The 144,179-nt window shown below is 47.5% G+C and overlaps 1 pseudogene; it reads right to left on the bottom strand.

Annotated features, from left to right (window-relative positions):
- Positions 1-43,503: 43,503 nt before the first annotated feature.
- On the bottom strand, positions 43,504-44,065 carry LOC144139730 (uncharacterized; annotated as a pseudogene).
- Positions 44,066-144,179: the final 100,114 nt, after the last annotated feature.

Below are 144,179 nucleotides of genomic sequence, written 5' to 3'. Positions count from 1 at the left end.
GTACAAGTGTCAACGGAGCCTCTGGACGCTTTGGACGTGGGAATAACCGTTGGAGCTTGACCACAAGCAGCCATGGGAGGTGACGTGGGAAGTCCATCAAACCCCTTCGCGCGGGGTCAGGAACCGCTGGGCACCCACTTGTCAAAAAGGTACAAGCGCCCCCTGTACTGCCTTGGCCGGGTATAAAGGGCTTGGACCCGCTCTACCACTGCGGCATACGTGGGAGGCTGCTGATCCGCGACTTCAGCCGCTGGCCAACAACAAGATAGAAAATGGGAAAAGGCGCCTTCCATGTGGGGGTTCCTGAAAACCGTAATACACGCCGGACCGTTTCATCGGTTACAAAAAAGTGGTAGCCGGTGGCCAACCACTAGATTTAAAATGGGAACAGGCGCCTTCCATGTGGGGGTTCCTAGAAACCGTAATACCACGCCGGACCATTTCATCGGTTACAAAAGAGTGGTAGCCGCTGGCGAACCACTACATTGAAAATGGGAACAGGCGCCTTCCATGGGGGGGTTCCTGGAAACCGTAATACCACGCCGGACCGTTTCATCGATTACAAAAAAGTGGTAGGTACTTCGGTACCGCTGGGCACGAACCAGTATAAAAATTGGTACAACCACCCCCTGAACAAGGTGTCCAGTCCTTCGGAAGTTACCAGACTTCATCGGGAAATGCCCCGTGGAAGGGGTCATAACTGCTAACCGCAGCGATGGCTCAGTGGTACAGCACTCACCTTGTATGCGGGAGGTACCGGGTTCGAATGCTGGTACCGCAGGGCACCCACCTTTTTCTTTAAGGGGTACAGGCGTCCCTGGAAGAGTGCGGACCCTTGAAAGGGGAATTCACGTCTGGAAAACTGCCTTTACCCGTGCGAGGGGCCCTTGACCCTTGCCCAACTGGCGGGGCCCCAGCCATCATTCCGGGTTGCGCCATAGCCTGGGGTGAAAGAGTCTGGCGGCATGTCCTGCCACAGGCGGTTGCGAGTTGAGCGTCCACCGTGGCTGTGGAAGGCACCAGGTGCATTCGTGAGCATTGGTGGCGCCTGGCACCTACCTGTAAAATAGGCACTAGGTACAAGCGACTCCCCGGCCTGGCGCTCGGCCCTAGGACCGGCTTGCACAAAAAATTGCCCCTATGGAAACGGGCGGCTGAGAAAACGCAGGAACTTTTTTCGGACAGGACAAATTTTTCTTCAAGTGCGAAGTTCATGAAAAAGTTGTATAGTTTTCCTTTGTAGGCATACTGCTGCATTCAGGTGGATGTCAAACTTTCCTTAGCAGAATCTTACTCCACCTTTGGGACTTTACCTAATTCCGGCCGATTACATGATTGTTTATTTGCATAGTTGCGGTGCTAGCCATCGTGGGCATATGCTGCGAAGAAGTCGTCGTTTTTTTCGGGGCGATTGGTGGGTGCAAAGTCATTTTCACAACTGTAGACTTCCACGAGCTCTTCGCAATCGAATCGGGGAGGGGAAGGGGGGGGGGGGGGGCAGGATCTACAAGTCGTCTGTGGAAGAACCGGAACACTCGTAGCCATGTTTCTAATTATCCATAATGACTTCTCAAAAATGCGGTGGCCGTGCTGACCTCTCCCAAGCAGGGGGTCATTTCACCTTAAGCATTAGCGCGGGAGCTTTTCTTTTTTGAAACGCGGGGTAGCGCTTGACGCATCGCGGGAGCATTTTAACGCGAAAAATGTTTATGCCGGGATCCACCAAGATCTGACTCACGTCATATCCGTCACGGTAAAGACATCGGCAAAAAAAAAACAACAACAACTGCTGCGCTAGGCTCCGAGCCGGGTGCTCCGTCGCCGAAATGAGAGAACCCTGGTGCTTTACCGACTCCGCTACGAGCTGAAGCGCAGTCAGCCGTGTGAACCATAGAGTTTCTTACAATATAACTAGAGGGGAAACTGGCGCTGCGATCGTACGCCTCAATGGGCGTGATGGGTAGTTGTGGATTCGGATTGGCGCTTGATGGCTCGTAAAACTTACTACGGATTGCAGGCAGTTTCGTTTTCTTTTTGGATTTGCATGAACACATTTGCCGAGGCGGGGTGTTGGGAGGAGTGATCAAAAATACGTTTCTCCTTGAACTGCATGCCTCGCGTGCACTGACGCCGCCCTGAGTGGAATGTTCTACAACTAGAGTTGCGAGTCGGATGGGTTATCAATTCATTGCCGCACGGCGCGCACGAAAACACAAATGACGGCGCTCTGTGCGGCGAAGGTGTCTGCGAATTAGGAGTTGCGGTGCTGCTCATTCGGCAGAGCAATGCATTTTCAAAGCTGACGACGGTTGCGAATCGCTTGGAACAGCCACACCTTTCGTGCGAACGCCGGCTCCTACGGCGTAGAACAGCAGCACCGGTGGCTGATAGGAACGCAGCTTGATGGATGTCACTAATTCACGCAAGAATAACTTCTCCAAAAGTAATCGGTTTCTTTTTTTTTATGAGCGCAAAACGTTTCTCTTCCTATTACAAACCACCAGCGCCGAAACTTTTACAAGTAGTTTTTAAAGAAGTCCGCGTCCTGCTGCAGTTGGCGGAAAATGGCAAACCTGCTCCACAAACCTTCTCGACTCCGCGTCTGCTTTTTTTTTAAACGCGCCGTTTTATTTCGTAAAAAACCAGTTTTTCATCACTAACTTTTTTGTTCGTCATGTAATTTGTAAACGGAGAACCGGGCAATAAGAAATTTTTTGTCAAAAAACACAATTTGCGCAGCCACAAGCTCGTTTCGATCCTACGCAATCCGGTTCCAAAACTACCCATCATTCCCATTGAAGCGTAAGCGCCGCTGCCATGTTCGCGTTGACACTAGCGCCAGTTTCCCCTCTAGTTATTTGTATGAAACTCTATGGTGTGAACGCGCCATATATCTTGCCTATACCTCCTCTATTTCCAAGATGGTGCTGCCGTCTAAGGGAAGTGAAGCGAAGTAGTGCATCACGATGCTAATGAGCGCCGATTGTTGACGCCACCTGAGCTCGTCGCAACGAAACAGCGGGAACTGTCTGACGTACACTACACGGAGCAGGGACGCAGTCGACGCAGTGGTCGCACATTTGCAAAAGCGACGCGACAGCAGGTTGTCGCTCGCCTAGAATGCCCACCAGACAGACCCGCAAATCATGCTCTTCCGCTGCAGCAAACCGTGAGTTCAACAAACGATTCGCTGGCAACCCGTACGGTATCGTTCGCATGGTTTGCGATAGCGTGAGGTTTCATTCGGGTTTACGCAGTGCTCCGGCCCGGGCAATCCAGTGTCTAATATTAAGTCTGGTGGTGCCATACCGATGAAATTTAAATACCGATGTGCAAGCTCATATCGATGCAAATAAACATTTAACCGATCCTGTGAAGGCAAATCTCACTTTCGTGTTTTACCAATTCCTATAAAACAGGAATCAAGCAAATTTTTTTGCTAAAGCCCCTGCGCGTGCTTAGGACGCTCGGCGGTCGCCAAGCGGCAGGCGCTCCAGAGACATCGCCATTTTCTTCGTTTTTTTTATGAACGCCTATTTTTCCACAGGTCATATATATGGCGGTATGAGTTGGTGGTTAGATAAAAATGAAAATGTTCGCTTCGCGGATGAAGTGAAAAAGTGAACGATGATGGCGCCCATGTTTCCATGCGGCGTATGCGGAGGCGTTGTCTACGCGGAGGCCCGTCGCCGCAAGGTGCCGCAGTCTCGTCGGCCTCAAGGCGAGGCAGGACCACAGCAAGTGGTGGAGGTCGGCGATGACTTCGTTGCGGCGGCAAACTGTGCAACCAGAGTTTGTAAAGGAACCTCGATATTGAGACCAGTGGCAGGTGACGGTGAGAGTTAAGCCCACCTGCACCCGAATCCTCCTGAGCGCAAATTTCCTCGGCACGGGTAAAATCCGGGGGGAGGGTGGCAGCACACGGTGGATTGAGAGAACGTGTGTGGCGCCGGAGGTGTTCTTTTCTCGTGACCAGAAAAGTGGCATCATCCAGCTGTAACGGGGAAGTCGGATATGGAACGAATGCTGCCAGTCGGGCTGCTACGTCTGCCTTGCAGTGGTCTGTGAGTAGGCCACGTTGAACCCATTCAATCAGAAACTTGTGAGTGATTCCTGCCGCAAGTTTGTGATTACTCTGAGGTCAGCACAGGGCTACGACTAACCAATCGTAGTAGGCGGAAGGCTTGTAGTGCATCGGTGCGAACTACGATGCGCGCCCCGGGTTGAAAAGTGATTATAGAGGCTCTTGGTATTTGTTCTTGTAACGGCGAACTTACGACCAGTAGCAACACCTCCACTGTTAAAGAGCTTATGCTAAGCTACAATAGCCTGTGCTGTCTGCTTCGCCTTTTCAGCGGAAGGCGAGTCTCAAAAGAAGTGCCCACAATATTTCTGTAATCTCACGCTCCATCGTAATTAAGCGACGGCTTCTTCTTCCTTTTGTACAGGTGCCTTCAGAAGTATTTGGAAGTTGGGAGCTGTGGCCAAATCACATAGGAGCGCCATACAGCTGCACCGGCAGTAAACAAAAGGAGCTCAAAAGGCATGCGCGCCGGATGACGGCGATAACCCCTCTATACATCTTAACGCACTTTTTTTAACATGGCCAAAATCAGTTTTGGCAGAATACTGGTTTCCGTGATGACGCTAACAGTAGATACACATCTGGCAGCGCCTTTTCAACACTTCTAGCGCAAGCGGGGTGCTAGAGAAATGGCGCTATCACAGGGAGCTAAAGTGAACATTTTTCTTTTCAAGCGTTTTGTGTGTCTGCTATCAGCGTCACCGCCGAGACAGGCATGCTCTTAACAATGCTCGTAGACAGGTTAAGAGAACTGGTTTGCTATGTCTATATGGTTTATTGCCATCGCCAGGCACGCATCACGTATGGCTGTTGTGTTGCTTTTGTTTACCGTTGGTGCAGTCACACAGCTGTCCTGTGCGATTCGGCCACAGCCTCCGTGTTCCAATGGCTTCTGACGGCACCTGTTCAAGTCAGGAAGCCAAGAAAAACAAAACAAACCTTGCAGCGGAGACTGTGGGTTGATGCTGGAGGTCTGTACAGAGCAGGACATAGTGGCCTTAGATTTTTGTAACCACAGTAGGCCAAAGAGATTTTTAGGGACGACTTCAGGTCGCGCGGATACTATGCACTTATATAGGAAGATATATAGCAATTCCGATAAAAGTTTCGCATTATATTTCACTCTGCCTCGTGTACACAACTGAGCTCCATTTGAGCGTACGACGTCTATTGCCTTTTACGATTGTTATTGTTGTTACTATGCTAGCCTTATCCCAGAAAATCGAAGCTGATGCGTGGGTTTTTAGTAAGGTCATACTGTTAAACAAGGCTTTCCAGCTTGACGGTGCGTGGGAGCACAAATATGTCAAACCATGGTGTATAGATTACTTTCATACAGTAATGCTAGTGAATAAACAAACCTATCTTGGAACACGCCTGATGAGAATAAGAATGGGCATTGCTAGTCACTCTTATCCCATTTTCTTAAACAAGTGATGGTTGCAGTAAGCTACATGTAATTAAGCTAGCGTATCTGTTGAGTGTTCCACATTGTTCTCTTACAAGAGACGTTTGGAGCACTATGGAGGAGAGATGGATATTGGCGCCCGCCACAACACAACTGCGAACGCCGACTTCGGAAGTCACTTTTCCACCAGGGGCTAACTTTGTCAGCAGCCAATCTCTTCATCACTAAACTCATAATTTGACCACCAGAATCTTACCCTTTTCATTGATCATGGGCGGACGAGAGGAAGAAGAAGTCCTCGCACGGACTCTGCGAGCGCTTTTTAGCGTTTATTTTGCCACAGGGCATAGATAAGGCGTATGCGTTGACGATGAGGAAAGTTGGTTAGATGAACATGAGAATGTTCGCTTCGCGTATAAATCTCTGAAGGAACGATGATGGGGCCCATATATCCATGTGTTTTATGCGGATGCGTCGTCTACGGGGAGGCCCGTCGCCGCAAGATGTCGCAGTCTCGTAGGACGCAAAGAGAGGCAAAACCAAAGCAAGTGATGTATGTACGCTATTGCATCGGTGCTTGTACGGTACCTTCACTTCGCGACCAGTTTGTGCGGAAAACCTATGTTGGTAACTTGCAACCACTGAGGGCCACCGTGTCATCTGCGTCAGAATGAAGGAGCATGGATGAGTATTCGAAGATTCAAAGGTTCGAAGATTTTATTTCTTCAGAAGGGCGAGGAGGCAGGCTTGGATTAAACGCTACAAAAGCCTGAGAGAGGCGCCAGCCTCCTTTGGTGGAATACAATCTATGTGGAAAATTGACAAGCTGGAAAATCTATTGTTTCAGTAATAAAAATGTGAGCACATGAAGAGCAACACCCAAGAAAGAACAATAATGTAAGGTACAATGCAGTACATTAAAGTATATAAAAACAAAGTAAACTAAATTACAATAGAACCATCAGAGTAGAACAATGATTGTGTTACAAATATAGACAAAACTACACAACCAGCGCTTTAACATAAAAGTCAGAAAAACATCCACAGTTGTAGTCATTGAAGCAGAAATTCCGACCTAAGAGTTTATTCTTTAACCTGTATTTTAAATTTGTTTCTAGTGTACTTGAAATCAATCTGGTCTTTAGGTTTAAGTATTATGTCCGTGTGTTGAAACAGAAAAGACTGCCTGGCGTAGTTTGTTCGTAACTTCGGTGTAGGTATTTTGGGATATCTGAAAGAGTACTCCTGGTTTCGTTAGATTTGGCATGAAGATTTTCTTTGTGTATGTCTTGTAGAAGCTTCATATGATAGGTTTGGTGAGCCGTACGCACACTGTACTGAGGGAATAGTAGACCCGTTGTCAACTCGGCACAGTGTTTATGAAATTTGGCAAATATGCGGAGAACTCGTTGCTGGAAGACGACCAGGCGTTGTTAATTTTTTTATTTGTTCTACCCTACGATAATATTTCGTAGACATCCTAGAATAGACAACACTGTTATAAAGCTCTTTTTTTAGTCAAATCGGTAGCGCACCATTTAATAGGTAAAAGACGGAAATAGTTTTTCTTTTGAAATTGCATTGCCTAAGTGTTCTGTACGCGGATGCAAAGATAATTCTTCATGAAACCATATCCCCAAGAACTTCTGTTCTTTTCCTTGGCTGATCATAATGTCCTGGCATTCAAGATGAAGGCCTTGATCTCTCTCGTTATTTGTTTGTCAAAAAACGATATAGGTAGACTTTGAGGTGTTTAGCTGTAAGTTACTTTCGTGCAACCAGTTTGAAAACATTTCTAGCTGCATATTGGAGTTCTTTTAGAATGGTATTAGAGAAAATTAAGTTCTCTTTATCTGCATACATGGCTATGTGGGTTATACATAGTATGTTTAAAATATTACTCACATATATTAAAATAGCAATGGTCCCAGCTTCGATCCTGACGGAATACCCTATTCTATTTCCAATAACTCCAATACATTACAACAAAATTCAACAAATTGTTGCCTATTACTTAAATAGCTCTATAATAGGACAGCAGCTACTCCGCGTATTCTTTACCTTTTTACGTTTCTCAAGAACATTTCACCATTGATACAGTCAGATTTTATGTGTAGTTCCTAAAGCAAATGAGTGTATATTTCTTTCTGTATATATTTTTAATTATTCTGTCCTTTATATTAGATACGGCTTGCTCCGTCGACTTCTTTCACCATAGTGATTCGGTAAAATTACCTTGTGTGTTAAAGAAGCTTGTTAGTCTATTACGCTTTTCATCTTCAAATATTTTAAAAAGATTATCAACACAGAGATTGTTCTCTAATTGGACAACTTATCATCACCACCACCCTGTGAATTGGCCTAACTCGCGCTACTTTTAACTTTCGAGGTAGAACAACAGTCGATAATGTCCAATTTAAAATGAAAGCTAAAACTTCACTAATACGCACACCCCTATTTTAAACAGTTGCCTCTATTTTTAGTAGTAAAACTTAGTGCACTTTCTTCGCCTCTTTTTTGTATTGCTTTAGGAATTGCGAAGTCTGCCTCCTAGCATTTAGAGTAGGTTACTGGGATCTGCTTTTAACCGTCTAATTCTTGCCGCGCGGAAGGAGCTTCAATTGATTTTGAATTCTATTTTATACATAGAACTCGGTTTTTATTTCCAACAAAAGCTCGGAATCTAACAGATTTATTTTAGAAAATTTCCCTAATGCTGAGTCAGTGCTCTGTATGCAGCAGCAATATTAACAGGAAAAGTTTGAATCCATAGCTCTCCATGAAGCTTTCCCGGTAGACTCAAGGCGCTGCAACACTACTGTCCTATACAATATGGGCTATTTTGTGGACATGAATACATGTAGCGTAAAGGCAGCAATTTTTTTTGTGCTGGCTGCATTTTGTCTCTCAATATTTTTACAAATATTTGTTGGTTCAAGTACCTCCTCTCAAACCTCGTGCATTTGCTTTTCCTCGTCTGCAGTACGCAGAGGCACGTTCCAAGTGCGACTGCAAAAATGAGTTGAGTCGACAACGTTGTTGTGACTTAAGGAAACACCAAGATAATTAGAAAAAAGCAATTTTATACAAGGAATGCGTAAAAATTGGGAGGTTACTGCAAGCTTTGTTCTGAGTTTCTTAGGGTAGCCTCTTTTAGAAAGTACAGTCCTTCTTGGGCTACCTAAACCCGAATATTTTGTTCGGTCTGCGTGTTCGCACGTTTTTCTGCCAGTCTCTTCCACAATTCAGACCACCGGCCAAGGGTGTGAAGAAAAATCGTTTATGAACCACTAAATCTGGAAATACTTCATAATGACCGCAAACTAGCCCAACTTGCCCTCCAGCTTTGTTTATGACATACTTGATGCTTGTGAATATTGTTGAAAAAAAGAAAAACATCGTTATATTTGACGCAAAACGTCAATGCGCAACCGGCACGCTCAGTGCTCTTGCAAATAAAAATAGATCTTCGCTTGATATTTTCGATAGCAAAAAATATGGGTTAAAAGACTATTTTAGCCCTAAATACAAAAACAGCTTGCGTGAGCCACGACCAGTGTTCGAAGTTCGACGGTAAAAAAGGTTCCAACGGATGGCGTGAGCAGTGGAACGCGGGAAACCTCACCCTTTTTTTATCGTGGGAGCAACGAAAGGGAAGCAAAAGCGTGAGGGTTGGTACGGGAGAGCAGAGAGGCATTCACGTGGCAGAGGCCGTAGAAGACTCTCGTCTTTCGGCGACACTTGCACCGAGTTCAGCAGATATGAATTTTTATTTCCCTCACTCGTAACACCACACCAGGCAAAGACCGAATACACAACAAACTACTCCGTCCCCTCAACCCCGAATGCACAGCCGCACTTCTTGACTATTTTAATCATTGCTGGACAACCAACTATCTGCCCCCTCAATGGAAACATGCCGAAATCACGCTCATACCGAAGCCCGGGAAGCCAGTCACCCTAGAAAATCTTCATCCCATATCTTTAACATCTTGTGTAGGCAAGTGACATGAACACGTAGTTAATAATCGGCTCACAGCGTACCTCGAAGAAAACAGCTTACTTCCTTATACCATGTTTGGCTTCCGCGCACACCTATCCTCGCAAGACGTCCTGTTACAGCTAAAAGACGAAGTCTTTACACCACTGAGCTCACAAACCAAACGCGCTATCCTAGCTCTGGACATTAAAGGCGCCTTTGACAACGTATCTTATCAGGCTATACTCGAAGGACTCCAATTAACTAACTGCGGCACACGTACATACAATTACATACAAAAGATTCTTACCGATCGCACCGCCAACCTCAACCTCGGCACCATCCGATCAATCTCCTTTCGTGCCCGACCGTGTGGTACACCCCAGGGGTCAGTCATTTTTCCACTCCTCTTTAATCTTGCCCTGCTACAACTTCCGCCACTTCTACAACAAATTCCACACATGCAACACGCACTTTATTCAGACGATCTGACTATTTGGACCACAGGGGGTTCGATTGGGGAACAGCAAGACGCCCTCCAAGAAGCCATTAACACCACCGACAACTACCTCACAGCCCGCGGCCTCAATTGTGCACCAGAAAAGTCTGCCCTTCTCGTCCTCCAAAAAAGCACGCAAGGCCGTAAACGACAACCCCTCCCAGACCCACAATTAGGCCTACATGGCGCTCCCATCCTAACCACCCCTTCAATTCGTGTTCTGGGACTTACTATCCAATCAGACGGCGCAGGCATTTCTACTATTCATAAATTACAAGGAACGCTATTGCAAATCACGCACCTCATCAAACGCATTGCTAATCGTCGACAAGGACTGAAAGAAAATGACCTCGTGCGCCTAATTCAAGCCCTCCTAATTAACCGCATCACATACGGAACTCCATATTTGGCTCTCAAAAATAGTGAAATACAAAAACTCGATATAATCGTCCGGCAAGCCTATAAATTAGCACTAGAGCTACCACTGACAACTTCCACTGACAAATTACTACAGATGGGACTTCATAACACCTGCGACGAACTTCGAGAGGCACATCATGTCAACCAGATCGAACGGCTCAATCTTTCTCAAACTGGCTGTCACCTCCTCCGTCGCCTCGGCTACCCACTACCTGCCACCCATCACCCCCGCCAACGCATCCCTCTGGAACTACGCGATTGCATCTCCGTCGCCCCAATACCCAAGAATATGCACCCCCTTCATAACCAGGGTCGCCGACAAGCCCGGATTCGAATGCTTCGCAAGATGCTTCAAGTCAAGCCACGAGAAACCCGCTACGTTGACGCCGCCAAATATGCCGATAAACCAGCCTTCGCAATTTCAACAGTGGACCACCGAGGAATTGAATTGGCTTCCGCAAAAGTAATTGGCAACGACTCCACAACTGCAGAAGAAATCGCAATAGCCCTCGCAGCCACTACATCTCAAGACATTATCACCATCGTCACAGATTCGCAAGCTGCCTTTCGCCATTACACCGCCGGTCACATAGGTCCCTTAGCCCTCCGCATCCTACAGTCCATCCCTAACCCTCCGTACCTCTACATTCTCTGGACCCCGGGACATGAGTCTCTGGAGGGGAATGAGGCGGCTCATGCTTCCGCCCGCGCGCATATCTAACGGGCGTTCCCCTCCAACACTCCAGCATCACCATGAGAAGTCCACCATTCTGTGCCTCAAAAATTCAACGACATCCTCGAGCATTACCGCCTCGAACGCCGCATATTTCCCCCACCCCACGACAAGTTGACTAAGGAAGAAGCCACCGCGTACCGCTGCCTTCAAACCAACAGCTACCCGCCCGGCACCCTCCTCCACGCCATTCATCCCACCTCCTACTCCGCCACCTGCAAGTACTGTCCCCAACCCTGCACACTGTATCATATGATTTGGGCGTGCTCCCACACACCACCCCTCCCCCCTACTCCATCCCCCAACCATGAGCAGTTGGAAGGCATGCTAGCCAGCCCGGACACCGGCGATCAGCTTCGGCTGGTTGACAGGGCCCGCCTGGCAGCGACCGCCAAGGGACTTCTGGACTGAGAAGACCCCCCATTGCCACTACTACAAAAACTAATATTGAAATAAAGTTTATTCCTCGTCCTCCTCCTCCTCGTTGCTACAAGCTGGGTATAAAGAGAAGAACAAAGAAACTGGCGCTGCCTGAATCGAAAGAATAGCTCTACAGCAGGTGGTATACTGGAAAATAATATATCGTATATTCCAAATGGGTTCTTTTATTTGCATATTCCCCCCTGAGCGCTCAAACGAGTGAATAAAGTACGCAATCTTTCTCACCTAATTATTTCATTCGGTATATTTTTTTCACACGGACGCAGCATAAATGCCACTCGTTGCTCTAATTTAAAGGCAGAGACACGTTTCACGAGGACAATGATGAACCTTCGCATTACTTTTGCACACCTGAACATCTCGTTACACAAATCACGTATTTACATCCCCCTCAATCATTTGCACGATAACCAGACACGCCCGGGTCAAACGCGAACGTAATGGCACCGCGTCGAGTATTAATTCGCCCCACCCCTTAAGGCCGACAACGGGATTGGGGGATACACGTCTCGATATATCGCGCAGACTCAGCCGACCGTTTGTGCGCACTCCCCCACACCACTGTACTCCTCTCCCCAAACACACATGGTGGCATTCGTTCTTGGCTATGCAACGCTTTTTTATTTTTTAGAACTCTCAAATGCTTGCCTAACGTAGTCAACGAACACACCCAGTACTTCGATTAGGGTGTCGCAGAGTACCTCAACCAATGGCTACTTGTCTATGCCCATCACATAACTTCGAAACTTGCTCAAAACGTTTATGTCTCTTTCCCGGCCCCGGCGTTCTTCGACCTCTAGAAAGACGTCATTACAGCGCTGAAGCGGCTGTTGGCCAGCTTTCCTTCAGCTGCACGAATGAAAGCATTCGATAGCCACTCTAAAGAAATCGCTACAGAAGCAAAGAAGTGGAAGGAGGATAGTTCTGCTGCGATGAGCAAGTTACGCAGTGCCGCTCTGTACTGGCGATAACTCCAGCTTTCGCAGACGTGAAATAAATTCTAAAAGCGTCTATCGGAAATCTTGCAACGTGCCTTTCAGGGACGTTGAGAAAACATTCTTCGCGGCAGTAGAGAAGTGCACGCGGCAATGGCCAACAATTTCCTCCATGTCGATCGCTTCTGTGTGCCCCTAAACGAATTATTACCATGTTCTCGCTGTAACCTACTTGGGTTCAGATGGTGGCTAACACGCGAATTCTTTTTAGGGTACAGCAGTAGGCATTTTCTAAACCTTACCGCGTGACAGTTGCAAAACGGTGCGTGCATGTGTTCGTGTGTGAGTAGCTCCACGAAAACAATGTACACTTGTATGACTGGCTTTAACAGTACTATCAGCATTTTTGAACAGCGACACTATTCTTCGTGGAGGCTTTCATGGGACGAAATGTGTTAACTTGATCGCAGTGATGGGGAGAGCACATAGCATAGCGAAGAGGAGACCAAGCACCAAGCACGCATGCAGGAAGTTACAAGAAAAAGTTTACATAGGCAAACGATTTCCAATCTACTAAATCTGGCGTACCACTGTCTCTGAAGAAGAAAGTGTATGACAGCTGCATCTTACCGGTACTCACCTACGGGTCAGAAACTTGGAGGCTCACAAGAGCGTTCAACTTCAATTGAGGACGATTTAGCGAGCAATGAATGGAACATTAGGGGCAAAAAGAGGGCGGAGTGGGTCAGTCAGGGAACAAACGCGTGTTAAGGACATATCAGCAGAGATTAAGAAGAAGAATTGGGCTTGGGCAGGGCACGTAATGCGAAGGCAAGGTAAACGTTGGTCATTAAGGGTAACAGAGTGGATTCCTAGAGAAGGCAAGCGTGGCATGTGCGGCTGAAAGTTATACGGACAGATGAGAACAATAAATTTGCGGGGATAAATCGGTCACAGTTAGCACAGGACCGGGTAATTGGAGATTAGAGGGAGAGGCCTTTGCCCTGCAGTGGGTGTAGATAGGCTGGTGATGATGATGATTATGATGTTTAAATCTGGAAAAAATGTTTATATCTGTCAACATTCTTCCGCCGTAAGCAAATAAGAAGCATATTTGAAGCAAGATATCAACACATTGGAGATATTTGCACAGTTTTTTTATTAAAACTTCATGGCTGCTTCATTTTTACGATACCAGGTAAAAAGTACTTAGCGACAAAAAAATAACGAGCTCGCGGAGCCTCCACGTGGCAGTTCCAGGTTCAAAAATACCCCGAGGTTCCAGTAGAAGGTTTGAGAAGTGAAACATTGGCAAAAAGGCATTGTCGCGAACGGGAATCAACCTGCTTGCTTTGAGAAGCTTTATGAAGTTTAGCCTTGCGATTCCAGAACGCCAGGCAGACGCGCTGTTCATATCCGCGTTTGCGACGTCAACTACGTGAAGCTGCGGTAATGTTTGCAAGTATTTTTACACAAGGTACACGAGGCCAGCGCTAGGAGAAGCTGCCTCGAGACCCGGAAGACGAAGGTCCATCCAATATAAAAAACAAATAGTGGCGAGGAAAGGAAAGAAAGCTTTGGAAGAGTACCTAAAAAAGCTGGGAACGTCCACTCGTGATTGCGAAGCACACATAATTAGAGAACTTGCCATGGTGCTCTTTTTCTGTCAGCCATGCGCTCGAATTACCCCTTCGGATCGAGAGATTACGGTCTCAAAGCGTGTGCAGCAGGGTGCCAGCCCTTACTCGTGGAGTTTAATTAGGTCCGGTTGATTGCCACTATTCACTAAACAATTCAACGAAGCTTGTAATTGCAAATGCACAGAGAACAATTTAATATTCGAGAGGCGATAAATATTGATGGCGGTTATCTGTGTCGTTCGTTGTATTGATCATTATTTAAATTAAAAACCCGGTGCTTTCGCGCTGGCTTTGCAACTGGATCAGCTAGGGAACTCTTAAGTAATGCATAATGATCTGCATGTCCACATTCTGAGATGTCTTTCCTTTTATATAACAATTTTTTCAGTTTTTTTCATTTGCTTCTATCATTTGATTTAGCAAGCCAACGTGTTGACTCGGCTGACGTCGCCGCTTTCCAACAACTATATTCTCTTTCAATATATATATATCTCTCTCTCTTGGATGTAGTCGCAGTCACTAAAATCACTGATGCATCATCTAAAACCACTTCGTGTCCGCTCGTTCTAACTTCTTCGTACCGGGCACGCAATCATTTACTCGCTTCCGCTACGGTGTTCCCCTTCCCTTTCTGGGGTATTTATATTTACTACAACCGTCTCTGACGCTTGAGGGGGGTAGCCAGCGCCACTCGGACTACAAGGGGAGAAGGAGACCTTCTTTTCAACCCCCGTGGCGTGACTCGAACGCTGGCTACCCCCCTCAAGCGCTGGCTACCCCCCTCACGCGTCAGATACAGTTGTAGTAAATATAAATACCCCAGCAAGTGAAGGAGAACACAGTCGCCCAGATAGCCGAATTCGTAAGGCATTTGAGATCAAATCGAAAGGCGTTGGTTTGGTCCCCACTCCGGGCGCGTGTTTTTCTTTCTTTCTCACATCAATTAGGAAATAAATGTAACTTTACTAGCGGTAAAAAAATATTCCAACCATTCCCCTAGGCCGTCTTTGGCGTTGTAGACTGTCGGAATTTCTTTCTATATTTCCTAACGAGCCCCTCATTTCCAAACCATATAATCCTGCAAAAGCTTAGCGAGGGCCTCGGTTTTCGCAGCCTTGATGCCAAGGTAGCATAAGAGGGATTCCCGCCAGTTACCCGCTCATGACAGGCTGTAGACGTTCGAGTCACGCCACGGGGGTTGAAAAGAAGGTCCCCTTCTGCCCGTCTAGTATGAGTGGGGCTGGCTACCCCCTTCAAGCGTCGGATACAGTTGTAGTAAATATAAATACCCCAGAAAGTGAAGGAGACCACAGTCGCCCAGATAGCCGAATTCGTAAGGCATTTGAGATCAAACCGAAAGGTGTGGGTTTGGTTCCCACTGTGGGCGCGTGTTTTTCTTTCTTTCTCACTTCAATTAATAAATAAATGTAACTTCACTAACGGTAAAAAAATATTCTAACCATTCTCCTATGCCACATTTGGCGTTGTAGACTGCCCGAATTTCTTTCTGTATTTCCTAACGAGCCCCTCATTTCCAAACCATATTATCCTGCGAACGCTTAGCGAGGGCCTCGGTTCTGGCAGCCTTGATGCCAAGGTAGCATAAGAGGGTTTCCCGCCAGTTATCCGCTCATGACAGGCTGTAGACGTTCGAGTCACGCCCCGGGGGTTGAAAAGAAGGTCCCTTTCTCCCCGTGTAGTCTTAGTGGCACTGGCTACCACCCTCAAGCGTCAGATACAGTTGTAGTAAATATAAATACCCCAGAACGTGAAATACCCAGAACACAGTTGCCCAGATAGCCGAATTGGTAAGGGATTCGATATCTAATCGAAAGGCGGGGGTTCGGTCCCCACTCTGGGCGCGTGTTTTTCTTTCTTTCTCACATCAATTAATAAATAAATGTAACTTCACTAGCAGTAAAAAAATATTCTAACCATTCCCCTATGCCGTCTTTGGCGTGGTAGACTCCCCAAATGTCTTTATATATATATATATATATCAGTCGGTGGGTGTTTGTGTAAACGAAAACAGAAAACTTTCTTTTCAAAATGGCTATGAGGAAGTTGATTCATGGGGTGTCTGTGGTGGAAGGCATTCATGTGACGGCCTATACCGATGATGTAACAATTTGGACCGAGGCCGTTGACCATCCCTCGACCGAGGCCCCGATGCGTCATTTGTAGAATGCCTTGGACACGTTCAGCGCCCTCCTCTTTAGCACGGGAAGAAAATGCCGTTGGCCAAACACACTTCCTGGCCATATCAGGTATTCGTGTAGAGCTCTCCCGAATTTATTTGACCATTGAAAGCGTTCCACTCCACCCTGCTCCAGAGGATTGGGTGCGTGCCGTCGGAATACCTGTTCACTACAACGGCGGCGCTACGGAATGGATCAAGCAGCTTCGTCCACGGTGGCGTAGCCTCCTGCACCTCATTCGCCGCATCCCCAACATCTTTGGCGGGGCGTCTGAGGACATAGCCTGGAGATTAATGCAAGCTGTACTGAAGTCCAAAGTGACATATGACTACGTCTGCTACCCGCTCACCAAGCACCAGACCGTCCAGCTGGAGGACTTTTACCCGGAAGCACTTAGAGCTGCTCTTCTACGACGCACGCGGGCCGAGGATCTCTATCAATAGGAGTGTATTCCCACTCTCCAAAGCATCATCCAATCGAGGGCAGAGGGAGGGAAAGACAATCGCAATCTCACTCACGAGGGCCGTCGCACACTGTGCCATGCCGGTGAAGACTTCGACTCGTCTGCGCGTGCATTACATACGCACATTCCAGTCTGGGAGGATGAGAGCATTACTGAGCAACGGCCAGCACCGACTCGGTGTTCTCAAAGAATCCAACCGTCGCACAGTCATGTTCTTTCTGCCACCGCGACTACCTCAGACACAACAGAATCAAGAACACGCGGACGGTTCGTGGCGGCACGATTTAGAAACGGTGTCCCCGGCGGCCGTTACAGTAGTACAGCTCGAACACACAACCCGACCATTTCAGATGGTCATACCACCTACCACCGCCGACCTGGAGCTTTGAGCCATTAAGGAAGGAGTCCAGCTGGCTTTCCGCCTGCTGGCTGCTGGTCCATGTACGTTCGGTAGCGTCAACATATTTACGTACAGTAGCCTTATGGAACCTTCTTTGACCATCCAGACGGCAGTCTGTGGGTCATCACATGAAACGTCTATGTGCAACTCTGTAACTGTGAACTTTAAAACCCGGGAACGCACAACCCCTCGGTAGGGAGTGGGCTCATAAGCTCGCGAGCGAGGCTTGTCATAATTTCCGGCCGCTGCTTGTCAGCTTCCTCACCGAGGAATTCTGCTTTAACACCGATGTCTTATCGCGGCCACCGCAAAGAGCGCCGCCGTCACGATTTTCTTTCGACACTGCCCATCAACCCGGAACGAGTGCCCCCTGGGATTCCCCGCGCCGCACAGGTCTTCCTTAATCGTGCGCGTTCTGGACACGCCTTAAGTGATGATGTTGTGGCCAGGTGGAGGCACCCCTCGACCAGAAGACGATGGGACAGCAATTCCACTGCAGCAGCTTTCAACGATCTTTCACATGCGATGGCATCACTATACGACCCTTTATACGTCCGCTATGCATGTGGCCAGGCGCTGAAGCCCACCATACGCCATTTTGTATGGGACTGCGGAGGTCTGCTTGGGCCACGCGCGTCACATCGCTCTGCCTGGGTCCTTTGCTTCCAAGGACTGGTATCCACGTAGCCTTTCTACCAGTCCCGCCCCTGCTAATGCCTGCGGAAAGCCTAATTAATAAGTCAGAGGAGATTCCAAGAGCCCTGAAAAGTTAATATTGAGATTTTTTAGGTCAGTTTAATTTTACCGTGACGATTTAGTTAAAGGCATATCCGTGCGGGTACAGTTTTGCTTAGAACAGAGCGCACATCATATTTATTGACCAATACAAGGAACGGTCTCAGCGTATACGCGAAAGAGTGGGCGCATTTTTCATCTACTTTCAGCCTCTGTTCGAACACCAACCTCACGCAACCTGAAATGCGTCGGCTGAGGTTGAGGTGGAAAACACCGACCTGTAGAGGTTACAGCCTTAAACGTAAGCTATACCACACCTCTCACGGTAAGGTTGAATTCTATTTAAGGTCATGTCCAGACCCTGTGAGGTCGCTCACCACTAATTCTCAGTATTACTAGAAAATACCTTCACCTTATATCAAATGACATCGTGCCCAAAACATTCCGGGTGTACGCATTTAGGATAGCTCGGTACGGTCATAATTGCGCCTTCTCGTCAATAACACCACCCTTATCGCCTTCCTCCGCGTTTTGCGTGGCTTAGACGCCACGCCACGCTCGGCACGTTCTTTCAGCTAGCGCGCACCAAAATACAATTCTCTTCGGCTCCGTGAAAGGAATCCGGCTCAAACGAATCTGCCGATGCCGAATCGATCGACTGCAACGCATAAGCGCTTCATGGCGGGCGGCTTGGAGAAAAACGCCGCACCGTCAATTTGATGTGGAAACCTTAAACTCGGCGAAAACTTGAAAACAGAGGCGTACTTATGAAGGGAAGAGAGGGTATTCTTTTCCTGCACTGAGTGTAGCACAGAGGTTCTGGCAAAGAGTAATGGGGTGTAATGGAGCGCGCAGGAGAAAACGCCGGGACGCGGAAGAGAGAGATTGGAGCGGAAAGACGAAGGCATTTTTGCGGAAGCAGCTTGCAATCTGGGGAAAATGAAACAGTGTGTCGAAAATGGCCGCTTTTCAAATGCGCTGAATGATGCCATGCAGGGGGGTTCTGACGTTATACACTGCGTCCCAATATGCGTATAAATCTCAACTAAGTTGAGCGCGTGAGGGGTTTGCGGAGTTTGCAGTGACGTATTGCGGTGTCGGCTGGTGTGCGGAAACGGGATCTTTCCCGTTACTAGTACATGAACTCGAGTGAAATTATTTGCTTGGGTTTGTTCGATTGTTTACGTGTTGGTTTTTTTGTTTACTCGTTCGTTTGCATTGAAAGCGGCGGGAACACTGGTTGGACACGTGGGGCGGCATATCAAGACGATGTGGCTAGAGCAAGTGATGACAATTGCCGTTATTACACTTGAGTGCTGACCGTATAATGCGACGGGCCGTGTGATGTCCCAGCAATGAAACCTAAAAGACGCTTGTTAAAGAAATCAAAGGGGCTTGAAAGGAGCCATGGAGGCAAAATACAAGTTTGTTTTCTTCGAAAGGTTTCGTGTGTTATAGTGGCCCCAGCGCTTATCCAGCAGCTAATGACGCCTTATATTCACTGAGAAATTAATCAATTTAGGTCAAAATTTTGATTCTCCCGCCACATTGTGTGTTTTCGTGACGTCTGCCATGAAGTCATTAGGGCGGGTATTGAGAGAAACTTCCAGTGCGGCGTTAAGCTCTTCAGCCTTGCTTACCGTCAGTCCTTCGAGATGGGGCTGACATAATCAGCCGTGGACGGCTGTCCACCGTTGCTTTGTTTTTGACCCTATTTGAACCTGGCTTGCTTTTGTTGCGGTACAAAGTAATCATTCCGTGAAACCTTGGGTATGCTCGACCAATATGGTCATGTAAGACAACGTCACTTACGCCAATCAGCCAGTGTCGTGTAAGACAACTCCAAAGGGGCATACAGCTGTGCAGCTAAAACAAGCATAGTGCACCCAGTACCATAGTGCACCCAGTCTTAGTGTATTTTGGCGAATTTTATTGTTCCCCCACCACTATTACTGCAGTAAAATAAATATGCATTGTATTTTATGCGCAAATGGCTCGTTCAACAAGCTTATAAGTCCTGCCTTAATTGCCCTTGCTTTTGCCGGCCTCAGCCAATCATCGCACAGCCTGGACATATGAAATCACAGTTCTGTTCCAGGAAATGAGCAAGTGTGTCGCATGGCCATTTTTTTCTAATTCTTTAGCTTATTTGAGCGAAGTTTATGTGTAAAGTGGTGTCAGTATGATTCTAACGAAGCAATCTTTCGAATGAATTAAGCTTGTGTGTTGTCTGCATGGCCCCTTTAGCACCGAATTATTGATGAGCAATTGCGGAACACTGCGGCTTAGTTTACACCCTCTGAAATGTGTTCCACACATGAAATTGTTTGTTATTTTATTGTTTAACGGAAGCTCTATGCGGGAACCCGACACAATATATCTGTTACTTTTTCATCTCTATATTATCAGAGATGTGGCCACCCTTACCTTGGAAACCAACTGGCCACACATTTCTTACGAACAAACAGAATTGAAGAAGCTCAAAGAGCGTTTTCTTTCTTTCTTTCTTACTTTCTTTCTTTCTTTCTTTCTTTCTTTCTTTTTCCTTTCTTTTTTTCTTTCTTTCTTTCTTTCTTTTTTGCCAACCTTATGGACGGTGCCGTTGGTAATGTACCACTGGCGGATAACATCTGTCAAGTCCTAGGGAAAGGGCCTAAATTCGCTACTGAACCCAGACGCACCCCGCAGGAACTTATGAGCTTCGCCACACGGGTCGCCAGGCTTGCCCCCGACCTGGAACATGACAGGTGCGTTTCGGAAGGCGTTGACGTTTTGCAGCGGTGTAAACCGGCATCAGGACCTGCGGTGGGTAGAAATATTCTCACCTATTTTAAGGAACACAACCTCACGCTTCTAACCTCCGACAAAGAGGGAGGTTTCGCGTTGCTTCCTAACGCACTGTTTAAGTAGCGCTTCCTCTCGTCGATGTTGTTGCTCTCTTGTCTGTCCTGGTGTTAATTTGCGCTTCCCGCCAATGCAATGTATTACCAACTCGCCCAAGCTTCCGCTCTTGCAAGTTCCCGTCTTCCTTCATTTCATTCTTTCCTTCGCCCTTTTTTTCTTCGTTTTTCATACTCGCATGTACAAAGTGATAGCCCCACCTGATACAGCCCGAGCTGCTTTATGGCCGAGCTGCTTTCCTGAGCAGTGCAAATTATATTAAATGTATCGGGTGGTTACGCTCAGCGAAGATGACTAATGAAGTTCCGTGTCTCTCTTTCCCTCTGCCTCTATCACTCTCTAATGTCTCTGTAGCTGAGCTCGTATCTTGATCCCCCCTTCCCACTTAACGCAAAAAGGGAATGTTGCTCAGATTGCACATTTGCCCCAAATCTTCGCTGCTGTACGGTCAGCACGTTAAATGACGCCACTTTTAGGTGCCAAGCCCCTTAGGGGCTGTTGGCGTCTGCTGCCCTCGTTGTTATCGTCGTCTCATGTAGTCACGGTACTAAAACACCGGGAAACTCTTTTACGCCTCGCTCTAGAACGTAACGCGTTCTGAACATCTATGGAAGCTTGCACTCATGCGCAAGACTTTAATCGCGAAGCTGTTGTGGGTGAGCATTGACGGACACATAGTTTCAGTAGCACGTCCTGCCTTTCGGTTCGCGGCCTCTTCCTCGGACATGCGATCTATCCGCGGTCGGGCCATGCCACGAACTGCAAAGACGTTGCTCGCGAGGTCTCTTGTACGATGCTGAGCGCATGCGCACGACGATGCGATCCCCGGCGCGAAGGGCTCTCCTACGATACTGAAGGCATGCGCACGCTTCTGGCGAGTGTTGCGGCAGCCGCTAGCACGTCTATTTCCGTTGTAGAGCGGGTAATGCGACAGTGCGCGATGCCTACGTGATAACGTTCCTTGCGGGGAATTTTCGGTGTGCACGACCCCCGAACTTACGGCTGGTAACAACAGCTCCACTGTTGAAAAACACCGGACACTAGTTTACGCCTCGCGCTAGAGAGCTTTTTTCAAAGACAAGAGACTTTTACAGCAAATCTGTATACCTCTACCCCCCAAATGGTTTCATCTCCGTGGGCGAAAACTCTGAGGCGCCAAGGACACACTTATACACTGCATTCTTCCCCACTCCCCACGTTTTACGTTCCACTAAACTTTTTTACACCCTTTTAGCCAAAAAGGGTGTAGTATCAGTGGAAAAAGGGTGTTGGGAGGCCTTTACACCCTTTTCCTTGAATCTCAACACTCGTGGTTTTTCCTAGGGTGTTGAAAGAGTGTGGAAAACGTGTTCAGCTGTTCATTTAACAAGGCCATGCTTGGATGCATAATAGCACTGTAAAGAACAAGACATCCCCTCATATACTCCTCTACTCGCAAGAAATTTTCAAACAGAAAAAAAAATAATTGCTCGTATGCAATTATCGCTCGTTTGCATATGCGGTGCACCTCATTCCCCAAGTTTAGCTTTGGCACGTAAAACACCAATTTGAACCTTCAAAATTAAATAAAAGGCTATATTCGTGTGGCGAAAAGGGTGTTTACCGACGGCAACACGCTTGGCTTTTTTCTTAGTTGGCTGTCTTTTCTTACACCCTTTTTCTTTACGCCCTTTTTCTTAGTTTCGGACACCCTAATTTGTAGCTTTGCGCCCTTCTGGGAAAGAGGGTGTTGAAATAACGAACACCCTTCTTGAAGTGTGTTGAGGTGGTGGGGAAGATTTTTTTGGTATTTAATAAAATTCTATAAGTTATGGAACACAAAAGCTACGTCGTAATTAAAAAGTTTTTCCAAATCCGCGTGTTGATTTGTGTATTCTCATAGTAAAATTCATACTTCCTAAATTAGCGCTAAAATATCTGTTTTTTGCGACAAGCCCACCGACTCAATTGGGGGCTTTCCTCTGATGGATATAAAAGCAGGAACAGCACCTGTGTTACTAAGTAAGTATGGAAAGCCAGAAACAATGGAGCACGTGTTCTTGAACTGTTCGGGAGCGTTGTTCTTTTGAGTACGGGTACGGGTATGAGTACGGGTAACTAAACGGCAGGCTGGACATGGGAGTGCATTTAAATAAGCAGGGTATTTTTTACGTGGTATCTTTTAAGTATGCCCAAAATTACGAAATAAACAGCGGCGGAGTCATCGAGTTAAACGGATTTATTTGTATGCGTTAGCGGGAATTGCATGACCCGATGCTTTAAATGCACATCTGATGTGCAGCCGCTGAGTTACCCGTACTCATGGAATGGGCGCACCACCGCTAGCTCCACGTTGTACTTTTCCCACTAACACGCGAATTATTCCTCTTTCCTGCACTGACGCTACAAATACCATTGCGGCGAAAGGTATTCTTGTAGCGCGAACCCGCTGGCTCAGCGCGTGTTTCATGCAGGCAGGTGCATGCCGTGCAGAGAAGACGCTCTGAGGAACAACGGGGTGAAGTAGTGTCACTGTACAAATTGAAAATTTTTTTTCTCTGCTAAAACAAAAACTGTTCTGATTAAACTTTCTGAATTAAAGTGCGATCATTTGTGCTAGTGAATGGCTTGTATTTGGTATTTTTACTATGAGCACAACAACGCGCAATTTCAAGGTGAATATGGGCCAGAAAGGAGATTTTTCCAAGTTTGACAAACGTTTTCTCGTACATTTCCCCTTTTTTTCAGGGTAAATACCATTTTTACAAATTTTCCACAATGTTGAGACACAGGTACAAGAGCTTCATTGGCTGAGAGAATGTGCTCGTATTTGCTAAAAATGTTTGAAAATAATCGACGTCGTGTATTTTCTGAATGGCGTAATCACAGCAAAAAAAGGGAAAAATATTTTTAAAATGCGCCATAGAGCAGCCCAGGCCGTCAACATGATGTTCACAAAAAATGGTGGCCATTGTGAAAGAAGTGACTTTTTCATTAAGTTTTTTCACAGAGGTAAGTTTGCTTTAAACCCTGGAGGTAAAAGGGCCGCTAGAAAAAGAAGAAAATTTTTTTGGACAAAAATACTTTCAGGCAGCATTGTGTGCCATGCGCGGATGACCCACAAGTTTTACTGAGCATATTCGGGATGGTCGATTTTACGGCTAGGACGGTTGGCATGAAATGACCCATTTCTTTAATGGAAGCATTCGTCGCGCCCACTCAGGGTGAAGTTTCATTCAGTGGCCGTTGCTGTCAATAAAGAAAGGGATATTTTTTTCACTCCGTCTCGCCCTTTTGATACTTCCCTAGCTCGATTCTCAGCCGATAAAGCGCAAATATTTCTGGAATCACGGCCGCCTTGAATTCACGCTGGAAGTCAATTAGGGCTTTGGGTCGGCTGTCACCCCATCTGTAGATGTTTTGAGGAGGTTCAGTTGTGAGTCATTTCATTTTCTTTAAAATACATGACGGGGGAAGAGAAACCGGTAATATGGCAGGCTTTGCGAGCTCTTGCCACGCGTGCGTTAGTATAGCCATTATAGGCATTTACAGGTAAATATTGGCATACATCCTGCATGATTCGCGTACGTTATACCTGGCTGTTTCAGTAATACTTTATTATTATTATATTTACTCCATTTACCTAATCCGGCTTCGGTAGGATAGGAAACGTTTTCGCTGATGCTTAGAGAATTAGTTCTCTCGAGACCCGCAGCCACGTTTCAGTCCTGTGCAGCAAGGCTATTAATGTCCAGAAATTTACGTCCGGCGCTACACCTGGCTTCAAAGGGTGCTGTTTTAGAACATTCCGGATAAATCTCACTACCTGGAGATTTCGAACCTGAGTTGAAATCTCTACAAACCGGTGTTTAGGTTTTTTGTCTTCATCAGATAAACGGCCCCCGCGGCCAATATAAAACCTGTATTGCTGCTCACTAGCACCATGCTTAAGAACTTGGGGCACTATTGTTTGTGTGGGTAACACTAAACAAAAGGAGAATAACACATTACCACATATTTCAAAAGAAAGTTGAGGGAAGCGCGAAAGATAAAAGCACACCCAACTTTCGCTGAAAGGGCGTCCAATCGATGACCAAACTTTCACAGATCCAAATCGCAAGCGAGGAACACACTCTTGCGCCGATTTTTTTCTTTGAACTAAGTAGACGTATCTAGTACCAATCTAAATGCATGCCGATGCATCGTTTATGAGATAAAGGCTCACTATTGTACTTCTTATTCATGGCATCGCCTCCTGTATTTTTACATACAGGCGATGTTCATGGTCAATGCGTGTATTGTCTTATCTAGGACGGGTCCTTTTTCATGATTTTCCAGTAATCGTCGTGATACAATATAATCCCGGTTTCAGGCCCACGCTGCGTCTATAGATCTTATCAGAGCTTTCGGGTCGACCAACCAGTGTATGGGGAGATGCATTAGTTTTTTTGAACGCCACCGGTCGCACTAAGAAAACTTTCGCTTTAAAATTCGCATACCAAGCTTTTAAGGGACCGGTACCTTGGTAGAATGCACTTCACTATTCGACGTCCCAGAATATCTGGATTAAATAGATTCCGTAGCGCAATCAAAAACGACGGCTGCAAAATGCAGGCACTCAGGGCGATGGAATTGGTCGCGCCTGCCTTCAAAATAGCGTCGTTGCACAAGTGCAGGCATTAAAATGTCTGAAATCCATACAGCTGTGACATTGGAGTTTCACACCAATAAGTATAACTGCAACAAATTGGGCGCCAGTGTCGAGTTGAGCGGCGCTTCAGGGGGCGTACCGTCATGAACCTCGGAGAAACGTTTCTTGGTTACTTGGCATGGCCCCACAACAATCCGAGGACTTGCCAGTGGCTGCGAAAAAAAGAAAAATATACAGTACACTCCCCTTAAGACGAACTCTGAGGGACCGCAAAAATTTGTTCGTATTATCAGGAATTCGTCTTAAGCGGAGGTTTTTTGAATTGTGGACGTTACGAAGACCGTAAAGATATTCTTTGTCTTAACCATAGTGTGCGTCTTAACCGAATTTGTCTTAACGGAGACGCACTGTAATTGTAACAGATAATAGTAAGTTAAGTCATTCATAAAACAATAGAATTCAAAAACTTTGTTAAGCAGAGATCATCGATAGGTTCTGTGCAAGACGAACAAAAAGTGTAGCCATTTTTGTTTCTTTCGGCTTCAAGAGCGAAAATGTGTCGTGTACATTCAAGCAAAGTAGGATGACGTTGCAACCTATTTTGGCGGCGTACACAACGGCACGCGATTGCGAGGACGCATTTTCCTCCAGTTTCTATTATTCTGAATCTACATGGCTCGGATGACGAGGCGTTAAACAAACCTGGGCAGTCTGGTATTGATTAGCCCCACCGATGTTTTCCCCTTTTTCCTTTCCGCATACAATGTTTCCGCCAGTAGGGGCATGTCATCGAGTTCGAGAAGGGCTCTGGGCGGGTTAGTGTGGAAAGCTTAGCCTCTCAGTCAAGTCATGTGGCCACGCTTGTTCGCTTCGGAGAACCGGGAAAACCGGAATAAGCCGAGTGCTTGAACGCACTGTGGATGAGAGCAGTCGGTAAGGGCGCGTTCGGCGTGCACCACAATGGAACCAGTGACGATGTGGGAGGCTCGGGCATCCCGTGTTTCGACAGCTGCGGTGGTGCCTAATTAGATTGCCCTTGCCTGGCGACCAGCCTTGCCACGCACGCAGGATCTGGGGTGCAAGGGCATCAAGAGGGTCGCCTGCCCCTTTCAGTTTTGCTAATTCTCGCCGATTTGCGGGTTTCGGGCCGCGCTTGTGGCAAAAGGGAATTAGTGAATTTGCGCAGTGCGTGCCACTTAAGGTGAACTGGAGCTCTTGCGGCCCACCAGAAATGCGGATGCGGACGGGCCTGGTTGAGCATGACCAATTCTGATGTATTTTGCTTGTTCGAATGGCGATGTTTAGAGGTTATGGGGACTCAACTAGGCGTGGGCGAGGTGGTATCGCTAAGCTAGGTTTACAGTTAGCCTGGGCGTTTGCATTTTACTTCGTCTTTTTCAATGTCTGAATATCTGATGCATTATTTCCCGCTTGAGCGGTATGCACACGTGACTTCAGTGAGCCGTGAAATAATTTTGCCGTGCGTTATGAGTTCGTTTTAGGTATAACAATATTTTCAGCTATGCAAACTACCTGCCCACCTGCGTAGGAAACGGTATAACGAAATTTAGGCGCACCGTCTTCGGCCTGCACAGGTAGGTATCTGCCATTTGAGGCACAGCAAGGAGTTTTTAATTTCGCACGAATCAAAGCGCCACTCGTGATCCACCCGTGCCTTCCTCTTTCACCTACCAGACTATTAAGACGTTCCCCCTACTTCCGGTCAACTTTCAGCTCGACTTTTTCGACATATGAAACTACCGGTAGGATACACCACTCCAGCGAAAGCTGGGATACGTCTGCTGGTACGTATTTGAGGGAGGCTTCTGTATGCAGACCTTTGTTTTCTAAATATCTATAAGTTGCGAGGGTTCCATGTCGTTTTGACGTACGAGTACAAAACCTTTCGGTGCTTTACGTGTATTCTAACAGTGAGGCGTTAGATAACGCGAGGCGTGGAAAAACGAACGTCCCTGTGCTTGCTCTTCGTTCCTAATATCACGTGGACCGTAATCAAGGTTGGGCGTCAGCCTTATACAAGTCGTCACTCTTATACGAATTTTCAGCCGATTAGTTATCGATAGGCACCACTTAAAAGACTAGTAAAGTAAAAATAAATGCGTGTGCATGTATGTATATTGTCACGAAGCCAAGGACGACGCAGTTGTCTTGCAGGAGAAACAAGTTTATTGGAGCGAACTTGTGCTCCCCTAACAACTCAAAAGAATACAGAGGCGGCGAAGCAGCGGTCAACAAAGTGACTTGCGTCAGCGAGCGTCGCAGAATCGAATGCCCCGGCGTCCGCACTGCAGGCTTTTTATCTTTCGGTGCGCGTGGTTCTCGAAACGTCGATTCACATCGAGAACATAGTAGATCCAAGAAGATTATTCTGGGCTGTTCACGTTAGATCGGAATGCTCTCCCTATCACGACAGATAACAGATGCGGCACAGAAAGAAAGAATGGAACACGCGCTTCCCTTGGCGCAGAGATAACACAGACCGGCGCAGCCGGGCGGTAAAAGCAAAACACAAATAAACAAACCCAATGTATGGTTCGCGGCATTACCCCCCCTCTAAGAGTGCATCGACCCCATGCTAACATAAGCGACAGTCCGAAAATAAAAATAAAATTCGTTATCGTCCGTAGAAAGGTTTTAAGCGAACCACGTGGACGACTTCGGGCCGCGTGCGTCGTCGTGATGTTCCGGAATCACCATCGGGGATCACCTCGTAGGTAAGTTGGCCGACACGTCGTAGAATCTGGTAGGGTCCGAAATACCGTCGCAGGAGCTTCTCACTGAGTCCGCGTCGTCGGATGGGAGTCCAAACCCACACACGATCCCCTGGTTGGTACTCGGCGTCTCGGCGTCGGAGGTTGTAGCGGCCCGCATCCACCAGCTGCTGGTCCGTTATACGAACTCGAGCGAGCTGGCGGGCCTCCTCCGCACGTTGAAGATATCCGTGGACGTCGGCGTTGAGGTCGTCGTCTTCTACGTGCGGAAGCATGGCGTCGAGCATCGTAGTCGGCCTTCTACCGTAGACAAGCTCGAACGGCGTCAGCTGCGTCGTCTCCTGGATAGCCGTGTTGTACGCAAACGTGACATACGGGAGCACTTCGTCCCAAGTCTTATGTTCAACGTCAACGTACATTGACAGCATATCTGCGATTGTCTTGTTCAGACGTTCTGTTAGTCCGTTCGTTTGGGGGTGGTACGCCGTCGTTCTTCGGTGATCCGTGTTGCTGTAGCGTAATACTCCTTGCATCAGCTCCGCAGTAAATGCCGTTCCGCGGTCTGTGATTAGGACTTCCGGGGCTCCATGTCGCAGCACAACTTGGCTTATAAAGAACTTTGCCACTTCTTGTGCAGTCCTTCTCGGAAGAGCGGCGGTCTCTGCGTAGCGCGTCATGTAGTCTGTCGCTACGACAATCCACTTGTTCTGTGATCGTGACGTAGGGAACGGGCCTAAAAGGTCCATTCCAATCTGTTGAAATGGTCTCGATGGGACGGCGATCGGTTGTAGAAGTCCGGCGGGTCTTGACGGCGGCGTTTTTCGTCGCTGGCAGTCACGGCAGCTCCGGACGTAGTGGGTGACGTCAGCGGTAAGGCCGGGCCAGTAGTACCTCGCCTTGATTTTTCCAATAGTGCGGGCTGTGCCGAGATGTCCGGAAGACGGGTCGTCGTGGCACGCTTCCAAAATTTCGTCACGAAGGTCCGCGGGGATGACGAGAAGGTAATTCGCTCTTGTTCCGGGGCTGAAATTCTTCTTCACGAGGACGGAGTTTCTCAGGCTGAATGCTGGTAAGGTGCGTTTGAAGGTCCTAGGAACGGCAACGTTGCATCCCTCGAGGTACTCTATTATGGCGCGTAAGTCGGGGTCGGCACGCTGCTGGGCGGCTAGGTCGCTCTCCGTCACGATCCCGAAGAACGCGCTGTCTTCATCAGAGTCTTGTGGTGGTGGGTCGACGGGGGCGCGGGACAGGCAGTCGGCGTCGGAGTGTTTCCTGCCGGATTTATAAACGACTGTAACGTCGAACTCCTGCAGGCGCAAGCTCCACCGCCCAAGACGGCCAGAGGGGTCCTTCAAATTGGCGAGCCAACACAGCGCATGGTGGTCTGTTACAACCTTGAATGGCCTTCCATACACGTATGGGCGAAATTTTGAAATCGCCCATATAATAGCCAGGCACTCTTTCTCAGAGGCAGAATAGTTTTTCTCCTCCTTCGACAGACCACGGCTGGCATAGGCGATTACCCTTTCGCAGCCGCTTTGCTTTTGGACAAGGACGGCACCCAAGCCTATATCACTGGCGTCCGTGTGCATTTCCGTTTCGGCATTTTCGTCGAAATGAGCGAGCACGGGCGGGCTTTGCAGGCGTTTTTGCAGCTCGCAGAATGCTTTTTCTTGGTCGTTTTCCCAGCTGAAATGGGTGCTGTCTTTTGTCAAGCGCGTGAGTGGCTCTGCAATGCGTGCGAAGTTTGCGACGAAGCGCCGGTAGTATGCGCACAGCCCGAGAAATCTTCGCACGCCCTTCTTGTCTTTCGGCCCTGGGAAGTTCGCGATAGCTGAAGTTTTTGCCGGGTCAGGTAGGACTCCCGCGGCGTTGACGACGTGGCCCAAGAACTTGAGTTCCTCGTATGCGAAACGGCACTTTTCAGTCTTCAGCGTCAACCCCGACGTACGAATGGCCTCGAGTACAGACTCCAACCTTGCAAGGTGTTCGTCGAAAGTCCGGGCGAATACCACTACGTCGTCGAGGTATACGAGGCAGGTGTGCCACTTAAGGCCAGCTAGCACAGTGTCCATGACTCTTTGAAACGTCGCTGGTGCTGTGCACAGCCCAAACGGCATCACCTTGAACTCGTATAGGCCGTCTGGGGTTATAAATGCAGTCTTCTCTCGGTCTCTCTCGTCCACTTCAATTTGCCAGTAGCCGGTCTTCAGGTCCATCGATGAGAAGTACTTCGCGTGGCAGAGGTGGTCGAGGGCGTCGTCGATTCGGGGGAGGGGGTACACGTCCTTTTTCGTGATTTTGTTCAGTCGCCGGTAGTCAACACAAAACCTTAATGTGCCGTCTTTTTTCTTTACGAGTACGACGGGCGCAGCCCAGGGGCTTTTCGATGGCTGTATAATGTCGTCGCTGAGCATGTCGTCGACTTGAGTCCGGATGGCTTCCCGTTCGTGTGAAGAGACGCGGTACGGTGACTGTCGGGTAGGTCGGGCTCCATCTTCGGTTATTATTCGGTGCTTCGCTAGAGGGGTCTGACGTAGTTTTGCGCTCGACGAAAAACATTCGCTATAGCGACGCAGCAAAGCCAATAATTTGTTCCGTTGTTCTTGCGGTAGCGCCGGATTCACGTCGAAGGGCTGCGGGAGCTTGAAGGTTTCTACGGGGGTGCGTTCAAAGTCGGCGACCGCGATCACGTCACTTGCTTCTTGCGTTTCTTCGAGGAATGCAATTGCCGCGCCCTTGTTTAAATGCTGGTACTCCTCGGTGAAATTAGTAACCAAAATGTGGGATTGGTGTTCCTTGAAGCGCGCAATGCCTCTTGCGACAGACACACCGCGGTCAAGAAGCAACCTTTGGTCACTCTCCACGATAGCGTCAACGTCAGGAGCAGCACCTTCACAGTAGACGGTGATCATCAAACTTGCGCGGGGTGGCAGGGTGACATGATCATCGGCTATCCTTACAGCTGCACGGATTTCGGGGTTCGATTCCGGCGTCATGGAGTGGTCGGAGGAAAACGTTATCGACTTCGTCTGCAGATCGATTATTGCGCCGTTGTCTGTCAAAAAGTCCATTCCGAGAATTACGTCGCGGGAGCAGTTGGGCAAAACGACGAACACCGCAGGGTACGTCGTGCCGTCTATGGTGACGCGCGATGTGCACGTTCCACTTGGCGTCACGAGGTGGCCTCCTGCTGTGCGTATGTGCGGACCGTCCCATCTGGTCATAACCTTCTTCAGCTTAGACGCAAATGGTCCGCTCAACACGGAGTAGTCGGCTCCCGTGTCTACGAGGGCGACTACATCAAAGCCGTCGATGGACACCTTGACGTCGGATGCCGCCTTCCTCGAGTTCCGGGTGCGTCGGGGCGTCGCATCTCGGCTTGTGCGTGTTGACGGTCGGGCACTGTGCGTCGTCGTTGTCATCGTCTTCTCAGCGGACGTCTCGGTCCGGTCGGGTGCGCGTCGCGGCGTATAGCTGTCGTCGTGTACGGAAGTCTCGTCAGGTCTGGGTCGGATCGTCGGGATGAGGGCATGTTGTGAGTCACTGTTTTCCGCGAGTCGTTGCGTCGTTGGAGGGTTTTCATTTTTCCGCGATCGTGCAACTTTACCTCCAGAAGTTGCTGCTTTTAGTTTCCCCCGCGTGGGCTGGGGGACCTTCCACGTGAGAACTCAGCATTGCTACGGCGGTTCGGCGACTGGTATGGGTAGGGTGACGGCGAACGGTTGAAACGGGCTGGTCGACGGCTGGTGTTGGACAGGTACTCTTCGATCTCCGATGGGCGCTGGCCAGTTCGGGGGCGGGGTGCGTCGACGGAGAACCCTCGCAAACTGAGCCTCCTGTAGGGGCAGCGACGGTAGACGTGGTCGGCCTCTCCGCAGTGGTAGCACACCGGACGATTGTCGGACGTTCGCCACACGTCGGTCTTCCTTGGGGCAGGGGGTTGCGCCGCAGGTGGTCGGGCCGGCGAGAGGGGACGACGGTACGGAGCCTCGTGACGATAGGGTGCAGGTGGGCGAGGGCGATGTACAGCAGCCGCGTAGGTCATGGCTTGCGGCTCGCGAGGTGCTACTGGCGTCGTTGAAGTTCCCAGCGCTTGCTGCACTTCTTCTCTAATGACGTCGGTAAGAGAAGCGACTTGTGGTTGCGGCGGCGTCGGGAGCAGTTTCCGCAGCTCCTCCCTCACTATTTCGCGGATAGTGTCGCGTAGTGAGTCGGAGTTGATAGCGCTGGCACCAAGCGTCTCCGAAACCAGCGCATTGATTGGGCGGTCGTACTGCCTCGTTCTGATTTCGAGCGTCTTCTCCATCGCGGCGGCCTCAGACGCGAATTCGGACACGGTCTTGGGGGGGTTGCGAACAAGGCACGCGAAGAGCTCTTGCTTCACACCTCGCATCAGAAACCGTAGTTTCTTTTCTTCCGTCATTCCTGGGTCCGCACGGCGGAAAAGTCGCTTCATTTCCTCGACGAAGATTACGACTCCTTCGTTCGGGTGTTGCGTTCGAGTTTCCAGTAAAATCGCAGCTCGTTCTTTTCTCACCACGGTCGTGAAGGTCTTAAGGAACTCGCTTTTGAATTGCGTCCAGTCGGTCAAGGCGCTCTCGTGGTTTTCAAACCAAGTTCGGGCTGCATCCTCCAAGTAAAAGAAAACATGCCGGAAGGTTTCTTCATCGTCCCACCTGTTGAAGATCCGCACGCGCTCCAGCTTCTCCAACCATTCCTCTGGATCTTCAGCGGGGGCTCCCCGGAACGATGGCGGTTCCCGGGGCTGCTGCAGCATGATTGGCGACGTTGTTTCTTGTACCATGGTGTTGGTTGCAGCGTTCCTTCTCTTGGGCCCTTCTTGCATCAAACCGAACTCGGGTGGTAAACCTTGCAGGCGGAGGCTGGCTCTTGTTGGACTGGCTTGGCGGCTTCCCGAGGTTGCAGTGGGCATGAAGGGTGCGTACCCCGCACCTCCACCAGATGTCACGAAGCCAAGGACGACGCAGTTGTCTTGCAGGAGAAACAAGTTTATTGGAGCGAACTTGTGCTCCCCTAACAACTCAAAAGAATACAGAGGCGGCGAAGCAGCGGTCAACAAAGTGACTTGCGTCAGCGAGCGTCGCAGAATCGAATGCCCCGGCGTCCGCACTGCAGGCTTTTTATCTTTCGGTGCGCGTGGTTCTCGAAACGTCGATTCACATCGAGAACATAGTAGATCCAAGAAGATTATTCTGGGCTGTTCACGTTAGATCGGAATGCTCTCCCTATCACGACAGATAACAGATGCGGCACAGAAAGAAAGAATGGAACACGCGTTTCCCTTGGCGCAGAGATAACACAGACCGGCGCAGCCGGGCGGTAAAAGCAAAACACAAATAAACAAACCCAATGTATGGTTCGCGGCAATATTCATGGATGACCACAGGCAACCCCCCAAGAAAAATAACATTTGCTTATACCTGTCAGCATTGTCTGGAGTGGCTGGTCCTACACCTTCACAAAATAGAAAAAAATGACACGGGTCAGGAATCTGTGTTTTTTTTTTGTTTATTTGTTCTCTTGTTTGTTATGTTATCAGTTTCACCTTCGCGCGTGCAGTTCAGAAGGAGTTGCGTTAATTCATGTCAACTGTGCGCCTGAAACGAAGAAAAACCGAAGCCTCTTTCTGCCAAAAGTAATGGTTAAAACACGAAGCTTTCTCCCACGCAGCCTGAGTCAAAGTCAATGTCCAAAGTCCAAACTGCTTCTACCGCGTCGAAATGGCGCAATCGGATACATGTCGGCGTCGTAGCGCGAATGACCCAGGTTCGATTCCGACCACTACAAGCATTCTTTTTTGTTGAGGTTCTTGATGTGCCTTTGTGCTCTCATACTGCTCGAGAACATGAAGAGAGAGAGAGAGAGAGAAGGCTCTTTATTGAAAAAGCAGAGAGTTTTGCCGGCGTTTGTGATCACCTACATGCTTCTCTGCTAGTGGTCGGGGATGTAGAGAGAACAGGCCCTAGAGAGAGGTGGGCAGAAAAGAAAAAAAGAGAGAGAAAAAAACGAAGAAGCAAACAAAAAAAACACTGGCGTGGTTTGGCGGGCTTGGCGGACTATTTTTTTAGATTGTGTTACAGAATTTACAATTTTGAAATGTGGCCAATGTCCTCCAAATATGAAAACAAACTTTTTAGGGCCTGACGCTGCTTCGAGGGGCTAGTCCATGGTCCTAAGATGGTCTTCAAAGTTACCGGCCCTTGATCTAGGCGTTCAATATCTTCAAAAAAACGGGATCTTGGTGCAAAGTAGGCCACACATTCTAATAAGATATGTTCGACGGTTTCTATGGAAGAACAGTTATCGCAGTACGGGTTGGTCGTCAGTCCGAGGCGAAAGAGGTAACTGTTGGTGTAGGCCGAGTTCAGTCGTAGGCGATGATATAATGTCTCCAGCCTACGAGGGAGCTCTCTAGGAAGTTTTGATGTCAAATCAGGGTCAATCGCGTGCAAAAATACTTCATTATTGGTTTCGTTGCTGCGCCATAGCCGGTTTCTTTCACTTACTGCAAAGCGATGGGCCATGGTGGAAGCGTCTGTTTTTGTAAAGTACACTTTGCGGTATTTCCGGTGGTTAAGGCCCATACGGGCCGCTTCATCGGCTTTTTGGTTTCCAATAATTCCACTGTGGCCAGGTATCCATTGCAATTTTATAGTGTGTCCAGCAATGCAAGCGAGGTGGTGAAGGTAGGAGATATCGGCGGCTGCGGTATGGTGAATGGAAGACCTGCTCCTCCTTTACAGAATTTGTAGAGCTGCCTTGGAGTCTGTAAAGATGCTCCACTGACGCGGCTGGTGGCGTAAGACGTAAACAATCGCTTCTTTAAGGGCATATAGCTCAGCCGCTGTAGATGATGTTGGTCGCTCCAGACGAAATGAAAACATTTCACCCGTAAGTGGCACGTACATTCCAGATGAAGAGCTTTGCGGGGATGACGATCCATCCGTAAATATGTGTGTTCTAGCCGAATGCATTTTATACATGTATTCTAGCACAATATGTAGTATTTCAGTATGGGACATTGTCTTCTTGTGGCCAATTCCAGGGATGCGACATTGAATCTGTAAAGGAGTAACGTTCCAAGGAGGGAAAGTTCGAGGCATTATTTGTTTCGGCTGGTTTGGAATTAACAGGGGTATTCTGCCAATTGCTTGGGCGAATCCAGAGCTCGAGCAGCTTGAGGATACGCGTCTTAAAAAGTGATTGCTTGAGTGAAGCCGATGCCTCAGGTGCACACACTGGACAAACAGGGAAATAACGGACAAAACACGCGCTCGACTTCCACTTGGTCTATGCTCGAAAGGGAACAAGAAAACACGCATGTATATGCATAAATCGAGGACAGATAGACAACAACAAAAAACATTAGTTTGTAGAAATGAAACACGGCAATCTTTTCACTCGCTATTATCACTATTTGCTCTCAAGCACAAACAATACCTGCCCACATTACAGGACATGCTCTTTACGGACACTTGTGCACACAGCTTTACCTGCTTTTGTGAAAACCCATTGTGTAAGTTGGCTTTCCCACAGTGGGTTTGGTGTGTGATGATTTGGATTTCGTACTTTGACTTCGGACTTTGAAGGCATTGATTTTCGACCAGATAAATCTTCGCTTTTCAATCATCTTTCACTTCAACAGCGATCATTATCTTTGTCACAGAAGGTTGACTTTCCTGTAGTGCGTTTTGGGGCAATGTGGCCATCAGTGATGCATAGAAAGTTTCGCTTTCAAAGAAAAGGGTGACCAGTAATCGAGAGAAAGTCGTCACCCGAAATACACCAAGTTATTTGTGCAGCGGTCTGAACGAATTATTACCAAGCGAGGTGCAGTATTTAATGCCCTGCCGGGCACGGAAACACCTGCCGATACCTTTGAAGCCTACTTCAACGTCGAAGCTCCACCTTACCAGTGAGGTATGCAGTAGCAAAGGGAAACGAACCTGTTGGCACCACCTGGGGTTCTGCAATTTGCTTCTAACTTTCCGTCCCAGAGGAACTCGTGTTTTAAAAAAAAAACATCTACTGGTGCGGGCAGCCAAACCCGTAACCTCGATGTCAGCAGCACCATATCTTAGCCATTGAATGCGGGTAACACCGAAAAACAGCAAATAACCAAAACTCTTTATACGTTATGGCAAAGCCAGCTACGCTGAGTCTGCCTCTGATTTGGAATTCTGCTTTTAAGCGTTTGTGAGTGTCCCCCTAAGATTTCGACAGCTTTCCGTTCTCGAAAAGCTACAGGTACATCAGTTGGAAATTCTCCGTCTTTATTGTTTACCGGAGCGTAGCAAAACTGTTATCCCGGCGCCACATTGATTTTAAACTCGCGACCATATTCGGACAATTGAGGCGGTGGCCAAAGGACTCAATAATTCATCGCATTATTGTTTCACCCATGGTCATTCGCATCCATTTTCTGCAACCCGAAAGAGCTGATAAACGTGAATGTAGACGAGCCCTATAAAGGTAACGTGTTTGTTGTAACGGGCGACTTTTCCCGATTTCACTTACTCTTACACAGCAGCTCGTGTTTGAAGGGCGACGTGTTGGAACAAGAATGCCTTCAGGGTAATATCCTCGCCCCTGGAAAATCTTTTTTTTCTTATAATTGCAGCAAGTTACCTTGAAGCGTTATTTAGGTGGGCGCTCGGCATTTTGTTTTTGCTGCAGTACGAACTGCATAGAACATCAAACCGCTAAACCGCTTCGAAGTTCACGAATAAACGCCTCATGACTGCCTGTCGCGAAGAAAGATGTAAAACTAAAGTATCACCACGCGCATTGTACGCTAACGTCAGCGAATATCGTGGCGGCCCAAACGGTGGCGAGTGTCCGAATGTGCGTATCTGAAAATTCTGAATGTACAGGCGCCAGTGAACGCATTCGTTGGTGATAGTATTGAACAGCAGCGCGTGGTAAGACAGCTTGTATCTCGCCCGGCCGTAGGAATTCAGAGCGGCATATTTATATTTGAGCATTTTTGTATATTTTATTTTTGTAAATTAAATTTTAACTTTGTAAATTACATATTGTATAATTCGAGAAACTGCATAATACCAACTGGGGGAGCACACCTCTGCATATATTTATGGTTCTGCGTGGAGGTGCGCTGTTACACGGTGATTATTACGCAGAGCGATAACGTGTTTACAGTGCGTTCGAGCGAGCGGGGACCTCGCTAGGTACACTGCAAAATGATTTACACCCTAAAAGGTGTAAATCACTGTGTATAACTAACACTCTTACTCTCTACCATAAAAAAAACAAGGAAAACACCCGTTGTGGTGTTGCGCCGCGATGGGCCGCTATCTCGGAAGAAACAGACTGGCACACATGAACGCAGCCATGGGCTACCGATGACGGCCAATGTTTATTGGGCAGTGCACTTATATACACGACATGACAACAGACCACAGCGCCATCTCTGATGGTGTCACGGAACCAATACGAATATAAAACATATTCCCTCTCTTCATTTTTTAGTTGTTTTGGAATTGTTAGTACGTGTTAGTGGAGAGGCATTTCATCTATGTACAATAAGCATGAAATATATGCACATCAATCTATACACTCAAAATGCAAAGCATGGACTCCGAATATACACTCCATTGCAACAAGTACACGCGTACATGTCACTGAGTCCACTAAACATAATCCATAAATCTCTGAGGAGGTCGTCTTGTCCACGCAGGCAGCTCCCGACGAGGAGGAAGTTCTTGGGAGGGTGGAGAAGAGACAGGCTGTTGTGTCTCTTCCGATGCTACACAAGGGCTGCACAGAACATTAGGCAGCGCACTTCGAGGGGAACCGGGGGCCACTGCACTGGGGGTTTACCGGGTGGCACTGCCGATTGCCCGCTCTCACAACGCACAGGTGACGGGCTTTGAGGCTGTGGTGACTCAGCGTGAACACCTGACGTTTGGATGACCGGGTGAGGCAGGGCGGCCTGTGCAGGAACCTTGCTTAGCTTGGACGAGTTCTATGTTCGTCTATCATCAAGACAGAACGAGGCTGGCCCTTGTTCCATCACCTTCCGAGGACGGCTGAACGAATGGTCTCCTTTAAAAGAGACTGTCGGTTTCTCAACACGAACCATGTCACCAACTGCTATGTTAGGTTTCTTGGCTGCACGACGGAAGTCGGTGTACCCGACGGAAGTCGGGGTAGTCGTTGTACTACCCCGACGGAAGTCGGGGTAGTCGTCCATGTAGCAGCAAGGCTGGTGAGGCTCCCGTGGTTGCGTGAGGTGTGCACCGATAAACACCAAAGTACTCCAGTGCTGCACGTCGAAGAGGCCGATGTTATAGCGAAGAAACTTGTACAAAGTCCTTGAAAACACGATCAAACCTTTCAACAAGCCCGTTGGCCTGGGGGTAGTACACTGAAGATTGTGTCAACCGGATACCACGCACGCCTAAGAATTGTACAAATTCTCGTGAAGAAAATTGGGGCTCGTTGTCACTGACTATCTTGTCAGGGTATCCCTCTCGGGAAAAAATCGGCAGCAAGAAGATAGTGAATGTTCTGGTAGATACCTCGTAGCAGAATTGTACTTCGGGCCACTTAGAAAAATGGTCAACCACTGTGATGGCGAATCTGCCATCTTGAGGAGCTCCTTCCATTGGGCCATCAATATCTCTGTCAACTTTTTGCGAAGGGCGCTCTGGAAATGGAACGGGTTGCAGAGGAGCAGGTGCCGTTTTCACACTCTTGTCTGCCTTCTGACAGATGCTGCAGCTTTGGATTGCGACTTCTGTTTGCCGATCCATGCCCGGCCGCCAAAACCGTTCTCGAAGTCTGGCTTTTGTCCTGACGATACCAGGATGAGCTTCATGCGCTGTGGAGATTACCTAATGCGTAATGAACTGTGGCACTACAAGTCGCTCTTCACGCAGGAGTAAGTTATCGACCACTGACAACTTGTTGCGAAGCATGAAGTGCTGTTGCAGCTGGTTTGGGACGAGCTTGTGCGGGGCCATGAAGACGTAACGTATTCCTTGACTTTTGCCAGAGTGGCGTCGTCACGGGTGGACTGCTTGAAGGGGTCGTTAGCGATGCACAACGGCTCGACTAGGAACACAACTTCTGTAGAGTTGTATTCAGGTTGTGGTGTGTATTCCGGGTTACCTTCCACTGGGAGACGTGACAGCGCGTCTGCTACCTTTTTTCCAGAGCCCTTGAGGTATTCCTCTGAGTAGTTGTAGCGGAGAAGTCACTCAGCCCACCTTGCAATGCGAAAACGAAGTCGCCCTGTTCCTTTGTTAGACAGCAACGCTACCAACGCCTGGTGATCACCTACCTTGACGAGTGACAGGTAGTCCCCACAACTAAATATGCCCACTTCTCGCATGCCCACACGCAAGCCAATGCTTCACGCTCGCTGGCGGAGTACTTCCTTTCTGCATCGGTTAGATTCCGTGAGGCAAACGCAATGGTGAGTTTTCTGACCGGCCACTTGCTGCAAAACCGCACCAAGCCCGTATACAGAAGCATCAGTTGCAACAATAACTGGAAGGGCTGGGTCAAATATGTATAACAGCTTGTGAGAGGCCAGAAGCGTCTTCACTCTCTCAAAACGTTCTTGAGGGGCTGTGCCTCACTCAAAAAGTGAGTCTATACAGCAGTCGACGCACGGGCTCCAGTTCTTCAGCTAGCCTCGGAATGAACTTTGCGTAGTACTCGACTAGGCCTAAGAATGAACGAAGTGTGCCTGGTTCTGCTGGTGCGGCGGTGTGGACGATTGCATCGACTTTGGCTTGAAGGGGTGCTATTCCTTCAGCGCTGACACAATGTCCAAGGAAAAAGAGTTCTGTGGCATTGAAAACACATTTCTCGTTGAGCTTCGGGCTTTTCGCGATGCGATGCGGAACTTCTTTCAGGTTCTCCAGATGTTCTTTCTTCGTCTTCCCGAAGACACTGATGTCGTCTATGTAACAAGGAACACCATGGCAGCCTTGCCGGATCCTTGTCATGAGCTGCTGAAAGGCTGCTGGGCCGACGCTAATCCAAAGTAGACCCTTTTAAAACGAAAAAGGCCCTCGTGCGTAACAAACGCTGTGAGATTCCTGCTTTCAGGGTGCAGGAGAACTTGGTGGTACGCAGAGGCGAGATGCAGCTTTGAGACGTGTCGGGCTCCGTTTGAGGCATGCAGCAGCTCTTCGGTGTGAGGCAGCGGGAAATTGTCAACCATGATGGCTTTGTTCGGCTCACTCAGGTCAACACAAAGACGAATGCTGCCATCTTTCTTCAGGGCTGCGAAGATGGGACAAACCCATTCGGAGGCATCGATCCTTTCGATGTTGTCGGCGGAGAGCAGGGCCTGTAGTTGGTTGCTTACTGGTTGGCGTACTGAGAATGGAAGGCATCTCAACTTCTGGGCGACTGGGAGGAGGAGGAGGAGGAATAAACGTCCCTATAAAGCAGTTCGCCTTGGGGAAGAGTCCTCATTCCAGGACCCCTTGAGACCGTCCGGCTTCTTGAGCCCTCTTCACCAGCCAAAGCTGGTCATCTGGGTCCGAGCTGGACAGTGCTCTCTCCCAGTGCTCAGGGGAGGGGAAGGGCTCCTCCACACAAAAACCTCACAAAAGAGCAAGAACACCACCTTCGATGCATCCAAACCAACACCTTTCCCCACCCAACTAGAGCCCACATTCTGGCCCCCACCCTCTACTCCTCGGAATGCCGCTTCTGTGAGGCTCCGGGCACGCTTTACCACATTGTGTGGGGCTGCGAGAAGAACCCCAACCTTCCCCCCCTGCCCTTCCCCTCCCCTGGGCGACTGGGGAGACTGCCTCTTTCATTCACCTTGTGTTGAAAACCTTTGACAAGGCCCAGGCCTGGAGTAAACAGGTGAGAAAACCTGGCCCACAGCAATGTAGGCATGCCAAACTTTGGCTCACTCTGTGGCTGCTTTACGATAGTGCTTTGCGGTGGAATGTGCTTTTGTGCGTCTGAGCCCGTTGCAGGCAGCGTTGAGGTTGCATGGGCGGGCGTTTGCTGAACGACGATGTGCAGGCAACGTAGCTCTGTCCCTGAAATTTGAAGCTCCAGAGCTTGCACAGCATCCAATCCCAGAAGGGAGGTCCCACTGCGCGTTACATAAAGCGGTGGTGGCTGTTCGTGCCTTGAACGGTAGATTTCCTTCAAAAAGGCCAAGCACAGCACAGGAGTCTTGTGGCGTGAAAAATCAAGCAGTGTAATGCTGGGGGTACCGAGTTTCAGTTTATCTAGAAAAAGCATTATAACCCGGCAAATTTAATATTTTGGAATCGTTTTGATACCAGGTCTCCGAAAACATGATTATGCTAAAATTGAAAGAGAACTGGTCGAGAAGGAGAGCAAAAGAATCCTCTTTGTTGCTGATAGAACGTATATTAATATGAAGGACCGATTCACAGGGTGAATCATAAAGCTTAACTGTGTGTGGCAAGCAAAACTCGTGGTAGGTCATGGCGTACATTGCGGTTTTATGTAGAAGCGTTAGCTTCTTCACTGCTCTACGCAGTCTGCAGGCGCTTCTGCACACGCTTCATTTGTTACTGGCAGCCTGCTTAGCAGAGATCTTACTTCACTTTTACGCGCGGTTTATATTCTTATAAAATTTGCTAAAGGTATTGTCCTGGAATGGCTTATCACATCTCCGAAACATATTTTTCTGCGACGTATATATTCGAAACGAAGCCGCATTCGTTGTCCACGCTGCAAAATGAAGCCAACCTGTCACTGCGCCAGTATTAGGTCTAAACGAGGCGACAGTAGACTTCATTTGTGCCTGACGTATTTGGAGGTGACAGGGGTGATATGCTGCTACCGTCGCCGACGCCCAGAAGAGCGGCAACGATGCGCGCAGTACCGTGTCCCCGGGTAGCTCTTGCAGGCGATCGCGTGCTCTACGAAGACGCAGCTGCTTTTTAAGTGACCTAAACGTACTCTTTGCTTATAGATGTCACCATAACAATTTTTTTTAGGGCATGGAAAGGCGAAAAAATCAAAACATCCCCCTCGCGAGGGGCACGATCAAATGCAGAGCATTTCCGCGGGGGGCGTGCCTGCAAGTCTTATGGATTACGTATTGGTTGTTGTTGTTGTAATTGTTGTCTTCCAGCGTAGACATTGTCGATGAAGTCGGTGGTGAAACGTGCCGTGAACCCCCTGCAGCGGCTATTACGCAACGTGGAGAGGCTACGACGCAACGTGGCGCGGCTATGACGCAACACAATCCAACACAATCCACTTTAATCCAACCCAATCCAAATCCAATCCAAGCCAAGCCAAGCCAAGCCAAGCCAAGCCAATCCAATGCCCTTCGCGAGAGAGTGTTATAGCGCCGAAATCGCGCCACCACATGAACGCGAACCGAACGCGGCGAGAGAGGGTGTTGCGAGCGGAGAGAAGGCGAGGAGGACGCGGGGGAGAGGGCGCACCTGTGGCCGACGGTTGAATGAGTCAAGGATATAAGGCGCGTGCGTAACCTTCCATTCTATGTCGGCTCCGTGGAGCAGTCCGTAAAGTGCCGTGTACCTTGCGTTCCGCCCGCAGAGTCGTGGGATCGAAACCTGGCGCCGGAAGGTATTATTTCTTTATATAGTGTAGGGTGCGGACTACGTAGTGATGCGGACTACGGACGCCAACGCGGGTGACATCTTGAGTTACTAAAATGCTCTGCATTTAAAAGGCTTCGAAGGTGACCTTCCTCAATTACTGACACTGCTGAGCCTGCGTCGATGAGAACCGATACTTTGTGCGTGAGCGGCTTCGAGTTGAGCACCGTTACGTGGACGTCAACATACAGACCTCGGCGTTTGTTTGTACGGATGGTCAGAATACTGTGAGCGCTTTCAGCGTCATCGTCGCAGAGGAGTTCCCGCACTGGTGCAGGCCTTCGTGGTGGGCTGCGACGCGAGCTCCGACAAATGCTTTGGAAGTGTCCGCGGCGTCCGCAACCGAAGCAGGTGCGGCCGAGGCCGGGACAGCGCGACCATTCCCATCTTGTTGCGCCGCAGTTATAGCAGTTTTCATGAGATACGGCGTGCAGAGGGCCGGCAGCAACAGTTTCCGGCTTGGGCTTGTAGTTTTGGCGAGTGCGAGACGAACTACCACAATGATGTTGACTAGGGGGCGGGACCCGTTGTAGCCAAAGCGGGGGATATCTTGCCTAGCGTGATTGCGTCCGCGTTGTCGCTGCTGCGTGATGCGGTGAATCGGGTTCGCGAAGGGTTCACCTTCTTGGCGGGTTTGTTCGCGAAGTCTGGCTATTTCTACCGCTCGGTCGAATGTTAACGTTTCGCCTTCGAGCGGCAGTCTTTCTCTGAGTGGCGGGCAAGTAACTCCTTCAACGAACTGTTCGCACAAGTTATCATCTGCGGTAGCGTCTAAATTACACGGGGCTGCCAGCCCACGGAGCGCCAAAGCAAATTCGGCAACTGGCTTACCAGAAAGTTGTCGATGCTCACAAAAATGATGACGTTATACTCGAACGTTGACGGTGGCGGTGAAGTACTTTGCCAGTGTGTCAACGGCAACGTCGTACGGGTCCGGAGGGCTTGCGGCAGGGGTGTGCATGGCAAGCGTCTGTTCCTTCGTCAGCTTGACGTCGGTGGCTGCAGGTAAAAGTGGTAGCTGGAGTGGGGGCGGTGCCGGCAGGGCGTCGAAAATCCTTTGGCCCTCGGGGCCCAGGCAGTGAAGCAGGAACGCGCGACGGCGGGTTGCTGACCACTCGTCGGCGCCGGACGCGATCACGAAGGTCTGGAACAAGCGAAACCAGCGGTGCCAAGGGATCGTTGGGGTGCCCGCAGTCTCGAGGAATGACCGTGGCGGCGGCAATATCCCGGCGGCCATCCTCGTCGCCAATGTGGTGTTGCGGCGCGGTGGGCCGCTATCTCGGAAGGAACAAACTGGCACACATGAACGCCGCCGTGGGCTACCGACGACTGCCAATGTTTATTGGACAGTGCACTTATATACACGACATGACAACAGACCACAGCGCCATCTCTGATGGTGTCACGGAACCAATACGAATATACAACACCCTTAAGGTGTTTTTTCGTTGGGAACACCCTTACACTCAAGCACAAAACACAATACTACACCCCTTTGAAAGAATATTTTATCGCTAATTACAACTTCTCAAAAGGTTTTGTCTGTTTTTTGATAGGGTGTAAGCGATTACTCATAGGCAGAAAATGCACATCAGTTTGCAGTTATACATTATTATGTGTGCAATGCAAGAAAACCAATTTCATGTCAAGCGTCGTTCTGTGTCGCTTTCTACGTGTCGGTCAAGCTGCAATCTTAGTAATATTTTGCTATGTTTGATACCAACTAGCCAAACGTTTTGCCAAAGACATCTGTTCCTTTCGTGTTTTTTTTTTCAATAAAGCTTCAGCATTTCTCCCAGCCCTCCGTTTCATGTGCAAATGCATGTCTGTAGAGCTGTGCCCCGGCAGTCGAGTCCATAGCTATAATAAATCCACCGGTACATTTCAGTTAATATCGGTGGCTGTTGCTCCCGCTGCTCAGCTATGCATTTCGTCCCGTTTCTTCTCTTGCGACGTTAAAATATTCGCTGTTCCCGCCACCTTTCACAGCAGGGGCTCAACGAATTGCCACTGAGCACAGTGATCGCCAAGAGCGAAGTAGAATGTACCTGTGTTGCCAAGAATTATTGGACATCCTGGCTATAGACGCGACGCCGGTATTGATCAAGGCCGGGTACAGCCTCGTGCTGGACATTCCGTCCTCCTTGAACCGTATTCAGTGGCATGAGCGCGTGGGAGGCCTGGAAGCTATACTTTCGGCTCCTATATAAACATATAAAGACTCCCTGAATCTGGCACAAAACCAAAAATACATAAAAAAGGCATCTACAATAAATAACCTCCTGTCTCAAAATGAAGGCAAAGCTCCTGGCGCTGAAACGTGGAAGATATGAATTGGATCGCCTACGTTACAGCTCCCGGAGATTGGGACTGGCTATAGGAGGGGTCACGTCGATATCACGGGGATGGTCCGGCCGGGCGTGTAGAATATCAAACATCCTGCTTTCACCGGTCTAAGGCATGCGCCCGTTACTTCCGAATCATACTTCGAGGATTCTGTGCCCTATGAGTACCGGCCACTTTCCCGGGTCCCGCCCGCGGACGCTTTTCGAGTTCATATGCTGTCGGTTTGGGCGGAAAGGCGTTAGTTGGGTTTTTGAGAGTCGAGTACTTCTCATACGCGACATTGGGAGCTGAGTCGCAAAAAAAGTGTTCATCTCGGCTTTCCGGCAAACCCCTAGGTCAGCGCCTCATGGAAGATTCCTTTGCACTTGCTTTGCACTGCGTCTCTATACTTTTATTTCTGTGAAAGGTCAGTCTGGTTGCATCTAATGTGAGCAAGGTGCTTCTTCGCAACACTCGTAACCACTCTCTTTTTCCCTGTGCCTCTATGTCATTAAATCATATACTCTAATACTAAAGCCTCGCTACTATACCACTGAAATGTAAAACGTGCGTCTAGCATAAATGTGAGCGACTTTGCTTATATTCCCGTAGCTCCACATAATCAAAACTAAACCACATTTTTCTCCTGAGTTTTTTATTAGTGGATGTGCTTGCGTGGGTATATGCTTCCCATATCTATTCCCTTTCCTCCTCCCTGTCTGGCTAAATGGAGAGAGGGGGGATAACCTGCCTGTATCGCTGTTCCTGACAATAGCCGATCAAAATACGGAATAACATGCAGCTGGCTAGTCTACTGGTAGCCAAACGTTTTTGTCGTACCCGATGATCCTCAGGTGAACGTGAAGTGTTGGGTATTTTTTACTGAACATTGACCCCTTGACCCAACGCAAAAACCGTTGGAAACCAAGCGGAGGTGGAGGGGCTGATCTGCCTCTTGATTAGAAGGGAATCTGGGCTTCCTATCAAACGTAACGCACGACCCTCGCGGATGCGGTGAACAGGGCACGTTGTAAATCAACACCCAAATGGTCAGAAAGCAGAAAGAAAGAACTTTCGAAAACAATCTCTCTCACGGACATGAGAAAAGGTAAAAGAAAGGATTAAATGACCCCTCCAAACGTGGCGCCAAATAAATATTCCAAAGAAGGGCCTACTCTTGGGATAGAAAAGGTGACGCTCAACATAGCAAGGGAAAGGAAAGGCTTTCAACCAACAGGGGGGGTGGGGGGACTCGGTTATGGGTTGGACGCTGTCGGGGAGCGTGCCCCTGGGCGGCGTCCCGCAAGGCTCTACACTAGTTTCTCTGCTTTTGCTTGGAAACTGAATGATAAGCAGTTCCCAATAATGGTCATGGCTTTTGGAAAACTGTTTTCCATGAGTGCAGGCGTCATGCGTAAAAGAAGAGAGAGTGTGGGAAGAGGGGGGAGGAGGTAGCATTACCATTATATGGCGTCCGTTTCTCGGCTTCCACTCATTCGAGTGACGGCGCCGCCTTATTGGGTCTCATTTTTAGTGCGCTTGTCTGTACTGGTATTTCGTGGCAGGTGTTTCGTTTCGCACTTTTCTCGATTATTTCTTGGAAAAATTTGTTTACTCTTACATTGGGCCTCGCTCGGCAGAGTACTTGAAAGGGGAGAAAAAGGACAAGCTTTAGAGGATATTCCAAAGGCGGAGGATCTGCAGACGAAGCGTGTCGAATTCATTGAAGCACGGTACAGAAAGGAGAGCTTAGAATTCCTCTCGAATTTCCTTTCGCCGCCTACCCTTGCACTGCGGCAACGCAATTCACGTGACCTGCATTTTTTGACTTTAAAGCTAGCCTTCGACTTTTTTACGGAACAAAAAATGAAGAAAGATACACTATTCATTTTTTTTTGCGTAGGCGGGGCTTTAGGCGCGAATGCATGCGCTTGTTAATGCCGGTTAGGAAGCGAATATTGATATGTGTGTATAAAAAGTTCCTCAACATGACTTCTGAGTTGTGAATATAACAGCATTGCAGCGACTATAAAGACAAAGCACAACTTTGTTCAACTTAGAGGAACGAGCCTTTTGTAAACCACGCAGGTTCATTGAGGACACGAAAAACTTTATAACCTGGAACACACACAAAATTCAAAAATTATGAAGCTTAGCACTACATTGATAGTATCGCCAGGAAGGACGCCATAGAGGCCAGCACTAAACACACAGTTAGCGGTGAACTAACTGCAGGTTAGCACCGAAGAAATACGATCACACTCAACCACAGGCCCCGCTGCAATCCCTCAGTCATATATGTTGGCAGTGCGTTTGTTCAGCGGTCGCCGATTGTACAGACGAGATTCTGTGACGTCATTAGACATTGCCAGAAAGTGGCTGGGGATTCGATACCGCTTCATCTGGTTAACTTAAAGGGACACTGAAGTTATTTGTAAACATTGCGGGATTACTAGCCATCTTTCGACCACTCTCGCTGCGTTTAAACGACTTTATTCAGTAGAAAAATCAATTCGAAAAGGCTGTCCTTCTCTCTTACTCCTCATTGTGATTTCCTCTGAGGCTTGCTATGGATTCAAAACAAGATGACTTGGCTTGACTGCGCTACTGCATGGCTCGCCGACCCTCCGACAGACTCAGCCGCCCCAATGTTTCGTCAGCAGGTGACCAGCTGGTCCTTGCAATTTGTTCGCATAGCTGAAACTAAGACATGACACGTTTGGGCCAAGAAGAATGTGTCTTTAGTTTGTTAGTTTGTAGGCTATCAGGATCTAAGTCCAAGTCGCTCCACACAAGCGCACGCATGGCGCTTCGCTGACTGGTAAGCGAGAAGAAAAAGTCGTCCAAGTCGCTCCACACAAGCGCACGCACGGCGCTTCGCTGACTGGTAAGCGAGAAGAAAAAGTCAGCGAAGTTAATACAGCTACTCAAGAATTCATCTAAACCGAATACTTTTATCGTGCAGCGTAAAACCAGGGTGCGCAAAGCACTCTCTGCGCTGCGTGAAGTAACACAGTGGTCAGCAGCACAAGCACACATCTGCGAACGCTTTTTCGTCCAAGTAATGCAGTCGCTAGACATGAGCTATTGTGGGAATTCGGGGGACGCATACTGCACGAACTCTATACAAGAAATAGCCATCAAAGGTGCTCGAAATATTAAAACTAAATAAAAATGTTAACTGGCTACAGTTTACACACTTCATATTTCCACTCCTGGCATCGGTTTCTTACAGATCCCACTTCTTCCAAATGATCATTAATCCTAAAGGCGTCTATGACCAAACAGATTATCTCCCTGACAAGTATCCCTTCCTTATTCGTTGTTCACTGTTGCCCCCGTTTTAAACCAGGTGTACATAATTGTTCCTTGGGTTTAGTTTCGTTTTTCATCTTGTAATTAACTTATTCGTATGTGTACATAGTTGTAAATATATGTTGTAATTATCATTTCCTACGTTGACATGTAGTGCAATAAATATCAGGTAGAAAATAAAAAAAGGGTTATGGCCGAGTGGTCTCGAGCACCAGGTATACTGTCTTGCAAGACAGTAGTTGAAATCTCCGGTAGAGAATATTTTTGAACTGATTTTTTTGTTTTGGGGCAATGGTTCCTATACTGAATTCACCATTTTTGCGCTGCAACGTTCATTGTTCCACGAGCGAGTTCGCAGAACGCGTTCCGACGAGCATTGACACCCTGGCAAGTTCTCGTTGGCGTAGTGTTGCCATAAGCACCGACTGCCTGCGGGCACAGTCCCGAGTTAGTCGACCCCTGTCCTGGTGCGAACACGTCTGTGACGAAACGTGTTCACACATTAAAAATCTCTGCTGGACCCCGAGGCATACCGACCCATAGAACTTGCCCGTTGCCTTGGGAGAATTGTGGAACTGGTTTTACTTGCACGTCTGGAAGGGTTCCTGGAGCACTACAAACTCCACCCGTAAGTCATGGCTGTTTTTCGTCGTGGCCACTCCTCTACCGATTGCGTCATCGACCTGGTAACATTTGTGCAGCAGCAGAGACACGTCAAGCGCATATGCACTGCACTTTTTCTGGACGTGAAAGTAGCGTATGGCAACGTAGAGCATCATGCATAGCGGACTGTGCAGAGCTTGGCGGTCGCGTCTACCAGTGGGTGCGGACTTACCTCTCGGGTAGGTCATTCTTTGTAATGACTGTAGATGAACCAACGTCCATCACTATACAGGGTGTCCCAGTTATCATGCACCAAGATTTTAAAAAAGAGTAAGGGCGTACCTCGAAGAAAACCTAGTGGATAATGTTTGCAGTACTGTGGAGAATCAGGCAGCATTTTTTCGTTAATTAGACTTAATAATTAATTGTAATTAATTATCTAACTCGCGAAGTACTGTCCTAATCACGAAAGTGTCAATGAGGCACTTGTAGGTACCCACGAGGGGCATCTAACTGCGGTATTTTCAGCGACGAACTAATTACGTACACATTTATTCTGACTGATAAAGAAAACCCGGGAAATATGAAAAATACCACGTGACGGCGCGTCCGTGCGCATCGTAAAGCAACGCCCTCAAACAGGCTGTCTCTGAGTTAGCCAGAATGAAATAAACAAAAGAAAGAAAGAAGAAATCGCCACCGAGTTTGTGCCTTATCTGCACACGCGCCTTATCAAGGTGATGCGCTGTCTCTTCGGGTGGGTAACACCGGAAGCAGTTGCTTTCAATCAGCTTATTTGGGGACGCTGATTTACAATGAGCGCGGATGCGCCGTCACGTGGTATTTTTCATATTTCGCTGGTTTTCTTTATCAGCCAGAATAAATGAGTACGCAATTAGTTCGTCGCTGAAAATACCGCAGTTAGATGCCCCTCGTCGATACCTACAAATGCCTCATTGACATTTCAGTGATTAGGACAGTAATTATGGAGTTAGATAATTAATTAGTAATAATTAGTTAAGTCTCATTAACGAAAAAATTAGTCACCGCTTCTTCACAGTACTGCAAACATTATCCAATAGGTTTTCTTCGAGTTACGCCATTACCCTTTTTTTAAAACTTGGTGCATGATAGCTGGGACACCCTGTATACTCACCGCGGTGCCGCCAGGGAGGAGTCTTGAGCCCAACTTTGTTCAACCTCACCCTCGATGGCCTGGCAAGTTCCCTTCCAAGAACGGTTCATCTGTCGATTTACGTGGATTGTATTTGCATCTTGCAGATTCAGTGACTCGACGGCGCATGCGCTTGCGCCTGCAAAAAGATGTAGACTTGACCATTTCCTATCTGCATAAGCAACGGGTGGAAGTGTGTACAAGCAAATCCGCAGTACTTGCTTTCTCACGGAAGCCTACGTACGCAAACCGTTTGTCATTTAATAATGAAAGGGTCTCTTATAGCAAAATATCGCAGGTTTCTCGGCGTGCTTGTCGACTGTAGGCGTCGTTGATGACCTATGCCTGAGGTTCCTGGGCGTGGTTGTTGATAGAGGTTTTCCTGCTTTTCTTGGAGCCACCCCGTACTTTGTTTGAAGAAAAGGCTGTCTGCAGTGGCCCATATCTTCCAGTTCATTGGTGGCAACACGTTGGAAACGCCTATCAAATTCATGTTGCAGCTATACAACGGACCATTCTTTGGCTCTCTATACGGTACAGGCTATCTCTACTTTCTCGTACGTGCAGCATAAGTATACAAGAACTGCAAGGCAGACAAGCCAGGGCCCTCTGAACTTGACTAGGCCTACCACGGTGCACGTTAACAGCTGCAGCCATTGCTATTGCTCGTGATCATCCTTTGCCCACTTACATGACAATTGATACACTCAGGGCGCATATCAGGCACTTAACCAGACTACTTGGTCATGACCTTTCCAGTATGCCATCTAAACGCCCCCATGCGCCTTTCGGAAAGGTAGTAGATGTCCACATCCCCAGAATGCCATCGAACTGTACGCGTGCGATAAGGCCGCCGCTCCCGCTTTCGTGTACGACGCAGCCTCGAGCATGACCTAACATCCCAGGCTTAAAGAAGAAGCCAGATTTTCCAAGGATATTCTCACCGCCGCTATTCCTCGTTTATATACAATAGAGATACAGTGACCGCACACATATTTACATGGCTCTTTAACAACATCTGGTTCTGCCAGCGTCGTTATTATACCACGAATATCGATATCTATAGAATTTAAAATAGCACGCCCCGCCACATTCCCCGATACAGATCTTACCGCCATTCGTTGCGGCCTCAGCAAACCTCATGCGGAAGATGGGCGATCATTTGTGACTCAAAGCCTGCGCTTCCATCGCTCTAGCCAGCCCTGTACTGTGCACCTCATGAGAAGCTGCTGGGCTAGGTAGGACTATTGTACGACCGACCATGCTTCCCAAGCGGGTCACGACATTGCCTTCCACTGGCTTTCCAGTCACTGCGGCATTATCGGAAATGAAAGTGCGGATACTGCCGCCCGCTTGGCACACCAAAAAACGCCGACTACATCCATTCCGTTATCCATAACGGACGCAGCTAGGACTCTCCGCAAATTTGCAGGGATAGCACGCTATCCAAATGGACTACCCGCGAGTTCACGACGGCTCATATTACTGCCTTGGACCCGCATTTTCAGTGTCCTCTCCACTGGGCATCCAAAGGTATGACGCAAATATTCTTTGTTGTCTCTGGCTTGAAGTCCCATTCACAAATACATACTCCTATTTCATCGGAATGGCAGCCAATCAGGCATGTGAAGTCTGTGACACTCCGGAGACCTGCGCCATGTTCTATGCGACGGTCCACGTTTTTCACCGTAAAGAAGGCAGCTCTCTTCAACTCTACAAAACTAGAGCCACCGCGACCGTTCTCTGAAGCGAAAATCTTCGGCCGCTGGCGTTCTCTGTCATCTACGCACAATGCCACAAAAGCGCTCCTGTGCTTCCTAGACACGAAGGACTTGTACAACAGATTATAAATACAACAGATTGTAAATACTAGGATGCTCACGGAACTCTAACGTCTATTGTGTTCTAACACTGGGCTTACCTGTTTAAGCATTATCGCTACCTTCCCCTTCGTTTCCTATTCTGTTTTCCCTCCCCCATTTTACCCTTTCCTAGGGGTAGGATAGCAAACTGGGCCATTGCCTGGCCAAAGTTCCTGCCTTTGTTTTATTTTTTTCCTTCCTTCCTTTTAACTGAACGTTCGAATTGCGGTGATACGATCAGACCAAACTAGGAACCTAAGTACAACCGCTCACTCATGTTTCTTGCCGGTGGCGTCAGTCGGCAGCCGCCAATTACACAAATAAGATTGTGTAACGTTATAGAAAAGTTGCCGGAAAGTCGCTGGAGAGACGCCGCGGCTTAATCTGTCTTCTTTAAGCTCTCGAATATTTGCGATGAAATTAACGTTATTGTTATAGGGACTAAGCCCTCCTTTTTGTGAACCAAGCTTCCATTTTTGTTGCTATGTCTATTATGTATATATAAATACATATATTTATATATATATATATATATATATATATATATATATATATATATATATATATATATATATATATATATATATATATATATATATATATATATATATATATATATATATATTGAAGCGTGGTTTATTGGACCACTAACGAGCAGTTAGAGCTGCGGAGAAGCCGAGGTTCTTCGTGCTCAGCAAGCTAAGTCCGACGCGATACTCGATCGGCCCGTGCCCAAGCGAAGCTTCTGTCTCCTCGTCGTCGGGCGTGCACCAAGCCGAATATCCCAAACGGGGAATTGTCCTTGCATGGTTGCCTGTGACAATTACATCAATCGCGTCCATAATCAACGCTACAATATATATATATATATACATATATATATGTACATATAGATAAATAAATAGATAGATGGATAGATAGATAGATAGATAGATAGAAAGATTGGAGTTTTCTTCCATTGAATAAACAAATAATCGTCAGCGCGGCATGAGCCGGTCATGTCATTTTATTTTGATAGTTAGCAGACCTAAATACTCAAAATCAGATAAAAACTTGCTTTTGAGTTCGCTTCTCAGAAAAGCGGCCGTCGATGAAGATCTCGAGGGCAGCGAAAAGTATGGCGAATGTCACAAAGACGTTCCACCATTCCCGCCCACTGACTGAGTGGAACTCTTTATCTTTGTTTCTTTACATCAGCCTTCCTCTCTCTGTATATTTCTCTCTATCGCTCAGTCACAGTATCCCTCTTTCTCTTTCTACTCGTTATATTTGTTTTTGCCTCTCTGAATGTTTGTTTCCTCTGCGTTTTCCTGGTATTTTTCTTAAGACCCACAAGCAGCGATAAATCGACCTGGGTCTGTTTTTTCCACCTTTCTCATTGCCACACATGCAGCCGAATGTCTACGTGTTACCTTCCCTCATAATTCTCAAAGCATCAATGAGGCAGAGCAAAGACAGCGGGTAACCATGGCAGCCGCAACCATTGCGATAAGAATATAAGAAGAAGGAGGAGAATGGGGTGGAGGAGTTTGCGGTAGATTACCGGAGGCGACAGCTGACATCGACAACGTTAATGACCGCCTCATCTCTGAAGCGAGAATTCGGAAAGGGCGAGAAATTGCGGTGGCCAGCGCTTCGCAATTAGGGACATTATCCTAATTCAAGCCCAGTTTGCCCCGCCGTGGGCCTCGCGAAACAACGCGTGTTACGCATGTTTCAGATGTGTGCAAAACATCAGTCGGCGTAATTACTTAAACACTCTACTGCAATAAGCTACAACCCTCCACAAGCACTGACAAGAGCCGAATCGCTTGCAAGCAACCTAACGTGGACGCTGCTTATAAACCGCGAATAGGCGGTTCCTGGGCGGCGGCGCTTATAAAGAACAAGCGGGAATTGTTCTTCGGATTCCAGTTGTAACTGCAGAAATCGAGCCATCTCTCACTTTCAAAGCGAAAGCTTTCTTTGTGAAACCAATGCCGTTCCGTAAAAAAAAATTGGCCGCGTATCTCCCCTTTTTGCTGCAAATGTCGTCTTTGTAGACATTTGCCTAGGAAATGCCCCCCTTTCGTTTCCCGCTCACCTCTCATGCTGTTCCTGTTTCGCCGCACTCATCCCAAGGTAAACGCACTAAACGTTTGCTCAAGGTAATTTGAATTTACCGCGTTCCACTGCTACAGGCCGGGTTCCTCGACGCCACGGCTGCAGTACGGTGGAGATGCGCGTAAATCGAGGCAGCAGACTTCAAGGTTTATAAAACCGCGTTGCGGGGCTCCACGTGCGTTTCCAGCAGAACGTGGAACCTAGCTAGTGGAACCCCTTGTTGCTGTTGCCGCGTGATTTCTCATAGCCCGCTAGGAGGTGGCGTGGGCAACAGCAGGCGGCGGTTTTCAGCAGTAGATGTTGAATATCATTTGCTGTCGAAAAGCCAAGCATCCATGAATTTTTTTATAAAGGAACACTGTAAATATCCCGTGTACACTAATTTCCTGTTCTATATTTCCGTAGTGCCTTTTTCTTGTTCAACAAAGTTCACAAGTATGAACATATAAACCGGGCTTAGACGTTTACATTTGGCTGTGAGTAAATAAGACTATGGCACAGTACACGTTTCATTTTCCGCTTCCGGTGAAGAACGTATCAACGATATTTCCCTGTAAATGGTCGATAGGTTCATTCTTCTTTTGCGATTTGGGTCTTTGAAATTTGACGAACGATTGGACGCCCTTTCAGCGAAGGCTGGACGCACTTCTAGCTTTCGCGCTTCTATCAACTTTCTTTATGAAGGGATGATAAACCATTTTGTCCGAAAACGTGGTTTGCTGGAAGTTTTGGGGGTTCTACACGCAGTAGCCTCACCCGGGGTGCGAGGCGTTGCGTAGTAGTGGGACCCAGATTAGTTTTGACCCCCTGGTGATATTTAACGCCTGCTACAGTCTCGAACCCCAAGCGTTCTCGCATCTCGCCTCCATCTGGAAAGTAGGCCCCGCGGCTAGGATGTAACTAGCGTCCCTCGTAACTGCGCCACCGTAGCGGGTGAAGGTCGGCATGCACCTGGCTTCAGATTGCGCGTTCTAAGCGTCATCAGCATCGTATGCATTGAGTGCCTCGAATCGTCATCACGGTCCCGACCCTCAAAGGAGAGGCAAACTGTTTTGATTATTTTTCAATAGTAAGACGGATTTACGTAACGTGTCATGTTTTAAATTCTTATAAATACCACGTTATTTAAAACCAGTAATCACGAGCTGAATAGTGTAGTTATTCAGCTATAGTTCTACTTGTCCCATAATATGTAAAATGAAATGCCAGCCTTACCGGATGACCCTACTTACCTCACTGCATTATCCTTGTCGCTCCGCAGTTTATGTTTGAGAATTCAGTAAATTAAATACCAAAAACCCTTGCCAGCTTTTTTCTACGAATGCTGTAACTGCAACGTGTTGAAAATTCAAAAAGTCAACACGGATTTGAATCCTTGCGCTCGTTGCAGCTCTTCAAGTGCATCAGTCCGTCTTAATCGTGTCGTTCGTTAAGTAAACGATACAACACTCATATTTGCATTCTCGGGCTGCAGGCTGCTATGGTTTTTAAGGCAAAAGCTTTAGGTGCCTTACCAAACGCGAAAACTGACCACAGCCGTCGTTGTCAGCGTCAACACGAATGCTAAAAATATGGTCACCTCTGCACTCTTAATCGGGTTCCATATAAGTTCCAGTTAAAAAGGGTGATCCACATATTTTATGTGGATCCGAACGAAAAAATAACTGGAACGAGGGATGTAGGTGGATCTTATCTGGAACCATCAACTTGTTTTCTTTAAGTTTGTGGTTCTTATCTGGAACCGAAAAAAATGGGGTCATGCCATGTCGGCGGTTCCGGTTACTGTTCCACTTATGTTCCAGTAAATGGTTGTGGAGAGTGCGTTTGTATATTTTTTTGCTCGTGTCTTGTTCCACATAACTCGTGCACGGCAGTTAAGTATGCACTCTTTCATGCATCAAGTGGAACAATGAACCGCATATATATTTGGTGCTTCTTGACCGAAGATGCACTTACGTGTTTAATATACACGCGCACACCGCATATTATAATGAACTTCGCCGACATCTATGAAACTGCCTTGCAGCAGTTAACTTTCATAATACGGCTAAGGCGTAGTTTTATAGATGTCCTTTGAGAGAAAACGAAATCGTACTTCTTTGCCAACGCCGTACAAAGATTAAAAATGTCGAGAGAAGGCTATCTTAGGAAAAAGAAGAAATTGCAGAAACCCATTTTCAGGTGTTCTGTGACACTCAAACCGCTTTCGTGAACATCTTATTTTTCTAATTTGAGACGTGGAGTACAAAATTACCAGTGACTTGAATTTGAGAAGGACTAAACGTCTTCCCTTTCCTCATTTGCCGTTTGGGCGAAGCCATAACTGCTATAGTGCTGAATAATTCGTGGTGCTTTGGTGAGCACCTTCATAACGAAATACTTGTTGAGGTTATTACATGTTATGCATCTGGTTTACAAAGCTTCGCAGAAACGGCAGTTTTTGTTCAACTCTCAGTCATCATATCGCTGTGGTGTAGTACGCGCTCAATGGTACTTAGTCCCCGTTACTTATGTTGTGATGGGGTACATACATAATGGTAACGGACTGCGTCACATTTTACACCGCACACATCATGCTACGCATGCAAATATATGCTTAGAAGTCCGTTTTTGTATTTTGTCTCGTCTCGGCTATTATTTTAACAAGCAAAAACGAAAGCCTCTTTGCAGGAGGAGAACGACACAAAACCTGGAGAACTAAGTCTACCCCGCGGCATCTGCCTTACATTCTATATATTTATACTGAAATGGCATTCTTATTTCAAATTATTCATTGCAGTATCGGGAAAATCTGCAGTGTTACCCTAATGTTGTTACTTGCCATAGTAATTCAAGTTCACCGAATGACCTGCCTTCTCCTGCTGGTCCCCCCGTTGCTGTTTTCCTGCACTACTGGTGTTCATGAAGAAAAACTGCTGGAAAACGGGCAGATGTATTATTACTCGCTAATTAGCTATGTCACATTGGATTCACTATACGGAAGTAGTTTTCTATAACGTGGGTATCAAAGAGCGTCGCAGTATATATTATTGGTATTGGAAAGGCTTGTTGTCAAGAGAACGCAGTCAATAAAGAAGCGTCGTGTTGTTTTCACCGCAAACAACGAAGTAAAGCTGTCATCCAAGTTTATGCACCCTAACCGCACGCGCTCACGGCCCGCGGCGAGAAACAACTTTAGCCCAACTAACGTGTTAAATTGGCTAATATCTGAGCTCTTTGTTCCAGCCTCAGAGCCGCGTAGACGTCCGCTTAGAGGCCTACTCCCATTTTCCTAAGCAAATAAAAGCGATCAAGGGTGGCGAGTTTGTGATCTCTTCCGCGGACTGGTCACTGGCCACGGCGTGCATCGCCCAAGCCACGGAGGAAGGAAAAGTTGGCCGAAACCATTACGAAACGACCGCCACTTCAGTGCGGCATACCGTGCGCATGCGTTGACAGCCGCAAGGCAGCGCCGCTTGCGTTGATGCATGGTATAGTGGGACGGCAACGGGTACAACGACGATGAGGGAAAAACGGGACTAATGGGACTGCGTGAACACTTTTAACGACCGCAGCGCCCGTACGTCTCAACGTTTACGCAAGCTAGTTTTTGTTCTTCCGCATGCAGCGCCACTAGTGGCGTTCCATAGCGGTTTTCTCGATTGCTCGCGTTGTCTGGCGTTATGCGCCTGATGTACTAGAATAACTGCTCGGCAGACTGGCGGGAATGGTTACCAGTTTGGTTGTGGCGTGAAACTGCGGATTTCTTCATTTCTTCGGGCTGTATTTGCCAGGAGGCGCAAAAAAGGTCAGTGCTGCTTATTTATGTTCTGGTAACGGTTGTTGTTCATTGACTTGTTCATTACTGCGCCCGATAAACGTGCCGCTCCGCTGCCTGTTCGATGCGAGAAACGTTTGCGGCCGTTATTCAATTTAAGCTTCTGTGTTTGTGGGTCGGAGTAGGGTTGACATTTCCAACTGCGTACGTTAGCTAGTGCTATTTAGAAAGTTGCTGGTGTGCGCATTTCTCGAGTCTGCATGTCCCCTTATGGTGTGGCGTTGCTTAGTTGCATATTGACGGTTGCTGTACCTGTCAGAGGTACTGAATCTTCTCGGGTTAGTCGCACGCCATTGTCTCGCGCGCACACACTGCACAGCTTGTTTGTCAGAGCGTCTGTCTTTAGATTTATCGGCATTTTCAAACTTTCGTGTTAATTCCATTGTGTTGGTCTGCTGAGAGCCATAAATTTACTGTGCTAATTACGCTATTCCGCCTAATGTTAATGTGCGTTCAAGGCGTTAGCGGCAGCACTGCTTACGTTTATCTGTGCTGTGTGTGTAGTTATTCCCTGTTTCTTCCAATGCCTTCGGTAAATTCAGATGTTCTATTTACACTAGTCAACTTAAGTTGGCTCCCTGACGTGTTGTGAAATGCAAGGGAAAGTGGTTGTCTGAGCAGTAGCGTTGTGACAAAACGTTCTTTTTGTGGAGGGGAAGGCAGGTGGGAACACGCAGAAAGTGTGGCGCCGTTTCTATGCTGTCAATATCAGTGGTAACCTGAGACCTCAGAATAATTGCCCATAAAGCTCACGTGGGGACGAATAAAGTTTTAACATTACAAAGTAAGCTTAAAAATAATCAATTCCTGCATTTTTATGCTATCAATGTCAGTGGCAGCTCGAGAGTTGGAATAATTTTCAAAACGCTTAGGGTCAAATTTGTTGCATCATGATGTGCACCAAACGTTATCCATTTCTGTTCTCCTTTGAACGTAGAAATTATACTGCAAAAGCAGATTGCTACATTCTGTATTCATACTCTATGACCTGTTCAGAAACAGTCTATGGCTGACAGTGGAGACATTTGGCTCTGCACTGATAGGTTGTGACAGATGTTTTTGTTCCTCTGCAAAAAAACAATGAAAACAAATTATTTCCATTCCTTACATGCTCCTGCGAAGTCATGGCTGTGGAATTCACTATGGCTGAAGACATCTTCGGCATGCTGAAGGGTCGTTGGGGAGAGTGTGGCGGATTATGAATGCCCTGTGGAGCTCATAAGCCACAAAAGAGTACCTTTTGAGTAGTGCATATTGTGCAGATATTCACCAGTTCGCATAGACCAAGAACAAGTGAGCTTAAAGTATGTTCAGGTATTTTATAACTGAAATTGTTTAGCAAGAAAAGATTACCAGGGCTTCCGCTGTAAAAAAAACATTCGAGTTTCGTGGAACGAATCAGACATTGTTCTATATTTTCTCGTGCTTTCTGGGTAAATCAAGGCATAAATTTATTCTCTGATATTTTTGTACTGTTTCTTTTCTAGGCAACAGGCCGAACATAGACCTAAAACAGCGGAAAAAGGAATGCATATGGCCATTTTAATTGTATTTGGACCCCTTCTTGGAAGTGTATGATCACAAGGCAACACATTAAAGCTCTTGCACGGGATGAAATCATTGCATTCTACAAGTAAGTACGCACTGCCACTTTTGGGTCTTTTATGGCGCGTTTTTAGGTAGTTCCTTTATAAATAATGGTTTGAAACTTCTTTTCAGTGACAGCTTGGCCTGTGGTTCAAGGTGACAGTAGGAGCTTTTGGGAACACGTTAGCAAAACTTTCATGGAAATGCACTTTGAGATGGCCCTGGCAGAAACACCCGGATCTTAATTTTGGTTGGGTAAACTGGCATTTTGTTTTTGCGGGACTCAATTTCTGGGACTGTTCATCCTAACAAAATCTCATTGTTAAGAAGGTGTCGTGAACGCCAATATTGGCCATTGTGTTCACATTCCGCCTATTACGGATGCTCCAACAGTGGCCAAAAAGTCCACTATTTTGTATTTAGTTTTGTAGATATTTAGTTTTTACACCTTGAGAGTTGTTGCGGTGATTTGCCAGCACCACGGACACGCCCAACGTGGTTGCTGCTACAACAATACGGTGGCAACTGAAGATTTAAATTTCCCTGTTTTAATACGCCCGTAGTACCAATAATACTCCCAAATACAGGTGGAGCATGAGTAATGCTTGCATTGGATTTTGATAGGTGGCTAAATAAGGCGTGATTATTTTTTGAAGGGAATTGTTTAGAGTACAGAAAGTGACGTCTGCAATAAAATGTGCTAGAGTTGGGATTTATAACAAAATTGTGCAACAGCCTAGTTCAGCATTAGTCAGCTCAACTTCTGGCTCATACCACTACGCACCATGGAGGAATATACATCGAGAGGGAAATATTTTAGGTGGAAATAATTCCACAAAAAATTTCTCCCACAGTGCGATATTTATGATTTTCTATAACTGGCCATTTATTTCTTTGCGGTAGAAACATCGTTTAGCTGTAAGTTATATTAAGCCAGCCTCACTACAGCATTCTAGGGAGCACATTATACAGTACAGAGAACATTTTTGCAGAGAGAAGGTGTGTATAATATAATGCCGAAAGGTGATTGTAGTAATTAATATTTGATTAATAAACGAAACCTCTCAAGGATAAAAAACGTTATATTCAGGATACCGAGGCAGGGAAGTCGGATACTTTCCAGAATCAGGGCAATTTGATTGATTGTCTGTGGTGATATTGTTTAGCGCACTTTAACCTTTTGCAGCACTCCCAGAAAAAACCCAAGAAATCACTGATTTTAAATCAATTACACTGTTATAAAAGGGCCTAAGCAACTCACTCATTTAAAGCAACCATGTAACAAAATTTTCTTGTTTCCTTGAAGGTACATGAGGTGAGCAGTAAGTCTTCTCGAGGCCCGGTTATTCTGAGAGAAAGGACTGGCGGCATCAATATTGCCCGCAAGAAACACATCACACATCACGGATGCGCCGCCTGCATTGTCACTTCGGGATGTGGTCATCCTCTTCGCCGCATATGTCATCTTTTTCATCGTGTCATCATGTTCTTACGGTTATGTGCCTTTGGAGAGTTCTTGGGACTTTTGCAGCGAGTTCTTGGAAAGCATGAGAAATTTGACAGTGGCCTGGTGTCATTTAAGTTGGAGTCTCTGTTGAAATACTTGAAGTGTTCAGCTCTACTTGGGATTTTAAATTATTGGTAGAGGTTAAAGTATCTCTTGAAAGGCATGAAGGAGGTCAGATAGAAGGCATGAAGGGAGGGGGGAGGTCTGATGAAGAGGTTTAAGTTACTGGAACATGCAAGTTTCATGTCAACTGAACACTGAAGTCGTGCCTTGCTTTACGATTTTTTATTATTGGCACAATGCGCAGGCTGCCTTTGAATATATAGTGGGTGAGTGAGTGAGTGAGTGAGTGAAACTTTATTGAACACTCATGTTAAAGCACATGAGGAGGCAACCTGTTAAGGCGCCAATACAGGCCGATGGTCAGTCTTCGGTAGAGGGGTCCATGGACATCCCAGGAGCGACTCGATCCAAGTCCCGGACACTCCCGGTGGTCCCCTGGGCGCTGCTCCTGGTGGGCTCCTCCTGGCGTTGACTTGATGGCCGTTGTAGCTCCAGTGCTGCGATGATAGTGTTGACCGCCTGGAGCTGTGTGTCTAGGTTAGCGCTGCACTTGGCGTCTTCTATTTCCTGAGGAAGCGTTGTTCCCGTTGCTGCGTTGTTGCATTGCCATAAGATGTGAGCCAGTGTAGCTCTCTGGTCTTGACATAGGCGGCAGATGTCCGTTTCGTACACCTCGGGACATACGTATCGGGCAAGGGCTGGTGTAAGGACAGAGTGTGTTTGTAGTTGCCGGTAGAGGACTGCTTCCGCTCGAGTTAGGCCCGGGTGTGGAGGAGGCATGGTCCGTCTGCTGAGCCTGTACCAGGTGACAATCTCGCTGTAGGTATTCATGGGTTCTTTGCTCGCGTTGTACGACTCAGGTTGATGTAGTTTATGGCACCGCATTGTAACGTCATTATTCAAGTGTAGCTCATGAGATTTTTTTTTCGTGGCAGTGCTGCTGCTTATGCAAAAGTGACAGTGCTTATTTACGCAGATGGCTTCTGCCTTCATTGATAAATTTTAGTACTGTATGTGAGCTGACACCCATGCCGTAGAAGAATTTAAAATGTGCGTATTTGGCTTGAACAAGTTTTCTACTTTGAACAAAGATGCATTACTTGCTTGGCAGAAGCAGGGCTTTGGTCACAATTACACTGACAGGAAGACGGGAGGGTTTTTATAGCACGCAACTGTGAATTTTACCTAAGGTAAAATGTTGAGGCTGGAAAAAATGCTTTCAAGTCTACTTTGTAAAACTGGTCACCTGTATGATTCAACGCTGGCTTGTTTGCTTCTTAAGGATGTCTGACTTCCCGCTTGAATCGATTACGTGTATATAATTAGTCTGCTTGTTAAATTTTAATATGTGTGACATGCTCCCAGCTACCTGGTTTCAAAAATTATATAAGATTCACGTTGGCTTTTGTGAGATTTCTTGGGATGAATTATTTTAAACAACTAAAAATTGTTTGGGCAAGTAACGTGCCTTAAGTCAAAGGACTTTTCAGGATGCTCATAAAGTATTTTGTCTACAAATAGCTTGATGTTACACTTACGTCTGGTGTCAGGAAACGACTATCTTTAATAATCATGTTTTAATTGTGGCTCATACTGCCACATGTGCCCTCTCGTGTCAAAATGTTTTATCGTTAATCTTGGCTCGAGCGTTCTTTTCCTAAACTCTTGCACTGCACTGTTGTAGGTTTGTTATAATACAACCGTGTATGGCTTGTTTTTAGGCCTTTTCCTACAATTAATTAGCAAACTGCATTTTCCCAAAGTTATGCGTAAACATAGTATGGCAAGCGAATGGGTAATTCCGCCTTTGAATTACCTTGGTTTATCTGATAAGACAGCATATTTGATGCTCACTGTATTATAATGTCTGTGTCAGTGCCGCGGTATACGCGCACGTCTATTTATTTTTTAAGCAGTTGCCCCTAATACCGTGTTTGTTAACCATGTTTGTGAGTAAAGATTGAAGCAGTTGCCCCTAATACCGTCTTTATTAATTAACCATGTTTTTGAGAAAATGCCACTTGGAGCCTAATGCAATCGTTATGGTATTTATTCTTTGTACGTTGGTCATTTTCTGTACAATTTAAAATAGACAGCTATTCATATCTGAAATGTATGCATACTAACACCCAATAAAGTTGTATAGTATATTGAAAAGCAGTGTATGAGTCATAATAGTTGGTTTCGTGCGTATTTTAATGCAAGTATATTGTTTCTTTTACATGCAGCTAAAACGAATTGGTTTGATTTGATTGATTGTAGCGTTTTAACGTGCCGCAGGCGATGAGGCGCGCCATAGTGGAGGGCTTCGGATCAATTTTTACCACCTAAGGAAACTCTGTAAGGAGAAAAGAAATTGGTTTCTTTGGGAATTTGAACCCAGGTCGCCAGGGCAGCAGCCAGGTTCGCTAATCACAGTGATAACTGCTAGCACCATTCCTGAATGGGGCAGAAATTAGCCTGAAGCGTGTCCTATGTAAGGGAACGTGATGGCACGTGAATAGAACACGTGCACGAGGAGAAGAGCACTTGACTATAGGAAGATTTCGCATGAAGTGCGGTTGCTCTATCTGTTGGAGTAGTTTGCATCAAACGACGATTATACGAAAGCGACGACAGGCAAGTACGATGTAGCAGTAGAGAAATCTGATAATTGCTAGGCTTTAGCCCTTAAGGCACGTAAGCAGACTTGAGTTTCCGAAAGCTTTGTCTTTTGCTTGAATGTCTCTCGCCTGGAATTTGTGCCGCTTTGGCAACCAATCCTCTTTTCCCAGCGGCCACCACAGCGACGGCTACTAAAGTCGTGCGATTTTGCTGTTTTGGGCCGGTAATATCCCAGCTCAGAGTGACGCCAATACCCGCCAATCGTCTGGCCGCTAAGCGGTTTGAAAACCGTTCGCTTGTCGCCCAGAAATACCAACGACGTACCCGTCTACCATCGATGCTGAAGCAGTGAAGAGTAATGGCGACAGCAACGGAGGCTTCAACTATGGCGCCGCCGACTCATCTGTTAGCAGACTACGACAGCGGGCGCAGATATTACCGCCACTGCAAACCTTATGAGCAGCGGTCCAGATTAACACTGATTCGGCATCCTTTGCAAACAAAAACTCATCGTACACAGCCAGAGATGTGCGCTGAACACATAAATGTAAACTTCATAGGCGTTTAATCCTAAATTTACTCTCAGCTAAATTTTCTCCCTTTGGGCCCTGTTTTAGGTAAAAGGTGTGTTGGACATTTATTTATTATGGCTTCCTCTGTGGCTGCTCTTATCGTTTTCAAAGCGTCTCTAATTTGTGCACTTGGGTGGTTTATTTGCGTTTTACGTTGACGTTCGAGTTATGGCTGCTACATATGTGTCTTGGGCGCCAGAACTCGCAGCACATTTTCTTAGGGATATAGCGTGTGTGAACTCACGTGTAGAAAAATAAGCAGAAGAAACACATTTATTTGTGCGCACTGTTAGTTGATGACAGTGGCGGCCAGGGGACACTGCCAACAACACCAGCAACAATTAAGATGAATCCGTGAAATCCGTGAAATTCCTCGTGTATCCGTGAAATTCCCCGCCGTCCCATCAACTTACTCCTAAAGCTTCCATATTTAACACTCGCCAAAACGTTCTCAAAACTCAAAAAAGAGGGGCAATCTCCGCTCATGATTCATGAGGCACGCCGTTCCAGTAACGGGGCCATATATAGCGAAAGTGATAGTCCCGGGTGATGGGTCGGCCGGCTTTTATTTTGACTATCGCTATTTTAAATGAGCATTTTAAAAGATGCAGTTGGTCTAGGGCTGGTACTGACGACAGTTCCTGCTGGTATTGTGTCATGCGGTCTATTGAGCAGGTTTCTCCGCCAGAAAAAAAGTGACTCCAGTATAAAAACAATTCATTACTAAATAAAAAAATGACGCCATCACGCTCTGCGAAACTGGGTGTCCTGCGCAGCTCTTGTAAACCACTACACGTGCTGATGGGGAGGGTATGAAATGTTCCTTGTGTCTCGGCGGGCTTGTTGCTTGTACTCGGCTTCTCCGGCACCAGACACTGGGTACTGATACATGCACTCGGCGTCTTGGGCGAGAACTGCTGGTTCCTGCATAGCCTGACGCATGCGCTAGTCTTTGAGTGACGTCAATCCCCCTCCTATTTAGAGCTAAGTTCAAACAAAAAGTTAGTTACGGGGAGTATAGAACGGCGAGGCCATGATTAAAGACCCAGGTACAATCTTAGATGCAGCCGATAAACTCGCATTGAGTAGGTGCCGCAAGTAGTGTTGATTGTATGATTGTAGGGTTTAACACGCCGACGCAACGCAGGCGATGAGGCGCGCCGTAGGGGAGGGCTCCGGATAAATTTTGAGCACGCAAGTAGTGTTGTTCCGACTACTACTACAGTGCTGAGACGCACTGCTATCTATTCATTTCTCCCCTGTTCCTTAAATTTATGTAAAAGCCGCGCTTGTACATACATTCTGGATGCTCCACCAATCCCAACGCTTCCATTAATTCCAACCTGCCTGATTCACGGACTATAAGCCACTCACCCTCTTTCTCACGAAGCAGACCTTCGTGCGAAAGAGGGCGAGTGAGAAAGAGAAAAAGAGATAGATTGGATCGGTCTGCCCGGTATGAAGGTTGGGGGCAAAGGGGATGTGCCTCTATGAACTCTTGTACTTCGTCGGCTAATGAAAGATTCCGCAGCCCATACGGCTCATTAAGGGGTGGTCGCTTTGGCTGCCCTTAAAGGCTAAAGATGCAAAAAAAAATGGAGCGAGCAACTAATGATACCCTCTACAATCTGTTTAGGAGGGGCAAATTGATGTCTATTTTGTCAGGTGTCTTGTCCGCAAAGCCGAATTTCCTATTTTGTGGCTAAACTTATCCTTTCTTTGCGGAGCGCCCAGACTCTTCGCGTATCCCTGTGAGCGAACACCTTCAATATGGTCTTCGTCCAATCTTGTGGAAGTTTAGAGTTAATCGAATTAAGCGTAAGCAATTATCAGGGATTTAAGAAACTCAGCCCAGCAGAAGAAGTAACATTATTTTACGTAGTGCTCTCTAAAAAGATCACAACGCAGTTGGTTTTCGCGTTCGTTACGCATTAATTTCGTCCTTCTGCTTCTGTAAAAAAGGACTTGCAGATGTTACCGCTTTCACCCTTTTCCTTCCTTTACGTGGCAACGGGTTCATTGGAAAGGCATTATTATAAGTCATTGATTGATTGATTGATTGATTGATATAACGCGCTGACGCGACGCAGGTGATGAGGCGCGCCGCAGTTGAGGGCTCCGGATTAATTTTGACCACCTCGCAATCTTTATCGTACGCCGAAATTTCATATACACGGGCGTTTTTGCTTTTCGCCTCCATCAGAAAAGCGGCCGCCGCGGCCGGGAATCGAACCCGCGACCTCGTGCTTAGCAGCGCAACGCCTTAGCCACTGAGCCACCGTGGCGGGTTCATTATAAGCAAAAGTATTAGATCTTAAGATGAATGAACATGACTACAGTCTTGGTTACATCAAAATAAATATTTCTTTGTCATCCTGCAAGCTTTCTGGAGAAGTATACAACTTGATTGATTCACTACTTAATTAATTTATTGATCAATCGATCGATCAATCAATTGATTGATTGATTGATTGGTGCATATATTTTTATTTATTTATTTGTCTGCTTGTTTATTTATTTATTTTTCGATTTATATCGATAAATATGGAAAGCGGGGGATATTTAGATACGAAAATAAAAAAACGCATAGGAATAGGCGGAGCGAAGGAGTGAACGATGAGATACAGGATACAGACGACGAAATACAGCTAGAGAAATAAAACAAGAGATTATGTAGAGACCAACATTAAAATAATAAATGTAACAGCATAATATTTTCATAGTGTGTAACTTTTTTTCTGCTCCTGTCGGTTTCTTGCAAGTGCGTATTAGTGAGACAACCTTCATGGTCAGTGACTTCAGTCTCTACAGACGGATGGCGACTGAATGCAAATAAATAGTGAATAATTATAATATCGATTACCACTACCCGCATTTCCAATGCTGTCATGACAGTTTAAAAAAAATTATCAGTCATTCCACTCTGCATGTGAAAGTGGATGACCTGCTAAGTTTTTTAGCACACGTAATGTAGGTGACACCAAATTTGGGGGGAAAGTTAAAAGCAAATTTTCTTTCTTTTCACCATTGACGGTGGTCATTGTTAAGAAAAAAATCCCGGGCCATCTCCAAATAACCTGAAACCTGGGTAGGGGCGACGCATGCAGTGTGTAAGTTGATTGCGTTTTTGCCCATGGAGATGAAACCGTTGAGGGGTAGTGGTAAACAGATTTGCTGTAGAAGTCTCGTGTCTTTGAAGCAAGAAGCGTTCTAGCGCGAGGCGTTGGATAAAGACCGTCACGGTGTGTTTTAGTACGCGTTTTCGACCACGGAAATGAAACGTTCTAGCACTGAGGCGCTGGATAACAAGTGCCCCGGTGTGTTTTTTTCAGTATGCACTACACTCAAGCGCGAGGCATTAGAAAACGAGTGCCCTGATGTTTTAGTAACAATTCCTACATGATACGAGGTACGACGACGACGACGACGACGATAGTAGACGCTGACAGCCCGAGCCCCTAAGCGGCTTCGCCACTAAAGCAAATACGTACACGCTCACATGTTTATTTGTCTTTCCTGATATAGAAAATATCCCTGTTAATAAAGTTGTAAATCTAAAAGACGAGATGTAAAAGCTGTAGTTCCAAATAAGGTTCACAAAGGCCTGCGACTTCACTGGTGACCGCGTGATAGTACACACATCGGGGGGTTTGTTTCCAAGCGCCTCGCGCTATAAAATGCCTGTCTTCAAAGACACGTAAAGCCCCGAGAGTTTTTTACACCGACACAAAAATACATAACACCCTAGCCATATGAGCTTCGCTTCGGGGAAAGTATATTTAATGGGGCTTTAACGAAGCGGCCGTGATTCAAGTGCTGTCCAATTTTCTCGCCCCGCCGGGCTGCCGGACAAGAATGGCCGGTGAAACGGCCCGCTCTTCTTGAGGAGAGGATGCCGAAGTGAGGTGAGGTGCGCTCCCTTCATTGATTTTAATTAGGGCCAGTTAATTACTTGGAAGCGACGCCCAACACGCGGAAAGGGCGTCACCACGCAAGCATGCGAAGACAGCGATTTAGTATGCACGCTCGGATAAGTATCGGTTGCGGTTTTCGCGCGTAGTGGCCGAAGGGCTCTAATTGGAATTCATTCTGCACGCGGGCAGGATTTCTGCATTCTACGGTGACTGCGCTGCCGATGAATCGCGATAAAGCGTTCGCTCGTTTAGCCGCATTGCGCCGGTGCTTGGTGGGAAAGCGGACGCGCGAACGACGATGGGTTTTGTTTGGAGCGAAGCGGCCTATGAAAACAATTCTGTAAGAAGGAAGCAAAATGCCGTGTTTTATGGATTGTGAGCACTTCGCAACAACGCCATCTTCCCCTCCTGGTGTTTTCTAAAGCGAGCTTGTTGATGGCTAGGATTGGGCAAATTTTTTTGTTCCCATCAACAAATCTTGGGGGCACAAAACGTCTTGCGGCAAAGCCAACAACTTTTTCGAAGCTCATTATAAACTGCTGTAACTCTAGCTTTATCAAACCTTTCCCCCCAAACTTTATGCGACAATCAGCCGCTAAGATGACTCTACTTTGTATTCCTATTTTCAGCTCCTTGACTTTATGTGACAATGGGCCGCTAAGATGGCTCTATTTTTTCTGCTATTTTCAGTTCCTTGTCATAATTAGTTAATTCACAGCAGAGTGCAAATGTCACATTTTCCGTCCACTCTCAGTAAACAGCCATCTAAACGACGAAAACAAGACAACCCCATGTTTACCTTGTACGTTAAAACGCTATTCTTTCCAAGATTCATTAAATAATCTCGAAGGCGTAATCGCTACCATTAGCAAATTTATTTATTTATTTATTCACACTGCCCCTAAAGGCCCCCGTAAGAGGTATTACTTGGGAAGGGGGGGGGGGGGGTTAAATAGCACACGTATTGCATTAGCGCAATAAAAGGAAGGGTAAAAAATAAAACAAAAAGAAACAGGAATATACAAACTGTAAACGCAAATAAATACACACGGTAAAATTGACAAGAGTGATAAGGCAAAATTCAATGAATAATAACAACACAAAAGATAGGAATACAATACAAAATGGTTCAAATTCAAGCACGACACGGGGTACATTCTACCAGCACAGCAACAAACAAAAAGAAAATACAGGCCAAAACAAAAATGTTTAGTGCATATTTCGAAAGGCGGAAAAGAAAAAAACCTAAAAGGAGAGCAAATGATGGGAAAAACATATGGGCGTGCATTCTCAAACCACGTGTGTTTCGTGTATTATCTATATGATTGTCGGTCCCCCACCTTCAAAGGCAGAAATGGCTCATAATGTTATTTAGTATAAAAAACTGATAGCTGCCTTTTTGTACCTCTGACTTCCGTCATTCGATGCCGTATAAAGCCAAAAACAATGGCTTCGGAAAGCGTATACAAACAGAACTCTCACCAGCATGATTGTACACAAGCGTGGACGGTCGCCACTGTAAGGAAAGGTTCGTTAACTATGACTTCTAAAGAAACAAAAGAAGGGAATAACACATGTGGCAAATTTTCGAACAGTGCCTGTTTCGAAAGAATATATTCTGAGCGTTAGAAGCCACTGCGTTATTGGAAGGGATGAGAATCGCAGTGTGGTATGTTATATATAGTATAGTATATTATATTATAGTATAGTATAGTGTAGTCTAGTGTGGTATAGGGAAGTATAGAATGTAAGGTTTACTTGGAGCATGTGTTATTACTGCGTTTGAAACTAGCGCCTCCTTTTAAATGCATGCAAATTCTGAATACCACCCCTTCTGAAGTTAATGAAATAGTTGTTGGGTCGATGCGCCATCGAGTGCAGGGCGGAGTCCCTCAGGGGACTCTTCTTCCCCCAGCAATTTTCTCGCAGGGCACCGAACTGGCAACGCGAGACGCCATGGACGCAAACTCACCTCTCGTTGAGGGCGAGCGTCTCAATCACAATAAATGAGTCGCGGCCAACGAGCGCGCGGTTCGCCTCTAGCGTCTTAATCAGTCACAAATCCAGCGACTAATCACGTCAGGCCTCATTATACAAAAGAGCGCAGTTTGACCAGGTGCCCTCGCACTGCCCCCTGGGGGAAATTATAGGCAAGCTCTCAATGGCGGCCCGCACGGCTCGTGTCTTCAGCAGGGAGCTGTCCCTGTCGGCCGGTCGACATTAATCAACTTTAAGCCTTCAATAGATATAGATGAGAGTGTGCAGCACCCGCATGGTAGACGTTTAACGACTCACCGGGTTAGGCGAGGACAGGAAGTCGCGTCTTCCTCCTCGGACGATGCACAAGTGTGCCTTTGAAACTTAAAATCACCCATTACGCGGGAACGCACGGGCTTGGAGGGTTGATCGCGTTTAGGATACCCAAGCGATGAAATAGCTAAACAAGTGGAGATGATCATCTCGTATGTATTTAGTGAAGTTTGATTGTAGACGGCCAAGTCGACAAAGTCGACAAGTTGCCTTGATCGTCGTCTTAATTGCGCGAGAGAACTCAGTGGACGGCTCTGGAACAGGGCATCGGAAGTCTTCACCGACGCATGTTACTCAGCGGTTAGTTCTAAACATGTACAGTTCAGGCAATTTGGGTGAGCATAGCATATATCTAGCGACCACAACCCACAAGAGTGACAGAACAAACACGGCATCTTCAGCACCTTTCTACTGCGCAACCCATAATGCTCGGTAATGAAGAAAGGGGTTTTTATCGGCTCAGAATTAATACGCTCGGTTTTGATAACTTAGTTTATTCTGCTTCCCGCAGCAGTCGACAAATACCTTCGGGGAAGATCCAGGTTGCTTGAATCGAAAGCAGGCTATTTTGAGCTCTGATTTATCAAGAACGTATTTATCAAGAACTCAGTCCTGGTAGCAATCAGCAGATAACGTATCGTGCGGTTGTCTATGAGGCTGAGATTATTTGTAGCCTACATCCTGTCTGAAGATTTAGAAAAAAAATCCCTAACCGCAAGGCGAATAAATTTTTAGACTTTGTGGGGATCGCGACTTTCACGCGAACCCCTTTCTAACTAGCTTCCCATTGCGGCCGGCGTTGCACAACGCGCCTGGCTCACGCGACGGGAGCCATACCGGAGGGCGCCAGGGACTGGAGGGTTTGTTGTCACCGGGGTGGAGGTCACCCTTTTCCCCTCTGCCTTACCCGAGAACCAGATCTTCCTCAGCACTAGCGCCACCAAATGGCGAGGTCTGGTGGGTTGTCGCATGAAGAGAGGACGGTCTCTTGTCTTGGGGGATGCGGCATGCTCGCAAGGCATGTTTGCTGAGCGCGGATGGCTGCGGGGTGGGAAATAATTAGTGAGTGAAATGTAGAATTCCACAACTTCGTTCAAATAAATACAACATTAGCATGAATACTGTGCTGTGAAGGAGCATATATAGAAATTATTCAATGCCGCACCATTCAAAACAAATCGTCGCGCGTGGCCTGCAAATTCACCGTGCTCTTGATTACGAGACCGCGATTCCATTGATCTAGCGTTATTTTTTCGCTCCTACACCCCTAACACGAATGCGCATTTTTTGGGGAAATGAGTGGCACCAGAGCTGCAATAGATTCTTAGCATCGAAATGCAGCTTGCAAAACTACACTACAGAAATGGCGTTGGAGCGGTAGTACAGAGACTCGGATATTTTGCGCTGGGTGAAGACGGAACAAATAACGATGCGGGAGATTAAAAAAATGAAGGAAACTCAAACTGACGCGCGGAATTGAAGGCAGGGAAGCCGTAAGCAACTCTCGCGACCATCACGAAGTTTTGTGTCCATGATTGAAGCCGATTTTCTTCTTCTTTGCTGCCGCAAGGACGTTTACTCCGTCATTGTTGCTATAAGCATGAGCTTCCCTCATATTTTTGGAAATGATAATTATTAGAGATCACCTTGACGGGGCGTAAGCTATGACGTGCCCTTCTCGTTCCGAGCAAGTGTTGCCACCAATACGGCAAACGTTGCTTTTTTTAGCCAATCTTGGCCAATTTCCCTGAATAGGTATGCTTGCCTTAACAAACGCGCTCCTGGGACGCCCGGCGGTCGCCGCGAGTCTCGGACACATGAGCGCTCGGCATTTTCTTGTTTTTTTTAAACTATTGGGTGGTCCCCGTAATCTTGGCCAATCTGCTTAAGTGTGTATGCTTGGCTTTACAAACGTGCGCCCGGAACGCCCGGCGATCGTCGCGAGGCGCGCACACACAAGCGCAAGTCATTCTCTTGGTTTTGTTAACTGCGGGACGATTGCCGCGAGGCCCGCGCTCACGTGCGTGTGCTCGGCAATTTCTTTGTATTTTTAACCGCGGAAACGAAAAATTGTGATGTGCTCAATGAATTCGCTGTTAAAAACGTAAAGTCGATATTGAAAAACATAATGGGTAGCTATAGATGGTATTCACTGAAAAGTTTAGCTGTCAATTTCTACGCTCGGCAACACTTGAAACGGCTACGGACATGACCGAAGCGCCAAAGACATGGCGCGGCTTGTGCCACTGCGCCCGCACACTGCAGAAAAAAAACAACACCGGCGTGCGTCGTCTGCTCCGTTTCAACCTGATTCTCAAAGATGGTGTCAACAGATAGGCTATTAATCCCACTCACCTTGGAGTCGAGGCATTACTTTGCATTCGGTGGGGTAGAGTTTGGAACATCGAACACACATCATGTGCTCAGCACGGACAAGTACCGCCATCCCGCGGCGCCCGACGTAACCAATGACGCCGCACTCACATGGTTGGCTGCATGCGCACCTCGCCAGGGAATACAACCTCTACCAGCGTTGCCGTATATGGAATGGCGCGAAGGAGCACTTCCATATTTACTCAGTTGTGTACCAACTGGCCCGCCTTCAAACCCTTATTCTCGGCCACTCTTTCGTTTCCGGGATGAGCCAGCCGCTAATACGAGTGCGGGTCCGCTTCATTCTTCACCGTAAATATCCATAATGTCATTCCTCTTTTTCCTCCTTCTCTTTTGTTTTTTGTGTGCGTGTGGGTACCGGGTTGTCAACTGGGCCTTCAGAACATTTCATAAGACGCCCAAGCATAACTTACAGACATTTCTGGTTTTATCGCTTGCTGTCTCCGTCTCTGGCTTGCTGTCTGTCTCGCTCTCTGGCTGTCCCGGTCTTTCAAAAATACAGAAGTTCTCCTTCCGTTCTCTAAGAGTGGGTGAAGCAAGCTTGTTTTTCACAAATGTGTGAGCTGTTCAAACACGCATCCTGGTACAGCTGTTCTTTTTTGGTCCAGATTTGCAGCGTTGCTACTCTAAGATCATTTCGCATTTCGTTTCACATTCATTTCACATTCACTTTTACATTCTTTTCACTAGTTCATTTCACATTTCTTTACCTGAGTATGCCTTTGCCCTGTAGAGAGATATTACAAATTTACATGTCGCCGCTACTAAACAGTAAGAATAACCACTGTAGTACGAACTGACAGCGACCGAGCCGTCTTGATCAAATGAAATTTACCGCGTAGTGGCAGTGTGGGAATGATAGATAACAGTGTACAGACCCTTTCATTGTGAGCAAGCCCTACTACGGAGACATACTGATGTTAAGAATATCTAGGCACAGGAAAAGAAGACACTTCATGGAAATGGGGTCATCAAGAGGTCTTTTTTACGTGTTTTCTTGTTTGTATTGAAAGACTTCAATGCGATCTGCTCAACAGTGTGTAGAGCGAAAACGAGCCGGCTACAAGAGTGGCGAACCGATGTTGAGTCAAACTTGATTAGCGACGCTAACTGCTCCCTATAATTAGATTGCTAAGCTTCTCTGGAGGCTTGCGGATAGAACCCCCCGTCTTGGAATGCCCGCCTAAATTCATTTCGTTGTGTTTCAAACACCACCAGACACGATAGACTCCAATGTGAAACCAACTTTCTTACCGGCCCCATGAGATAGGCTAGGCTAGGTTAGGTTAGGCTAGGTTAGGTTAGGTTAGGCTAGGCTAGGCTACGATAGGATAGGATACGCTAGATGCGTCTTGTAAGGCCTCCGCTAAGTGAGGCGTAGTACCATTTTCTAAGACGGTTCACTCACGTCACCAGAGTGGCCACCGTGTTCATTGACAGGTGGCCCCTATAGGCACGGTCTCCTTATGTTTCTCTAGGAATTGTTGTTGCCTTCTTCCCCCTTCCTGGACTCGCATGTAAGGTTCATGAGTGATTAGGGGTGCACGTGTTAGTGTTTGCATAAAGCGGAGGCGAAGTCGCAGTAAGGAGTTTCTGTGAAAACTTCGTTGGGCTAATGAGGGCGTCAGCCCCGCGAGGCGTTGCTTTCTTGCGCTTGCAACTATCGCATGCTCCGTGCTTTACCGTATCACTTCGTATGAATGGTACTACTGTTTTAATATCTGTTCAACTCTTCATAATTGGAGGTCGCTTCATTGCAATTTTCGGTTAATTTGAAGGGATGTTCCGGTCGAGGCAATTTTACATGTAAATCAATAGAATAAATCACTCGATAATTCAAAGCTAAAGCCAATTATATAAGTCAATTGGAAGTTATTTCAAATACAAAGCATCAAGGTGGCCAACATTTATCGATAAAATTCAAAATGTTCAAGCGGAAGAACACCGCCGTGCTCTGCACTTTGTCGCCGCCTAGGTGCCTGAAGACAGCGTGCAATCACTAAAGCGGGATCGAGGTCAGTTGAGACTCGCGCCTGCATACGCATCTCCATCTCTTTTAGGTTCCTCAACATTTTTTGATAGGCACAGCGCCGTATGACCAGGTGGAGTGGTAGACCGTTCAGGCAGGCCGCTCAATGAAAACATTGTTTCCATCGAGCGGCCGTGCTTCAGGCTTCAAATGCAGTGATAAGTCTGAAATATCACGGCGCCCCGTGTCATGCGCTCGAATTGGTGATGAAAGTAGAGATTTTGAATAAAATCAACAAGGGAGACATTTTGCCGAGTTGCATACTAATGGCATTGCTGTTAATGTGCATTTTGTGTATTTGAGAGTACGATTTATTTCAAGTTTTTTGCTGTTCCCGTAGACTTCGAATTAACGGAGTCGACTGTTTGACTTTCGAGTCCTAGTAACTGCGCAATAAAACAGACAGGAAACAATCACCTAAAGATGCTGGGATGACTGAGCACTAACGTGATTTCAGACGACTTGCATGTGTACATGTATTTCGGTGGGTGTATAATCTGCTATAGAGCTGGTTCGCCAGTGGGGACAGATGAGTTGCGGCCGCGCTCCTGGCTCCGCGCTGCCGGAACTGTGAAGCTGCAAGCGAGCTTCAGTTGTTCGGCGCCCGCTGCCAGTGGGCCATTAGTTACCACCGAGCAAGAGCTGCGACCACTTCTGCTCTTCTAGGCGCCAAGGATGAAAGCGGCGTCCACAATACCGGCAGAAAAAATTTTAAGGGGAAATCCTTATACGTCTCGTTGGAAGGTTGACACCGAATGACCCTGGTTGACAAGAAATGCATGAAAACCCAAGGAAGGCCAGAAGTGAACCAAAGCATGTCAGCCCTGTATAAGATACGTTTAATGATTACTAATATTAAGAATATTGATTATTGATTGATAGGGATAATTTTAGGCAGAATTAAGGTGTATTAGGGGGCGATTATGGTGAATTAAATCTAATTAATGTGGATTAAGAAGAAGTAAGGTAGGTCTAACGTTTATTAATATTGATTATGAGAGGTTATAGGATGGATTACTATGTTTTATAGTGAATTAGAATGGATTAAGGTGGATTAACATGGATTTAGTATGGTATAATAGCGTGGGAGCTCGGTTGACGTGTGTATAAAAAATACCAGTACGAATACCAAACCTAGATTTCGCCTTCAGAGCCCGTAAGCAGAATTAAACGTCCCTATATAGAATTGTTTAGGCGATGAAATATTATTCGAAGGAGTTTATCCTCGGAACTATAATGCCCATTGCTACGAGTACAGTGAACTTAATTTTCTTGCCCCTGAAAACTGTTTAAAATATCTCTATCAAGAAATCTTATTTTCCCTCACATTTTGTACTTTCCGATAAATGGGAGCGTTACTTTTCCTCGGTACGCGCATTCCCACCTAAATATTAAATACTGGAAGGCCTACAAAACAGTCATTCTTTGTGGCATTAGTATTTCTGCTCATTGGGAGCATGGCTCTAGTTTTTTTTTGTTAGTTTACTAATACATTGTTCGCAGAAATATAGAACAGTTCATTTAAAAAAAAAAGCATCTTAGTATACATTTTGGAGCTGTCCTGGTTTATTTTTAGCTGAGGGTGCACACATTGTTAAACACATGTTGGAAATTCTTTTCCAATAAACTGAAAGCACGCCGATGAGTGAACACCACCAACCACTCTGTGCGCAGTAAATTTCATTCAAAAATTGCATGAGTCACAATGCACGCTCCCAAGTTGACAGAAATCCAAAAAAGTTACGCCGGGTGAATACATGCTGACCATAAAGCCCCCACGTGGCCCTTTTATTCCTACTCGCTTGGACTTCATCCCAGTATCCCGACAATGTTTTAATGTTTTCCTTGTATTTCTATCCTGCACACCTGCTTTAGACCACAATTTATTTCTTATTCCCGAGTCATGTCCCACACAAGGTGGCTCACATTTGCCTCCTTTTCAGGCGACAATTTATCAAAAAAAGCTGCGGCCTCAACTCCCCGTAGTGTTATACGATGCATGCCTGAGCATATCGAAGGTAAAAGTAGCAGGAAAAATTGCTTTAAAACGTTTCGGAAAACCGGAAAACGTAGCCGTAAGGCATTTGTAGTTGCGTTATTTATGTGTAATTTAGACATACATTCAAGAATGCGCAGCTTAATCGCACGGGTTTCTGTTCGTCGAACCGCCATTTCGGCACCATCTTTAGCCCACTCTATTCTACACACGCTCACTTTAGGAGCTCTGATTTGAATTTTAATGCGAGATATCACAACGGGCAGCGACGATTTTATGGCCAACCATGGCGAGGGTCCGATTTAATCAGGGTCCGATTGTTATCCTCGCTCAGTCTAAATACCCGCCGGCTACATTTTATGGGCAGTTTCGTCCCATTCTTCAGCTCGTGGTCCTAATGGCCAAGGCAGTTCACAAAGCGCCCGGCAGAAAGGCGCCAAGATATTAGCCTTTGTATTGCAAATGGTAATTGTTGTGGTTTCTGTATTCCGAAGTTTTACAATACAGAGTAAAGCATCCTGCTGTCTAATGGGCGTTAGTTTGGACGTAAGGCAATCCTGAAAAGTATTGTTTATTGTAATGTTTAGAAGTCAGTATATTGTCCCTGCACCACAAAGGCTGCCCCGAAATTATATAAAATGCGCTTGTTTTCCCAAACCTCGTGTTCGCCATAACCCTAAACAAATGTCAGGGATCCATGGAGGAAACAATAGTCTGGAGAGGCCTGATGTCACACTTTGCGAAGCAACTCCACCTTCTGAGAATGTCCATGAAGCCTGTTACCTTTTCTCAGTATCGTCAATTGCACCTAGATTCCCCGCAGATTCATCCGCTCACATTATTTGGAGAATGCGAACACCGAAGAAACCGGTAGAGGCCGCGATATCAAGCGGAAATCGGCAGTCGCAACAAAGCAACACTGACCCTCCATGAACGCTGTTGATGGCGCTGCATGACTAAAAAGGATGCAACCTTTGTCGTCAGAATATCCTTTGCGACTAAGCCTAGTTTTTGGCAAATGCTTATTCTAATGTAGATATCCTGGAAAAAATCCCACTGCCATTGCTATATCTAATGCAGATATCTGGAAAAAGAATCATACTGTCATCAGCTGCTAAGACGACTCTTGGAGCCGAGCTGTACTTACTTCCCGTGATTAGTTAGCTGAGCGTGGAATTCAAAAACAATGAAGAAATTCTGTCAGCTGTCGACTCATGAGCTGCGTATGATTATGATTATCTAAGTATGACTTCAGGAAGCTGTTGTGACTCGTGTCATGTCGGGACAATCTCGCAAGAAGTTGTGGGACTTGGACGGGACATTTTACCTCAGGAGGTGCCATAAATAACTATCAGTCGCAGTTTTAGCACAACTAACACAAAGCCGCCTGTGATAAGCCATTCACACAGCGTCACAAAGTAACAGTAAAACGGACACCCGAGTTTTTCTATGTTTTATTAAGCTAAAAATTCGGAAGCACACTCAATAATAATTTTCAAACAAATGTATTTCCTTTGCTGCACTCCTTTGCTCCCCACCGTTAATACGCTACTCAGGGGCTATATCATTGGTACTTTAGTAACTTTCCTGCCGAATCGTTTAAGCAAATATCCATGTCGAAAAGTATTTTTTTAATCAATTGCCTTGGTCTTACACTGCTCAGTAACTCATCGTTGCGAGCTTATGTTGACCGCGGCGAATCCTAGGGCATCGTTGCAAGTTCACGGCTCGCTAACTGACGTGCACGCTCGAACCGGCAGCTGATGGTAATAATAACCCATCATGTTTATGCCGATGACCATAAACAATAACTTAAGGAGATCTGGCCCGCGCATCCCAAGACAGTGTCTTTTTTACAAACAGTACACAAGAAGCGATGCGATAGCCCTTGCACTCACCCAAAATGAAATTGCTACTGCGCGGCAATTTGTTTTCGAGAACCTTCACGTATATCAAAAGGGTGAGGGGCGCATCCGTTCGTGTGTGGGCTTATGTGTGCGTGCTTGCTTGTGTAAGGGAGTGCGAGAGATGGGTTCGTAGAGAAAACAAGAAACGAGTGACGGAAAAAAAAGGCCTCGAAAAAGCTGAGGTGCTCACGTTTGAACAATGCCCCAGGGAAGCTTGAAGCCGTATTTTGGGTATAACAAAAAAAAATAACCAAAAGAAACCACGAAATGCGGGGTGTAAGGGCGCGCTTACAGTGCATTAAGATTTCACGTACTTCAGCTCTCTGTGAGGGCCACCTCTCCATTGAGGGCAGGGCCTAGCGGAGTACGCCACTTATTGGAAGCATGTTTTGAGGCGCAGTACGCATTCCAGTCCCCGACCCATGTCTTTTAGCGAAATGAAGTCCGCTTTTGGTCAGGGCTAAAAAGAACTATACATACAGATGCACCCAAAACAGAGTGCAGGGTGCGGAGAAACGGGACCTTAAGGGCTATAAAAAACACGGGGCGGAGTGAGCTAGCTGATTATACAATATTCACAACTTGAGGAGGAAAATGAACTCGATGCTTTACTCGTGTTTAAAGCTTCGTGGATGCGATAAGATCACGGGAAATAAGCGATTCGAAATTTAACAAAATGAGCCTTGGGCAGTTTTGAACATTTCTGGGGGGCGTAGAGGGTTTGAAAAACGCTCGTCTGCTAGGGAGAACACATTTAAAAAGACAAATAACACTGTCCAATGGATAACACCGAAAATGAAATACGCGTTTGGGTTCCCACACGGGAGCCTTTCTACGGGCTGCTGTGAGGGAGCCGAAACATCTTTTTTTTTTTTAATTTCTTCAGTGGTCTGTGCCTTTCAGCTCCTTCAATTTCTGGGAGGCGTACACGAAACATGGCCGGTCCAAACAGAATAGCCTTAGAATAGGCTCCAGGGTGTTTTATTGATGCTCGAAGTGTTCCTGGCATTTGAAAATTTCATGCAGGGGTGTGCGACCTCGTGCGCGTTTGCCTGTGCCTCTTATACGCGCCTCCTCCAAACAGGAGTGGAATCGTGACGTCACTGATCAAAGAGACCGGAACTTTAGGCACCAAGAAGGAAAGTGTTAAGCGCCTATAATAGGCACTGAAAAGTGCCATTTAGGCATTTAGAGGCACCATATACTGTCGTTTAGGCACATATAGGCTCAATTCGTACTTGATTCAGCAGCATATTTTACGACAAATGTTTGACTTGCAGTAAAAACAGGGAACAAGTATTGAGCTCTATGAAAGTAATTTTATTTTCTTGGTGAAGATTAGCCACACAAGAGTTACGATTTCCGAAATTTACGCGGAAATGAAGGTTGATTCGGCAAAAAAAAAAAAAAAGAAAGGCTTTAAAGCCATGAGAAACCAGACCCATCCAAATGATTTACGGCTCGAATTTGTACCTTATTTCTGTCATTAAGTGTGCGCAAAAAAAAAAAAAAAGTTCACTCAATGTTCAATGAAGTTGTGGGAGCGTGCATGCATTTCGGGGCGCTCCATGACTTGATTCCGTCTGGAATACCAGAATGTTTGCCTCTCAGAACCACGGGCAGTTATGATTTATGTTAGCACAAGCAATCCAGGAATTTCGTGTCAGGCAGGAATGGCTATCTTTGCGACCTGTCCCTTGCGGAGGGTGGTTGATCTCTCCTAGACCTTAGACATAAGCTCAGCATACTCAGTCAGAGTGGCGCCCACGCTCTCAGCTGCGGAAATGCTTTCTGCTACGGGTGTGAAATAGCCACGCGATTGTGCAAGTTCACGTTCTAGTGCAGCATGTTGTAAATGATTTCGGCTGCGACGCTGCTCTCGTCTGCAATGTTGTTAGTACCACCGCCGAGTGCATTTGTAGTAATATTCCGCCCTTAGCTGTGTTTTTAGGGGAGGCAAAGGACTTATCGTGGAAGAGGCACCATTGGTAACTGCTGCTCGAAGATACAGCTGCAGGCCGAAGAAATATAGTAACAGCCAGTATTTATTTGTTGACAATGCAGAACAAGCTCATCAGCTTTTCAGAGCACCAATGAATCCCATGGATAGGACAGAAAAAAGCAATATTTCCGTAAATATTAAGGACCTGTTCTGTTCTGCCGTCAGAAGGACACACAGCTAGACAGCTGGTGTGGACAGATGTGACGTCGGTGAGGTTTTATGCGGTGTCAATGCACCCGGGGCTCTGGCGGCTTGGCCGGCGTTGCGAAATGGAGGTCGTTGTGGTTCGTGCACGGTTTGTGTTTCCGGGGTTGTATGGCACGGCTCACGGATTTTTCTTGCTACCAGAGTGCAACAAACACCCCGTTGCGGGCTTGTGGGGAGAGAACAGTTGTTGCGGACCATCGACTCCAAAAACCAAAATAGGCCTACTATATAGGTCAAAAAATCATTTTTAGGCGCTAAAAGCCCAAATAGTCAAAATAGGCATTTATAGGCACAATAAACTATCGCTTAAAATGGTCCCCTTCTCTTAGTTCATGATTATGCTTTACATTGGCCTGATGCGGGCTGTTGCCTAAATTTCCGGCCTCTACTGATCACTTGGGAACACCATTGTCGCAGCACTGCCTTTTGCAGCAGTTTTTACAGGATCACAAGCTCAATGTGTACAGGAAATGGTGCTGGGAGCCTTTGTTAGCATCCACTCCGTCACATCGAAGATCGTTGTAGTCCTGGAAAACTGAAATCTGGAGTTAGAGAGCGGCAACCCAGTAGGAAAGAACAGCGTGTCAGCTGATTAGTTAGCTAATACTTCTACTGATTTTATGACAATCGCCAAAAGGTATTTCCGGCCAACAGTTTCACCTTTAACACTTGCTTTACCAAAACGTCGAGTTAAAAGTCTTAGGCTGCTTAAAAAACTCTAGTATTTAGAGAGGAGGTCTGGCTGTGCTACGTTAATCAGGAACCAATACGACAAAAACGCGCCTCTTCGAGCGCCTGAGTTCGTTAAAGCCCTGTTCACTAGCCACGCTTCATCTGAAGCCCTTCAAACTTCCACAAAATTAGACGAAGGCAGAAAGTAGGAGCCGTTCTTTCGTCTAGGAACTCCCATAGACTGAAGACTCGCAAGTAATGTAAAAAAAATATCGCAGTAAAATGATCAATGCGGCTTCAAACAAAACTGAATGAGCATACAAAATGGCTCTTTTGTGATCTAAGAGAGATACGACCGGGTATAAATAGCTGATCTACTTTTTACTCTCATTAGTGTTTCGGTGAAGAGGGGGCTGGCACGTAATGAGCTGTGTAGGCTGCGGAATGTTTCATTAGGCGGGCCAGTGTAGAAGTTCTGCAGGCCCACATTCCTTGTTCCTGCAGCGTCCATGCTACCGAGGCTACTGAGCTTTTTTTCCTTTTCTCTCCACATTATTCCCCACACTCTTTGGCTCTCGAGCACCCTCCTTGAACTTCTTTAGACGCTGACGTAGCGCGCGTTAAGAACAGATGTTGGGACGACTGGAACATTCAGGTGTGGCGTTCAACTACGACACTTAAAACCCGAGAAATTGAACAAAGTGCACACACTTACCCCTGGTATATTAAAATATAGACTTATAGCGTCTCTCCATGCAAGAGAGGAATTTTATTGAAATGAAATAAACACAGAAAGGTCGGCCTGACGGTAGTATATCTGGCCAGCTATTCTGTGTGTGGGAAGGGAAAGTGGAGGAAAGAGTGTGGATAGAGGACGAGAGAGATGAAGATGGCGGAGAAATAAATGAAGGGCTATGTATAGAAGATGCCTATACCGATACGGTGTATGTGTTAAAGTTCAGCCGGACGGGCCTCAACTACAATATTTCTGAGAGGCCGCTGCTGCGCAGAAATGTCAGCACAGCTTTAAATGCACTGTAGGAACGCTTCGCGTCTGGCCAAGGTCCCAGCAGCACTTCCTCCGACACCACACGACAGTCCAAACGGGCCAATGTAAGGTGAAAGTATAATGTGGGCACGTCACAACATCGACGTTTATCCTCATGGCGTTATCTTACTTTACTTGTCGGCACATTTTCCACGGCTGGTTTTTTGGGAGAGGCACTAAATGATGAATCGCGTGTTTGTTTTAACTGCAAGATGAGATATTTTTGTAGCTCTCTGAACCTTTCTTTGACAACAAACCATGCTTCAGATGTTTATAGCAGCCGCTTCTCTACCAAGTCTCGCTTAACGTTTTTATGCGACGTAACCCAGCATGTCCCCTACCGAGAACAAGTTGCGCTTCCCTTGTGCCGACCAAGACGTGAAGAGGTGGCTCCTGTAGAAACTGTGGAAAGAAGTAGCATGAAGGGTCCGGTAGAATGGGATGGATTTCGGACAACTGTAGTACGCGATGGCTCTTCAGTTTTTGTCGCTACCGATGTCTGTAGCTGCCATTGTCTATGACGCTATCGCCGCGTCAAGCTGATTAGCTGGAGATCTGTTTCTGCCGCCTTTCATTTGTCAAGAAAATTGGGGAATCCATGGTATCCCCGACAGATTGGTTTGTTTGTTTACTGGCACGGTTACTCATCTGCAAAGATTTTGATTCATTTTTTATTGTAATGAATAAATTCACGTAACTTTAGTGTAAAGTACTGCGACGTCGTCCTCGACTAGGTCGTACGCCGAAGGTCGCAAATGTTTTTCCGGAAATACACGCCTTCGAGTTACACTTGTTCGCATTCCGAGTGTGAACGCCAGGACAGCAATAAAATTATCGTTATCGTCAAACAAATCTGGTTACAAGTGTAAAAACACTAACGCGGCTCCACACCGCCGTGGTTGACGAATACTGTATTGTCGCCTCTCCGGGATTGTCTCAAACATTGCGGTTGCCACAAATCTCGTACATATGATGGTGTCCAGGGCCTACAACTGTTGACACAACGTGTTTCTAGTCGTGAACGACCATGCTTTCTCATATGGCTATTCTTATACATACGACCAAGCTTTGTGATATATATGGCCATTCTCGCTAATGCCGCTTAGGACTTGAACCGTTTAAAGGCCCATATGCAGTAGACTCACGATAATTCAAACTTGAACACTCCAGAATTTTGTTTGAATTATGGGAAGCTTCAGTTATCTGTTCTCATAAATTTAACTTCGGGCAACGCACCAATTGCATTGTAATGGCATTCCAATTTATTGATTAATACAGCATTCGCACACACTACTGAACTGTTATTTACTCGTTAAAAATGTCACGAATGAATGATTGCTTTATCTTTCTATGAGAGTTCAAAACAAAGTAATTTAGCCATTTCATTGCGAGGTTTTTCTTTTTCTGCACTGGTCAACGACTTGCACATGCCGATAAGCGGCTTCATTTGTGATTGTTGGTTATTGAAAGATGAGAATTTGTCGCTAGAAGCGGCAAATGCAGCAGATATTTTACGGCAGTTCCAAGCAAAAACTGCAAATTAGTCGATTTTTTCTCAGTAGAGCTGTTTGAATTTAGCGGCTTCAAAATAAAAAACTCATTGACAACACAGATGAGCAAAATATTTTGAAATTCGTTTGAATAAACCAAAAGTTCGAACAATCCAAGTTGAATTATTGCGAGTCTACGGCATTTAAAGGTACCTTCGCTCTGAAAAATGCGCGCGAGTAATTCTACCCACAATGCAAAAAAATGCAAGAACAGGGATCAAAGCGGAAAATATGGTAATGACGACAACAGCGTAAGTTATTATTTGAAAAAGGGGGTCTGTACTGTGGCATCCCGCAATACAAGCACTGGGATTTGCATTGTGCGGTGTAACAGCGCGGATGACACTTTTTATTCAAATCAAATGTCGCGCCGTTTTGTTCCCGCGGATACAGCAATTTGTTATTGAGATGCATGGTGGCAAAGCTGACCAACGGACTAATTTTAGTGACAACGATGCACCTCCCAGACTAAAATCAGGATTTAAGAAATACAAAGAAGTGAGCTCGCTTTGCGGATATGTTTTGACGTGCTGATCGCGCTAGTGTCAGAAATAAAACTAGTAGACAGATAGGTTCTACATATATTTACCGCAGTCCCAAATATGTGGTGTCCTCCTGGCTTCCTGACCACCCTCGCCTCCCTGTTCTGGTGGGAAATTTAAGGTGAACTCCTCAAATGTTCGTATCTCAAGGTCGCGTTGTGAGGTATAAAAAAGCATACAGAAGAAATTGGCACAGCTTCACTAGTGGTTCAAGTCTAGAGAAACATCAGAGCTGACGGCCCCGCTCTCTTCGTACGCGACTCGGCGTTTGCACCTCATATGAATTCCCGAACTTGCTGCTGAAAGGTTTCCATGAATGGCATGCCCGGATGGTTTTGTCCACAGGCTGTCACATCTCTCCCAAGGTAGGCCGCGGTATCACGCATTAGACCCCGCGGAAACCGGCTTGGCGAACTCTATTCCTGTGCTCCCAACTTTAAGCGCGAACGCACGGGAACTGGCGAGTAGAAGAGCACGCGAGAGATCACGCCACGAACTATGGGCAGAGTGTTCTCGAATGTCGTGCTGGCCGATGCCGGAAGCTCCTCACGAGGCGCACGCTTCTGTGGGCTCGGTATTTTTCTTGGTATTTTTGTATGGTAACGATTGACGGCAGAACTAAAAGCTTGGACACCTCTGCGGTTGTAATCGTAGCGAGGTACAAGGATTCGCGTAAGAAATCGCAGGGCGCGCCGGGGACGCGAAACAGCAATGCTGGAGCATGGCTCTGAGAAAGGGCTACGGACCGTTTAACGTTCTGTACGCACATATCCTAAAGTTCTGTGTGGGCTGAGAGCTTCATTCGAGATCCCTATGTGTCACGACACACCAAGCCCTAGTCGCGAGAGGGAAGAACCGAGAAAGTAAGGTACGGCGGGAGAGCTGCTTCGCGGAAGAAGCTGCTATGGATGGAGCTGCGGGAGCAGCTCGACGAGAGCAACAGGAAAGTCTAATACATGATTAACAAAGTGTCTACTTATAGCATTCCGATTTCACGTTTTATTAAAATTTTATTATTTATTAAAAAATTATTTTATTGTAACGAGGTTTGCAAAAAAATTACATGTGACAATGCCTTGATTGTTGCCTAGCATCTGTCAAACCAAAGCGGGCGGTTTTTCTCGCTCTTTACAAAATTTGAGATGTAAGCTCTGCAAATTGATGATTCGGTCTGTGTAGGCATAGAACCGGTTATTACGAACACCCATGCGGCTCTTCGGAGTGGTTGCTGCTGTACCGCATAATAGAACTTGCACGCTTTATGAGTACATATAGCAATTAAGCATTGATTGCTGAATGGGCGTATCCAGCGTTCTGGTCATTTACAGAAGGCTCACAGACCGGTAGGACGGAACTAAATGGGGGTTATACGGCTAATTTCATGCACTGTGATATCTTTTGTTGCTTTGTACCCTCTTCAAGCCTTCAACCGACCGATGACGGCCGTAAACGTCATCTGTCTCAGCAGGGGTCTCAAGTAATCCGTTGTAACCTCCTAGTACTCTTCCCCGTTTGTCGCAGAATGGCTGAAGTTTCTGTTCCATCCCTACTAAAGAGCACGCGGTGTATTTGATTCGGTAATAACAATATCTAATTGAGCATTGTGAAAGACACACCGGTATCTGGTACAGACAGAAGTGGCTGCGCCGTGTGCGCACATGCGAGAGAGAGAACTAGGGACACAGACACGGACACACAGGCGGGCAGACGGACGCACGGACGACGCACGGACGCGTGCACGCGCACGCGCTCACAAACGTAGATGCACTAGCACGCACGAACACACAAACACAGACTTTGGGAGAAACTTGTGGCGATGATGAATTATTGTGACGTACTGACATACTTTGGCAGATTTCTCATGACCTCACCATTATTGTCATTCTCATTTTCAGCATATCCATCCGCGCTGATGGTGATTATGACGGGAATTATGATAATAGGTCGGGATCTACTTCTTATTAAAAAATGCTGGCTTTCTCTCTAACAATGACCACATTTCTTGCAACAACGAAGACCACAACAGCAGCCGGAATGACACAACCAAAATTACCTCAATCAACCTCACCCGGGAAACCTGCCCTAGGGAACAAAACGGGTACACTTGAAATCAGCGGGTTATAAACGTGTGTGCGTTGCGACGGACTCCAATTCAAGAACTTGTAACCGGTTTCGGACACAAGTTAAGAACGAGAATAGCTCATGTAGTGTGTCACTCCGCAGAAGCGAGGGACCAGGATGTCAACGCACGCGCGAGTTTTGAAACGAGATTTCGCGTAATGCTTACCATGATCTCATTTTTCTGAACTAGTTTATTTTATAGTCGCTGCAGAATTTTATAAGCAGACTAACCGCATGAAATCACAGAAATGATTCGTATCACGTTAGAAATACTCGCAGTAAGGCACTTTTTGCGCACGCGGAGGAACCGCCTGCTGTGGTGATGAGGCGCAGAGAAACTTCCGTTGTCGTTCTTAAAGGAGCCATGAAGAGAAAACACAAGTTTGGTTCATTCAAAAGATTGTCTCGTTAGAATCATACCGACACCACTTTTAACGTAAACTTCGCTCAAATAAGCTACATAATTAGGAAAAACGGGAATGGTCATGCGACCCACCAGCTCATTTCCCGCAACAGAACCTGTGATGTCACATGGGCTAAGCTCTGCGATTGGCGGAGGCTGGCAGAAGCAGATGCAAATTAGGTAGAGCTTACAAACTAGACGAACGAGCGATTTGCGCTTAAATTTAGGGCACATTCTTTACAAAGCAATAGGAATGATGGGACAAACAGTGGAAGTTACGAAAGCACATGTAAACATAGAAGTACTGATGCGTTCTGCTGTTCGTACTGCGCACAGCATGCTTTGGTTTAGCTGCACAGTACTACGGGGCTTGGGGTTGTCTCAGACGACACTGGCCGATTGACGCAAGCAACGGTGTCTTACGTGACCCCATTTGTCGAGCGAGCACTGTTTCAGGGAACGAATATTTTCTCCCAGAACAAAAACAAGCCAGGTTTAAATGCGGGCAAAAACAAACCAAACGCTTGCCACGGTATGGTGGCGCCATCTAGGTTACGGAACGTAAAGAAACGCGGGAACAAACCAACACCGCTACAGGGTGGAGACAACCTTTGAACGGTCCCGTGCCGCCGCAATTGGGCCAACGGGCTCAACGCGTTATTCTTTTCGTTTCCCACGAGACCTAGCAACGCGAAACAGACAATATGATTCAAACTTCTTCAGTAAACCGCGTTGCGGCGATAATTTTAGCGCGGTTTTGACACAATGACTTGCTTCGGAGGCGAGCGAGCAACCGAACATGGCGGCGCCAGCGTTACGTGTCTCTACCCTGTACGGCGGATGCGTGAATGAAGGTACTCTAGGCTGCAGAGCGGTCGGTTCCCGTGATGTCACTTGGGGCCACGAAAACGCACGATTGAGCGGGAAAATCAAAATTTTAACCTAAATTGTTTAATTTCTTAGTGAATAAAGCACCGTTTGTATCCGGACAAGCGCTGGGGGCACTATAAAACACGAAATCTTTCGAATAAAACCAACTTGCATTTTCTCTTCATGGCTCCTTTAAGTTGTCCCCGAGTATAGCTGTGGCAGGGGAATTCGTGTCCTCTTTGGGTGAAGAGAAGACCACGCGGCTGCAAAGAAATTGGGGTTAAGTATTTTTGTAGGGATAAAAATGTTACGGAGATGCTGAAAAACGTTTTGCCGTTCACCTTGGCCGCATGTCTCCGTCGCTCATACTCTCCAAGCTCCCACCGACCTCCCTTATTTAGCAATAAACGGGGACTAAAAACACCTTCTCTCTGTGAATAGAAAAATGGGTCCCACTTTCAAGTTCAATAACTGAAAACATGCATCGTGTTCTTGTTTAGGTTCGCCTAACCCCACAAAGGGTTCCTCGTTCAATACCCACTTTAAAATTTAGCGAGCACGGGCTCCGAGTCTCCACTTTTTCCCGAATAACAACGCGTCGAATAAACGTGGTGGAGTGGTCCTTCATTAAAATAAATACGTCGGCATAATCCCCTGTCGTGGCGTTTTGCCAGTAATCCGGTTATTATCACATTCACTTCCCCATCCCGTATTTCTCCTCCATAAGGCGTGTGCCATAACCAGGCACGATAAGTAGCTCGGCAGAAAAAAATTCCTTTCAAATCTGGGAAATGGACATGCCGAGGAAAGCGGGGCTCATTGTTAGGCTTCAGCTCACTCGAGCAGTTGGGGAATAGAAACGGATTTCTGGTGGCCGCCGATAGTGGGTCTGAGGGACGAATTGGTGTGATCTCTTGGAAAGAAATGGAATGCCTGAAGGACTACAGATTAACGCCACAATGACGTAGGAATATTCGGGCAGCAGCGAACGGGTCAGACGATGAACCAATTTACATAGTCTCATCCGACGTAAAATATGTGCCTAGGTATAGCTATAGGAATAAACTACAAGTGATTTCTGATGGCAAAATACCGGTGCTATGGGTGACCGGGAAACAGTGCCAGGGTGAGGACTAGGAGAGGAGGGAGACATACGCGAGACCCACTATCAACTAACACATCTTATTCGAAGAAAAAACACCTATATTTTTTAAGCAGATTTATAAAGAAACCCCGTATCAACAAAAAGGCGCATGATGTGTACGCTGTTTAGTTTGAGGAAGGGGTGGGGCAGCATTGGAAAAAGTGATAGCTAGCACCCTTTCATTTCATTCTTGGCTGGTGTTATCGCCATCTGCAGTAGGTGGAGCCGCTATCAAAACACAGAACAAAAGGAAGGAGCTTTGCGGCAGTCGTCGCTGTATAGCATGCGTAATCATGCGAACGGCAATCCGCCTTTTTCATTCTGCTCTGGCGGCCTCTGGAGGCACCGCCGAGAAGCGATATGGCAGGGGCGCGATAGCGCAAGTGGGCTGCCACTGCACGGAAGGTGAATCAGGGCTGCATTCCTGCTGTTTATTTGTTTCACATGAATCGCATTGGCAACCTGAAGCTGCAAAAAGAATAACTATGCTGGAATACGTTACGTTTTCAACGTGGGGAACGTTCTAACAAGCGTGCGACGCTCGTTTCTATTTGCAGCAGTTCCGCAAGTGTCACTACCGGAGGGTGGCTACCTGAGGCTGTGGAAGCGATGTTCTCGAGGCATTTTTTTTTCTATCTTTCTATCGCCTAAAAGAGATGGGAGGGGGGGGGGGCATGGGTATCTGCAAAACAGCAGCACAAACGCAGGCCCTTATTGTGGCCTTTATACAAATCATTGCTTGAAGCTGGAATATCAGCGATGCAAAATATTATACATGGCTGCATATTTGTTCAATTCTGGCGTTCTTTTTTTCTGTTTATTATCATTGATTGATTGATTGATTGATTGATTGATTGTTGGGGTTTAACGCGCCGACGCAACGCAGGCGATGAGGCGCGCCGTAGTGGAGGGCTCCGGATTAATTTTGACCACCTGGGGATCTTTAACGTGCGCCGAAATCTCGTACACACGGGCGTTTTTGCTTTTCGCCTCCATCAGAAAAGCGGCCGCCGCGGCCGGGAATCGAACCCGCGACCTCGTGCTCAGCAGCGCAACGCCTTAGCCACTGAGCCACTGTTTATTATCATAATGGGTATAAATGCATGGGTAGATTACTTTTTTAGGCGTTTTGATTGAAGAAAGCGAAGTCCAAATCAACTGAAGTCTCGACGTATCTCAGAAAATTGCTTTTTGGGGTGCATTTTTATTCGTAAGCGCACTTGTTCATCGTAGTCGCACGATTACCTTTTCTTCTTTAGAAGAACTGTCAGTTTGAAAAGTTAGTATTTATTGGTTCATTCCTTTTATACAGCGCAAATAACACGGGCGAGTAAAGTGGTGCACGGTACAACGGCAACTTTCGGTCGGCCGGTGGTGTGTGGAATCGTCGTCGGAGTAATATGACAACACAATTTCTGGATTTGGCGTGCCAGAAGGTTATCGTCACTGGCGGTGTGAATGCCTGGTGTGACTGTGACGGTACGCAGAATGGGGTGTTCATGCACGGTGCCGTGGCGGACAGATCCTGATTTGTCCACTTTCGTTTCGGGGTTGGCGTGTGTTGATAGAAACAAAAATTTCACCCTTCATGTTATGGTTTGGCCGACAGTTGCAATTGTAAAAGGTACTGCATTTCGCTTTCTCTAAGGGGGCTGAACCCGGCCGCATGCTTTCACTACACGGGCTCAGTTACAGCCGCAGATAGCAGTGGAATCAGTGCGGAGCAGACCAGCCGACCCCTGCCACGGCCACGGCCGGACTGTATCCGGCCTCCTCCGCCAGGGCAATTCGCATGCGCAGTAGCGTTGTGGAAGAGGCGGATTAAACTTCACTGTTCGACATCTCGGAGTACGGATGCGCTAGAAAAATTCTTCCAAATGTTACTCGTAGCCATACGATTGCGGCTAACTTTTCCATACCAACATGCCTGCTTACTGCAGCCACTAAAAAGTTATTTATTCAATTTTAGTTAACTGAGCCATGGACGCGAAGAATTATCGCTTACTGCTGTGTCTCCATGGGCGCATAACCTCACTGTAGAGGTCGCCTTCACGTAAATCTAAGCGCCTAATTTAAAACAAAATGCGCGCCAATCTATCCTGTGAATGTGTTTGGAAAGCAAAGCTGTAAGCGGAACCCACAACGATTAACCATGCGACATCACTTAAATTTACGCACGTGGCTGTACAAATAGCGACACCAGAGGCAAGTGAAATGCACTTAACCACACCCTTTAGTACTTCAAAGAGATATTCCTTGCTAAGGTGAAATCAATGCATGAAGCATGAACGGTGGTTGGTTGAGTTGTATTGGTGTAGCATATGAGTGGAAACTATTTTTTACATAAAGTTAAAGGAAGTTCAGACCCGGTGTTAGACGATCTCCGTCCTCCGTCTGTGCCGCCGCCGACAAAGGCAACGAAATCGGCGAGGGATGGAGGGGGAGAAGGATATACTTTTATTCAAATTTCTGAACCGCCCAGAGGGCGGGCCAGGGGAGCGGTTCCTTCCTCACTGGAGCCCATATGCATGCCGCGCCGCCTGTGCTCTGTCCAGCAGCTGAAGCTGGGTAGGCACAAAGAGCTGGACAGCAACATCTCTCATGGCTGTTGTTGGGTAGTTGACCGGAAGAGAGGTGGGTGCTCAGGGATGAAGTCGCACACCTCGATTATGTGGCAGAGTGTTTCTAATTCTGAGCAAAATTTACATTCAGCGCCGTAGCGATTCGGGTACATTGAGTGAAGACGCGTTGGGCGGTATGAGCCGTAGGGTAGTTGCTCCATGGAAAGTGCAGGGTGCGTTGAGGGTTCGGTATGTTTCTGGAGGCGATAATGCTAGGTTATGTCCCTAAACGTGACAAGCTGGTGACTGTGCTCGTGCAGCTCCATAGCATGGGAGGGTGGGTAAAAGCGCAGGCCTGTTGGTGGGCGTATTCGTTGCCCTTCATGGAAGCGTGAACAAGCGTCTAGATGAGCTGAATGGAAACGGTTGGGCAGTGTTTTTTAGCACACGCCGTGCAGCTCGGGACAGCCACCCTGACTGGCATATCTGCTAGGCTTGTTGGGAATCGATGACTACCTTCCCAACCCACAGTTGAGTGAAAGCCAAGGCGATGACTACCTCTTCTGCTGCCGTCATATCTTGGCTCTTGAGTAAGGCACACGGAATGAGCTTGGTTGTGGTGGTAGCCACGATGATGGCGTACTGTTGCCCTCGATGTTGGGAGGCTTCTGTGTAGATAACTGCATGATCCACTGCGGGAGTGGTGCTGAGAGGTTGTGCCCGTGCCTGTTGGCGACCCTCGGTGTGTGAGGAGTTCATATTTCTAGGCAAAGAGGGCAGCATCTGAGTTCTTGTCGCCAAGAGTCCGGGAGTACATCACGCGGAGTGACATTATGTGCTGCCCAGACAATCTGGTGAAGGATACGGCGACCCAGTACAGTTCGGCTCAATCGGAGCTTCTGGTTAGAAAAATGGCCCTCTATCAGCTCTTGCAGTGGAGCCCCATCCTACGCAGCCTCTTCGTGGACGCACTGATGGGAAGACCAATGGCCCGCTTAACCGCATTTATGATCATTATAGCAAGCACCTGTATGTCCTCCTTGCCGATAAGAAGATAAGGGGAAGATGTAAGTGATTCTCTAGAGGACAAAAGCTTGAAATAAACGAAGGGTATTGGCTTCCAGTAGCCCTCGCGTCTAGGTGGCAACTCGCCTGATCATGTTTATGATTTGATAATTGCTGTGTTTTGAGGCGCTACAAGGATTGTCACTCTTGGTGTCGGACTGGAAATGTAGGCCCAGGATATTGATGATGGGGCGTAGGATGTTTGTTGCCCTGACCATCAAGGAGTATTTGAGTGTCTTCCTTGACGTGTAGTTTGGCGTGAGGGCGGACGACAAGGGGCTCTTTTTTAGTTGAACACTGGGGGCCACAGGGTTTGGCATATTGGCGTACTGGAAGTGAGATTGCATGCGTTGGTGTGTGCTTCCTTTAATTTTTGTAAGTCCTAGCGCATGCTCAAGGTGAGGACGCGGCCGCTACAAGTGCTGCGGGCGGAGGGCACAGCGGCGCGAGAGGTCACGTGACGCTATCACGTGGCATTCAGTGAGAACGCACAGGGTAAACCCGCAGATGTGCTTGGTGAGTGCACCGCCGATCTTCCCCGTTTCCAAGTCGGCTCATAGCTCAATCGGTAAGACAACGGGTTCACGCTCCGTTACTGTATAATTCCAGGTTCGGTTCCTAGCGGTGCCAGTAACTTTTTTTTATTTGTTCGCAGGAGTTTTCTGTTGATACCAACGGTCGCGAAAGAACCCTCGGGGGTAGAAGTAAAAACGTTTGCTTTAAAAAGCTGTCGACCTAATTTTGATCATGGTGTATATATTTTCATTATCCTGTATATATGCGGTTTGGTATAACATTCGCCATTACCAGTGGTCTCCGTACGTAGGAACAGTGTAGTAATCGGAATATTGCGCGGACAATGATCGATAACTTGTGTGCTTTCGGGTTACGTTCATGTATGTAAACTGTGAGCGAGTGACCTCACAGCTTGAGGGGATTCACTCATGAGGCGCGATAACTCAACATCACTTAAGGAAGTGATGTTGGGTGTTGTTTAACACTTGTTTGTCGCACAGCCCAAGTCAATTATCTTGCGTGTACTGGAGGCTGTTCGTATTTTTCTCGGCACCCTCACTTCCCCAGTATACGTGGCACTCTTGACTCTCCTAAATTTGTCTCTCCCTTCTTTCCACAATGGCGGTAGCTGCTACGACTTGTGCATTCATTGCCCGCAGAGTCCGGGCAATTCGTGACAAAGCGACTATTTTTATTGGATTGCCTGCGGACTCAAACAGCGTCTTTCGGAATTTGCGTAAACTGTCTTTAGAGCCCAATTTCCCCGTGACTGCTATTCCATAATAACAATTGTCGAGGGATATAGGCCTTTCCGGTTACACTGCTGCGCAGTCGACAACTGGCGTATAAATATCAAGAGTTTTAGTAGGTCTCAGAAATGACCTCATCACAGTGGTGGATAGCTTACCACCGGACGCATCGAATGAATATGGGGCAGCAACTGTGCGGGGCGCTGGTTTATCTCTCACAATAATTGCTGCTTAAATTCCGCCTGGAGTGGCATTGAATACAAACCGCCTAGAAAGCATCATCAGCGCCACATCAGGTCCGCAAATTTTGACTGAGGATTTCAACGCTCACCATCCCTCCTGGGGCAGTATAAAAACGACTGTCAAAGGGCCGCTCAAAGACACGGCATGTGCGTCTTCAACACTGGAGAGCCAACGTTTTTCCGGGGCAAGATATCCAGCGCGCTTGACGTCACGGTCGTCTCGTCGCAACTTATTGCTACGACGAGCTGGACAGCGGACATTAAAGGGCATGGCAGCGACCACGTGCCGAACTACATTTCAGTGGATGGCCTTACTGGTATTCACCGACACCATGTTAATTCGCTGCTCAAACTAGGATGGAGGAGTGTGCGGACTCAGTCAGCTCATAAGAGTCCTTCGTGGAAACAATGTCAAGAGCTCGCAAGTCTAGCCCCCAGGTGCTTAGGCTGCCGCATAAGTACAGCGCTGCTGACTCGAGAGACTTCGAGTAGTGCGCCGACGAGCAGAAAGACGAGCCCGTCGGACGATAGCCTCTGAGGATATCCGAGCTTCCAGGCGTGCTCAGAGGGCAGTCCAGAGGAATATATAGACAAGCTTGCCAAGCCCGAATGGGAGTCCTTCTGCTCGAAGCTGGACCCGAGGAAGCCAATTTCTAGAATATGGCACCTGGTTCGGAGCCTGCGGACCCCACCAACTCAAAGGCACCCATTCAACTCCATTGCGCTCAGCACAAACACGACTAATCTACCCGTTGCGAACGCCTTCTGTAGGAAAATTACCACGACGCCGACACCTGTGCTGCCATCACCTTCGCCCCCGAATGAGAATTCCCCAGAGTTGTCGTCTCCAATGGACATGCCATTCTCAATGACTGAACTGCTGGTTGCACTGACCTCCATAAAAAAATCCACGTGCCCGCGAGTCACCTATACAACCCTGTCGCATTTAGGCGAAAAGGGGAAAAGGCTCCTCCTAAACATTTTTAATCGCTCGTGGGAAACTGGCCGTCTAGAGCCAAAATGGGAACACGCTAGCATTGCACCAGCTCTCAAGCCGGGGAAAAGTCAAACCGCCACCGATTCCTACCGTCCCATTGCCCTCCTGAGCTATATAGGCAAGCCGATGGAGAAGGTGGAGCTTTGGCGCTTGGATCTGACAGTCAGAAATGCATACCCGCCACAGCTGTCTGCTTTCCGCAAAGGTCGCAGCAGCATTCATAATGCCATCGCGCTTGCAACCAGCATCAAACAAGCCACGTATAGGCGAAACATCAGCATTGCCATGTTCCTAGGCATCAAATCAGCCTATGACTGCGTAGCACATGAAGCTATTCGCTCGGCTATGAAATCTTCAGGTATCGGAGGCCGGATGTATGCATGGTTATCAGACTACCTTTCCGATAGGTACGTCTACATGTCAACCGACAGCGGTGACCCCGCACCATAAAGAGTGACCCAAGGTGTTCCTCAGGGAGGGGTGATGAGCCCCACGCTGTTCAAAATCTCCATGATAGGCCTGGAGAAATGCTTGCAGCAGCCGGTCGAGGTCTCTCTGTATGCGGACGATATCTGCATATGGAGCTCAGGCTGTAACAGGCGTCTGCTACGGTTGAGACTGCAGCGAGCAATCGACTCCATTGCAGCGTTCTTGGCAGCACGAGGATTGGAAATCTCGGCAAGGAAATGTGCTGCGTTGGCTTTTACGAAGCTGGACCTCACGCACTACGGCTCACTGTTGGAGGCAATGTCATCCTATAATTTGTAACCCTAGGTTTCTGGGGGTGACATTCGACAGGTCGCTCACCTGGTCACCTCATGTCTGCAAACGCGTGCGCTGATGACTCCAGTGATAGCTAAACACATATGCTCGGAGGTGTACCCCAGTCATGTGTGTGTGATGTGCAAGAAGGACAGGGCCACGGCGGCCCACATCCTGTGGGACTGCAGAAGACACCCGAGCGAGGCCAGTGCAGCAGAGACGTTCTCGCCGTACCTTGTCAGTGCGCCGGCGTGCTAAGACTACGTCATACAACACATGGCCGTCCAGCAAGTGTCGGACGCCCTCGAGCTTCAACGCCGGAAAGTGTCACCCCCACCCGGGGGTAGGCATGAGTAGGTGACGGAAGCCGAGTGGCCGGCTGACACGACGTGAGGCCGCGTCGCGTTTGCAGGACAAATAAAGATGTTTTCTCTCTCTCTCAACGAGAAGCTCTCATCAATCGCCCACCGATTCCGTATGCTTTCCAGTAACTCCGGCGGTTCCTCCGTTAACTCTCTCCCTCGGCTAAACGAAACTCTCTGCGTTGGTTTGATACGTTACAGCATCTCTGTATAGGCCCCTCTCTCTAAAGGAGCGATTGAGCCTCTAGAGTCCATGCAAGCCCAGATCTTGAGGACCTGCATTGGTGTCCGGAGAACTACCTCGACTGCGGGAACACTGACGGAGTGCCGACGCCTGTCACTCTTGGCTCTTGGCGCGCAGGAGCTTCTTCGCGTGCGACCGCGGATTGTGGCAATGCAATGTGATCCCCCTTTAGCGCCAAGTTCGGTCCCTGAAGTGCGTGACTTCCTGCCGCATCATTACCGGCCGCACACGCATCCTCTGCATCCGCCCTGGATGTGTCAACCATAAAAATAGTGACCACAGTGCCTGGAATTTCAAGCAAGGAGCCCATTCCGCCTACCGTTCTGCGGTTTTTTTGCCCTTGAATATATCCACCACCGATACAGAGTACACACACACCTGTAAACTGACGGATCGGTGAAATCCACATCATCGACAGTCGCTGTGTGGATACCTTGATCTCGCACCACCCTGTGCCATTCTGAGTCACAAAACCTCATCTACGGCTACCAAACTAGCAGCTCTGCGGCTGGCTTTGGCTCATATCATCGAGCAGCCTGCACGCGTGTGGGCCATCTTCACGGACTCTCGGGCTGCACTGCAATGTTTGGCGTCTTTGCCGAAAGATCAACTCGTGCTTGAAGTACAGTCGGCAAAACGTTTGTCTATAACATGGGAGCGGCCTGCTCCGGACTGCGCTGGAGACATCTAGTGATGACGCCTGGTTTGAGACCGTTAGAATGTGAGCATGCGCGACCCGCCTCAGCGCGATGGTTGTTTCCCTTGCCGCTGTGCCCGTCGCCTTGGCTTCCGTACTTTCTTTCGCCGCGAGAAGCGCTGCCTGCGCTGCCGGGCCGGGAAACAATAGCGCAAATTAGCCATTGTTAGTACAGCTTTGGCTGCGTTTAATTACGTGCAACCCTTCATTTTCGTGGCACCTGAAGAAATTTAGAGTGGAGTAATTTTTTTTTATGCGAGAAAACGAAAAACAATCGCCGAAAACACATCACTGCCGGTGTTCTAGAGGGACTCGATGTCAGTCCGTGATCGCTTGCAGAGTTCATTAAGCATTGTTGGGTTAGCCCGACAGCAGTGACGTGCAAAGCCGAACGCAGAAACCGCATGTTGGTGCGTGAGGCCGTCATGCAGCGTATTGGCAGATCGATGACGAAACGAACCGCCGTGCGCCGAAGCTAATGCAGACGAAAAACTCTCACGGAACGCACTAAAGCTGGTAATCTCCGCTTTTGTTTCCCTGCCCGGCAGCGCAAACATGCAGCGCTTATTATGGTCAAAGAAAGTGTGGAAGACAAGGCGACGGGCACAGCGAGGAGAAACACAGCCATCGTGCTGATACGGGCCGCGCATGCTCACATTCTACCTATCTCAAACCAGGAGTTTTCAATAGGTGTCTCACGTGCAGTCTGGAGCACGCCGCTTGAACGTTATAGACAAGACTTTGCCGACTGTACATGCTTTGCATCTTCAATCTCGGCAGGCGTGTCATCAATTATCACATTGGGTTCCTGCCCATTGCGGTATAACTGGAAATATGAAGGCGGACGCTGCTGCATTCATAGCGCATAAGCAACGTGGACCACGAATACCGGTACCATTTTCTCGGAAAGATGCTTCAGCACTTGCAACCAGCGTGGCATGGACCATGCAGCGTTCTATTTGGGCAGACGCATCCCATCATTACGCGCCCCTCCACTCTATCGACCCGCACTGTAACTTTAGGATGCCACCTGGAATATCCAAGCATGATGAAGTAGTACTCCCCCGTATGCGGTTCAACGTTGCATACACGCTATACTACTGTTACAAAATCAACCAGTCCACCTCGCCATGGTCCCCAGAGTGTGATGTGTGTGAAAAATCTGAAACACCTAATATGTGATTGTGCGCGATTTAGAACGCAAAGAGTGTGTCTTGCAGTGTCTCTGGGCCGGCCGCTCTCCGTAGGGCTAGAACGGCTACTGAGGGACCTACGGTCCCTGAAATTTTTCCAAACGTGCCTGTTGTGCCACAAAAGCTTTATTGACCTATTTAAAAGCCACAATCCTTGATAAGACTTCGTAAATAGCTCAAATCATGTGTTTTCCTCTTCATCATTATAATCATCATTGTCACCGCATTCATGTGGCGTAGCAAGCCAGGCGGCGTAGCTCGGCTGGCATATCCACACTCATTAAAGATTGTTCTTTCTCTCTCCCCCTCGCTCTCCCATTAGACGTCGGAAAGTGTGAGATTCAAGGTTGCCAGGAATTGAAGCTGTGTGTGGACTATGAAATTCACGGGATGTTGTGTAGAGTCAACGTATTGGCCATGTGGAAGACCGAGCTCTTGGACTTCGTTGCTTTAATGAAATAGTAGCTCGCGTAAAATAACACAATACTAAATTGTAATAACCTAATTGATGTACAGCGTGTACAGAGGAGGAGGAGGAGGAGGAACAAACTTTATTAACAGTGAAGTCGAGCGGGATCGTGGTCGGGGTCCTCATTCCAGGACTCCGTTGGTGCGGCCTGCCGTCTTCGCCCTTTCAGCGAGCCAAAGCTGCTTACTCAGGTCTGAGCTGGCAAGCTCACTCTCCCACTGCTCGTGAGTTGCATTAGGGATTGGATCAATGTCTGGGTTTGACTGGCAGGCCCAAACCATATGGTATAGCGTAGCTTGGCTGCCGCAGTATTTGCACAGGGGGTAGTATAATGTGGGGTGGATGGTGTGTAGCCGCGTGGGGTGTGGAAATGTGTTGGTTTGAAGCCGTCGAAGGGTGACTTGTTGTTCTTTTGTTAGCTGGTCGGCCGGCGGCGGGAAGGTGCGTCGTGTGAGCATGTAGTGTTGGGTGATGTCGCTGTATGTGATGAGTGAGTGACGGGTCCTCTCATCATCTTCTTGCGGTGCCCGGCGAGCAAGTTCTCGGGCGTAAGCGTGCGCCGCTTGATTACCGCGAAGAGACGAGTGAGCAGGTGTCCAGATAATCTTGACTGTTCTCTTGGGGGGGTTCTGGGTTATAATTCGTGCAGCTACCTTAGAAATTCTCCCAGCCGTGTACGTTCGACACGCCGCTTGTGAGTCCGTAATGATGGTCGTGGCTTGGGTCTGCGTTATGGCTAGTGCAAGGGCAACTTCTTCTGCTTCGAGGATGGTGGACTTACGAAGGGTGACACTTGTAATGAGAGAAGTGGGGGTGGCGACGACCGCTGTTTTAGTGTTTGCACGCGCGTAGTCCGCTGCGTCGGTGAAGACTGTCGTACTCGAGTCGCCGTATTGTCTTTCGAGGGCCAGCGCCCTGGCCGTTCTTCTGCCTTCGTGATGCTGGGGGCTCATGTTTCTTGGAAGTGGGGGAACATTTAGCTTGGATCTTATATCCCAGGGTATGTCTACCGCAGTATCTGCTTCCGTTGGCGACATGAGCCCCACGTTCGAGAGTACTTGGCGTCCTGTGGGCGTAGTACTTAGTCGCGCTTTTTGGGCATTCAGGTGCGCTTCCGTAAGTTCGTCTAGGGTGTTATGTACTCCCAGAGCCATCAGACGAGCGGTAGAAGTGCTGGTAGGAAGTGCGAGGGCTTGTTTGTAGGCCTTGCGTATGATGGTGTCAATCTTCCGGCGTTCTGTTGCCAAGAGGGTGGCGTAGGGAGCGACGTACGTTATTCTCGAAATTATGAAGGCTTGGACCAGACGCAGCATGTCCTGTTCCTTCATGCCATGATTTTGGTTGGCAATGCGGCGAAGCATCCTGACAATTTGGGTGGTGGACGAGTCCAGTTTTTTTATTAGTTGGGTGTTTTTGCAATCTGCCTGATATATCATGCCGAGTATTTTGATGGTTGGGGTGGGATGGATTTTGGTCCCATCCATTGTGATGTAGATGTCCGTGGTTGTATCTCGGCGGCGTTTTTGCACCATGACAAGCTCCGATTTCTCAGGCGCGCAGGTGAGACCACACCCTTTGGCGTAGGCATTCACCACGTCTGCAGCCTGTTGGAGGCGGTCCTGCATTGTTCCTGCGGACCCTTTGCTTACCCAGATAGTGATATCGTCGGCGTAAATGCCGTGCTTAATGTCCGGGATTTTGTTCAACTCTTTTGGCAGGTTTATCAGGGCTATATTAAAAAGTATTGGAGACAGGACAGCGCCTTGCGGCGTACCCCTACTTCCGCATATCAAGGGGTCGCGTCGCAGGTCGCCCACCTTGATGACAGCATGCCGGCCCGTAAGAAAGTCGCGGACGTATCCGTACATTTTTTCGCCGCAGCCGAGGTAGCTGAGGTTCGTTAGGATGGCGGCATGAGCAACGTTGTCGAAGGCCCCCTTGAGGTCTAACGTGAGGATGGCCTTGGGCGTGGTCTTACTGGCCGATTCGAAGATGTCAGTTTTCAGTTGCAGTAGGATATCTTGTGTTGAAAGGTGAGGACGAAACCCGAACATCGTATGTGGCATTTGTTCAGTTCTTTCTAAATATCTTTGCAGCCTGTCTAGAACAACGTGCTCCATAACCTTCCCGACGCAGGAGGTGAGGGAGATCGGGCGGAGGTTGTCGACGCATGGCGTCTTGCCCGGTTTTGGTAGAAATCTCAACTCTGCCTCCTTCCATGCAGTCGGGAGGATGCTGGCAGTCCAGCACTCATTCATGTAGGAGGTCAGAGCACCGATGGAAGCGTCGTCTAGGTTTGCCAGAGCCTTGTTCGTTATTTTGTCCATACCCGGTGAGGTGTTCCGCCGGATCTTAGCCAGGGCCGCCCGCACCTCAGCCGTTGTTATTGGCTGATCAAGAGTGGGGTTCTGAGATCCAGTGTATGGCGGTGCAGGATCCTTGGGGGTGGCTGGGAAATATTTATCCTTCAGGGTACACATGAGGTCTTTTTCAGAGCCTGGGTATTGATGTATGATAGACCGCATCGTCTTTTTACTTTCTCCCCTGCTCTTGGTGGGATCTATAAGGCATCTAAGAATGTTCCAGGTCTTGGAAGTGGTGAGTCTTCCATTGAAGCTGTCACACATGTTTAGCCAATTCTGGCGGCTGAGGTCCGCCGCGTACTGGGCCGCTTCCTTGTTTAGTTTGGCGATTCTTAAGCGAAGCTTCCTGTTATGCCTTTGCTTTCTCCATCTGCGGAGTAGGCTGCGCCGGGCTTCCCAGAGATGAAGCAAGTGATTGTCTACCGCCGGTGTTTGATTAGACATTTGAATTTTCTTTGTATAGTTCATAATGTCGTTGCATAATTCTTCGGTCCATGCGCGTATGTCTTCTATCGTGTTGGTCTGTGCCTGATTTCTCTTTTTCCTTATCGCATCCCAGTCTGTTAATTTCGCTTCTCCTATTTTTCTTCTGTAGTACGGCCCATATACTTTGGTCTCGATGATCATATGATCACTGCCCAAATTTTCTTCATGGCTCCTCCAACTGACATTGGAGAGGTTTGCTGTTAACGTGAGATCCGGACAGGTATCTCTCGTTGTGCTTGTGCCGATCCTAGTAGGCGTGAATGGGTCATTAATAAGGGTGAGATTCTCTTCGTGTAGGATATCTGAAAGTTCTTTGCCTCGTTTGGTTTGATAAGTGTAGCCCCAGGCTGGGTGCGCGGCGTTAAAGTCCCCTACAATGACAAAGGGGCTAGAGCCCACAAGACTCTTCGCCCGCCGAATGATAGCCGCCAGCCCCGGGGCCTTGCTTTTCGGCCGGCAATAGATGTTCAGAATGAAAATGCTTCGAGATTTTTTAATGTTTTGTGGAACCAGTTCTGTTAGGATATTATGATGAGTATTTGTTGCCAGATGGTGTTGAATCGCCGTAATGTCTTTTCGAATTAGGGTGCAGACGTCGTTCCCGTATGGGGTGATGTGGGTTGTGTAGCCGGGAATTTTTGCATGTTGGTTCGTTTCTTGTAACGCTATTACGTCGGGGGGATCAGATTGGCTATCTACATATTGTTGTAAGTCCCCCTTCTTAAGCTTAAAACTTCGGCAATTCCATTGCCAGATTAGCAGTGGGGATTGTGCGTTCTGCTTGAAGTTAGTCATCATGAGTGGTGGTGTAGTTTTCAGCCATCGTGTCGTTCTGTCCTGGGCGGAGGTATGGTTTCTCCCTTCTTGGATGACGGCCGGTGCCTGCCGGGTGCTGAAATTCTAGGCGCTCGATTCTGGCTTGTGTGCCCTGCATTTGTCCCGACAGCTGTGCAACTTGACTCCCCACTTGTCCCAGCTGAATAGAAATGGACTTCAGCTCGTCCTGAACAAGGGTGGTGAGTTGCTCGAGACTGGTCTGTAATTCTTCTTTAGTTATGTAGCTTGGGTCGATTTGGAGTGCGCAACTACTGTTTGTGTCTTGTACTTTTCGGATGAAACCAATAATTTGGTTGTGTGCAATCTAGGAACACAACGTGCCAAAAAGGCGGAATGGACGGCAAGCATCATGGAACAATTATTTTAATTGCGTACGGTTTTAAAGCCGGTGGTCTCTCTTGGGCAAATTAAACGCAAAAATTTTGGTCTGTGTATGTCTGTCTGTCTGTTTGTGACTCGATTCAGCCGCACGGCGAAAGTCTTATATACCCACAGCTCAATCTAAACGTCTACGTCCGGTGTCAATGTTAATACTTGTCAACACTGTTGAACCAGAACAAGACATTACACAAATATAAGGGTTAAAATCAATATGTAAGTGATATTTGCTGTGTTTTCTTATTAAACAAATTCATGGATGCTTGGTTCTTGCAATAGGAAATGAAATTCTACATCAACTGCAGAAAACCTCCGCCTGCTATTGCCAGTGCTACCTCCTGGCGGCATCTAAGCAATTAAACGGGAATAGCAACGAAACTTTAACAAGATGGGATCCAAGTTCCAGTAGGGGAACGTGGTTCTATAAATGTTGTAGTAGGGTGCTCCAATTCACGCGTGCCTCCGCCGTAACGCTCCGGTGGCATTGCGGCATCCGACGGGGAACAGTGGAACGCAGTAAATTTTAGTTGACTTGAGCAAACCACTACCGTGTTATCTTGAGAGTAACGAGACAGGAGAGGAACAGCATAAGAGGTGGGCGCTAAAGAGAAAGGAGGCATTTACTTGGGAGGAGCGCCAGTCGGCTCTCGTCTTTCGTCAACATTTGCAACGATAGGACCAGACACGAAGCCATTTTTTTTCTAGCATCTTTTCTCAATCCAATAAATTGTTGAAGTGATGGCGGTTGTTTTATAGGGAAGCGAGAGCAATGTACGCACATTGCGGAGTGCGCTGTATCCTTGCGCCCAGCCGCACTTCCGTTTTCTTTTGTTTGTCAAAGCAGTGAAGAGCGGGGACAAAGGTAGGAATGTCTAGTTAAAAAGGCAGGTAGGAAGGTGACTTAAATGCAGATTGAATAACCCAACAAACGAATTTGAATGGTATTCCATGAAAGAGTTTAATCCGATATTTTTGAAATGTTTTGAAAACGTCTTTTATCGGGATTCAAAAATGCACCGAAACCAAATTTTAAGCCTCCTTTACAATCTCTATTCTAAACCAGATTTTTCACGCCGTTTGCGACACCGGATTTATATCGTCTAGAAAAGCTTGAGCAGCTGCAAATTACCAGGGATATAAGACGTCGCCGAAAGGCGATCATTTTTTGTGAATGGTTTTGTAGTCATTTCTTTCGTCTACGATAGACTCAGCATATATCTTCCGTAAGCTTTTTGTGCTAGCTGGGCATTCATAGATAAACCGAGGTGGTTAGTATTTAAGGCGTTGTGCAGCTTATCTCATGGACTGGGGTTTGAAATAGGCCTTTGCGGCTGTTTTTTTTTCAGTGGAGGTGAAAAGGAAAGCTGTAAAGATTTGTGTGTCTCAAGACTTTGGCACACGTCAAGGTCCCGAGGTGGACGAATTCTTATGCAGCCACCTTAAAGTCCATGTTTACGTTCGGCTTGCAAAAAAACAACACACACACACATCCACGCAGACACATGCCCACACATACACACACACACGCACACACACACACACACACGCACACGCGCAGACACGCACACACGCACGCACGCACGCACGCGCACACACACGCACACACGCACGCACACGCACACGCAAACGCACGCACACGCACGCACACAAGCACAAGCACATGCACACGCACACGTGCGCGCACACGGGCGCGTGCAGGCACACACATACACACGCACACACACACACACACACGCCAGCACACACACACACGCAGACGCACACGCACACGCACACACACACACGCGCCCACGCACACACATACACACGCACACGCACGCACACACACACTCGCATACACATGCGTACCCACACGCGCAAACACACACACACACGCACGCGCACGCACGCAAACGCACGCACGCACACACGCGCACACGCACACATGCACACACGCAAACAAACACGCACGCACGCACATGCACGCACACACACACACGCACACGCACACGCACGCGCACGCACACGCACACGCACACGCACACGCACACGCACACGCACACGCACGCACGCACGCACGCACGCACACACACATTGTTCGCCGTGGGACGCGGCAGGGATTTCTTTCGGCGATCTTAGTACCAGCAGATGTTGGTGTGATGAAATTCTTGACTGGCATTCAGAATCACTTGTTTAAGCGGCCCTTAGAACCGTAATATCGTCAGTCCCGCTTTCAGTATGTAAACCATATGTAGAAAAAGTTAGAAAGGGGCGCAAGGATACAAAATTATAATGGCATTTCTTGCTAAAGAAAAGCTCAAGCAAACTGAGCTTTAATAATGCGGAATCACAATCTTCTCACCAAAAAAAGTAATATTTCTTTACGATAGTTTTGAACGTTTTAAGAAATCTATGGCTAAACTAGATTCTTGCATAAAATGGGTCGGGAAACTGATTTCCATATGCAGCTTCGAACGCCGTATTTTAGGAGTTAACTCACGCCCGATAAGGCTTTTTCTTCCTATTACCGAGAGCGACAATAGTAATGTGGCAGGCGTGCAGAGACATGGGCTGGGAAGGCAGGAAATACGCTTCTCCGCAAGGAAGGACTTCATTTAAGTGTACGTTTGCCGGCACGGCTACGCTTCCTATACCCTAGTCAGCCGGATGTTTGGTATTCTGTTCATATAGGGGAATGCCCCCTGCCCCACTCTCTTGGCCATAACGGTGAGACCCCTCCGCTCAGGTTCCATTTTGCAATAGCCGCCAGCTGGGCTATTCGTAGGTGGCTGTGCGTGGAATATCTTCGTAGGCGGCTGTGCGTGGGGCTACGTTTTTGTCATTCTCTTCGCTTTCTTACATGTCTGCAGGAGGTTTTATTGGGATCGACCACATTGCAACGGTCATCTGCATTCTCCGAGCAGACTCCGGTCGCCAAGCCATATAAGAGGATTACGAGCGTCAAGCGGGAAAGGGATTGAGTATCCACAAAAAGCGGCTGCCGATTAAAAAGTGACGCCTGCCTGAAAAGACCCCTCCAACAGTTGGTGTGTTAGTCGATACTTGTATAATAAATACACATCAATACATCAATATAGGAAAAACTATCGGCCAAGCTCCGTGCTGCTATCATAGCTGCCGAAGAACACGGGCAATAAATGGTTTTTTGCTAGTTTTTCCTCGAGGTTTTCACGCATCAACGAATAATAAGATACCTTTGGAGCTGTACCTCTGTGTTGATAACATAATTTGAAAAAGAATGTTTACAGAATTAACAAGTCATCTTTTCGTAATTTGCAAAGACACAAGACGTAGTGCTTACTGTGTGTTAAACAGAGTTCACACAAAACACCAGTACCCCCAGATCATGCATCGCTTCCCCACACATAACAACTAGCTGTCTGGATCAGGAGGACGTGTTTATTTACGCACTTCGCACGATCAACAAAATCATGCATTAAATGAACATTGGTGTTTTTTTTGTTTTTAGTTTTTTTTCTACCGATCACTTTTTCTTAAGAGTCGGCCCCAATAGAGGGACTTGAAACAAATTACTTGTGAAGGCAAAGCAAGCTGACAATAAACTAGCGTGAGAACAAAGTAAAACCGAAAGTCGAAATGAGGCAGTGTGCATCAGGAGATGTGTGGCTCGCAGTAAACAAATGTACGGAGCTGCAGTAACAGAAAGGGTGAGATAACCCTTTACTAAGCGATAGCTAAAAGTGCGTTATTTTCTTGAATAATGTACCATGCACAAGCACGCGTGAGCATCCTCCACCTGCCCTCCTTCCACCCCCCCCCCCCCCCCCGCATTTATAGACAAAAACAAAATCACCGTGGCTTCGAATAAAGGGGCCCCCTTTGCATCGCGAACATCGCGTTTGGCAGCAACCTTTTGCACGTCGAAACTCGCCACGTAGAGGCATTGCATAAGAATTTCGGGAAAATCAACGAAGGAAAGCGTTTCCTATTAATACTACTGCGTGGGTTGAACACACGGCTGAACACAGCGACTGAAAGTTTCAAATAAACGTTTTGAGCTCTTTCTCCCAAACCAGAGGAAATTTTGTTTTTCAAATGAACCCAACGGCTAAAAGACCGTGATGTTAATCGATTGCCCACCACACTTGCTTTAAAAATTCAGGGCAGGCGTGAAATAACTGCTGCAAGTCACGCCATCCAGCAATATCCACTCAAAGGAAGGCTGCTTTCTTGCGCATTTTGTCGGAGCAGGGGGAGGGCGAAATAACTGTCCAACGTAAAAAGGGAACTAGGTTGCCTCGGCTGCTAGCTTTCCTATACGCTGCAGCTGCATCGAGTAATAAAAAAAAAGTCAGGTGTGCATCCCACGAAAGATGTAATAACTCACATTGCAAACTTCTGCATAAAATCAGTCGGTAATTTTTAGCGTGTTAGTGGTAAAGACGTCACACTGTAGGATGTCCGGCTTACTGCATTCCCAAATTTAACAACATCAAGGCGCCTCAAGACACACCCACCGAAGAAATTGCCCCTAATGCAGCAGGTTAATCAATACAGCGAGTTTGATTCTCTACAACGTCTGTCCGTCTGTCTGTCTGTCGGTCTGTCTGTCTGTCTGTCTGTCTGTCTGTCTGTCTGTCTGTCTGTCTGTCTGTCTGTCTGTCTGTCTGTCTGTCTGTCTGTCTGTCCTTGATTCAAGAGCCCGTCCAAAAACAATAGCAAGAAGGCTTGAACTCAATCTTGAACATGCCAGAACAATTAAAAGGACTAAACTGCTACCATGCTTCATATCTACATTACTCAACGCGAAAAAGAACTTGGGCACATTTGCGGCAAATGTAAGAGCCTTCTTAGAATTAAGACTGCACGTTGAGTAGGTTTGTATTATCGCAAACGAATCAGTGTGCACTTGTGTAATATACAATTGCGGTATATATGCAGCCATTATTTAATGAGGCCTGGATGGTTTTTACAGCAGACCTGTTTAAATGGACGCTGTCGACAACACCGGTTGGTTTAAATAGACAGATTGGCGTCCGCCGAAAACAAATAGATCAGTCCCTGAGGCAGTACCTTGAAACTAATCGCGTAAATTATAAAAAATAAGCTATTTGTCACCCAGCTGAGATGATATAAACGTTGACTGAGCGGATGTGCTTAGAGTCACGTGACAAGCAACAGAACGAGAATCGCGCTAGAAGCTTTCAAAATATACATAAGTTCTTTAGTTGCGCGTAAACTTTCATATTTCCTAAACAATTATAAATGTATAGGTATAATCCAGGCCGTGGCGACATTCGCAAGTTGCCAAGCTGCGGCGCTGGTGACGGTTGCGATAATTATTGTAGTTTCGCTGAAGTCACGTACATGCTATCTCCTTGTGGTCATCATAGCGGCAACTCTTGCGTCGGCCTTCCTCGGTTGCACTCTTCTGTGGACAGTAATTTTCGTCTGATAGAACCCCTGTATTGCTCTCTCACGTACCTCTGTCGGCACGAACGACGTTTCGCACCCAGGCAAGCGGCAGAAGCTCTGTGTGTGTTGTGGTCCAGTTCGCTTCGTGGTGTAGAGTGTGCAAAATCACCCCTGGCTTGCCCCGGAGGGAATTGACTTGTTCCCATTTCCTCCACGTTTGTTCTCCCCTGTAAATCGCCAGCAGCGAATGCTACCCTTACAACGAACACGAGGCAATTGATTGCCTGTTAATTCCGCGCTTCGGCCTCAAAGCGCATGCCGTGACGATGTGTTTGTTCGAAAGCATTTCTTGATTGTCTCCAAGTTGAATGAAATGTGTGCGCCAAACCGGGTCTTTTGATTCAGTGCATAGTGTGCTGCTATGCTTCCACTACGGTGTGTACATGGGTAAAATGATATGTGTGTCATGTTATGCACGTGTTTCATTCCATACATGCAGCGCCAAGGCGTTTGTTAGCGGTGATTTGGCCACTCGTAAAAAATCTAGGCAGACGTCTGGAAGATCTGAGCCGATATTAGGCAACGCGATCCGGAAAACTTTCAACATATGGCGCAGTAAGCACTACATATAGCGACGGGAAAAAAATAGTGTTGCATGCCAATACAAGTTACACTAACGGATGGCGCCACGTTTTTAACCCGAGTGCATCGAAACAAGGAACAGCCGAATATCTATAATGAGTATGAAAATCAAAAGAAGGCCCCTGTCATCGTTCTCGCTACGATTGCACTGTCCGCTAGACGTTTTTCAGGAAAAGTAAATGGCCGGGGGGCACATTTGCATTGTTTAAACACCAGCGCACTTCACGTGCGGCACCAAGATTGATGCACAGAGACTGTCAAGTAGCGCAAGTGTAGGCTGGAAAGTTTTTTTTGTCGTATGCGTTTAGTGCGCGAACGCTGGCTCCAGAGGCCGCGATGGCTTGCTCGGAAAATTTTGGTTTTCATGCTAGACCACGCTGCTGTCTCACTCACTTCCGACAGCCATTTACACCACGCAAAACGTCATGAAATTGCGCGATGAATGAAATGCATTTTTTAATTTGTGATATCGCAGCAATTAAAGCTCCTTTCGCCGCCGAATAAATCTTGAAACGGCTTCGGGGCTGCTGAACTTTTGTCTGAGCCCACCTTGTTATTTGCCTTCAGTGTCCCTTCAAACTCAGTTCCGCCGTTGAGCTCTACCACAGAACTCAGCTCAGCCGAGTGCACCTGAGCGTGTGGCTCGTGAGGAGCGCCCGTGTCATGAACGTGTCATGCACCACGTGAGGAGCTCGCGAACAAAATACCCCCCAAAAATAGTGAGCAGCAGCCCATGAGCGTGCGCCTAGAGATCAGCACCCTGCGTCGGATAGCACGACTTTCGAGAATGCTCTGCTCAATTTTCAGGGCATGATGCCTCGCATGCTGTTCTCCTCGCCCGTACACATGCGTTCGCGCCTGAAGTGGGGAGCACTCACGCCGAGTTCGCGAAGTGGGCTGCCGCGGGCTGATAACGTGGGGCTGATAACGCGGTTCATTTTAGGAGAGATTTGAAAGCCTGCGGACAAAACGATTATCGTCTGCCAGTCATAGAGAGCGTTCAGCGACAAGTCCGGAAATTCATGTGAGGTACAAGAGGTGGGTCTTACACGAAGGAAGAGGGGCCGCGAGCTCCGCTGTTTCTCCTGTCTTGTAACACTAGTGCAAGATGCGCCAATTTTTAACAGCAAAGCTGTTTAGCAAATCGTTATTTACTTTGTCCGCACTCCAAAAAGTCATCGACATAACTAGCACGTATCTCTCTAAATGTGGTCTGACCTGCTTCCCCGAAAAATCCGCACTGCTAACCCTTCAGCAGAGAACTCGAGGACGGCACACGGCGCCGACGCCGGACCCCGTTCTTACTATACAGACTCGCCCAGTTCCTATAGTAACCCATCACAGGGTACTGGGATTAACAATCCCTCGAGACGGCTAAGGCTCGCACACCATCCTGGCACTTCAAAACACAGTTACTGAATAGACCTTATGCGAAATTGCTTGGTGATCTAGCAACACTGATGCAAACAAGACCGTCCGCCATATTTGTACGGGCGCCGATCGGGAAGTCTTGTCGGTCTTGTATTGTTTACTGTGGAAGAGTTATGGCTCAAACTGGATGGCGTTTTCGGCTCCCCACCGCGGATTGTGGACGAAGCATTTGTCTGCGCTGCCGACTGTGTCTAAGGACTCATACCACTCGGGGTGCCGCGCCAAAGACCCATCCGAGCGGCAGCGGAGCAGGGTATGTCGCCTAGCCACCGAGGCTCATTGCTCGCCTTCATCGGTGCGGGCAAACACGTGCGACTCGCAGTAAGTACATCCTTCTTTGTTGTTTTCCTTGACGCGAGTTAACAGGTAGGAGCGTTTGTATAGCACTTTGTTCACTGTTGTGTACCATGCAAATGCGTAGCGGGGACACTGTTGCAGTAACCCTGAAAGAGGAAAGCGACAATCGCCAGACCCTGCCGCTAGTGGGTGTATTGGTTATTTTCAAATGCTGTACATCGAATTTACGGGATGATTTTTGGCGAAGAAGTTTACGGAAAGGGTGCGGCCGTTTTCCGTGACCGTCGTCCACCCGCGCGTTTGCCACAAAGCGATCGCCCTTTGCGGCGAAGTCAGCTACAAGTGCACAAACGCCTTGAATTTTCTTTTTTTGTGTGTGTTTTCATTATTTATTGCGCATGTTCTGCCGCAAAAATCTGTTTCGGTGTCTTTCTTCTCCTCTTTTGGCGGTGGGGTGGTTGTGTTTGTTTCTAAAGCGCATGTTTTTGGTGTGCCCGAACAGATAATACAGTAAAACCTCGTTAGCTCGAACTCACTGAACTAAAAGATTTTTTTTTTAATTCGACGGGTCATCGGTATTACCTGTGTATCTCGAAAGGTTTTGGAAGTGAGTTCCAGGTAATCATAATATTGCTTGCTTAAGTTGTGAGGAACACGATTATGCTGGTACTGGTATCATTACCCACGGTGAGGTTTATAAATGTTAAACTTCGTTCTCTTGAAAATACATTAACAATGCATGCAGCGATACTTGCACGCTAGAACTTGAAAAACAATTTTGACATCATTACTGTTTGAGGTGTAGATTATTGCCCTTGCAACAGTGTTAAGGAAGACAGAAAATCTGGTCATTTTGAGTCTTTTACTTGCGGCCAGTGCTTTCTGCTCTGTCCCTTTACCCTAAACTGTTGCGGACTAGTCCTGTTCTTCCCTGAGTGCTATTTATTGTTACTCTGTCTGTTCTTGGAGGTTGCGCCTCATCCATGTGCTCAGCATCTACTTTCGCTCCCAGAAGAAAAGTGGCCGTCCCTATGTTGTGTGCCTCACCTTTGAGAAGGGCAGTGGGGTGACTGTGGAGGCAGCGTGCGAGTGCCCGGCGGGTTCCAGTGGAGCATGGAGTCACATCCTGGCTGCTGTGCACCTACTCGCCCTCTTGCAAGCCGAAGGTTTTAAGAGGCGCAATCGGAGCTTGTGTGCACTGAGCTGCCAAAACAGTGGGGAAGTCCGAGACAGCAGAGCATCAAGCCAGCGAGTGTCCAAGACATTGACTGGAGAAGCCAGCGAGAAAATGGCCCCTCCTTTCCCTTGCCAATGCGTCTGTTCGATGCACGTCGAGTACACGAGCAATGCGAGCAGCAACAAAGTGCCGTGCAGGCGCTTGGGAGAAAACTTGGTAGCCTTGGGTAGCCTTGGGAATGGGCTTTTTGCCCCACTTTTGCTGGCCTCACGCCCCACAGTCACAGAAACAAGGACTGGCTTGGCACCTGAAGAGTCACCTATGAGCTACCAGCAAGCACTCATGCCACATTACACCGTGGTCATCTCGCGAGCAAGCAGAGGCTGGGCAACGTCGTGTTTACTAGACTGCGGCATGCAGGGGTGCGCGAATGCTTCCCTTTGTTCCATTTATATCCACAGTTTGCTATACTGCACGAGCTATAAATCAGCGAAGTAGTTTATTTACTGGGATTTTCGCTGTGGATACAAAAAAAAGCACTCAAGCTGATGCGCGGCGGCCTAATGCAACGCTGGCCGTTTTCTTTTTTTCTTTTTTTAATAAAACTTGAAAGTCGTCCCAGCTACCTACATCAATGGCCACTATCATTACGTCGGAGGCATGCATTCGGCATGTGACAACTTAGAGGAGTGAGTGTGTATTTTAGTCACAAAATATTCGACAGTAAATACATCGTGGCTGAAATGACAATGGGCAATAAGTTAAATTGACGTAACAACAAACCTTTCAGCCCGGCAAATCAGGAACCAAGTGCAAAAGCTCGAATTTTCTACCGTTATATCATCATAAAACAGTGTACGCCACTTCTGCAACGACACGCAGCTAAATGCAACGTACCGTGCACGCCCGCCACAGAAGAAATTTTACACCGCGCCGTGACGGCGTAGTGCGGCAAGAAAAGTTTGTTTACAGCCCTAGGCAAGATAAACGCTCGTCTCGGGGCTAAGCGGTACCATTTAACAATGAAATGAAGCGGGAGCAGAGCCACAGGGACGAGTGCAGAAACAGCCTAATTTTGGCAACGTGTGGTATTGTTTTCCCGGTCGAGCGCCGCTGTCAGTCGCATGAATAGGTGGCGCACGCTCAGGCTTCATTTAGAATACAAAGGCTGGACCACAGAACTCCAACGCAGGTGTATTTTTCATCCAGACCGCGACTACGGAATGCCGCGCCTAGCGAACCAACGACAAATATTCGCTCCCAGCGCACCCTACCCCGCGTGTCACTAAGGTTGCTCGCGCCGGCATAGTTCGCGTCAGAAAGTTCGTTCAAGAGCGTGCAACTTTACGTACCTCTTCTGCATTTCGACCGGTATTTCCGCATTGCATGCACTGCGGCACGAAGCAATGCTCCGGCATTGTAGTCCATCACCAAGAGCGGTCAACGCCCGCTTTCTGTTTTGCTAATAGGTTTGGGTTTCAAACGACCGTACCAAAATGGCGGACATAGTTACCGGAGTCGACGTGAGAAGGCGGGCGCATTTTCAATAGGGTTTATTGGCACAACTAGTTAAGCGCATTACCTACCAACGTACTGGTCTCAAAGAAGCTGAAACTGCCCGTCTGGTTCAAGCTTTCCTCATCAGTCGGTTCACATACGGAGCTCCTTACCTGTCCCTCAAACCAGCAGAACATAAAAACTGGACACTTTAATTTGACAATCGTACAAAACTGCACTCGACCTCCCCACTCACACCTCTACTGAGTTGTTCTTGCGCTTGGGAATGAACAACACTTGGACAGAGGTGTGTTAAGCTCAACTAACTTCGCAATTTCAACGCCTCCAGCTTACGACCACTGGCTGTAAAACTTTAGCTCGCCTGGGCTATCCGACCCCGACTCAGCATCACCGCCTGGCATGCCTCCCTCCGCTACCGCGCGCTCGCATTAAAGTCGTCCCGCTACCCCGAAACATGCACCCAGGTCTCCATGACGGTCGTCGCACCGCGCGAACCAACTACATCCGCACCCACTACCAGCATCTTCCGGACACGCGTTACGTCGATGCATCCCCACACCCCAACCGATCGACTTACGCCGTCGCGACTGTAGATAGACAAAAACGTACCGTCGCCACTGCCTCCACGTGAGACTCGCCACAAATTGAAGCTCAAGAGATAGCCATTGCGCTTTGCCTTACCTCCACTCTTCGCGACTACGTGACAGTAATCACAGGCTCGCACAAAGCCTGTCGACATCTTCAAAAAGGTCTAATTCCTCGTACTGCCCTACGCATCATTGAACACTCCACTTACCTCCCTGAGGATTGCCACGTTTTATGAACCCCTGGCCATTGTGGGTTGGCCGGCAATGAAGTGCCGGAAGTAACATGCGGAAGTAACTCAGAATTACTTGTTACAGATGTAACATGCGGTCGGTGTTTTCAATTGCTATGTTGACACTGCCCCCCTCCATCTACCCCCTCCCCCCCTCTCCCGCACCGCCCGCCATTATTTGGCTTCCGGCTGGCGCGCGCCGCTGTAATAAACCTAGCCAATGTCTCTACCAAGGAGGTTGTATAAAACTTCTGGAGTGGAGGCCGCCCATAGCGGGCAACGCGGGGAGGGGAAGCCGGGCGAACCGGTCGGCGGCCATATTGCCGTGGGTAGAAAAGGCGCTGCGCCGGCAGGGACGCTGAAGTGCGGTCGCGTTTTTTTTTGGCTTTACAAGGGAGAAAACGATGGTAAGCTAGTATATCGATTACGATATTTGAGGGCAGACTGAATTTTGCCTTACGCGTAAGGTTTTGACGTAAGATATGGTTCAAGCAGCGAGTTCGCCTGTGTATATCTTACGGTGGTCAACAGAGCTGTCGATGCGGGAAAACGCGCAGCGCTATGCTAAAGGCACCACCCCTGATTTTATTTCAATAAACGTTTATTCGGTATAGCTAAGGCTATAGACCGCCCCCTTAACATTAAAATTAGCTCATGTTGCGCGCCATGGCAAGAGATTCCGCGTTATAAGGTTACTATTAGCCGTGATTTCACGCTGGAAGTGCGGGACACGCGAAAGCGCGATTATTTGACGCTTGTTTCTTTTAGCGGCGTGGCTAGGATTAATGAATGCTTATTCATTAATGATTAATAAATTATAATGCAGTAGCGGTTCGAATGGTTTTTAAGCAGTACTGCAAGAATCATATCCATCAGGATATTGCAATCTTTATATGTAGTGCAAATGCACGTTTTCTGGTTTAAACAACATGCCCAGTTTTGCCCTTGCCGAAGACCAAATTAAGCACGAGCTTTTGATTGATTGATTGATTCATTGTGGGGTTTAACGCGCTGACGCAACGCAGGTGATGAGGCGCGCCGTAGGGGAGGGCTCCGGATTAATGTTGACCACCTGGGGAATCTTTAACGTGCACCGAAATCTCGTTCACACAGTAGTTTTCGCTTTTCGCCTTCACCAGAAAAGCGGCTGCCGCGGCAGGGAATCGAACCCGCGTTCTAGGGATGAGCAGCACAGTGCATTAGCCACTGAGCCAACGCGGCGGGTCTATTTCCAGCTTTTCAATCGTATTTTGCGAAATGGATTTGGCACACACCGATGCACATTAAAGCAGGTTTTTTTTTTATTCCGCGTGCACTTTACAGAAGGCATGGGACTCCCATTTACTTTATTTTTCAAATCCAGATGGTTACTTAACTGGATTCACGACTACATTAACCGCGCACGTTGGCACGATAGTAGCGTGCTATTGATAAGAAAACTACTCGCAGGAGGTTACTCAATCACATTCACAACCTCGTTGACCACGCAAGTTCGGACGGGAGCAGCGTGCTATTGATAACAAAATCACGCGGACGAAGAACGCGGGAGAGCATTGCGGTGCATCAAAGACTTCTACGAAACAGCGCTATCGAGAAACGTCAGTGTATTCACGTATGGCCGGATGTAAAGGAAATGTATTAAACAAGAGTGCCTTGATTTTTGACGGTAACTGCCTTAGCAATACTCAGCATTTAAATTAGTGCGGAAAAACAATTTGCGCCCCACATAGTTACAAACATGTGATTTCGCGCAGCCAAGCGACTACAGGACCACCACAACTACGAGCGAAAACATTCGCATATCTGCGTAAACAAGCGCGTACGGTATGCTCAGTAAGCGGACGGCAGGTGCTACGGCAAATTTTCCCTTTACATCACGCACAAACGGTGGGCAAATGTGCACTCATAACGTTATACTATTAGTAATTCCCTCGGAACCCAAAACAAACAGATATCCTCAGTACTTACAGATGAAAGGTGATCCCCGACGCCTTCTTCGAGCGATTAGCGCAGCCGAACGCGACGCACGAGCAGACCATTTCTGCTTTCTACACCTTTGGAGCATCCATCCGCGAACGAGGATCGAACGAACACGAGTTCTGCTCTTTGGCAAGAGAGAACTCGGAAGAACGACACATGGGGCAGAAAAAAATGTCATTGTGTCTACTGTTTATTTTAGTTGTTAGCGCCCAAGAATGTCAATAATTACCAGATGTGTGCGCCCCCGGCGCACGCACGGGCGACTTGCGAAGCGCTTAACTAGAAACATGGAGAGGGGAGCATAACCGAAACCACATGCGGCGAAATGAACGCGCGCAAGAAAAGCTCGGTGCGCTTGAAGGTAGCCGCATGAGAGAATCAACTTGCAAAACAAAGCAAAAGAAAACAAAAAAAGAACGGAAGCAAAAATATAACGTAACCCGCCGCAAAAACAAGTACATTATGCGACGAATGCAATGCATCTGCTACCGCGGAACGAGTTTTCTACCCACGGCAAGATGGCGGCCGTCGGCGTCAGTTTTCGAGCACCATCTCCACTCCAGAAGTTCTATACAACCTCCTTGCTCTACCAAGGAGGTTGTATAATATACAACCTCCTTGGTCTCTACATACACTTGGAAATCTTCTCCGTGTTTTTTTTCGCTCGCGCTCATGGCGTTGCGCCGAACAAGGTTTCTCTGTACACACGACTACTGCTTTTTTTTTTACCCGGCCACATGAGGCTTCGGAAAAAGAAAAACAGCTGAATAAAACTGATGTCGACGAAAGACGAGCGAATAGGGGAGAGAGAGAGAGATGACAAGTTTATTAAGATGAATATTGTGTTGTGGGTGGAGCAAGCACTACAACAAAAGAGGTAGAGTCGCGCTGCGACAAATCCAAAACAAGCAAGTGGTCCCCACATATGCAGTTCCAATGGGGGAAAACTAAATTGAATTGAGAAAAGTTTAGATACAAATTAAAGAATGTAACGCGAGGAAGTTACACCTAGGCTACGAAACGTGAAATAGTGGAGTGCAACAAATTAATTTTGACCATCTGAAGACCTTCAACGAGCACCCTAACATGGTCACACTGGCGTTTCCGCTTTTCGGCTCCATTTGAACCTGCAGCCCCCGCTGCCGGGATCCAACAGCAAACCTTCCAGTAATGCATCATGAGAGGAACCACAGGAGAGGTGAAGAGCATGAGGTGTTCAACGAGGGTGTTACGTGGAACGTGCGGAAGACGACCGTGCTCTTTCGGTGACATTTCCAGGGAAGGGAACAGATACGAGGCCTATTTTCTCCGTTCGTGTTTCCACAGCAGCATAAAAAGGAGACGCGGACATTCGACGGGCTGATGTTAGGACTAAAGGAAAGGTTTCATGTCTACTGACAATAGCTAGTACTCCAAGCTTAACGTGCCATAAGTTTGACTTTGCTTCGCACACACTCGCATCTTGACGGTGGGATGCCGAACTGTGCTAGTTAGTATACTATATGCATGACGAAACCGCGAAAAGGGTAATGCTGAAAAACGTGCAAGAGTGACAATACAATAGGAGCCCTCGCCCTGTTGTTGTGTGTGTCATACGTTTTTTAGTGTTGTGCTTTTTGATGGTTTCGTCATGTTTGACGGTACAGTGAGTTTTTGTCTGCTTGGTACATCGTTTGGACACGGGTATACGATGGCCTGCGGTTAGGCCTGACGTAACACTTCTGTGTCTGAGGACGTTAACCGCTACACCGAACATGACCTACAATGAGGTTGACGTTCTTGGGCCCGTCATATACAAAGGGCAATGCATACGGCGAACAGGTATTGGCAAACGCTAACCCCCGTGTTTTTTATCGTTCACGAATTGAATACCGGAATTTCACCCTCGGATGAAACAGGAGTAGATATGGCGGACGTCTACAAACGCACTAAAACTTTGATAAATAGAAAGGAGGGAGGCAATGCGGTGAGGAGAAGGCATGCCCAAACGGCGATACGACAATGACCGATAGGCTGCCGTAGAAGCACCGAGGATAAATCTCCCGGGTCCATCCACCACGCCCATATCCATCTTCTCGCTGATACGCTTTCACGCGGAGTCAGCGTTAGTGTGGTTGGCGTTCGCACCCTGCCGACGTTTGTTGCGGCCGCTTTTGCGGTCTCTTTCGCGTGTCCTAATGGATCCCCAGAGGACAGTGGCCGCCCTGTCAGCGCGGGTGGTGACAAGGATGAAGTCGAGGCCGCACTGGGACCATGAATCCAGGTTGGCGGATGGAGATAAGTCGAGAAGCAGAGTTCGGCGGTCGCTTAGGCAGGGTCTTCCTTTGCCCTGAACTAGAGGCTTCGCTGTAAAAGAAATAAAAGAGAGCGAGAGGAAATAAAGCTAGGTTGCAATACATTTATCCTTCGTTATAACGAAGCAGTTGGGGCAGAAAACAGGCTTTGTTATAAGCGGTAGTTTGTTAAAAGGGTACTTCGTGTTTGTCTTTTTGCAGCGCAGTTGAAGCTGTGAAAAATTTCGAATAAGTGGAGAATTACAAGAAATTGAGAATTCGAGTAAGCCGATTTCGTTATAAATAGGGTCCTTTTTACGTAAGAGTCAAAATGATCGTGCGACTATTTATACACCCCCTTTCCGTGGAGTATCCGGTAAACAATGGTCCCCATGAAATGATTGTTCTATGACAATTGTTCTATAATAGGTGTATTTTTATTGTGTAGCTGTTATATTACTACGAAATTATATTATTACATACTGCTCCCTTGGGTATCGCATAATATACAAAGGCACCAGAGTGAACACAATTCTTACGGAAATTAAAATAATTGAGCCAAATTAACCATTCGGAGATGAAGCACATGCATGTGAACATTTTTTAACGCAGCTCTAGCAACTTTGTTGATAAAAATTTAACAATTGATATCGCGAGTCCCCTAACAGCAGCACCAACGCTTTTAAAATAAACATTTATTTACATCAAATAAACGTTTATAACCGCATAGAATAAACGTTTCAAAGCACACTAAAACGTCAAATAAACTGTTATGACCGCTTGAACGTAAGCCCTACTTCTTTTGCTAGCGGAAAGGGCGAAGCCAGCCTGCCGTACCAACGGATTCTTGGACTGAAGACCCCGATCACAAATATGGTCACTTCAACTGGGATTGAAGTTTCTCTCTCTCTCTCTCTCTCTCTGTCTTGTTAGTTCCTAGGCAATGAAATGCGGTCCTCGGAGTTTTCACCAATTTTTTTTCTAAAGCCACTGCGCGAGCCGAGGACGCCCAGCGGTCACCGCGAGGCATGTGATCACTGGCGCTCGGCATTTTCTTGGTATTTTTAATGCGTTAAGATAACCCGTTAATATTAGCTCCGCTGTTAATACCGGCTTTTAAATATATTATTCAGGGCATTTGTGTATTTCAAGGATTGCATAAAACTGGCCATAAACAATCACCCCTTTGTTAAGCGATGTGGATCTGTCATTCAAGCGGATTGGTCATTGTTCACCTCCGGGCTCTCTGCTCGGGAATCGATTGCCGCAGACACCCGCCACCCACAGAAGTGCAAGCGACGTCTGCGCAGAGCTACGAATGATGACATGCTGGGGTCTCATTTTAAGGCGAAAGCTTTATATGTCTCATGGGAACGTTGATTGATTGATTGTAGGGTTTAACACGCCGACGCAACGCAGGCGATGAGGCGCACCGTAGTGGATGGCTCCGGATTAATGTTGACCACTTGGGGATCTTTAACGTGCGCCGAAATCTCGTACACACGGGCGTTTTTGCTTTTCGCCTCCATCAGAAAAGCGGCCGCCGCGGCCGGGAATGGAACCCGTGACCTCGTGCTCAGCAGCGCAACGCCTTAGCCACTGAGCCACCGCGGCGGGTCTCATGGGAACGCAACTTTAAACAACCTTGGCGTCCACCCGGACGCTTCAAAATCATGTACAATAAATATCACGTGACCGAAAGAAGGGCGGAAGCGAACAAAATTCTTCCACCGAGTAGAAGAAAACATGAATGATCACGAAAGTAATTCACTGATCCATGAGTGTTGCTAGTAATGATTAGTAATGTGAACATAAGGTGAGATTGAGGTCGATGTTTATGAATTAGGATCGAGTAGGGTAACTTCGTATGAAGTAACGATTGAGTATTGATTGACAGTAAGGATTAGTAAGGTGGCAGTAACGCGGAATAATAAATGTTAAGGTAGAATACGATGAATCAGAACAGAGTAGGGTGCCCAATTGAAGTGGAGAATGTAGAAATTAGGGTAAATTAAGATGGATTAGGGTGGAATCAGGCCCCATTTAGGTTTTATGACTGGACGCTGATAGAGAACTGAAACGGTGAAACAATGACAGGGTAGAACAGCGCGGCTGCTGAGGCGACGGGTAGACTTGTATATAAAAGCTACGCGTCGCAATAGTACTCAGGGTACCGAAGCCGCCCCGTCGACGGTGGTAGGAAGTATCGTGAGGATTAGCGCTTTAAAGCGCTTGAACAGACTTAAATGCCGCCAGAGTTTCTTTTTGCGCGAGGTCTTAAACCCGCATCAAGAAAGAGTGAAGAATAAAATCAGTTAAAAAGTGGCACCTCTAAGCATTCAGTGGTTTGTAAGCGGGAGTCGGTGGAATGAACATCCTGATTGTTGAAATGCTGCAGCGACGTCGTTTTCTGAATAAGTGGCCACTGGGTGGTAGATGAAATGGTGTATTGGAGGTTGGCGTAATGCTGCAAAAATATAGATTTTTATTCACACTAAAAACAGCGCAGGTACGAGGACGGAAGAAGTGACAAACTAGAGCGCTGTGACAAACAGCTCTCTAGTGAAAAACAAAGTGCCAAAGTGAGAAACTCTAGTGACAAAGTGACAAAGTGCTCTAGTTACAAAGTGACAAACAGCGCTCTAGTTTGTCACTTCTTCCGTCTTCGTACCTGCGCTGTTTTTAGTGTGAATGATGTGTACCCAACTAGCCCAACGTCAAGCCTTAGTAAGGGAGTTTTAGCATAGCGGCTATCGTAAATGAGCAACACACTTCTCAATACCAGCATATTCAGCTTGAACTAGTTACATCCAAAAACTTGCTAAACTAATTTTTTACTATTTTTTGCTCCTCTTTACCAACGCCCGAATGCGCAGCCTCCGTACGATGAGGTGCGCACTCTCCGTACGATAATGGGGTGGCGGAGACGGCGCGATCTGAAGGGGCTTGAGGTTCGGGCTGCAAATGTGTCTGGGGTTGCACTCACAAGCACCGCGCAAAACCAGCAAAATATTTCGCTAGACGTTATGGAAAGCAACACCCAGAAGTGCGGACTCCGCAGATCGAGCGTTCTTGGACAGAAAACCAGGCAAGACGAGGGGCGACGACCAGCAGCCCTCTACATGCGCTGACACTCCAGTTCCTTTGCGCGAGAGAAGGCAGCGCGGTCAAGCGCGACCAATCTAATTAACAGCCGCCACAGCCTTTGAAACATGGGATGTGTGAGCCTCTGACACCGCCTCCGTACTCTGTGCAGTTGCGGGACTCCAGACGCGCATTTATCGTTGTGGCTTTACCAGCTCGTTGTCGACGTACACTTGGCTTCTTGCGTTTTTTGTTTCCGGTTTCGCTGACTAGCGGGCTACATGTTTTTTTTTTCTTTTCCCGTACGTCGAAGGTCTTCACGCTTGCTTTGAGGCCGTTCTCAAACTCAAAGAAATTGGGCGATCAGCAGAAGCATTAAGATATAAAGGCAATAAATACCATATAGCGGTGAGCCACTAATACCATGGTCTGCTTGGATTCCTGGTTGTGTCATGCCAACTTTATGTGTTTACGTCAACGTCCGGTGACGAGAACTTGTTTGGTTTTGCTTTGAAGTTTAGACAACGTCTCACCAAACGCATCGAAGGGGTCATTCGTTCTCTCTTAGACAACCGTGATTTGGAGAGGTAATTTGCAGGTGTAATCATTGAAATTACATGGCAGGGAAGCCTTGCGTGATTTATTGCAACTAGCTCATATAAACTGGTGAGATTTCGTCTAGTCTTCGAGAATCTCATTAACATACGTATGCCCGGCGTGCCCACAGACTGTTCGGATCCGTCTTCTAAATAAAACAAAAAATGGCGCAGAATCCGCTTGACCGCAAAAAGGCTCAATGCTGGGAGGGAGAAAAAAAGGGAAATTCGTCCATACCAAGGGAAATTGGATTACGGAACTTCGCAAGATTACGTGTTGTTCCGGTATAAAAAATGAATGCCGTCTTTGAGTCCAGGAACAGCTTAGCATCATCGACGATGAGGTGGTTGCGATTCATTTTTTGGGAAAGTTGTGTCACATCTCATCATCATTACGTGAACACGAAAATGCGATGGAGGATCGCCGCGCTGCACTGCAAAGATGCGCACGCTAAAATACACAGACACCTCCAATTTTCGATCACGTACAATTTTATGCATCCTGTAATAAATATCTTTTTTAAAAAGCTTTCGATATGACTATTCTGGATTGGAAACATGGACATTTTGTTTGCCCTTCTTTCACGCTTGAGTCGTGAATGCCGAATATTTCTACACATAGATTTTTTGTGAAAACAAATCAGAAAACGAAAGAATGCACAACTAAAATGAACTATGGCGGGTTTTACGCCCACCTCCAACAAGTAAGCCAGATGATGAGGAAAATTGATGAAAAAGTAGCAAGCCTCTTTCTCGCACCGCCCCTGTGACGTGAGACATGCGGCCCCTACAAAAGCTACCGTCAATAAATGAGTTGGGGAGATTGCACTGGAATATCGGTTACACTTGATCGGTGCGATCAAGTGAGGCTAGCCTGAAGTTGACACCATACAGTTTTAAATATTACGTGCTAAGCCTCGACGCACATATTAGACGCTAAACGTAGATGCACATTACAACAAATGGTTCATATCTAGCTCAGTACAGCTTTCAGTATTTTGAAGGAATTCCCACGTAGTGGTAAGACCAGTACAAGGGTTTACGTTATGTTTGTAAGAAACTTGCGGGAGGCTACGGACGCAAAAAAGTACAAGGCTGACAGTTTCTAGCTGCTACGATCTTGACGACAGTTGCCACCAAGCACTGAATGTCTATTTTTCCGCCACCAAGCCATGACGTCGAATATCTCAGATGGCATGGAATGGCACTTGCGTATGAAAAAACGGTGCTTAAAAGATTTTAAAAGACTTCTTCATATAGTTTCGCTGTTGTGTGCTTCTCGCTACATACGACCGCCGCCATCCTCCCCTCGTCCCCCCCCCCCCGCCCTTAGGCTTTATCATCAGCTGCTGACGTCAAAATAGCCAGCCTCTTATCAATTCTCTACAACAGAAAGGTTTCTTTTTTAACCGATTCCAGGCTAGCCAGCATCGTGGTAACTTCCTTCCCCACCTCCCACCAAAAATATGGAAGCCAAAAGACTTGCGTGGTTGTCTGGTACACCCTGGGTTCACAGATATCGGTTGGGCACTGTGGGCTCAGAAAAAAAGCCGGTAAAGCAGCGAGTACGAAGCGAAGTAAGATACAAAAAATAGTTTTAATACAGCAATGGTTTGTGAACCGAACTTCATTCGCATTTGACGCGACAACACGCGGCATTAAGAAAGGGAAGCCGCGGGAGTGAAAACCAAGTATGAGGCAAGAAGGAAACCATCCACGCTAAAATAGCGTCTGCTGCTACCGAATACGATTTTACGGTGGTAATGAGCAAATTAAAACCAGTGTGAAAGGAAAAAAAGAGACCCGGAGCCAAAAAGAGAATGCGAACAAAGCCGCAGTAAGATCGAGAGTGAACGACTTGCATTCTCAAATTCCTCTCCGTCCTTTTGTGCCCCATTCGGCGACGCGAGCTGATAGCCATTGCCGGTTTTCTGCGTAATGTGTCGCCGACGCGTTCGGTGGGGACGCTACAACACCTCCTAGAAATAAAACCTTTCACTCACACCTGCAATGCAGGGAGACCACAGATAATAATTCGGTTTTTGCTGCTCGGGGGGAAAATACGAAGACTGAAAACTAAAACGGCCACGCACATTTCGAGTAAAGGGGAGGCCAAGAACAACACGCAGGCTCTACTACATTGGAGGCGGCCACTGCCTATGACGCTTGGTTCGCAAGTCAGGTATTTTCTGTTTCGTCCCTATTTGATGCTGCCTTATTTCCCCTCCTGATGCGAAATAAAAGCATCTTTTGTGTTTGCCGCCATGAAATTCCCCTCCTCGCATTCGGGAAAGCTTCCACCGGAAGCGTCAAAAACGTCGCAGTTCCTGGCGGGCTCCCATTTTTCTGTGTGACGGGTATAGGATAAAAAATCCGACAATGCGTTACTACCATGACTGGTGGAACGTTCGCGATAGCAGAATGCGCGAGGGATATAAAGGTGACAGAATACAAACGTACGGGTGTTGTGATTTCTAGTATTCGGTTTGTCGGCGTTCTATAACCTTGCTAAATGTTTGGAGGGAGAGAAAGAAAGAAAAAAGAAAGGAACAAGGAACTGAGCCCCTCCCTGTTGCATTTAGCAGAAATCAACTCTGTATCTCTCAGCGCATTTAAATCCTCCCTCAACGAGAGTCGCATGCTCCACCATGGCATACAAGCCGGTGCATTTGTCATACTCGTGAGCAAGGAGCATTCCCGCGAATTTGTCTGATCGCGGGGAGTACCTGAAGCCTCCATACTGACGCCACTGCTGTTTACAAAGGCTGTTGTTCGTCTTCACGACAGTCAGCTACCCTTCCGGTCATCTTTCACGTGTAAGGGGATAATGTAGCACTTCGGTGTGGGCATGGACACTTGGACCTGAAACAGGCCTCCTTCAAGACCGTCCTGGAAAGAATCAACACTGTGAGGGGTCTAAGGCTTTGACGCTGTGCATAAGAACTACCGCTTATGCTGATCAGTAATGAATTGGGTTCAGGACAGCTGTAGCAAACCCCCCACCATCTGAGCGAAAACGGTATTGGTGCACGTGCTACGAACGGGGCTGAATGTCCTTGCCTCTGGAGCTCATTGTTTCTATGCACATACGCTAACGGCTAAAAATTACATGGATGACGCGTCTGATCCGCCGCAATTCGAGCTATAGAAGCACTAAACTCCAACTTTCGTCCTACATAACCTTTGATCCGTAGGGTCGGTAAACGTTGCTCCGTGCGAGAGGTCGAAATAACCGCGAAACAACATGATGATTATTATACGCCTCTACGAAAAGGTTTCAAAGCTATCTTGCGTTTTTTAGAATATTGTATAGAGGACTGAATTTGTCAGCTAAACCAAACATGAGGTTGCAATTCGTCCAAGAAAAATTACCGTATGTAAACTACCACCTTGTGAAAGAGTACGAAACTACCCTTCGACACGCCCTTGTTTCTCAAGGTAGACATAAACGTCAAGTCAGGCAAACCACGCCATTTTGTATAACCCGCAGGAGAATGGTTCGGTTTTCGCCCCTTGAAATGAATCTGCCAAGAACGGCTTTGCCCGGTCCAGGTATGTCCACGTGAAAGGATAAGCGTGTCGCCTAAATATACACTTAGCAGAACAACACGCTTTCCGTCAATCTGAAGTCTGAAGCATAAACTCGCGCGGAAAACTGGGAAATCGCGGCGAAGTGCATGGGGGGTCGGACTTAAGAAAAAGGAAGAGGGAAGCGCTGCTTTCCTCCTTGCCGTACGAGCGCAAAAACGAAGTTTCAAGCCGAGAGTAATCGGCGTAATAGAGCGACAACTAGGGAGCGTCGGGGTCCCAAAAACGCCGTTCGCCCGGAAAAGCGGATTCAGTTCGCATTCAGTTCGCACTCGGATGAGCTCAAATAAAATTTCTATTATATTGTCACGCCCGAATGTACTGGAAACTTTCACAAAAACTGATTAGATTGTTCACTTCGTCCTATTAAGTGTTTAAAATAAACAAAGTGGAGCACTTTCGTGGTTCTGTCAGTATCACTGATGTATTGCGGTGTAGGCGGCGAAGCGGTTATTTGTCTGTGTTTCTACTGCTGGGATTTCTACTCTTATATTACGGCAAGATTTGTTGACCTGCAATACGGCCCAAAAAACTTTGTAGGGTTTTTCAGTGTGAAAGCACATTAGCAACCTACATCGACTTGTTTTGTGTGAACGGGTTCAAGGCTTATTCATGGAGCCTTATTGGGACATCTCCCCTAATTTGCGCTTTGTAACTCCCAGACGCAAAGGTTGAGGAGCAGAAGAGGGTGAGGATGACGTGGGTATGCGACGGCCCGAGGTTAGGCCTAACTATAAGCTTTGAGGCTAATTGTTTTCAGCCGAAACCCGTAGATCTAATAAGTATGAAGTTGCCGTGTAGGTCGCAAGGCTTAACTTGAAAGTTCCATAACCCTGATCCCTGATTCCTAAAAGTTCCTTAAGCTTGAAAGTTTCACAACCCAGCTTCACGGAAGACCGTTACCAGTTTTGCATTCGCCATAGGGAAATCGCCATCGCTTCCACGTTGACCTCCACATCGCTTGTTTATTGCCCTGTCATTACCTCAGCCCAATCCTTTCTCGTGCGGAACATTATTTATGACCCCCTCATTTTCATGGATGTGTAAAGGTATGCCCGCTGCCTTTAGCGTACGGTGTCGGACCCGACTAATGCGCTCGGCTTTTGTTCCACATAACGCAAAAATTGAATAAATGCATAATAGGGTTTGCTGATATTAAGCACGGGGCTGGTAATAATTGTTAGTCTAACGCCCTTGGGTGAGCTGTTCTACAGATCACTTACTAGCCATAATGATTAAAGTGACCGAGCGATATCGTGACGGAAGCCACGGTAAAATAAAGGAATATGGTCAGGCAGTTTGTTTCCACGAACGAGCAACCTAAATGCATCAGGACTTTATCAAAACTTTAAAATGCGGCTTTCCCACGTGAATAGGCGCGATGCCTCAGCTTTGAAGCAGGCGACTAATCAGTAATCATGCGCATAGGCCACGCGCACAGAAACACAGCAACCAAAGCACGAACAAGTTTGTCTCCATTGGAGGAGCGGGCCGCACATTCGGATCGAAGCAAAGCGCGGTGTTGCACTGCAGAGATCTGTCAAAGCACTCGCAAACAAGGGCGCTGCTGCAGCCGGAATTGTTGGAAACAAACGCCCTTTTTCAGTTGTGCCTTCTTCATTATCGTATATAACATCTAATGTAATCACACACCCCCAGCTTGCCACTAATGCAGCAGAGCGTGGAGTTAAAAACTCAGTAACACATCCGAAGCTCGCTTGTGACGTTTTTTGCGGGTGCCGGACAAGCGGGGTCCTAATTGTCGGTTTGCTGCCTTGGTTTTCAATTTTACTCTACCTCATGGTGCATAAGAGGCGGCAATCAAGCAGAGCGCATCGCCGTCGTTAACATTTGAACATTATATGCCGATGCTGTTGCTGGAGCCTCGGGGCCCTGCTGCATCCCAAAGGCAGACGGTCGACAGGTTGACCCCGTATTCCCGCGAGCTACCTACGAGGTCGGCTTACAAGTCGCAATGCTCTGCATGGCGCGCCAAGTATGGAGGGCGTGAGGAGAACGCCAAGCAGACTCGTTGTTTCATGTTTCATGCTCGGACGCTTTATATATGGCCTGGGAAAACGGCGCCGGCCACCGAGACGCCCGTCTACCGTCGGCGCCAGTGACAGTTGTACAGAGGAAGCAATGCCTCAAAAAGCTTTCAAAAGCACGAAGAGCTGACCTAACGGCGCCGCCGGCCGTACGCGACGATTCACGCCAAGGGGCATAACAACCGCGTGAATTTTTCACAGGCATTTTGTCGTCGGCAGCCAGCGGTCCACAGCATAAACGTACTTCGCCCAGTGGCTAAGAGCTCCGTGATGGGTCAGTAATCGATACGGCAACATGCAAAGCTAAAGCAAATTGTTTTGAAACAACTCGTGGAGCTGTACTTGCTCAAAAGCTATCAAAATATTTTCTGCACAGACCAATTAGTGTACGTTCAGCGACTTCACACACTTTGCAGTAACCGAAGCGGAATAAGAAAAGGAGGCTGTTTCTCAATGTGGTCATGCAGAATATATGTAAAAAATGAGAATTCGGTTAATCTAGCGCCACTAATCAGTTTCATGCAGTATGTACTTCAGATGAGGGATCAAAGCTCTGACGGGGTTATATAACAATTCCGAAGGCAGCGAGAACAATAAAACAAAAAATATAAAAGAACTGGTGCTCCAAAAATCACTAACTTCGAACATAAGTTTTCTGGTCTAGCTTCAAAAACATCTTCCAAAACCACTGCTCCTTTTCTCGCCCGTTTAACTGCATGCGTGAGAGCTAGTGTGAGAAATGAAACACCATTTTGTTCAGTACAAAGTGCTAACAAGGATAGAAAAAGTGTGTATTGGGGCTAAGTAAAACCGTGGAATATAGTGTTCAGAATTTGTAGTATCAACAAGCTTCTAAAATGCAACCCTAGACTACTTGAGTAGCCGGAAGGCGCCAGCGATGGTACACCATCGTCTGAAAATCACCATTTTATTCCCATTGCATTCCGAGCAAAGGCGCTTAATTCCATTCCCATTATCTTCCTCCAAACGTTATCCTAATTCCATCCCCATTCCATAACGGCATCTCGAAAAGGTGAAAGGAATCCAAATTCATTCCAATTCCGGAGTGGGAACTCCGCAAAACTGGCATAAACGTAACAAATACCCCTGGAAGTAGCTCTAACCAATGCTACCTTTTTCAGGCTTTCAAGGTCACAAGTTCAAACAAGAGCTTTTTCGGGCTAATTTTGAGACAGTCGAAAGTGTGAGGTCGTCAATGCATCATAAGATCGACCAGCCGCTTCTGGTACCGAGGGTCGAAGGAAGGCCGAATTAGAGAGGATGAGACAAATAAGGATAAGTCGAACAGAGAAAACAACAGGCAGGGACATAGAAAAATTGCGTAAGTAGGAAGACGAAAAAAAAAATAGGGGAGGGCCGAAGGAAGCATGAAATCCTTTGAAGAGAAAGCACAGGGAGCAAAGGAAAAAGAAAATTTTAGAGAGAACTAAAGGAGGGCAGTATAAACTGCGAGAGCTTTGCAGAAGCAAATAACGGGAATGATGACACCGATCAAATAATATTAGTGATCCAGGACAAACAGTGCACCAAAAAAGGAACGAGGCGTTGCGCGTAGGAAAATCGGAAGGAAGACAAAAAGTAAGAGTGTCTCAAATTCCTCAAATTTGCAAATGCCCCGTGGACAACATTAGAGGGGTGATGCCCAGATCCCGTTTTGTTATGAATGAGTACCCTCGCTGATGCAGTTGCAAGATTACAGCGCCAACGCACCGACCTCAAATTTTAAATTACGGCTCTCGCCCGCGGAGGAGGAGAAAATCGCAGTCAGTAATTACCTCGTCGTGAATATTAAATCGCTTTCCGCCGACTTGCGCTACAAGCCCTTCTGAATTGGTTCTCGCAACGTAGAAATTAAGCGGCCTTAATTAAAATTAACCAGAATGGGAAGCCGCCTGGTTTAATTTGCTTTTAACCTAATCTGGGGCATTCGACGAGCCGTAGAAGATCCTAACGTTGCGTGTAATTAGGAACAAAATTATATTATTCAATAAGGTTGCTTATTAGCGCTACTAGGTGCTGCTTATTCTCTATACCCTTTTTCCGTCTCCATGCTTTCTCCTCTCTCTGCCCTCGCTGCACTAAGGTCAGGTCCTTCCCAGGCGTAACCACTGCCGCTGCCGACGAAGACGCCGTGACCGAGCCGTCAACAAAAACATGCGACGCCTCTCCGTACATTTCACTGATGTAAAATAGTGAAAGTTGTCTTAGGACCGAAGACGCCATGTGGGATTTTTTACCGATTCCAGGAATCGACAACCGCACCTGTAGATCAGGTACAATCCATAGAGGCACTTCTGATATTTTGGCGACTGCAAATTTGAATGGAATCAAATGTTGCTGCGCCGAAATACTTCGGGAGTAGTTTGAATTCGGCCGGTACCTGAAAACACTCGACAGTGGATGGCACTCATGTCTTGTCAGATGTCGGAGGTGCACACGAAGAGGTTCTTGCGCGAGGTAGACTTGAATCGGGCAGACTCGCGCTTCTGCGATTGTTCCACGTGTTGATGTGCATCGAGGCAACCCCAAACAGATTCGTAGGGCTTGTGCCTGTGCACTTCGAAGCACGCGTAATGACGATCGCCGAAGGTTACACAGTATAGGGGCGCTGTATTGCAAATAGCCAATAAAGAGCGCCTGGTAAAGGCGCAACAGCGATGAAACCGATGGGCCCCATGATTTCCCTGCCATATGTTGAAGGACGTGGGTAAAACTTTGTAATTTCCTTCTTAGTGCCGAGACATGTTTTGACCATGACAGATCTCTATCAATTGTCACGCCGAGAAATTTATGATGCGTGACACATGGAATAACTTCGATCTTTACCGGGTAGCATATCATGGGTTTTCGGGTAAATGCCAATGTTGCACTTTTTGACGTTGAAATTTCAAGTCCTTGGCGACGTAGGTACGTCAAAGTGGCAGATACTGCTTTCTGAAGCCGTGCTTGCACGTGAAGTCGCGTTACACCTGATGTCCAAATGCAAATATCATCCGCATAGGCAGATACTGATACTGTTTTAGGGAGCACTTTAGTGATTCCTATGAGAGCCAGGGTAAATAGCGTAGGGCTGAGGACTCCTTCTTGTGGCACGCCGCGCGTGACGGGGTGATCGGATGTCACTCCATCAAGTGTGGACATAAAAACCATCCGTCCGCGGAGATAGCTTGCTATCCACTGATGCAACCGTCCTCCAATACCAATGGACTCAAGGGCATTCAGAATGGCATCATGGGACACATTATCAAATGCTCCCTTAATGTCCAGGAACACGGCAGCTGTAAGACGACGGCGGTGTTTCTCGTTCTCGACGGTAGTCACAAGGTCAATAACGCTGTCTATTGAGGAACGTCCTTTGCGAAAGCCTGTCATGGAGTCTGGGTACAAGCCACGCTTCTCCAGAAACCATTCCAGACGAGCGAGCACCATACGCTCCATCACTTTGCTGACACAGCTAGCCAATGCCACTGGCGTGTAGGACGAAATGTCTCGTGGAGACTTGCCAGGCTTCAGGACAGCCACTAAACGACTTCTTTTCCAGTGGTTTGGGACAGACCCAGAACACCAATAGAAGTTGTAGAGGTCTAACAGAGCTTTGTTTCCTTGCGTGCCGAGATGGCAAAGTGCACGGTACGTTATTCCATCAGGCCCAGGAGCTGTAGAAGGAGCCAAAGCAGAGAGCGCTACAATGAGCTCGTGGAGCGTAAAAGGCACGTCTAGGCGGCTATCCGCAGTTGGAGGAGCACATCGATGTAATGGAGCCATGCCTGCGGCATTGTCCCTTGGCACTTGAATGCAGAAGTCTTCGGCAACATCTGTGTCAAGATTGCTTACAGGACGTCGTCTACCGCAGCAGAACTGGTCGGTTTACGCGAAGCGCTCCGCACCATTTTTTGTGAAGGGCCACAGCAGTGGATTATCTTTTGCGACTGCAAACCAGCGCTGCAGGTACTTAGGTACCCAATGGAGAGAGGCGCGTACGATCAGCTGACCACTGATGTCGCTATCCTGTTTAAAGAGTTGAATGAAAAGGGCCACACGGTGGTGTTTCAGTGGATACCAAGTCACTGTGGCATCGCTGGAAATGAGTTGGCGGATGCAGAAGCACAGCAGGCACACCACAATGGAACTCTCTTGTCTATACCCATCACAAGGCAGGATGCTAACGCGATACTCTACGGAGCGCGTAAACAAGCTGCAGCCTTGCATTCGTCGGACCCGCAGAATCGACATGAACGCCTTCACAAGCTAGATCCAGAGCGGACGTTCTGGGTCAGTCATGCTCCTCGTCTTCGCCGAAGTAAAGAGACATTGCTACACAGGCTGCGTCTTGGAGTAGCATTGACTCGGAAGTATCTTCACACAATCGGGCGAGAGGACAGCCCAGACTTCCTTCTGTGCGGTTGTCCTGAGACTATCGAACATTTGCTTAGTGCTTGTCCAAAGTACTCGAGTGAGCGAATGAACCTTGAGACAGCTTTACTACACTTGGACACTCGCCCTCTGTCCGAACAAAAGATCTTGGGCACGTGGGATGACAACAGGAAGCAAAGCCTAGCCGTTAAAGCCCTGCTTACATTTCTTGGTGGCTCCTCTTTGGATTCGCGCCTCTAGGTGGCGACAAAATTGAACAGACTGCGAAATAATGTCTGAGCAGTTTCTTTTTTTTTTATGGATGATAGTCATGTGCTTAAAAGTGAGCTGTAGTCATATGATTCAGCGCCCCGTTGTACGTGAGACGTTTATTGGTTTACTGCTTGTACATAGTTCATTTGTCGCTTTCATTGTCATTCCCCATACCTTCCATATTCATTCCTTTCTCTTTCTGTGCCCAGTACCCTCCCCCCAGAGGGAAGTAGCAGGCCCAAGATCAATTTCTCAGGCCGACCTCTTCTGCTTTTTCAATAAACATTTACTCTCTCTCTCTCTCTCTCTCTCTCTCTCTCTCTCTCTCTCTCGCTGCACTACGCTGTACACAGGTTACTCTTCGGGAGGCGGAGGCAACCACCTTTTCTAGTTGAATAACTCGGAACTACATACAATCGCGAATTGCCAACAATCGTTTTTCTTTTGTTTCTTTTGCATAGACATGCCGACTGAAGTAAAACACACCGCAGCTATGCTGCTTGCAAAATGCTGATAAAAATGAACGGCATTTCGCCCGGCGAAAATGGATGTCCCGTGCAGCAGTTGTTCAGCACTACACATGCTTATGGGGGATGGTATGCAACATTGCTCGCTGTCTCGGCGGGCCTGTCGCTTGTACTCGGCTTCTATGGCGCCATACTCGGTGTCCTGACGCATGCGGTAGCCCTCGAATGATGTCAACCCACCTCGCATTTCGAGAGCAGCTGCAAACTTATAGCAATCGTTACCAGAACAGACGTGGGTGGGGTTCCCATTGTTCACCGGTTCCTTATCATCCACCGTGAGGCTTCGATGCTTGTTTTGTGGTTTTTTTACAGGAAAACTGAGCTCTATGCGGCACTCCTGATTAACCTTCCACGTGCGCTCGGCGTATTGAGCGAGAACGGCAGGATGGTTGCCTGGAGTTTTTGTTTATGGCACCAAGTTTACCGACCAGCGACAGGCTAACAGCTTCGCTGTAATTTTGACTTGTTTCACGGCGTCTTTGTAGACTAGCGTGGTAGTAGGGGCTATCTTCAAGCTGACTGAGATTGCTACGGCCAGCCCGACGGGCAGAGTGATGTTACAGCCAGAGCCGTTCATAGGAAAGTACAAGCACAGATTCATGGCTCACGTTTTGGCTTTAGCACAGGATTCCAGCTCCCCACACGATCCTTTATATGTTATTAAAGCCCCCTTGACTTATCCCCGAACTAAATATTTCAACTTTAAACTGAAGCATCATTTTCTTAATTAATTATGCAAATGTAATTGGTTGTATCTCCGTTTATATTTATGTCGCCCATCACTCGTTTCTTTTATCCTCTAAAAAAAAACAAAAAAAGCTATGTCTATAGAGTGTGGCCCGACGGTTCTATAAGAATTCCACCAAAGGGACGTCCCAAGGGCGTTTTGTGAAATAAAATGATGCGTTTGCCCTAATTCGCTCTAAAGTATTGTAACTTACCTACTGCTAACATGACCAAACGAACCGAAAGCAATGAATAATAGCAGTGACAACTAAACTAAGTATTGGATATTCATTTGAAACTAAAGTTGTACATTGTAATGGTGACTGGTCCGGCTCCAGGGAATCTTAGCACCTTCTTCTGCGTCATAGGTCTGACCGCTGCCATGCTCAGTTGCTTCGCAGCCACTGGAGACCGGGGGTTAATTGGCGTATTCATGCGAGGTTATGGCCTTACTACACCAGGGTGGCCAATCCTGTACAGGTGAGGGAGTGCATTACCGACAATGGTCACCGGGCTCAGGCCGCACCCCAAGCCTCACTGCAATTCCATCAACACGGGATTTTTTTTAATCCGGTGGGAGCCGCCCGGCACCGGGATTCGAACCACGATCCTTCTGCATGCGAAGCTTTGCTCTGCCTCCACACCACCGCTGCACAGCTGCACAGAGTCAAATGCTTTGTTATAGATTATGAGAAAGCATTTCACTCGGTCGAAATCTCAGCAGTCATTCAGGAATTACGGAACCAGGATGTAGGCGAGCATTATCTAAGAATACTAGAGGTTATCTACACTGGGTCCACGGCTACCATCGTCCTCCATAAGGAGAGCCGTAAAATAGCTATAAGGAAGGGCGTCAGACAAGGGGACAAAATATCTCTAATGTTATTTACAGCATGTTTACAAGAAGCATTCTGAACATTAGATTTGGAACAGTTGGGAGTAAGGGTTAATGCAGAATACCTGAGTAACCTCAGATTTGCTGATGACGTTGCCTTGCTAAGTAACTCGGGGGACGAATTGCAAAGCATGCTTACTGCTCTGGACAAATAGAGTAGAACCGTGGGCCTGAAATTAATATGCAGAAAACTAAAGTAATGACCAATAACCTCAGGAGAGTTCAGCGGTTTGAGATAGGTGGGGAGGCAGTAGAAGTGGTAAGTGAATATATCTACTTAAGCCAAGTTGTGACCCCCCCCATCCCAACCATGAGGCAGAGGTAATTACAAGGATAAGAATGGGGTGAAGTGCATTCGGAAGGCATTCTCAGATAATGGCAGCCTACCATTGTCGCCGAAGAAAAAAAGTGTATGACAGCTGCATCTTACCGGAACTCCCCTACGGGGCAGAAACTTGGAGGCTCACTAAGAGGGTTCTACTTACATTGAGGACGGCTCAGCGGGGAACGGAACGGAAGATGATAGACCTCATTAAGGGACAAGAAGACAGCAGAGTGGGTCAGGGAACAAACTCGTGTTAGGACATATCAGTAGAAATTAAGAAGAAAGTGAGGGGTGCAGGGTATGTACGCGAAGGCAAGATAACCGTTCGTCAATAAGGGTAACAGAGTGCATCCCTTGAGAAGACAAGCGGGGAAGGGGGTGGCAGAAAGTAACGTGGGCAGATGAGATCAAGACGTTTGCGGGGATAAATCGGTCGCAGTTAGTACAGGACCGGGATAATTTGAGCTTAATGGGAGAGGCCTTTGCCCTGCAGTGGGCGTAGGCTGGTGACGATGAAAGTTCTAAAGAAAAAATTGAAGGAAGCCCACACTAATACCTAACACTTAAAGGGGCCCTGAAAGGCATTTTGAGCACACTAAATGAACTAGCGCAACCGTTAGATTGGGTCGTCAACGTCCTCTGTGCCAAGTATTACTCTTTTACGCGCAGCGGAAAGCTCACACTTTTGTTGCAAAGTTTGTCGTTTTTTTCTCACCCTTTCCTTCGTGTTTTTGGACGCCGCCATCTTCACATGTCTACATCATCTATTCCCAGATGTTCGTCATGAGCTAGACATCCTGCTATTGGGCGGCTTTTTCACGCACTTCCGGCAAAGAGATGAGTCGTCTGCTCAGCGTCGGCTCGCCGGCTGATCTGCCAGCGGAGTGCCGGAGTGCTTGGGCATTTTACGACAAACGAAACAAGTGTAAAACAAACGCTTAACCGTTTGTATTGAATGCAACACGGCCATAACACGACATGGGTATTCTCTTACCTGAGTACGTTCCATAAAGAAAGCGTTCAAGCCCCGTGGCACTTCTTTCGTGCAATCGCAGAGAACGCCCTGAGCCGAATGCCCGGGTTTGACGCATACATTTTATTCAGCTTCAAAACAATCCAGAGATGCGTTTCTAACGAATACAACGTCACAACATGCGTTGAAAGTCTGAACCACGATTGGCAGAGGATGGGTTGCCTCCTGCCCGTCGTAAATTCGGTACTCACCTCGCGCGCGGTTTGCGGGGACGAACAGCAAGTCACTTAACTCTGGCGCACAAGCCGATGGCTTTTAGCCACGCACACTGCACATACCCCATGCGAGGTTGAGTCGTACGTCGCTCGAGAAAGATTATCCAGACCATGGGAAGAACTATCCACCCGCAGAAGCACAACGTCGCATTTCATCGCGAAACAAAGGCGTCCACAACATTCACACCATCGCCTCCTGTAATGCCAAACGCATCTCGCACTTCCCAATAGGAGTGGGTGGTACGCCTGCAGTGTCCACATGTCGCGAGGTGGGGCCCCAAGCTGAACCGGGATCACGGAACCGTAACTGACTTCTGGAGCGGTTTGTGCCTTGTTGCCAAGGCAACCGATGTTTGAGATTGTCAAAGAAATGGCGCTCGCTCCAGCGCTAGAAAGCTCAGAGCCGCGGCGGAGAATGTTTTGCCAACGTTGCCGCTCTCCACCACGCGTCGCCCCAAGCTGAACTGGTCACATGATTGAAGCGTTTTGTGCACGGGTTCTGTATCGGTTCAAAATGTCTTTTTCACATTGCGCCGGCAGGAATTACCACCGCCGCAAAATAAGACCCGGCACCAGCGGGGCCACATCTGATACGGCGCTTTTTGGATAAACAGTGCGCGGTGCATCAAGGGAACGAGCGCACGACCCTCCCCGTGCGGCTGCGAGTTCGCCGCCGATAAAAAGTCATGTGCCGCCAGCAACGTACACCGCGATAGGGCAAGGCCAGGCCGCCGCATACATGCGGCCAGATTTTTCGTTCGCTTTTCCAGCCTTGAGCGGAGTGCGTGCGGGATTCATGGTGTCAACAAAGCTTGCCCGTAGCAGACGACGGTCTGAGCAGCGCAATAGCGGAAGTACGTCACCGCTGCGGAGCGCAGCATCATGGGAGGCAAGGCTCGCGCGCCGTCAACAGCGGAGAGTAAGTCGAAAGGAGGAGGAAACTCGGAGCGACGATAATGCGCGGTTTTTGATTTATGATTTCTCAGCTAATACTTATCGCTTTAACAAAATTCTTGCGGGAGGAGATTGCAAATACATTGCTTTATTTGGGTGCATGTACATCCATGCATCGGCGAAAGGTATTTCAGGACCCCTTTAAAGGTAGCGAAGCTGTACGCAACGCTCCCGACCATGACGATGGTTTAAGTCCATGATTGCAGCCGATTTGCTTGTTAGTGGCAGCAACGACATTTACTCCATAATTGTTGCCATTCCTTCATTTTTTGGAAGTGATATTCATTGTACATCACCTTGGAGGGGCGTACTCTATGACCTGACTTTTACGTTCCGAGCAAGTGTTGCCACAATTAGCCGAACGCTGGTTTTGTCCTACGGCCAATCTTGGCGAATATTTTGAGTGGGTATGCGGGTTTTGGCCAATCTTGGCCGATCTCTCTTAGTTGGTATGCTCTGCATTCTTGGCTCATCTAAGTGGGCATGGTGGGCGTTTTTTGGTTTTTTTATGTACGGACACGAAAAATAACGATTTGCTAAAGAGCTTCGCTGCTCAAATATTTGCAACAACTGCCGGACTTGAAATACCGACCATGGAATCAGGAAGTTAAGATGGAACCTCTACACCACAACGGCGGACGCTTTGCCCTGAACCAACCTAGCTAAAACGTCGGATGTTTTCGGACGGTAGCCATGGATGCAGCGCTGAGCTGAAGCGCCGCCGGACGGCGCTGAGTACACTCCGTTAAAAAACACAAGGTGTGGATGTCCGTTAACAGCTGATGAGTTGTCAAAAAAGCCACGCACCGGGAAGTTTACCGCGCTTTATCTTCCCGCTGAGGTGAAGCAGGGAGGTCTACTGGAGGGGAGCCAAGAAAAGCAAACATTACAAGCGTTCATTGCTAACCCATGCCAAACTCAGACGGGGCGACGATGTGGAAAGTGAATTCCTGGAGCTTTTTATCTCTTACTCTTATGCCAGCTCTTTCGTTTCGCTGCCGAGGGCTAATCGGAATCAGATTCCCTGCAGTCTTGGTTTCGGGAGGCTGTCTGACGATCTCTAGTTATCTTCTCGACTCGTCACCACTACCGAGTCATCGAATTGTATGTACACCGGCCGCGCCAGAGCAGCGAAATTGATCGTACTGGGCAATGATCGCAAACGCTGGGATGGCTTCGCGCATGGACAGGCGCGACGGTAAATAGTGCCAGCGCGACCCTTCGATCTATCTATAAGAAAATGAATAAGGTGTCCTTGATGAAAAAGTTGCACTGGCAACTTTCATTTGCCCGAATGTATACTCGTTTTCACGCTGATTGTAGGGTTTAACGCGCCGACTCTACACAGGTGATGAGGCGCGCCGTAGTGAAGGGCTACGGATTAATTTTGACCATCTGGGGATCTTTAACGTGCGCCGAAATCTCGTACACACGGGCGTTTTTGCTTTTCGCCTCCATCAGAAAAGCGGCCGCCGCGGCCGGGAATCGAACCCGCGCCCTCGTGCTCAGCAGCGCAACGCCTTAGCCACTGAGCCACCGCGGCGGGTATACTCGTTTTTAAGGTTTTGTTTTAATTCAACAAGTTCGATGCACCTACCTGGTATGTGGCCGTCGATACGGAGTGAAGCCCCGCCATCACGGTTCGACCCCAGACCTATGGAACCTGATTCATGGCGTAGGGCCCTAAGCCAAGAAACTGGAGTATTGAAGCTGTTGCTAATACAGGTGAAGTTGCCATTTTAATTCGCGGGAACATGGAACTTACGCTCCTGAGGTATCACGTTAATATCGCCTGAATGGTATTTTAGTGATATAACCTGCAGGGAGCTTAAGAGAGGTGGATTTTGGGCAAACCACTGAAGGCATCTATATTCTTAGTAGAAAAACTATGAAGACGATCGGGGTATGTCAGATAAGATCAAATAGCATGTCTCATCGCCGTACCATTAAGGCTGGTGGGAGACACTTACAGTCGAAGTTTTGCGCAGACTGCGGTAGGTAGCCTTGCCGGAAGGGAAACCGCAATTGCGAGGAGTACAGCGGTGTTGGGTAAGGAGGGTAGAGTAGGAGTGGCTTGGCTCTATATCGATGGCAGCTCACGAAAAACACGACTGTAGCACTCCAACGCGTAGTTTTCCTAAAACAAGGTAGAAAATAGCGAGAACGTGAATACAGGTGTCGCCGCCATTGGCTACAGATAACATTCACAAACATTTAGCGCGCGATTTATTTTCTTGGCAACACTGAAAGCCGCCATGACCGTGTCCACCATGTCTGCGCATGCGTCCGCATCTCGCAGAGGAAAAACACAGGCCTTGGCGTCTGTCGTCTGGGCTGTTACCACGAGATTCTTGGCCGTGGGATCAGTCAACAGATATGAATAAATCCAGTGTCATTGCGTGGTGGTGTTCTACTTGCCCTAGAGAACTCCGCATCTCCGCTGGAGAATGGAGCTGCGGTTGCGAACAGAAGCTGCGCAGCGCAGGAAATGCTCGTGCTGCAGCGCAGTTTCCTGCGAGCACGGATATAGACACACGTGCGCCCACCTCTTGCCCATGGTAGAGTCGTTCAGTACAAAAGCCAAATAATGCTTCCGAGTAAATAGTGAGGTTCACGCGAATGCCGATGAGATACGGCGGTAGCGTAGCGGCGTAGCAGTGAGCGCATTGTTAGCTGGAAGACTAGCAATATCTATCGACGAGTGGCCGAACTGCCGAAGTGGAAGCTTTCGTAGAAAGCTAAGCAATCTGTGGCCTGTACCAAAACACGGCAGCTGCAGTCAGCTGCCCGAAGCTGGTCATAACTTCCCTAGTGTTTTACGACAGATAAGTTGTAGGGCGCTGCGATAAACAGCTGCTAACGTCGAGGTAAAGCTTTTGAGCTCGCTGAGACGGCCCCATGAGTGCGCCACCATGCCCGTGCCTGCGCGTCCCCGTTGCTAGGCAACACACACGGTTGCCGGCATGCGCGCCACGCCAGTGAATACAACCTATATAGCGCAACTTGGACTGTAACTGGTTAATATTGCGTGACAAATATCTTAACAATGCGCCTTCACAAGTTATTAAAAAGTTAACTGGTTAAGGTTTTGTAGTGTTATGTTTGAACGTCGTAGAAGAAAAACAGCTAGAAACAATAGCGTGAGACCAGCCGATAGATCATGAAGCGACCCCAAACGCCAACAAGTTCATTTCGGTTTTGGTGTAATACCTGCTGCACTATTCTTCCCGAGAATTGGGTGAGCCTTGTACAGTACTGTTGGAATAGCCGATTTTATTTTGAGGCCCTCTACGCGCTTCTGCCTTACTGAAAAAAACAAACAAACACGGGAAAGCTCATTTTGGTAAGGTGAGTATTTGAAAAGTACGCAACATCTAGTGCACCCGAGGTCTTCCCTGGCTACTGTTGGATGGCGCTACTTGTCCATACCTGGGGCGGTACCGCTAGGCGAGGTGGCATGGGGGTGCTGCGCACGAGCAGTTGGTTTGACGCCGACATTGGCGCTGTCTTAAAAGAAGATATCACGGGTTCCACGAAGAAACGTTTTGCTTAGTGGTACGGGTCAGCAAAGGACGTGGTAGTTCTGAAAAGCACGACTGATTTGACCCAAGCTGACGAAACCACTTGGTACGTGGTAAGGTTCTATTAGGTTGCTTCGAAACCGCTATACAACACCGCCGTCTCGCTTGCTCCCAGTTTATCGTCACGGCAGAGGCTGTTTTCTTAATAGAATGGCTGCGAAGGAAACGAGAAAGGGAAATGCGCTGTTTTATGAGTGATTTCTCAGCAATCAACGCGTCTTTGCGCACAGAATCAACGCTAAAATGGCTATGGGAAGGTCAGACTTTCGCCTGAACCGAACGGTCTGGCTGCTTCCAAGGTCCATTTGAGACGTAACTTGGAGGTTAAAGGGCCCTGTAGGCTACGCCGGGCTGGTTCAGGGGGCGTTTAGAAATTTAGTTGTTGTATACGACCACTCCCCTTCAGTTAGGGCCTGACCCCTAACACTACCTGAGACATAAGGAGGTATCTTAATCGTTACAAAGGCGTAAAACTCAGATGTCAATATACTCAAAAACAGCCATGAAAAACCGGCACACGTCCTCGTGTGATAAATCCTTCTCGTTAAATAGGAATAAAAGAGTAACTGTCCACTCGCTTTCATTACACCAATGAGAAACACTAGCCCACTCATGACAAACGTTAGAAGATGCCTTACTAACTCATCAAGACAGCAAGGTCACGTGAACTACAACCGATCTGTTCCAGGTTATGGACGACGTTAGTCAGTACGTCAAGGCCAATAATATAAAACAGTAAGTATACAAGCCCGTTTTCGAGAGGAGCTATAGCTTTGTAGGAGTAAACAAAAAGGACATTGACGCCACAAGGCAGAACTCGGTTTTTTTCCTCTGCTTGTAAACATCAAGGGATGCCTGAGGCAATAATCAGACACAAATGTAAGCGGCCGCTGGGAGCGGCGGATCGCAGGCTCTTTGCTTCTTGCGTTTGCCGTTTCTGTTACCAGACTGCAACATCACCTGCTTTCTGTGCCGCGTGTTCCCCTTTTTTTTTGGAAGCTCGAAAGAGGGTCTATTGACGATCAGGCTTAGCACGAGCAGCGAACGTGCTAACGTTCTCGGTTATCGTTTTGCGCGGGGTATTCAAGACGACGCATTAGGCTACCGTGTGCGAGCGGAGTATGAATCTGCCATTCCATAGGATCCTGTTGATATCTGCATTTACGAAACGTGAGGGAAGAAAACAGCGAATAAGGGCAGTGAGCACAAGGAGTACGTTCTTCTGATGTTCGCGTTGTACACTTGTAGGTGCTGACGTTACAAAAGGGAACTGAAAACCCAGAGCTGGGACAGCGACAGGAATCTGTTCAAAATGGCTAGGCTGTATGCCGTAACGATCCCGTCGTTCTAGTGATAGACGTTCGCACTAAGCTTTGCGAACTTTCCGTAAATTTTTGAGCATTTAAATTTACGATCCGGCTGGACGTGGAATGGCCCTCGTCTTGAAAAATGGTACAAGCTCGAATTTTAAATATTTGGAGTAGTAACGAATGGTTATGACAACATTATGGGGAAATGACGGTTTGGCAGGAAGCTGACGACTTTCTCAGCCAGTCAGAAAACTTTATTGATGTGTGGGGGTGGAAGAGGAAGGTGGGCTAGAAAAGCGAATGAAACGCTCTTTCTAGGGCCCGAGTTTCAGCTTCCCCTGTATTCGCTTTTCGAATCAGCAAATTTGAGGGAAATAGCATCATCATGCGGTGCACCCCTATATGATGATGGTAATGATGATGAAGTAGGCGGTGGCAGGACCAAAGAAAATAATCCAGTTAGTGAGGATAACTAGCCCAGTCACCCCACTTTGTGGGTGCCTGTGTGCTTCCAAGCGCTGCCCTGTATAGGAGGGTGTTTACGTCACGCCTCATGTGTATAGGATCCTCTTCAAGTTTCGGCTTTGTGAAAGGTAAAACGTGCTGGCTAATTGCTGAACCTAGCCAAACGCTTTCGCTGTGTGTGGGCAGTAGAGAAGACGCCTATACACGTCCCAATGGTCACCCTGAACAACTATTTCCGCTGCTTTTCAAATTGGGCCAATTAGGTTAGGGCCAACGGGTCCAGAAGGCTTGTCCTGATCTCGTCTTTGAAATGAGCCAACGGGGCGAAGCGGAGAAGCAGAAGAAGGAAATGAAGAAGACGAAACGTGGAGCCTGCCGCTCTCCTTCACCGAACCAAAGATTTTGAACGTTGGCCCAGCGCCACGGATTCGACAATCAGGACTCCGTGCCACGCCTACCGGGGCATCCGTGTAAGGAACGTCTACAGGTGAATTGGAGGCCGTAATCGAGGAATCACTGGACGGGAATTTTGCCGCACCAACTGTGGCATCGCTGCGAAAAGCCCCGCCGTGCTCCAGTCAGGCCGTGTGGTTTCTGGCGCGCTCTGCAGCCGTGATCACCGCCTTGGTTTTTGTGTTTATCCTCAAGACGCCACCGTCTACATACAACGAGCTGCACAAGCTCGTGTCAACGCCACGCATCGCACAGGAAAGATACCAGGGCGGCGACTTGGAGGAAGGACAGACATTAAGTGGTGCAGAAGACCATAGGTTGCGATGGCGCTGGGTGTGTGACACTCCAATTTACGTTATGTCGGACGCGAAAGGCAAGCCACCCGGGTTCAGCGCCAGCCTGCTTATTCCGGTAGCCGAAAATCTTCGTGTTTCTGTGCACTTTGGCTTTCGATCGAACGACGGGACTTTGGATGATGGGCAAACAAGCTAATCCCTTCCAAAGAACTCGGTCGTTTAGATTTGGTGTCCCAGCGCCATTCACAGACAACGAATTCAATTTTACACCTTACCTGCAGCCTCAGTTTCCGGTGGGAATCCCGAATAACAGTAAAAAAGGTGCACAATTCCGGAAATTTGTCTACTAATGGGGATGTATTCCTTCATTGCTTTGGCTTTATTGAGAATTTTGTATAGCCTGATTTTGCAATGAGTCGTTCAATACGTTACAGCATTTTATGGTGTTATAGCTTCAGTTTGGTTTTTTTGCCTTGGCGTGTGTAGCGGTTCGTTATAACGATCATTAAATTTCTATTTTAATTCGATTGTTTTG

This window comes from Haemaphysalis longicornis, unplaced genomic scaffold, assembly GCF_048455015.1.
Source record: "Haemaphysalis longicornis isolate Haplotype H1 unplaced genomic scaffold, Haemaphysalis longicornis Haplotype H1 scaffold_5, whole genome shotgun sequence".
In the NCBI taxonomy this organism is placed as follows: domain Eukaryota; kingdom Metazoa; phylum Arthropoda; class Arachnida; order Ixodida; family Ixodidae; genus Haemaphysalis; species Haemaphysalis longicornis.
The sequence above is the reverse complement of the archived record's forward strand: the minus strand, read 5'-3'. Positions and strand labels throughout refer to the sequence as shown.